The following is a 116,547-nucleotide window of genomic DNA, read 5'->3' as shown; positions in this document are numbered from 1 at the left end:
CTTGAGGTCAAGCTTCGATCCAGAAAAGACGAAAGCAGAATTACTAATTGATTTGATCAAGTTTGATTTTTGTTCCAGGTTTCGCCTAGCATCAGGCACCAGTGACGAAAATCTATCGACCTGGATCTGTCCAGCAATTTATCCCGAGGATCAACATGCCGACTCAGCCAGCTATGTTTAACTATCACAGATACCTTGAAAACCAGGGCTATGGAATTCAGAACATACCGTTTACAATGTGAACGGATCCGCTGGCATGATTTCTCTCCATGTAGACATTCAGTTATGTGTTGGGTAAATGCTAGTTTTATTTCAAAATGTTATGCACTCTAGATACCTACTTAAAGTACACATCCGTGTTAGGGAAGTTCTCTTGTAGCGGACAATTGTTTGCATTCTAGGTGAAGGATTAAGGGATTGATCATGTTCAATACAATAAAAAAAAACATTTAAAATCTCAAGAGTTTCTATTTCTTGATCCAGAGTACAACTCATGAAAAGTGCTAAATAATTTGCCCACTCTGAAGAATTTTATAGAATTTCTAATATCGTCCCACTTCTAGCAACATACCAGCTAACATCGGGACCACCCATAAACCACGTGGACCCTTTTTTGAAATCTGTTGCTCTAATTTATACGGTTACCCTCCTTCTGGGTCAAAACTCAAAAATTACTGCGAAAATAAGCCGGTGGCTTTAATCCACTCAATTTTTTTTTAAATTTATATTTATTCAGTTTTTCTTTTCCATGTACATTCATTCAGTTAAAATATTATTGAGTGTCCAATCGATGACTTTTCACCTCAATTTTAAATACTAGCAACTTTCATTTATTCATGAAATATTGTAGCTTTCGCTATTCAGTGATTTCAAATGTAGGAGGTCCTACATGTACAAAAGGGAAAAGGGATACCTTAAAACTAACTTATAAACTATATAAAGAGCGGATCAATGCAGCTGAAGACTGCAATGATTTTTGTCGAAATGCATCAATTATCTTATTGGACATAACATCCAAAGTGTCAACTTCGGCTAATTGATGAAGTTCACTGGTGCTGAACCAGGGAGGAAGTTTCAGAATCATTTTCAGAATGTTGTTCTGAATCCTCTGAAGTTTTTTCTTCCTGGTTAAGCAACAGCTTGTCCAGATCGGCACAGCATAAAGCATGGCAGGTCTGAAAATTTGTTTATAAATTAACAGTTTATTCTTGAGACAAAGTCTAGAATTCCTGTTTATAAGTGGATACAAACATTTAATATATTTGTTACATTTAACCTGGATACTTTCAATGTGATCCTTGTATAATCCACTCAAATGTTGTCATTGTTCAAGTAGGCAACCGCGTTTATACGTCGCATTTGGGTCGTGATGGCTGATTGACATGTGGCGTCCTCTGATCGAGGCAGCCTTCTTAGTGTGCTTTGATTTATCCCTGTACATTTTGCTGGGACCATGAGAATTTCGGCGACGCCGGAATGATTCTGCTTCTAGGCAAGATTAGAGGCCTCGGATCATCTTGCACCCTTCAGAGGAATTGTTCCCCAGACCATCCCCTTGGACCCCATGGTATGCAAAAGTCGTTAAATTTCAACGACAGACTTGTACAGAGCAATGTACCCAATTGCTCAAGTTTTACGGGTTAATTCCCATTTAAACTTGTTCCTGCTCAAGCCAAGCCAGTTTTCAACCAAACGGGCTGAAATTTGGGCTGGAGGCCCCATTTTGAGTACTCTTTCGGGCAATCTCATATACTTTTTGATTTGAACAATTTTAATTTTTTTGACCCGGGCTAATATCTAAGTACCTATTGAAGAAAAAAAAATTCGCCGAAAAAAAAAATTGCTGTACTTTAAAACAAAATTTTACAAAAATTCCAAATATTTTTGATCGATCCCAACCATGCTGAATATCGCAGGAAAATGCGTTACAAATTGTTTTCAGTTGGCTAGACTTCTCTTTCCATTAAAATTTCGAAGTTTTTTGAAAAAATATATTTTTGCCTCCGGATAAAAACCGATTTTGAGGGAAAAATATGAAAAATATTTGCAATGACCTTAAATGAATTCGATTAAATCGATAAATGGGCCAAAAACTACTTCGAATGTATGTCTTGAAAAATTGTAATGGATTTTGAATAATCTAACGCCTATGATTGCACCAGAGCACGACTAATTGTTCACTTCAAATTGAAATTTCTCGAAAACAAATGAATGAAATGATCTCAATTCTTCCTGCACAGTGTTATTTAAGATGTTTACTGCCTCCAATCTAAATTCCATCGATTTTGCTCTGGGCGGGAAGGGGTTAAATGAAGAAAACTGGGCTGAAAGGAGAAGGGAACAATGAGACAGCCTTGGCTTCTGGATGTATTCTAAAATTTGGTCAAATCTAATGAAAAGACATTGTAGCTCATGCCGCTCATGCCCTATTAAATGAGAAAATAAATTAGGAGAAATGTTAGTTTTGTGTTAAGGGCAGTCTATGAACGAAAATGTAATTTTCAGTCATAATTTTTTTACACCTTAGAATCAAACATTTATGAATAACTTTACAAGGGAGCGTCCATAATCAAAACCACTATTTTGGCAAAAGGGTATCCAGTAGACACTACTTTCTCCCAAATATGAGCCTGATTTGATAAAACTACGATTTGTTAGAGCCATTTTATCATTTTCTTATTGATGACTACAGTCATCCCACATATTCGGAACACCCACAAATTCGGAACACTTTTGTGGTAATTTGTCAATAGAATGCAAAATGCAACTTTTCTGTCAACCCTGCTATTTTTAGGGCCTTTATTTGGACATTTTCTTGCTATTTCACTAGTAAAAGTAATACTTTTCAAACAAAAACTGCATTTCAAGACTATTTTATCCAGAGCACCAAAACACTGCCTCCAAATTGCCTGTTTCATGATTGTGGGATGTTATTGTGCCTTCGACAATTGTGGAACACCTGAATTTAACTGATATTTTCACAAAAAAGTTATCAGACCATTCATAAAACATAACTAAGCATGAGTTTTATTGGTTTCAGAGAGCAAAGTCATTATTTTGTAAAAAATATGTTCTCCTGGAGAGAAAAAAAGTTTGTTTACATCGTAAGAAAAAAGTGTTCCGAATTTGTGGATTTCAAGGGTCAATGTTTTTCTTTGTAAACTTGATATAAAACGTAAAAATGTACAGCCGGTCTATACATCAATCGAAAGATCGCAAGAAAAGCTTTCACATGAAGGTAAAATCAAATCATTATTATTATTATCGATTTTATATGATTTGTTGAAAATTGGCCGATCTGTAAACTGTTCCGAATATGAGGGATGACTGTACTCTTCCCTACCTATTGAATTATAGTTGTACTCGAATACGAATAAATACTCGAATACAATATAAATGTGTAAAATCTACCAACAAAAAGTGCAATGCTGACGCTCTCTCTGTGGCGTCGAGTACTCAACAAACAAAACTACTAATGATACCAATTGCATCAGATGTTTTCATTTCACTGCACCCTTCACGCTATCATTCACAACTTAGTTTTTCAGCACGAAAGGCAGACAATGAGTCACGATTTAAGAATCTTGTGAAATTCTGATCAGTTTAAAGCTGTTTTAATATCGACATTTTTCACAACGAAGGAAAAGGTTTGCTGAATAAATTGTAGGTAACTATTGCGTAGTCAACTCATGCTCTTTGAACTTGGCGTTATAGGAACACAAACAGAAGTGCCTTCCCGCGATGGTAGACATCAACGACCTTTCCCCGGAGGTTCTGTCCCACATTCTGGACTTCCTCGAGCCTAGAAGCTGGAAAGAGGCCTCCCAGGTTTGCCGTCGATGGTACAATATTCTGAAGGGCGCCCGATTCCAGAGCAAGTTACAGATGCGAATCAATAAAACTTTCGTGGACCCGCCTACCGAGCAGGAAAAGAGTGCCTTAACCCATTGCCGGAATCTGATGATCACCCAGTGGGACGAAGCGTTAGACTATAACTGGGTCGGTTTCGATGAGGACGACGAGGATGATGATACAGACGAGGACGAAGAAGAGAACAGCGAGGAGAATTTTCGCAGAATTAACGTGGTTGAGTTCAAGTACCTGTTTGAACCCTCGCCAGAGTACCACATTGGTGAGCTGTTGTATAGCCAGGAGTTGAATTTGGAAAGCCTCGAGTTGAGTAGTACGTTCGCCGGATGTCGTTACATCCTCGAAGACCGCATTCAACAGTTCAAAAATCTAACAGAACTCATCCTTGACATCACGGGCAATCGTGTATATGGCCCAATCAAGAGGGACCATACGTCCTGGGTGCTTCGTCACGACCGAGTACGAAACCTCAAGCTATTTTTCGACCAGCAGATGAACAACTTCACCGTCATCACCCCCTCTATAAACAGCCTCAGATTGCGTTCCTTGACCATCTTCAGCCTGCCTTTCGTCACCTCGTACGCCAGCCAACTCGCCCGTGTCGACCTGGAGCTCGAAAATCCCGGACTCATCAATGACTTTTTTGCGCTGAAATTCCCCTCCCTAACGCAACTTCGGTTGCAGATAGATGGCGATCAGGACGAGCAGGAGCGCTATGCCCTACATCAGCATCACCACTACGCTGACGCCTATCTCGATGTGGAATTCGTCAAAAGTATGCCAAAGTTGAAATACTTTCGCTGTGAAAGCCACATGCTGTTCTACCGGATGGCGGCGGCCTTCGCCAAGTTTGGTCAATCCCAGCTGGAGGATTTCAAGCTGGACTGGTTGCACTTTAACGCAGAGCAGCTGGAGAAGCTACAGGGGCTGCCACGTTTGAAAGTAAGTTTGTTTTTTTTTTATATAAATTACCCCAAATCAAAAACTGATTACCACACAGATCTTCAAAATGCGTCGCTGCGAGATCCTTGGCCCGCCGGAGACTCCCCACATCCTAACTCGCCTGCACCTGCCCTACCTGGAAGAACTTTCGCTGGTGTACAACAAGTCGCAAATCGTGTTCGACGAAGGGCTAGTCGGACTCAAAAAGCTTAAAATAACCGTTGAGACGAGCAAAAATCACAAAATCCTCTACAAAATCTGCAACAACCTCCCGAATCTGGAACATTTGCGGATTTGTTTGAACGCCAGGCTGGTCAACACGGCCTTCCGCCACCTGGACCGGCTGACCAAGCTGCAATCGATTCGGGTGGACAACGTGCAGTTGAACGAGCGGCTCTGGCAGTACTGTCCTAAGATGGCCGGCGTGCGCAAGCTGGTCTTCACCAACGGCAGGCTAACCATGGGTTCCTTGAAGGCCGCTGCAAGGCTCTTTCCGGCGCTTAATGAGCTGTACCTGGACGAGTGCTATTTCCAAAACTGTGATGAAGAAGTAAACGGCGTGGAGCAAGAGGAAAGCGATAGTGAGGAGGATGAAAGTATTAAGGTGCAATACCAGGAGCGTGTGAGGCAGTATTTTCCTAAGTGTAGAGTTTCGTTTAGACACTCAGTGTATTTGAAAAGCAGATACGAGTAACATTGTTGATTGTTTAAGATAACTTTTAAAGTGTTTCCTTACCATTTGTTGGAATATGGTTTGAATAATAAAAGGTGTTTCCTCAAACATTTCTCATCTTATTTACTGTTGCAGTAATCCTCAGTAATTTTGTATTACTTCCATCTAAAACTACGACCTTACAAAACATGTTCAACTTAAGCAATCGTTGGTACGGCGTTCGTCGAGCACCATGCTATTCCTTGAAATGTTGTATTTTGAAGAAAAAATTATGGATACGCATGGTTCGTGTAGTAAGTAGGGTTACTTTGGGCTAAACTTTGAGTTCAGGATGTGACGTTCTGTTCTACGAGCGAATACGTAGCGTAACGTTACAACGGCGGTAGAGAATTTTGTTTTTTTGAATATTTTATTGAAAAGGCTTTGATTCTGTTCAGCTAATCGACATAAATACAACTTTTTCATGTTTCCAGCGTAAAATTGTCTACTGAATCAAGGCCGCTATTGCCTAACACTGGAACGCCCAGCGCATGTCAAACTTACACGGACGCCTCCCAAAAAAGTTGAAACGTTAACTTCCACTCGCTGGTTCTCGGGCATAATTGAATCGGGACGTTTCTTGTTTCCAGTGATTTGTAAGAATGTCTAGATGATCCTAAAATTTTGCAGAACTTGATCAGTAATGCCTTCGACCGAAAACATCGTTCCACCTTTTTTAAAACGACTGCCTCCGCGTAATTTTTGGCGAATTTTGACAAAGAACTTTGTCCTAAGGGCACTGTCTACGGGTGTCAATCCATAATTTCGCGAAGCGAAAGTGTAACGATTTGTGTAATTGTTTAAACGTTTATATCTTCCACCCAATTCAAGCAATCTGCATGCTTTATCCACCAAACGAAAGGGGAAGTCTTAAATTACAAGTAGACTACCTCACAAAGTTGATAAAACTTTGTTAAAGTATTCAAAAGTTAAGATGAAAATAAAAAATGAATGCAGGAAAAATCCTGGCTGCTGATTGGCTGAGAGCACTTAGCAAATTTCGCCTCCTCTCCTGTTTTCGTGGAACTGTCACGCGAGAATGTTGCACCACTGTTGCCACATTTTATGCGAACTATTTAAGCTAGCACTTAGCCTCAGAAAATTTCAGTGCCTAACGTGGTTTCGACAAAGACGGATCCACGGTGGTAATTTTATTGCTCACACACACACACGCACACATTGAAAGACACAGTTTGTGCACTAAATTGGGAGGAATTCTGTTCTTATGAAGATTGTAAGGACGGTCACCGGAAACCAGAATGATTTGGGGCAATGGGGTTGGGGCCACATTTATAGGATATTGGTAGGGTTAGTGAATTTTCACGATTTCGCGGAAAGCGTGAAATTCGTGAAATTTGAAGTTTTCCGTGAAATCCCGTGAAATTTATCATTTTTCTCAAATCAATTTTTTGATATAAAAAAAAAGATATTTGAAAAAAAGATATTTGATCCAGGTTGACTTTTTAGGTAAATTTTAATAGTTTTCAAATGAAACGTGTACTAACTATTTGAAGAATTGTCAACAAAACATACATTACAATGAAATTGTTACAACATTTCGTCGCCGTCGTGCTAACTTGTCGTACGTGCATTTTGGGCCAAATTGAGTTAAGAACGCCATTTTGTGCAGCTCACAATGCCTCATCTTTTGACCTTCACAGATCCCCAAAATTCGATTTCAATCCTGAGATATTCAATGAATACTAAAAAAGCTCCGAAAATTTTTGTCACTCTGCATATAAAAGAAGTTTAAATCTTGTCGTGCTATCTTGTCACTCCCTGAAAATTGATGTAAGTGCGACAAAGGGCAAAGGGATTTCAGGTCAGGATGCGTTTGACGCACGTACAAGTTAGACTACCGTAAACATTTTTAATTATAACTCGGGACTCCAGCAACCAACTTCAACCAAACTTCGGGACAATGCACAGAATGGTCAGCCAAACAAAACGTGTTTGTTATTGTTTACATTGCGTGCTTTCGTTTTTGTTTATTCAAGGTCAAACATTAAAACGCGTTTATCTCGGAACGTCAAAATGGCGGGTGCGACATGATAGCACGACGACGTCGATTTACTGCTGCGAATACTTTTATGATGTTATCAAAAATCAGTCAAAGTAAAAAACATTCTCCGAATCATCAAGTTATCAAAAGAATGATTTCGTTTTTCTTGACTTCTATTTTATTAAAAAGGCATAAGTTAAAACTAAATTAAAAGATTCAAGCTGGGTTATTCAAGATTAAATGAACAGAACAGTATTGATCTTTAAAATCACATTTTTAGAACATTTCATAGTTTTTCTGAATCCTGTTAAATTTTCACGATACCGTTCCCGTGGAAGCTAAAAATTTTTTTTGCTTTTTTTTGCTCTGGTTTTAAATAACGTTTTGATGATTTCGTTAAAGATTAAATTATTTTTGCCTATTGATTTTTAATTTAGCTTTTGAGAAGATAGATGAAAACCTTAAAAAATATTTTTACTGGGCAAAATATCGCAGAAAATTAAAGTTATTTCATTAATTTTGGTTGGAAAAGATTGTTAAATTTTGCTCTGATATGAAATTCAATAAAATAAAAAAAGATAAAATAGATGCAAACAAGCGAAAACTTGTTTGCTTTATATGTCGAATATAAAAAAAAAAAGTTCAATAAATGAATACGCATGCTCTCTGCTCTCTTTAAATCGAAATTAAAATAAAATATATTTTGAGCCCTTCCATAAACCACGTGGAACTTTTTTGGAAAGTAGGAAAAGTTTTTTTTTGTGTTACGTTAAAATTAAGTGAAGATTTTTCAAGTTTATTGAAAAATTATATGTAATTATGCTTAAAAAGTAGTTTCTGTAATTTAAACATAAGATTTTCAGAGTCACTTTATTAATTTTCACGTTCCGCGAAATTTCCGTGAAATTTGGTGTTTTGAAATTAAGTTCCCCGTGAAATTTGCAATTTTTGAGCGTGAAAAATCACTATGCCTAGATATTGGCCACACCCGGAGTGGCCAGTGCCCTCGGGAAGGTTCTAACAGGGGGACATTAATCGAACCATACGACTTGGGGCAATATGGGTATCAAAATTCATGGTTTTTGATACTGGACATAAAAATTACCATTTTGATTGTGGTGGTCATAACCTAGAGTGGCCGGTTCCTTCTGGAAGGTTCTTCCGGGGGGACATTTTCCGAACCATACTTGTTTTGGCAATATTTTCGTGTTGTGGCAATTAAGAGGTGCCAAAGATTGAAAACATTTTATAGGAATAAATTATTTAGGATTAAATACATAGGCAATGTTTTAAAAATATAAAATAAAATAGAATATTTTTTAGGAGTTTTGTACAAAGTTCTTTGTCATATTGGTCATGTAGAGCATAACCACCTGCACCTTTTTTTTACACTCAAAGTAAAAGTTGATGTTTTTGATCGCAAAAATTACAGATTTGGCCAAATTGAGTCTGCAAAGTTCTAGGGTCATCTAGACATCCTTACAGTTACCTTTCCAACTTTTTTTGGAGCCTTGGGAGTTGGAATGTTAAAAAAGAAAAACAATTATAAACATTTTTAAACGGTACAACGCAGACTTTTCTAAAAAATAAAAAGAGGAGGGGCCTTGCGTTGTAACGTCGTGAAAATTCACGAAAACAATATTTCGGACGTAATATTGAATGTTTGGCCTTTTTGAAATGTTAGTTTTAATTAAAAAATCAAAATATTGTTTTCGAAAAGATCGGAAATTTTCGGGTTTCGTTTTGCGGAGTGATTCATGATTTTTTTTCAATAATTTTTTTTTCTTCCTAAAACGCTCTGCTATGCCCAAACACATGCTTTTATGAACTATGTATGTACATTAATTTGTTCTGGGGACATTAAACTATAACTTGAAACCCCAGGCGATCAAATTTGAATGACTTAAATACGTTTGATACGCGTATTTCTGAAAAAATACTCGAAAAAGAAACTTTTTTCATTGAAGCTCCGCGCGCGAGTTATAAACTATTTTTTTGAATTTTGTGTTGTATGAAATCGTTGTTCCTGACATCCTAATCTATCATTCTAGGGGTAAGCACTAAAGTTTTGATAACTTTTCGTTTTTTTTTGGGACGGCCTAATGGAGAACCATGGGCACTTTTTTAAAAAGTAAAAAAAACTGAATTTATCGGACAATATCAAATTTTGAATTGCTATATTTTGAAAATTGTGCATCAAAAAATTTGTAAAGTACTTTTCGATTGCAAATTCGAATTTAAATACCTGCAAGATTTCATTTTTTTAAACAAAAATCACTATTTAAAAAAAAATCATAACACGTCGGCAAAATTTTGTTCCATACTTCTGAATGGCTTAAAAGATGCGGGGTTTTCTCCCCTAAAACATATAAAAAATACGGATTTTGGAAAATTGAAATTTTGTGAATAAAGTTAATTCTAGATTAAATTTTAAAAAGGCCCTATTTGCATAGGAAACCCATGACTTATAGGTTGTTTTGAATATTTACTCAAGAATTAAAAAAATCACCAACTTTTTCCGTGTACCTATTTTTCCTGAATAGTCCTCATTAATACCTACAACTTTGCCGAACACACCAAATCTATCAAAAAAAAAAACTCTTTGAAAAGTTACAGATTTTCAAATATTTACGTACCATTTTGCCTTCCTCACTGAGGTAAGGCTATAATCCTGCTCTAAAAATGAACTTTATATTAAAAACGTCGTAGACCCACCTTCATGTATACATATTGACTCAGAATCGAAAACTGAACAAATGTCTGTGTGTATGTGTGTGTGTATGTATGTATGTGACCAACAAACTAGCTTATGTTGCTCGGCACTGGCTGAACAGATTTGACCCGAACCTGTTGCATTCGACTTGGTTTAGGGTCCCATAGATCGAGTTTTATACAGATTGAAGTTTCGATAAGAAGTTCAAAAGTTATGTATAAAAATATGTTTTCGCATGTATCCGGATCTCACTTAAATGTATGTAAACTGTGTCCGGGTCCATCATCCGACCCATCGTTGGTTAGGTTATCAAAAGTCCTTTCCAACGAGTCCAAAACATTGAAGATCTGGCAACCCTGTCTCGAGATATGGCCACTTAAGTGATATTTATGTACTTTTTTTGTAGCCGGATCTAAAAAATAGATGAAATTTGTGTACAGCCATTGTTGGTAATGAGTGAGGAAGGCTCCAACCACATAGGTGGATTAAGTTAGTTTTTGTATGAAAAGCTGCCAAAATTGTATGGAGATTTGTATGGATGAACCAATGACTCAAAATGGCATATTTGGTGATATGAAAGGCCCCCACGAAGTTTGAGTCAAATAAAAAAATACATAGAATAAAAATGGTCGAAATCGGCCTATTTCGAAGAGAATTGCTCAGCTACTTTTGTTACTGATTGAGGTGCTTGAATACATGATATTTCGTTCTTTGCGTTCTTTTATTACGTAACGCACTTCTCTTTAGAAATTATAGCAGGTGAGCGATCCTCCCCTATTGTTTATTGCATTATTGCGTTATTGCTTTATTGCTATATTGCTTTATTGTTACAAAAACCATAATCAGATAAGTTGTTAGAAGCAAGAAATAACAAAATGTATTGGAAATATCTTGAAAATAACTCATTTAGATATTACTAAAAAACAACAACAATAACACACACATACAGACGTGATACGATAAAGGATGTTTTCGGATTTCAGCAACGAACACAAAATGGCGTTGGATTACTAGTTTTCGTTTATTACTTTTAGGAGATTTTTTTTTCTTCGTGTTAAACTTTTCAATCACATGTAGTAAAATTTTAACTGCTATAGCTGAGAAATTTGTGTAGTTAATTTGTTAGCTAGTAGAAGTTATATGTCTTAAGGATTTTTCGATTTCCTTTTTTGTTGTATTCTTTTTTGTTACGCTCCTAGGAATTATTTTTGTTTTGCTTTTCTGTCGTTTTCCGGCTTTTTCTCTTCTTTTTTTTATAAAAAAAATAATTTCAATTACAAAACAGCTTAGCATTAGCTCTTAGTTAGTTTTAATTATTTGCAAATTTATTCCTACTAATATTCTGCTCCTTACACAACTAAATGACTTTTTTGTAGTTAATGAATTAATAACTGCTTAAACTGCGTTTTTAATGTGTTTTTTTTTATTCCATCCGCGTGGATTCCTCTCTCTCCTTCTCACTCTCTGTCTACTATTCGGCAATTTCTCCTACAAATCCACACGCACACAAGCTCGAATCTTGCAAAAAAAATAAATGATTTTAACAAAACGAAAATCGCTTTCGCTGCGATGCGCACCATTCCTAGCGGAGAATAACACCTTTTTTTATATTACCGTGAAACGTGATATTCTCCGGGAAAGGCGCGCTTCCCTCTTTCTCTCTCGAGCAGCTGCTTTAACAAAAATAAATGTTTACTTGTTTTTTTTTTTTCAATTCGGTCCGCCAAAAAAGGAAACTGGCGATTTTCCTTTCAAGTGAGCGAATAGAAACGCAAGAAAAAAGTGTAATCTTCTCAAATTTTCGATCATCTGTTTTGTATAAATAATAAATATACATTTTTAAAAATATAAACAAAAAAACACAACATTTCACACTCTCGCTCACACATTCGCTCCTGAACACATATATGAATCATATCATTTCAACTCTTGCTATTTTTTGACACAGCTGAAAACGTAACCCGTCGCGGATCAATCGCTGAAGAACTGGCGATTTCTTCAACGCTTGATTCGCGGCACAACGTTTGAAGTCGGTTGCTTTCTTCCGTTCACACACACTAGGCAAAAAATTCAACGAGAAACAGCTAATAATTGTTGTTGGCTTGTGGTAAAAACTAAGTCCCTTGCTCTAAATATATTTTGAATTATTACAAACTTTCTTCTTTTCCTCACTCGGTTTCTTTTTCTTGTTCTCTCTGATCAAATGACTTTCTACAACTTTAATCCCTCCTTTCTCTCTTTCTCTAAAAGTATTTACAAAATCTTTCACTGGGGGGTGGGTTTACGAAAATTATTCTTTCTCACTTACTCGTTCGCTCTCGCTCGCTCTCTTTCTAACTCTCTCAATATGAACCCTAATCATTATCACTGATTAGTACCGCGGCGCGCGTTTTAAATTCTTCCTTTTGCGAAGAAAATATAAGCATTTTTCGCTTGCTCAAATAACAAAAAAAAAATAAAGAAACAAAAAAAAAAAGAAAAAAGTGAAATAAATACTTTGAACTTGATTAGTACACCTTATTTTTTTTTCTTTTTAGACGACGCGCGTTCAGCTAAGCTGCTTAGCTATTTTGTCTGTTAATGGATTAGCGCAAACTTTTTTTCTTGTTTTCTTTTGTTCGCTTCGTTCGTCTTCGTCAGCTTTTCGTTTACTCGCTAGCTATTTGTTTTTCGAGGGGGGCTACTCTTAAAGTCGGAATGGGGCGCGCTTCTCGATGGGGGTGGTGCCCCGCGAGCTGCGATCCGGGCGTGTGGTGGTGCCGGGTGTGCCCGGTTCCACCGAGGTTCGTCGCGGCGTTTGCATTCCGGACGGGGTGGATGTTCCGCTAGTTTTCCTGGTGATGAAAGGGATAAGGAAATTATTTAGTAAAATTGATTTTTGAACAATTTAAAAGAACATTTAACTTTCGGGGGAAAATGAAAAACTACGGGCACTGGGGCAAATTGCTAAACTAAACGAGAGGAAAACGTGCAAGATGTTTGCTGATACTGGATTCGAATCAAAGCAAATTTTAAGATTTTACTTAAACTTCCCGTGTGCTCTCTTGTACTATCTGGAGCACACGGGAATGATTTTACTACGTTTTTTATAGCTTTATGATTTTTAAGCTATGGCTATTTGCTATGGAATTTTTGCATTCACAAATTGAAACGAGTGTGTTGACTTCTCGAAGAATCTTTTTTGTACATACATTTTCAGCATTTCCAAAAATAAAAACATTGGAAATGAGTCTTGACAATCAAACAAGAGAACAAAAAACAATCATTAACACGGTAAAAACGCTATCTAAATGAAGCAAATAAGAAAATAATCAATGATATTTATTGCAAATGATTTTTCTCAAATAATGTAGAATGATTTTTGTTGTTGATATGCTTGAATAAAGGCGAAGCAAAATTCATATAATAAATTCAAAAAGATTTTTTTCAAGTTTTTATCTTCCACACAAAAAAATGTCCGCGTCGTGATCCACGTGGTTTATGAATGGTCCCTTTATGGATAGAGTACAGAGTGGGGACTAAATGCGAAATAAGGCTTTCTAATCAGGAATTTACTAGCACATTCAAAGTATGTTTACATGCCATCTGGAGGTTTGTTTGCATTAGATTTGCGGTCTCTTTCCAGCAAATGTTTTTTTGTGAGGCGACTTCTAGATAGCTTTATTTTACTGACCACCCGATATGTTTCGCAGGGCTGTGACAGCTCGAGCTCGATCATTGTTTGTATCAGGACACTGTGACGAGAAATTCGTCTTTTTTTGGGTAAAATGATATTTTTTCACTGGGCCTAGAAAGCCTAATAATGCTTTCTATAGAGTAATCTACGTGCGTATGTATTGCGTGTACGTACACGAAAATAAAGTGAGGTTAAATTTTGTCAGCCAGCAAAACCAAATGGTGCGCTAGTGTGCGTACGCGAAACGTCGCAAAGCTCTATGCCCAGTGAAAAAAAATATAATTTTACCTAAAAATGACGAATTTCTCGTCACAGTGTCCTGATTACGGTGCCCAGCAAAAATGACCCCCTGCTCCACAAGCAGAAAACGGTTTTTGGGTTACTTTAAGCACCTGTGCAAATTTTGAGCGAAATGGATTGGTACCCGAGCCTAAAGTTGGTGAAAAAAATGTTTTTCATACAAAAATGATTTTTTTAATTCGCTAATAACTTTTCTGGATCAAGTTTGACAGCTTTGGTATGTTCTACAAAGTTGTAGAGCATTAATTTTTTCTGAAAAATCTCACTTTTGGGAATATTTGGATGGAAGTAGCGCACCGTGCAGACCAAACCGTAAGAAACTTAGGTTTCACCTTCGAGTATCAATGGGTAAATGTTGACCAATTTTGGTTTTGAGAAAAAGTCCCATATTCTGGGCACCCTAGTCCTGATGCAAATAATGATCGAGCTCGAGCTGTCACAGCCCTGCGAAGTATGTTGGCTGACATACCGGGCGGTCAGTCAAAAAAGCCTCCCTATTTAGCTGTCAGTCGTTCCAAATAGCGAACTCGGATGTCTCTGTACATGTTTATCGTTCACGAGTAAAATACTTTTTGATTTAATTTTTTTTCTATTTTTCAGAATCAAAATCCGCAAAATCAAACTTGTAAATTAGAACTCGTGTTTTACAGCAATTCCATTTGAAAAGACAATAAACCGAAAAAAGTTCTCCAATCGGGCTCAAAAAAATTCTGGGGTTCTTTGGCCGAAATGATAAGACCCGTATTTTTTGTTGGGTGATTAAGGTGACCTACACAGTGCTAAGGTGGCCCAAAAACGAAAATTTGTGTAAATTTTCGCAAATACCACATTTAAAAAAAAAATCAATTTCAACCGATTTTAGTTGTCTTGGATGTAAATGAAAGGTGATATGAAAGTCTTTCAAGAAAAAGTAGTTTGAAGGCTGAAAAATCTAGCCAAATAATTGAAAAGGACGGATGATTGGGGGAGGGTTGGGGGCTTATGGCGATTGTCCACGACCCATACAAAAAGTTTTTTTGTATGGACAATTGTCCACGAAGGGGATGGGGGATGGTTAACAGATACCCAAAAAGTGTCCACGTGGTTTATGGATATATATGTTTGGGTATCAAAAAATGCGTCTTTTAATTACGAAAATTTCCTAGAAAGACCAATTTATCACATTTCACTAAACTAAAATCGGTTGAAATGGCGTGGAGTTATAATTTTTTGAAAAATGTGGTTTATGCTAAAAATGACGAAAATTGCCATTTTTGTTGTAGCTTGTAGGTCACCCTAATGGCCAAACAAAATAATGCGGGTCTAATTATTTTGGCCTAGGAACCTCCAGACAAATTTTGTTCGGTTTAGGCTCTTTTCAAATGGAATTGCTGTATAAGTGAATTGTAAACACTTTAACTTAGCTGAACTGATCAGGGCAATTAGTTCCTGCTTTTAAATTCTGACCTCTGAACTCCAGGCACTCACTGGATGTTCTGTATCTGTTGGTATTTATGTATTTACTAGAGCATAATCTGCTAAATATTGTGCATTTGACGTCTACACGAAAATGAAAGAAGAGATTTTGAAAAGAGAATTTTCGAAACAGTCACTTGATAGTGCAGTATATGTCGCTATTCGCTCTTGTTAGAAAATTATCAGCTTTGTTGTCTTCTCGGTAAACAATCAAAATAGACTCAAATTTGTCATGATTATTGTTGAATCGTCAAAGCTACTTTTTCAAAACAAAACAAAAATTTAGAATTGAGAAAATCTAAGTTTTTTTTCAATGTAAAATTTTGATGATTAAATTCAACATTTTTTTGTTGAATCAAACCTCGTACAGGCTGAAACTACAAAATATTTTCCTGCATGTATGCATAGAACGGTAGTGTGGGTTGTCCAGAAAATATTAGTCAATGCTACGTTTAGACGTGGAACATTAGGGTGTAATATCAAAATCGATTTTCCAGCACAGCAATTTTTGATTTTCTTTTGGGGTCCTAAACAACTCCCCAAAGTTTGGGAACGATTGGTTTGGTCCTCACTTTGCGCAAATCGATTCAATTTTCTATGGGAATTTGTATGGGAAAACATTTTTTTTTTTTGGATTTTGATACCACCATACCCTCTTGAGGAAAGTTATAAAGCACCTTCCAGAGCATCCAAATATGAATCCCGTTTTAGTACAGCGTGAAACGTGGATTTTATAAAGGTTTTTTCCATACAAATTTATATGGAAAATTGAATCGCTTTGCGCAAAGTGAGGACTAAACCCATCGTTCCCAAACTTTGGGGAGTTGTTTAGGACCCCAAAAGGAACTCAAAAATTGCTGTGCTCGCTAAATTTCGACAACATTATTTTTTCCATACAACCATTCTCACCCTAGTGGAACATGTTTTGACCGATTAAAAATTGTAAAATATTTATTGTTTTATGGCCAATAGGCTAAACAATTCTTCAGCATTCGCAACAAGCATTCGGCTAGTTTAGCGAGGGGTTGAAACTTTTTTTTTCATTTTCCGGGCACCCTGTGATATCAGTAGGTAACATGCATTTCTTGCAAGCATTCGAAAATGATTGAAAATATATGACATGTTTGTATATATTTATGAATTGCGTAATGTACTTTTGAAACAAGAAGCTTTCATTCCACTGGTTGACGCAATTATGGAGCTAAAAATGCTAATGAAGAACAAACGCTAAAAATTCAAAAACGAAAACCAAATCTTTTTCAAGCGAAACTAAATGGGTATTGATCTTTTTTTGATGACGAAACAGAAACCATGGGTAAAAGGTAACGGAAAAACAAAATTTCTTTGAAATGAATTCAAACCAAAATCAGAACTCAACGAAACACACAAATTTGTCGGATTTGAGGGGAAACAACAAATTTAAAGAGCACAAATTATTACCCCGTAGCTGACGAAGTGCTCGAGACGTTCGACGTCTGTCTGACTGGTATCCGTGAGCGTTGGCTAGCAGAAACAATATAGTAGGGTTGGTTGGTTAAGAGTAGTCGTATTAGAGATTTAAGATTTTTTTTTGTTTAGGTTTGATTTGTTCAACTAGCTCAACTACGTTTGTATGATTTTAGAGAGATGAGTGCTTGTTTTTCGATATTTACCTGCTATTTGGTAGTCCGATTAGTGTTGGTATGCTTGATGAACGACTCATGCCACCGTTTCTAGGAGTTAAAAAGTGGGTTAGAATTAGGCGATTAATTATGGTTAAAGCGATCTGTGTTTAATTGTTTTCAAAATGCTCTTAGTATTTGTTCTAACTTAATCATCCACCACGATCAAACTTCCAACTCTTGCGTTCTTACCTCGTTGGTGCGGGAGACGCCGCTCCGGATGCCGTCCTCGAAGAAACGCCATTCGTGTGGGTCGTCGTCGTGGTCGTTCCCCGCGCACTCGTACTGGTCGATCCAACGGAAAGCCGCGATGGCCTTGGGGTCGTCGTGCTGGTTATCCTCCGGGTGGGAATTCGCGACGGTGTGGCATCGTCGGTGCTGTCCAGCGACAGGGTTGATCCGTGCCGCGACGGGGGCTTCGAACCGGCTCGACTCGCCGGTCGTGAACTTGGCCGCGAGTTGGCCCGCGATCCGCCCGGCGTCATCTGAGATCTGTGGGTGGTCGTGGCATGGTTGTGGTGGTGGTGGTGCGCAGATGATGGGGTAGTTGGGTGTGAGCAACAGCCACTGTTTTGGTTTTGTTTCGTTCGTGGAAATGAGGGTGGGTAAGTGGGGTAAACGTGGGGTCAGTAAAAATGGTAGAATTTTGAATTTGTTGGTATCAATCATATTGTTTAAGACCAATTGGGATCCAATTTTTGCTCATCAGCACTATGATGGTTGCATTACAGCTTCTAATGTGTGCGTAGACCTGTAGTATTTACAGGAACAATTTTTCAACAACTCATTTACAATCCCAATTTTTAAAGAATATGCTCTATTTTTTCTAGAAGCTGTAATTTACTGTCAAAGTGTTGATGAGGCACGTCGTTGTTGAAGTTTTTCCCATTTTTTATGGGACTTTGGAAACACCTTATTCTGAATCTGAATCATTCAAGTAATCAATTTATAGATCAAAATAAGAGCACCAAGAAAAGTTTTCAAATCACAAATTCTCTAATAATGTTACGTCATCGCTGTATGACGCCTATTTTAGTTTGTACACCGTTGATTCGACAAAGTCACACTAAAAAGTGACGAACTGTCATGACAGAAAAAAAACTATTAAAAATCAAACAAACCAATTGTTGAAACATCGTTGAAGATTAGTCAAAATGGACAAATTTGACTGAAAATCGATTGTAAGCTGTAATACTGCCGAATTTTGGGTAAATAGAACCGAAATCGTAGTTGCAAAATCGTTAAAATTATACCGAATTCGGTGAAAAATAATATTACAAAATTAGTTAAAAATTTCTTAAAATGATAAATGAAAACAAAAATAATATAAGCTAAAATAAAAAAAAAATCATTGAAATTAAACATTTACCATAATATTTTGTCATTTTAGAAAGTTTGTTGCGAGTTTTTTCATAAACAATATATTATGTACCAAAAACATCAATTATTTGACCCATTCATTTATCGATAATAACCCCGTTTTCAATATGATTCCGCATAAATTTGATAAATAAATTAAAAACTGTCAAATTCAATATAAGATATCCAAAAACAGACACCGAAAGACAAGGAGATATTTTGGGGAAATGTATTTGAAAGTGTGTATCTTTATATGCTTTGTTTGGTTTCGCGCCAAAATGCGCCATTTTAAAAACAAAACAACTTGAAAATAGGCTCAAAATCACTTAAAAATTGTTATAACTCTTCAATAAAGGATCAACACATTTTGATGTCTTCGGCAAATGTGTAATTTTATGTTATAAACAACTTTCCAGAACATAGCAGGCCGCTAAAATGCTAACCTTTTGAGTTATCACCAAAATAGTAGTTTGTGCAACAAGTTGCAAAAAGATTTTTTCAGCACGATTCATACATTTATCCAACGAGGTTCACCGTTTTTTTTATGAAATGTATTACTTTTCAGCCTTCATTTCAGTGTTGAAAAGTAGAAGTTTTCAGCATTTATTTTTAAAAGTGTCACTATTCGATTCTGTTTTTTCGGTACAGAAAAGTAGGCTTTTTCGTCGTTCAAGAATGACAGAAAAAAGTAGTTTCACGGCGGAATTGCAAAATAGTAGTTTATGCAACAATTCGCAATTCGCAATTCGCAATTTTCAGTGTAAGAACGGGCCTTGACCGATCTTATGCACCAGGTTCCCGACGAACACGCACTGCCCTTACACCTACATCTCACCCTTGCTCTGAGTCAGTACGAGCAGCACGCTAGAACACGCTTTGAGTGTTCGTGCCAGGCATGCACACCTTCTTTTCCGGTTACGCATTTTAACTCGGCCGGGGGTGGTACATTACGTAGGGTTTGATGTAAGTATAAGCGCCTAACCATTTATAGTGTGCCTATCCATTTTCAGTAAAGCAAAAAACTGTTTTATTTATAGCAAAAAACTGTTAGTAGTTTATGCAACAAGTGCAAAAAGAGGATTTTTTCAGCACGAGTCGTACTTTTATCCAACGAGGTTCACCGAGTTGGATAAATACGAAGAGTGCTGAAAAAATCAAGTTTTGCAACGAGTTCCATACAACTTTTTTTGCAATTCCGAAAAACACTCATTGAGTGAAATTTTAAGTAAAATTTTCATGTATTTTGTCAATAAATCGTTTAAGTAAAAAAAATGTTGAAAAAAAGTTACTTTTCAAAACAAGTGCTGAAAAGTTCAACTTTTCAGCACCCATTTCAGTGCTGAAAAGTAGAACTTTTCAGGATTTATTTTGAAAAGTGTTGCTATTCGATTCTGTTATTTTTGGTACAGAAAAGTAGGCTCTTTCGTCAAGAATGACAGGAAAAATAAGTAGTTTCACGACAAAAAAGTACATTTTTCGATCATTTTTGCATTTTTTTGTTGTTGCAAAAAAGACGTGTATCTCGTGTAGATCAAGAGCTAGAAATTTGGCATATTAGACAAACTTTCATGCAATTTTCTCCTCTACATTTTTTCCCAAGACACCAAAGCTCTAAAGCGTCATCCAACAAAGTTAGATCTTGGTTGAGACTCTGGAAGGTCGTCAAGCTGAATGTCGATAATTAAAAAAAATGCAATTATCAAGTGCAACAATTCTTCCCAAGACACCATTTGGCTAGGACGTCAAATAAAGGAATTTATTCCACTTTATTTTGCCATTTCGTACACTGTGTAATGGACCATTACTAATGGTATCATTTTTTTACACAGAAATATGACAGAAACAAGAGCATCACAAGACTTCAAAATTCTGAAAATTTATCCAATTTAAAAATTTATCTCATAAAACTTTAAAAATAAATGACCTTGTTCAAAAGAATGAAAAAAAATCACAAAAATATAACTGAGAATATAAATATTTAAGAAACCAGTAGAATAATGGATTGTATATACATCCATTGACATAAGTTCGAATACAGGCTTATTCTCATACAAGATTTTGAGAACTGCTCATACATGCAGGAATATAAACAAGAATAAAAATATATAATAACCTTCCTTTAAATATGTTTCAAAGAATGGAGCAACTCACAAAAATAATATTGAAACAAGAACAAAAAATATATAAACTCACAGAAAATACACAAAAAACATTGTTTTGAAGAAATTTACAAACATGTTTCAATAAAATAAAGTAAATAACAAATAAAACTATTTAGAGTCCTTTTCATGTTTTAAACAATGGAAGAACTCACATAAATGTTATGGAAACATGAATATGTTTTATTGAAAGAACATAAAGTTGTTTAAAATATGTCTGAATCCATATTTTTTTAAATTTTTTTATTGGATTTCTCATGATTTAAAGGACAAAAACTCACATTAAAATTATTAAACCAAAAATAATTATATTCATACTCAAAGAAATAATCAAGATATGACCTTTTGAAAAAATTGTAAAAGTAACAGAAATATCACAGAAAAAAAGAAAAAAATATAACATTGATAAAACAAAACTAATTTTTAGTTTATCTAATAATTTTGATATTCTTTTACATTCGACCTTCTGTTTTTCGATCGTTTGGTATTGACCATTGCTCAGTTGGCAAAAATTGATCTTTTGATACCGCCAGTTTTCCCCTTCAAAATATTTTCAATGTAAAAAATCATGAGTAATCGATTGCTGACACTCTCATTGACTGCAAAAGGCGAAAGAAGGAGCACAAAAGGCTTGACCTTCTTTTTTATGTGTTTTTCGTCAATATCTTTAACGTGTTGTGCTGCATAAAATAAGATACTTCTAAAATGTTTCTGTGATTCTGTGTCAAAAAAAAATGTAATATTACATCAGGAATTGGTGAATTTTCATCACGTTCACATTTTTACACATTTTTCAGGTGAAATTACTCCAAAAAGAGGTAATATTCCATTACGAAGATTTGGGTGCATGCTTACTTATTGAAATACGAATTTGTTGAATCAGTTTAATAAGTTACGTTATTAAATTTTTTAGTATTTTGGGAGTAAATTACAGAATACTTACAAAGCGAAATGATCATTTTTGTCAAACATTTCTCAACAGATTGAATAAGAAGATTATATTTATTGATTATATTGATTAATATTTCGTTAGCTGGTTTTCATTCTCATGAGTTTGTTCTTAGTTATTTCTTAGTTGCTCTACTTGTGCATTAATATTGCGTTTTGTTATTTTGTTTTATAAAGAAATAAATAAATAAATAAATTAAAATTCAGCTCTCTTTGGCGCAGTTGACAGACGTTTCAAAAGCAAATCCTTTCTCGAAGAATTTATTCCCCCTTTTACTGATCCCAGTTTACACAGACTTCCCTGTAATTTTTAAAGGACTGGGTTCGACTTACCTAACTGGCACTGAAGTTTTACGGCTCGGCGTCTGGAAGCGACCGGGCGTTCCGATGCTGCTCTCGCAGTCGCTGAGCGAATCCGGCGTCGAGGCCGACAGCGACGACCGGGACGGGCGCGACATCGAGATCGACTTGGACGAGCGCTCTCGTACCTAATTAATTTGTGATTTTGGAAGATTTTTTAAGTTAGGGGTAAAAGAAAATAAAACACGTGTCATTTTATGGCTCGCTGAAATCATAGCATGCGACGACGAAAAATTCGAGAAAATGAGAGAGATGTGTGACGACATGATGAGGAGGAGGTGGGTGTCTTCGCTGTCACCACAGTCAGGACTCAAACCGAAGTTGCACGCAAGAACGACGTTTTAGATCACATTCGAGAGGGGTAGGGGAAAACATCGCACCACCATAAGAGAAAAAAACATCGCACAGGGTGGGAAACCGGCTTTTGGGAGGAAATTGGACAACGGAGAAAACCGGAACACTTACCCAGTGCGTCGACGGATGGCAGTGTGGCGCATGTGGACTGAGTGGGGTCGAGCGGGAGCCCGTGCCGCGCATAAACGCGGTCCCACTCGAGGTCACGTGCAGCGGATATGTACAGGGCAAGTTACCTTGGGCGCGCAACTGCTCAAAAATGGGCATCAGTTCGGCCAGATGCTCGTCGGCTGCGGAAAAGAGGAGGAACAGGGTTTTTCAAGGGTGCATTCGTGAAACAAATCGAATGCCGGAACTGAGGAGCAGGGAATGGCCATTACGTGGGGTTTCTTTTATGGCTCGCTAACTTTCGCGATCGCGATCGATCCAGGATTCGAACCCGCTTAATCTGTTTATTAACAACCTGATCTTTCTTTTGCGGGAGCCTCAGCCATTTCTTCACCTAACTTTTAATTTGAGATGTTGCTGTTTGTTATTGAGTCAATCTGTGATGGTGACGAGCACGAGCAGCCACACAAACAATGGTTCACACAACGGAAAGCAAGACAACTCTGGTTGGTACAACGACAACACATTTTATGGCAAGTTTTTGGTTTAATTTTGGTCGATGCAAGAAAAAAAAACAAACACAAGAGACATGCAAACAAACGGAGAATCGGACTTTGCGCCGGTGATTTAGGCGCAAATTTTACAAACAAAAAAAACTTCAAATTAAAAAAGGAGGAAAACACACGCAACATAACGAAAAAAAACAAAAGACAAACGACGAGCATGGATCACACACGGGAAACACGGGTTTCAAAAAATGGATGCGGTTTGAAATTTCATGAGAGTGGGGGAGATACGTACCTTTTTTGATTTTTTTTTTTTTTTGTTTTTTAGGATTGGATATTGGAATTGCCAGATTATTAGGTAAGGGGAAAGGGATACGGATTTGTTTTTTTTTTTAGAGGAAATGTGTCAAGTGTTTTGTTTTTATGGAATTTTGGGGAACGACTAAACACACAACTGATCCAAAGCGTGGACATTCTATTGCGGATGGGCAATCTATTCTGATGTCTAATACAAGCCAAGAAGCTTATGGGAATGATACGACGTCCAAGCGGAGACTAAGTGTTGTTGTTTTTTAATGTTGTAAGTTTAAAACAGAATATTTGCTGGAACTCGTTTGAATACCGATCGGCAAAGTCGTCAGGAATAAGAATGTGACTTTGAAGTTTGAGAAATTTTCACACAGTTGTTTTATCGCTGAATCCGAATCCCAAATTCAATTTCCTCCAAATTAATTAAAACCATTTGCAACGTTAATGTCACAACTCGTATTTTTAAAGCTGTTAAATATTTTTTAATTAATGATGGGAAAATGATTCTTATGACCATACGAAAATTATAGGCTAGATCTGAAAATTTTGGTTTTGAATTTTGGCTTGAAAGGGTTAATTGAAAGTAATTTTAGTGAATTTTCGTTCCAATAAATAAAATTATAAATTTGGGTATAAATACTATGGAATCATGTTAAGCAACTATGCGCACCCCCTTATTTTTGTTACCCCCCATAGATAAACATGGGTGCGCATGGTTGCTTAAGACAATTCCATAGCAATTTACAATTTTATCAGCTGTCAGTGAATTCACTAAAATTCAATTCTTTTGATTGGAGAGTGTCCAGGGATCTCAAATTTGTCCATACCATAACGAAACTAAAGCGTTTACGACAACTTCAACTTCAAAAATGTCGATTTGTGCTAATTTGAGATCCTGTAATTTTGCAGTAAGTTGCTGAATTATTGCTGAGACACAAACTTTAAATAAAATTTGTACCAGCTCAATCTAATCTCATAATCTAACGCATCCTTTTTCAAATTCATTGGCATTCTTCAGTAGAACAAATTTTATATAAAATTTAAAAACTTATGCAGAAAAAAAATTAACTTCGTGCTTCGAATCTGGCTTAAAATGCAATATGAATCGTTATTTTTATAAATAAATCTAATTTTAAAGAATTAAGGAAAAATATATTTTTTTAATTTTACCATTTTTTTTTGTTTTTTTTTTGTTAAAAAGCTTCGTTTAGTAAATAAAAACATACACATTTTTTCTTAAAAACTATAGCTGCAAACATAGTATTAGTACGTTTGACGTAAAAAGAAAAATTTGCATATTTTAAACCCGATTTTAACCAGAATCATGGGTTTTCTTTTTGAAGTCGGATTGATAGTCACCACAGAATTAAAAATAGGAATATTCACTGTTTTTTTTTTTTAATTAAATTTGTGTGGCCTAACCCAGTAAAAACATTAATCTTAAGACAAACCTTCCCAATCGGAAAATACTCAAAAAATAAATTAAAGCCCTTTCAATTCTACCTCGCTTTACGGTACTTTCGATTGCAATTTGCAAATATGAATTTACATCAAAAAATGATTTTAAAAAGTTTTCTTTGCTGGAAATTCGATAAAAAACTATTTCTTCAAAAATATAAAGCTATGCGTCAAAAAAATCTACCGATCTCTGTATGGTACAAAAGATTGGTCCTAAATAGAGCTTCCAATTTCCCGGGGTCACAAATTTCCCGGGAAACTGGAAATTTTCAGCCTTATTCCCGGGAAATCCCGGGAATTCCCGGGAAATTTTAAATTTATTGAAAATAGTTATGATCTTGGTTTTAATTAATATTTTGCAACAAAATTGTATAGGACATCAACATTAATGGTTTAAATAAGTGTGAAGATCAATTAACAACTTGGCTGCATGTAAAAAATGATTCAACTACAAGAAAATGTATTTTAATATTTTTTGATAAGAAATTTTAAACTTGTCTCTGTGACCAGTTTATTGAAAATGAGAAAAAAAACATGCAGAAATTATGTTTTTCGTGATAAATACTGGTTTCAGCTCTTGAACAAATGGTAAAGCTTTTTAGTGTTGGTTTTACTCAAAACAACCCTATGTTTTAAAATTTTTGAAGCAGGAGCAATTCCAGCCCAAAACAGGAATTTTTCAGGTACTATTTTCTCGAACCTCTCCGATTTCGATGAAACTTTGTAGACATGTTATCCTACGCTTATATAAGCCATTTTTGTGTATATGGAGCCAGTTCCACTTGATAATGACATTTGAGAAGGGCGTAAGTGTTTTAAATATTTTTGTAATTCGGAATTTAAAAATTTCTGTATCTCTAAGCCGTTGCATCGTATCAAAAAGTGGTCAAAGACAAACTTGTAGGAAATTTGACGGGCTTTCCGAAAAAATACACTGAAAGAAAAAAAACAATCTACTTTAACGAGATTTTTCGATTTTTAAGTTTAAAAGTCAAATTTGCAGGGGAGCCCACGATTTTTTTTCGTTCAAAATTTTTGTGAAGATAGCCTAAAATGTTACAAAAAGACTCAAGAAAAATGCAGGATGGAGCAACTCACCTAAAAAAATACAAAAATCATTTACTGAAACTGTTTTTTTGAAAAGTGCTCTAAACGTCAAAATTTTCACAAACCGATAGCGGAAATCGATTCTCCAGACAATTTTACATAAAAGTCTCCATATTGACTACTGTCCTAAGTCCAATCCTTGTGAAGTTACAGCGGTTTTAAAAATAAAAATGTTGAAAAAATAGGTTTTTTGATGGTTTTTTGCAATTTCTATATGACAGACTTGATTTTTCAGTCTCGAAAATATTTTTACCGGAAAGCTCGTCCAATTTCCCATAAGATTGTCTTTGACCACTTTTCAAAATAACTCATTTTTTTGATGATTTAAGCTAATTTACTATCCAGGTTACTATACCACACTGAAAAAATATTTTGTTTTCAGTTATGAGCAATGTAATTAGCTTATATCTCGATGCCTCTGTGCTCTCTTGTTCTTAGCTTGCTGGTTTTCCTATCTAGTTAGCATAAGAGAGCACAGAGGCATCGATCTGTAAGCCCATACATCCAATTGAAATGTGGTCAAATACAAACTTATGGGAAATTGGACGAGCTTTCCGGTAAAAATATTTTCGAGACTGAAAAATCAAGTCTGTCATATAGAAATTGCAAAAAACCATCAAAAACCCTATTTTTTCAAAATTTTTATTTTTAAAACCGCTGTAACTTCACAAGGATTGGACTTAGGACAGTAGTCAATATGGAGACTTTTATGTAAAATTGTCTGGAGAATCGATTTCCGCTATCGGTTCGTGAAAATTTTGACGTTTAGAGCACTTTTCAAAAAAACAGTTTCAGTAAATGATTTTTGTATTTTTTTTAGGTGAGTTGCTCCATCCTGCATTTTTCTTGAGTCTTTTTGTAACATTTTAGGCTATCTTCACAAAAATTTTGAACGAAAAAAAATCGTGGGCTCCCCCTCAAATTTGACTTTTAAACTTAAAAATCGAAAAATCTCGTTAAAGTAGATTGTTTTTTTCTTTCAGTGTATTTTTTTCGGAAAGCCCGTCATATTTCCTACAAGTTTGTTTTTGACCACTTTTTGATACGATGCAACGGCTTAGAGATACAGAAATTTTTAAATTCCGAATTACAAAAATATTTAAAACACTTACGCCCTTCTCAAATGTCATTATCAAGTGGAACTGGCTCCATATACACAAAAATGGCTTATATAAGCGTAGGATAACATGTCTACAAAGTTTCATCGAAATCGGAGAGGGTCGGGTACAACCGATTCCCTATTTGGCATGGAATTGCTCGCAGGCTTTGAATATATTTTTGCATTTTTTGAGAACAAACAATAGAAAGTAATTTTTCAATGATTTTTTTGTATTATTATGCAACATGATTTAAATTATACGATAAATCAACATCATTCCACAAAAAGTCTTCTATTTTTTTCACATATAACCCTCCCTATTTTTACCAGTGCTCCATAATTCTTTAACTTCAAATTGTAATTTCTTACAACCAATTGAATTAATTCTTTTTGTACAAATTCAATTTTCATCTCATTTGATTATGGTAAACAAAAACGTAAAAAATCTAAATTTTAATTTGGAGGTAAAGAGTTAATATTGTTTTTGATGAAATAACTTCAATCTGTTAAAAGCTAACCTAATTGTAATAATTTAATACTCATTAAGCAAGATCTATTCCCAGTTGCTTCAAAAATTAATATTATCAGAAATAATTCTGATATCATAATTTCTGATAATCTGATTAAATATATATAAAACAAACAATACATTTAATTGAATAAAATCTTGTTGAGTTTGTACTTTTTTTTTCTTTTCAATTTCAAAAAATAGTTCCAAAAATGTAAGAAAATGTATACTTCTGCTTGAATTTCGGGAATTCCCGGGAAATTTCTAAAAGTGATTTTTTTTTCGGGAAATTCCGGGAATTCCCCGGAATTTTGGACGCTCTAGTCCTAAAACAAAGCAAAAAAAATCGAAAATCTTAAAATACGGATTATGATAAAAAGTCCATAAAAACTTTTTTTTTCATAATAGTCCTAACAAATACTTGCAACATTACCGAAGACGCATGCAAATTGCGAAATCAACAATCAAAAAATGTCTATAAAATAAATTTGCTTAAATTTCGTATGGGTTTTTAATCATTTATCCATCATCATCTCAAAATCTCAAAAAGGCCGTTAAGAAAATTTAAGATTGCTTATTATTTTTTAATACAGTCCAGACACGATTATCCGAAGGTTTCAAAGTTCCTTCAGAGTACACTTAAACCCCGATGGTTTGACACCAACTGTCGTCAAACGAACGGGGTCTCTTTTAAAGTATTTTTATCTGAATACATACGCATAATCGAGTATGGACATTATCTAGATTGTTTATATTTTATTAAAAAATAAATTCTTAAAGCTTTTATGTTGCCAAGTTTAGACAGAAAATTCGGGAATCACTATTTATAGCTTGAACTGTTATAAAAAGAAATATTTACTTATTTCAAAGACAAAACAAAAACTATAATAACAATCCTTTCTTTTTAAGAACACTTGTAGTCTTTCACCATTATCTATTTTAAAAATTCTACCATTTACACACCTAGTAAAACAATATTTTTCAATATGTGATTCAGTGAACAGAAGTTGGATAGAAAAGTGAGTTTTACACAGAGAGAGAGAAAGAAAAAATATTTCCAGAAAAGTAAAATAAAAATAAACCATCCAAGAAACAATCTAGACTGTATCTTTATAAAAAAATGTCCGATATGTTTTATGTACACTAAAAACACTTCTTTTTTCCCCACCCGTGAAGATTCAAAGAAGAGAGACTTTTCACCATCCAAGATATCCAGTGCAATTTGCGACAACGACGACAACGAGAGGGGGGGAGGAGTTATTTGTGGTGGTGCAGATACAACTACACACAGAGAACGGCAAAACAAGAGAGAGAGAGAAAAACTAAAGGAACACACTAGAGTGAGAGAGAGAGTAGGAGACAAAGAGAGTGAGAGATTTTTTTAACGTTCGGGTAACTTCGGTTTGAGTTCTTGAGCTGTTCGGTAACGGAGGAGGCGGGTTTTGTGTTGGTGGTGGTGGTGGTGGTGCTGAAGGGGGAGGAGCTTAAAGTAGCAGAGCATGCTACCAAAGACGAGGTTGCGTGGCTTCTCGTGTCATTTGCTCTCAAACGGGTTTGAAGTAGTAGTTTGACGTAGGATTAGGTTTTAATATTGTTTGTTGAAGTTTTGATGATTATTTTGAGAGCAAACGACACCTGAAGTTTTTTTTTATGGGGAATGTATGTTTTTCTGTACTAGCTCTTCTCATCTCTCGGGAAACAGCGAATGATATTTACCTTGACGATCGGGCCCTGGGTCGGGATGGGCGAGCCCGCCTGGGTCGATCCCGAGCCCTGCGTCGAGATGGACTTGCGCGACTTGAACGCGGCCATCGATTGCGACACGCCGTCCGCCAGTATGAACTGCTCGCGGAGCTCGATGTTGGTGCGTCCCTTGGCTGAGTTTCGTCACACAAACACGCGGAGTTTTTTTTGAAAGTCACAGAAGCGGCGGAGTTAGAGAAAGGGGGTGGTGGCGGGGCATGGGGGGAGGGTTGTTGTTGTGTTTTCATAGTACAAAAAAGGGGGGGAGGGGTTTAATCAGTCGTATTTTTAAAGGTCGAGGTTGGGTCATCGTTGAAGGTAGGTTTTGGGTTGTGCAAAGGAATGTGCGTTTTTAAATAAAATTGTAGAAATTAAAGGAGAAAATCCGGATTGGGTTGTCGGATGGTCAGGATATTTTTTTTTGGGTAAACCGTCACCAATGTTGAGATACACGATTTACGATAGTGTTGACAGTGTGTGTTTTTGAGTGTGTTTAAGTGTCGGAGCGTCCACAGGATATTTCAGGAAGGGATGTACACAAGGTTGGTGAGGAACGGTTTAGATGTAAAGAAAAAGAAATACATAACACAATAAATAAACCAATTCAAAAAAGCCAAAACAAGTTATTATAAAAAATACAACACTACAAACTAGTAAAGTATACGGTTTTTGATGAAATAGTCATTTTTGGCGTGTTAAATTTTGTTTTGCACAAAAAACGACTATTTCCAATCCAAATATCAAACAATACTTAAAAACTAATATCAACAGAATCAAACCATAAAACTACAAACTTAATCATGAGTAACGAATCGTTTTTAAATGGTGTGTGTGTTTCAATTTAGGCATCAAACTTGTTGAAATTTGTCTAAATCTTACAATAAATTTAATGTTTTGTTTTACTCAAGAGCTTTGTGAGAGTCTGTAGGCAAACTGAAGCAATGAGAGATTCTTTTTTTGCGTTTTTCTAAAATGGATGAAATGCAAAATTTCATTATCTTCTTCCAATTTTTGTGTCATTTTGAGGGAAGCGGGAGAGCACAATGAAAAAATCACACAAGCAAAAACTAAAAAAAAAAATGATTTTGGGACGAACACTGGGTGCAAAATGTTTGACTCAAATTGTAGCAAAACGAAAGTAAAACAATGGAAAAACTAAACAAAACTACGATACATTCCTAGGAAGAAAAACAAAAAATACAAATAAAAGTGATGCCAACTAAAGCGCAAAATCTACGGGTGAGTTACAAACTAAAGATAAAAGCGTTTAAAATACCGTGTATTTCCGTGTTAGAAAGTTGGTTAGTAGACAAGCAGGCGCTGACAGAATTATTCCCACGGTGGCGAACGTTCGAAATTTATCCCTCAAAATTTGACATTTTTAGCAAAACTTTTTAAACTTTTATAAATTTAGCTAATGTCGTTCCCCTCGAATTATTGATGAGACCTGTCAAAATGACGCGCTGTCAGTTTGACAATAAGTTCATTTGGGGACCGAGGGGCGTTACAATTGAATTTTTAAAACTTATTCTTTTTCAACAATGTTAAAAAACTAAACATTTAAATAACATTTGCATGACCGTTATTTTAAAGAATTTCAAAATCTCAGAAGTGTAATAAATAAAAAAAATGCCTGTCAAAATAAAGCGCTGACAGTTTGACAAGTCACTTTGACAAACGAGGGGCATTAAACTTGAATTTTTGATTTTATTTCTAAAATCTTAAAAAAATATTATCTTTTGAAAAATTGATTTAAAAGACAGTGAAGTCCCTGGTCAAAAACGAGACCTGCCAAAATGATGCGCAGTCAGTTTAACAATTAATCCATTCGTTGACCGAGGGGATTTGTGCTTTGGATTCGATTTTATTTTAAACATTTTGAATTTTACTTATTTACATTGTTTTGCTTGAAATGAAATCCACGCCATTTTAAAATGTATCATTTGTGAAAATTATCGCAAATTTTGTCAACATTGAACTTTGTGGGAGAATTTTTGAAACTAATTTTTGGTAAACTTTCATCAAAATTTGAGTGAATTTAACTAGACTTTTAAGTGCAATTCACCCAAATTTGAGAAAAAAAATGTTAACATCATAAGTTCCCATAACTGAGTTAAAAGAGAACTCCGAAATGACTTTTTTTAAATGAGCGTAAGGCACTGATAAAATGTCTTTTGATCAATATAAAAAAGTCATCGAGACTTTGTCGAGTTGTTCGCGGACGTCCCCCTTTTCTAATCGAACTAAGATGTTAGTAAACCAAACACACAAAACAAGAAAGAACACAAAGAAACAGGTTGAATGGGATAGGTGAAGAAAGAACCAAAACGATGAGTAATGAAACGATCTGTACACACTTAAAACTAGAGTTAAAAATATTTCAGGACGTAAAAAAAATCACACAAACTCTTCAAACGGCAATAGAATCTTTGTTTATTGAAAAACTAACAAAACAGCAGTCGCCCAAAAAGATTGGACGGAATCACTTTTTTCGTACTCTACTCAAGCGATGACAACACCGAGAGTGACGCACCCCTCGCTCGCGAACGCTAGCTGTCAAACTGACAGCACAACACGTGGCGCTCGAGGGGCGCGACAATATTTTATTAGTTGCCATCGCATGAAAAAGCGATTTAAAACCTACAAATACAGAAAAAATCACAGCATTTCACAAACAGTCAGGAGCGAGAAAAACTAGAAAACTGTGTGTGTTTGTTTGTAAACAAAACAAATCAAAACGTGGACAGAAGAATTTTGACGCAAAAGTGGAAGAAAGTTAACTTTCGAAATCAGATTATTGACTCTTTTCGTTTAAAATTATGTAACGAGGCGACACGTGGCCGCCCCTGCCTTTTGACAGATTCACATCATAGAGGTGTTGAAATTGAAACTTTTTCTTCTGCCAGAGCAGCAGTTGCCTAAAGCTCAGCTCGGGGCGCTTACACAGGGGGCAGCACGCCTCGTGCTGGCGCGGATCGTTCGGGTTCGGAAGCGGAAGCACTAGCGCAACTGTGTGTGGGCATGCATTTTTTTTTTCGAGGGGGTCGACACCACACGAAATTGGGGAACAAGATTATGGGTTTGGATTTAGGGGGGAGGTCAAATACACACCCAGATTGAGGGGGGTGGGTTTCAAACGAATCAAACGAAACATATGAAGTAAGAAGCGATAATTGAAAAATAAATTAATTCGAAACAAAAGAGAATAAAGGCAAAAATTGGTAAATAAACAATGGAATAAGTATTGTTTGTTTTCATTTTCGAAAATACCGATCAGTTTGATTTTGTTTGATTACACGCGGAGGGTGGTTTGGTTAGAAGAAAAAGAAAGAAAAGAAGGAATCTTGATTAGTATTACAAATCGTTCGCCAAAAGCGCTTGCACAGGCAGAGTTTGTTTGTTTTGTTTTTGTTCAATCGAACGAGGGGAAAAGGAGCTTTGTTTGTTGTTGTTTAGAGCGATTAATCACAAAGTCACGCGCATCAGCCACAAATCGAGAAATTAAAAGTGAGAGTGTGTGCGTGCAACATGGAGTTAAACTTTTCAAAGTGCTATGGTAATCTTCACAGCAACTTCACAGAAAGTTTAACTCCATGTTGCACACACTCTCACTTTTAATTTCTCGATACGATCACATCGTTGTTTTGTTTTAAATATTAAGGGGTTGGTTAATTCGCAGTCAGCTTGCATGTGTTTGTGTGTGTTTTGTTTTTAAAAATTAATCGTGAAGTTTCATGAGCGGTTGGTTGTAAAAGCAGCGGTTATGTTTGGCGGCCATGTTTTTTCAAGGCATTCCGTTGGCTTTGCGAGGGGGTGTATTGTTAATAAACAGAATTTCGCGATTGTTTTGGTTTTAACCTCTTGGAACCAAGGATTAATATGTTGGATTTTTTTTTTTTGCGAATGTCCAAAAATGTTAAATAACCATATCCTCTTCCTGTTCTGGCATTGCTTTGTGTAGATATTAATTGTCATTATTATTAGAAATGTATATTGGCATCTCTTCTAAAGATTTAGGTATCGAGTTTTACCCAATGTTCTAAAGAATTTTGAATTTAATCTTTTTTTTTCACTAGTGGCTACTGGTGTTCTCTAATCAAGTTGATATATAATTATATAGATTGTAAACTAAGATAAACAAAAGCGTGTACATACCTCGGCAAGGATCGTTCTTCACCAGGAATTCGTCCAGCGCGACCCATCCTCCTCCGACGCGAACCATCACGGTACTACGCAGAATACGCACAAGGCGCAGCTTCTGGGAGTCTCCAAACTGTCGGAAGGGAAGGTTAACAATTATTCAAAACAACAATACTGGCTGATTGACAGATGGCGAGGGGAGCGTCACTCGACAAATACCTACTTAATTCTAAATTTTGACTGTTCATTGGAATTTCGATGGAATCTTCATCCTTATTTTACATCACTCAGATCTGGGTGAATTACACACAATTTTCGTCTAGTTTTGAGTGAAATTTACTCAAATCTTACAGATGCCCCATTTACTAATTTCTGAGTAGGTTCGGATTTGTCGAAAACTCAGTTATTTTGAATATGCGTGTTGAGAATTTTGTTTAGATTTGAATGCTGTGAAAGCACCACTCAATAAATGATTAATTGGAAATCATCTTAATTTTCGCAAATAGGATCCATTTTTTTTAGTCCAAATTTTGCTCAGTTTGACAGTTTAACTTTAAATTTGTTGTCAAAAGCTTTACTCTCGAGGAGGTATTAGACTACATCATTTTTTTTGTTTGTTGTTGTGTTAACAGATTGTCTGAATGTCAAACTAGCGTTTGGGATAGAAGGCCTATATGGAGAGACAAAATGTATCTGGTAGAATACGAGTTAAGCAAAGGTGGATTCTGCATATTGACAGGTATATTTGGCGTAGATCCAGTTTAAAATGTAAAGTCTTAAAATTGGTATCAATTCTAGAGTAACGTATCGAGTATCCATTTGACATACAGATGGATCCAGTTATACTTAGAAGGATACTTGATAAAGAGGAGAATTCTGCATTTTTTGGTATTGGTAGCTTCTGGCAGGATCCGAGTTAAGAAAAAAATGGATTCTGCATATGAACAGGTAGATTTAGCTTAGATCCAGTTATATGAAAAACAGTTTTCTGGTAACGATATTGGTTGAAGGACCAAGTTATTTGAAGATGGATTCTGCAAGGTACTAGTTGGAATTGAGATGAATACAGTTGAAATCAGGATTCTTGATAAAAAGAGGATCTAGAAAGTATTACTGGCTACGAATCCCGTCGAGATGGATTCTGCAAAAAAAACAGTTTGATCTGATATGGACCCAGTTTGTTTTAGAAAGTAACTGAGCAGCGGAAAAAATAATTCAGTGCAATTAGGTATCATTAAGCTTAGTTTTGTTTTGTAGAATCCAACTTCAACTGAGAAGAAAAATATTTGCTTTCAAATTTCGACAACATTCAGTAAAACCCATTGAGGTGTTCACTAGCAGCGAGCCTGGTTCTGATAGAAGTGAAAGATCATGAAACGATTCTAGTTAAGTAGAGGAGGATTCTGTATCAAACCTATTTGATTTGTGATAGATCATGTTGGATCTGTATCAACCCAAGCCTTTTAGAATCCATCTCCAACGAACAACAAAAACGATTGATTTTGGATGAAAATAGAAGATCTTAATGAAGCAATTTATGAGAATCCAGTTATATTTGGATAAAAATACTAAATTGTTTCAATCCCACAAATTATCACAGAGTGACGCTCCCCTCGAACCCCCTTTAAACCTCTACACCGCGACACTTACCCGGTACTTGCCCTCGCCGACCTGGAACACGCGGAACTTTTGCCGACACGTGCACAGCATCACCAGCCGCTTCACCTCGTCGTGGATCTTGTCCGCGTCCGTCTTCGGCTTGCGGTCCTGCCAGTCGGGCCGGAGCGCCGCGATGAACTCCTGCCAATCGATCAGGCCCTCGCCGTTGCGATCGAACAGGTCGGCCACCGCGTTCATCTCCAGCTTGGACGTGTCGAACTCTGCGGAAATTGGATAACCGAATTAGTATTAGCTTTCAGAGACCAGCTTCGGGGAGTCCTCACTCGTTCCGATGATTCCGTCGATGAAGACCTCCCGCGGGATCAGCCCGTTGTTGTCCTTGTCCATCTTGCGGAACAGATCCGTCAGGCGGGACTTCTTGTGGTTCATGAACTTGAGGAAGCGCTTGCGCCACTCCTCCCAGCTGAACTGCCGGACGCGCTCCAGGTCTTGCAGGTAGAGCAGGTGGTCGTGCAGGCGACGTTGGCGTTCCCATGCCAGCATCCACACGTAGCGCCACTTGTCCCACAGGAGCTTGGCACGGGGCGAGCGCAGTTCCGTTTCGGGTTGGTTGCTGCGGAACGTACGGGTTAGGGTTATGCATTTGTTTTGTTTTGGGCATGCTTGGGCTGAAGATGCTACGAGAGGGATGACAGTTGGATGAAATGATTTGAAACTCAAAACTACAGGACCCGTCCTGAAAACCAATCAAATCTACTGAAAACTCTCAAAGAAAAACAAAAACTTACGTGATACTTGATCTAACTACTTGTCCCTTCAAATTCATCTACTAAATCTTTAACCAACTCTTTTGACAACCAAACTGTGATAACACCTGTCAGTGCTTTGCTGTAGGAGATGGATTTGCAATGAGAAGAAGGAAAAGGGAAGGAACTAACAAACCATTGACAGGTGTCGAATTTCTTTAATGTAAACAGGTGAGCTGTCTAATTCGATCTAGTTTTGAAGAAAATATGTTTAATTATGTTGATAACAGTTTCAAAATACCAACCGAAACAATGACACTTTAAAAAAGATAAAAACAAACAAAATTTTGAATAAACAATCAACAGTAAAATGTGTAAACAATGGAACACAATAAGCAAAATGCTGCACAAAATCACGTAACGAAAAAAACAACACTGTACAAAACACAAATCGGCACGATGGCAAGTACAATATGAGCAACATTAACAATGAACAATGAACGAGTATGTGGTTAGTAAGAGCACACAACAATTTGGAACTCCTTCTCGGCATCGGAAAAAACTGCTCTTCTTTTCGCTCAGATGAAAGGTGATGGCATTTTACACTGTACCTTGGCGAGAACCGTGGACCGTAGTGCGGCAGGCGATCCCGTTCCGGTGTCTGGGTCTCACGTCCGGGACTCACGCGACTGTTTGTGTGGCAAAAAGGTAATGTACAGGGAACACACGCAAACACAAAGATAGAAACACGGTTTGTTGTTTGTTGAGGTGGGCGAGAAGTTGTTTTGGGGTTTTTTTTTGTTTGTTTGTTTGTACACAAAGATTTTACACCGAATTACCACCACAGGAATCAACACATACAGAGGATACAGAGAGAAAGATAATGAGAAAAGAAAAAGGGGGAATAAAGACATGCGTTTGGGAATTAAATGGGTGCTCCTTGGTGAACGCTGCATCTGTTCTGTTTGACAAATAGCTTACCTTGAAACAATCAAGGCGATTTACGTTGAAGGTAAGTTAGCTGTCAAAGAGCAGCGTTCACCGAGAAATGACAGCTAAAATGAAAGATACACACCTTGTACGACGTGAGTTAAGCCCTTGATCGCGCGATCCCTTGAAACTATAGAGTTTGAATGTGTGTGTGTAGGTGACGTAAAGTACAAACATGGCGAAATGGCGGGAAAACGGAAAACGTAGGCACGGAAAAAACACACAAAACACGCAAAAAATGGAAGAAAAAACAAATGAATGGCATCAATCAATGGTTAGTAAACGTAAAACAAAACAAACCAACGAAATGGTTTGAGCTGAAATGAGGTTAAAGAAAACGAATGCACGTGTCAAACAAAATTAAAAACAAACCTTTGCTTTCTTCCTAAGGTGCCGTAGTCGGGCGAGTGCTCGCGCAGATCTTGCTGTGATCCCTTACTGTTGTGTGTTGTGAGGTCAGTTGGTGGTGGAGGTCACACAAGCGCACACACACAAACGATTTAGTTAACGGGGTAGGGTGGTGTAGGATCATACAAACCGAGAAAGAACAAAACGGAAAAAAACAGCCAAAATGGCGGCGAACAGAAAAAAAATCGTTAGTCATGCAACACTAAACAACGCTAGGAAACTCGTGCAACGGCAGGCAAAACGCAACGCAACGCATTGGCATCCTGAAAAAAAGGGGAAGGGAGGTGTGGGGGGCGTCTACTTACACAGGTGTCTTGAGTACACCGCGGGACGGCTTGCGCGCTTCCTTCAGTCCTGGCGGCGGCTGACGCGGCTTGCAGGCACGGTCCACCTCGCCCTGGCGACGGGCAGTGTTCTCCATGAACTCCTTGTGGTCGGCGATCAGCACTTCCAGCGGCGGGATCTCCTCGGGCAGTGGTTCCTGTTCGAGATCTGGTGAAGAAAACGGCGATTAGAATTAATAAGTCAATACATAACCTAAACTGAAACTCACTAAGCAGCGTCGACTCCAGTCCGGCCAACCAGGCCAGCAGCTCCTCGATCGACTCGTCCAGATCCTTGAGCGACTTGAGGTGCGACTCGAGCTTGGTCTGGCGGCTCAGCGCCCACTGGGAAATTTCGTCCCACCGGGACTGGATGATCGAGATCCAGTTCTTGATGATCGGCACCGCGTCCGGATGGGCCTTGGCCAGGATCGAGTTGGCCAGCGCCAGCGTTTCCTCCTTGTCGAACTCCTTCTCGCGCAGTTCCTTCATGAAGCGAGCGTGTTCGTCCAGCAGATCGTTGGCCTGGTTCTCGTCATCGGGAGCGGCCGCGGCAAAGCGCAGCTTCTGCTCCGCCTCGGACAACCACTCAAGCAGCATGTGGACGGATTTGTGCAGCCGTTCGGCTTCCTTCAGCGCGACCTCCAGCCGAGACTTGCGGCGGGCGCTCATGTCTTGAACGTCCTCCCACAACTTCTGCATCTCCTTCAAGTGCTTGGAAGTTTCGCGTGTTTCGTCCGACTTTTCCAGGTCCTTGCCGGTCTTCATGACGCTCTGCATCTGCGCCGATCGCTTGTCCAAATCCGACTCCAGCTGCTTGTGGTGTTCGACCAACGTCGTCACCGTGTCCAGATCTCCATGAACCGGTCCGTCCTCCGCAAGGCGGGCCTTGGTCTTACGCAGCCAGTCCAGCAGGGCCTGCAAGGCATCCGCAAATTGTCCAGACAGCAGTAAAGCCTCCTCGAATTTGCGTTGCCGTTCGACGCTCTTGTTGCAGACCCGCTTCCACGAGTCCTTCAGCTCGTTCATCATCCGCGACAGTACGGGCTCGTCCGACTTCGGAGCACGGTCCATCAGTCCCTTGCCACTGCGCATCGTACTGTCGTAGAAGCTCTCCTTCGACTGCAGGTTGCGCTGAATCTCGCGCAGTTTCTCCAGGTGCTTCTTGATCTTAACCGCATCGTTGCTAGTCTCCTCCGACAGCGTGTCCAGCGTAGTCTCCGTTTCCTTCAACCACGTCGTCAGCTGCAGCCACGAATCGTGGAACTCACGGGCCTCTTTGTAGCCATGGTCCAGCGCACGTGTCCGTTCTGCAGCCTTCGCCACCACTCGTTCCCAACGGTGCTGCACCGAAACGAGCAAGTTCTTGATCAGAATCACGTCCTGCTTCTGGCTAAAGTACTTCAAGTGCGTTCCCTTTTTGTCCAGCAGTAGCATCGACTCACGATGAATCGACACGTCTTTCTGTAGCACTTTGTGTTCTTCCATCTGCTGCTGAATCGTCTCCAGCACTCGCGACACAGCCGACGCCGAGCCCAGTTGCTTCTCCGCTTGCGTCAACCATTCGACGAACGCTTGCAGGGCATCGTGGAACTCGGTCGCCTCCTTCAGCGCGATCTCCAGCTTGATCTTCTTGTCCGAAGCACGCGAAACGACAGCATCCCAACGCTGCTTCAGCGTCCGCAAGGTGTGCTGCAGATTACTAGCCGACACCTGCAGCTGGTTCTGCTTCCTCACGTACTCCTGTCCTTGTGCGATCAGCGTCTCTACCTTTGGTCTGTTCTCTTCTAGCTCGTTATAAACCTCCATGAATCGCTCCAGCTGTTCGGAAGCCGTTTCCGGCAGTCCTCCAACCGGCTTGCTTGCACCAATGACGGCATCCACATCGCCCAACCAACCGAGCAGATCCTGGATCTCCGACGTGAAGCCTTGAGCCTCACGCAGAGCTTCCTCCAGCTCGTGCTGACGATCGGCAGCCTTCTGCAGCAGATCTCTCCACTGCTTGTTCAGCTGTTGCAGCTTCTCCTGCGTCGTGGACGCCTCCAGCGAGCCACGATCGTTCTCGATCAGCTTCCTGCCTGCATCGTTCAGCGTATCCACCGAACTCTGGTGAGCGTGAATGTCATTAGCCAGCACCTTCAACTTGGCCAGCTCAACTTCCAGCAGCTGCGGATCGCCCGGAATCGGCTTCAGCTCATCTAAATTGGCGTCCGTCTTGTTGATCCAGACCAGCAGCTCGTTGAGCGCATGCTGGAACTGACCCAGATGCAGCAGAGCGTGCTCCAGCTGCTTCTGGCGCTCGACCATACCACGCAGCAGGTTCTCCCACCGGCGGTTGACGGCATTCAGCGGCTCGCGGATGGCGTTGGCCTGTTCCGCCGAGGTTCGCTCGGTCAGCTCGACCGCTTGCCTGTTGTGGAGGAGAACAATGGAATTAGGACAAGCGATGGTACGAGTTTTATATTAAAAAATTAATTACAAAGAAAAAGTATATTTTTACAGCAAAAAGCATTACGATTTTGAATATCATGAGCAAATTTATCTTGAGAACCCTTTGTGTATGCGACATAAAATTGTAAATATCGTTGATGATTTGTATGTTTTTTTTTTTTTGCTGTCAGCTTCATAAACGTCACTTTTTGTTTTATTTCTATCGTTAATGTTTTAAAAGATTTTTAAAAATTCTCGATTAAATTTTCAAAAGGCCCTATCTGCATAGGAAACCCATGAGGGATAGGTCGTTTTGAAAATTTAATCTAGAAATGTCATCGTCGTTTCATATTGTTGTTGATGACAACACTGCGAGTTTATCTGTCAAAAAGTCGAGTAATTTCGTACACTGTGCATGCCACTAAGCTCTCCAGTTGCAGCATTGCTATAGGCAATCAAACGTCAAAATTACCCCCCACTAGAGGGCGCTGAAACTTGGGGTGATGTTTTCATTATAACCTACAGCGAGTAAGTTGGTTTGAAATTTGAAATTATTTTATTTCATCATAAAATCGACATTAATAGCAAATTATACAATTTTCAGGTAAGAAACAAATAGCTTAATTGATATAAATGAAAATATTTTTGTGATGACCGATTTAACCTGTTCATTATCTGATTCAAAATAAGGGAATGTATTAATCAACCAAAACCTAACTAATCAATTGAGAATGTAGATTATTCAAGTGGACAAATATTTTTTAAAGGCACTACTACCATAAAAGCAAAGCTCTGCTTGAAAAATGGTAATTGGAATGATTTTCAAAATTTGCAATCTAACCTCATTCTCGCGTTTTCAATCCGGATCTCAGAATTTTCAATGAAAAAGGCAACTTAGCAAAAAAATCAAAAAGTCAATCGATAGAACTTTTTATTTCTTACCTCCTGTTAACTTTATTTTATTACAAAAGATCAATTTTTTTTTTAAAAACCTTAAAATAGTTTTCACTCGCCTTTGCACTTATCGCGCAAAAACGTAAACGTAACCTTGCACCAAAGTTCTTCTACTCGAATGTAGGTGGCGAATTGAGTTTTTAGCTTTGGTTTTGGGGGCCTATAACCAAAGCTAAAAACTCAATTCGAGTGAAGTGTTACGTTTTGCGCGATAAGTGCAAAGGCGAGTGAACTATTCTAAGGTTTTTAATAGAAAATTGATCTTTTGAATAAAATAAAGTTAACAGGTAAGAAATAAAAAGTTCTATCTACTGACTTTTTGATTTTTTGCTAAGTTTCCTTTTCATTGAAAATTCTGAGATCCGGATTGCGAGAATGAGGTTAGATTGCTAATTTTGAAAATCAATCAATTATCATTTTTCAAGCAGATCTTTGCTTTTATGATAGAAGTGACTTTTAAAAATATTTGTCCACTTCAATAATCTACATTCTCAATTGATTAGTTAGGTTTTGGTTGATTAAAACATTCCCTTATTTTGAATCAGATAATGAACAAGTTAAATCGGCAATCACAAAAATATTTTCGTTTATATCAATTAAGCTATTTATTTCTTACCTGAAAATGGTATAATTTGCTATTAATGTCGATTTTATGATGAAATAAAACAATTTCAAATTTCAAACCAATTTACTCGCTGTAGGTTATAATGAAAACATCACCCCAAGTTTGAGCGCCCTCTAGTGGGGGGTAATTTTGACGTTTGATTGCCTATCATTGGTTAATGTCGTGACAGTCACCGCATAAATAATTAACTTTTATCAAGTAAGTCAAGTTTCTATGACGTCCTAGTTTTGAAGAATTCCGTGAATGTGATCGTATTTGTGGTGAATTTTTAACTTTATGACGCATACTTTTAAGGTTCTTTCAGTTCAGATCCAAGAAATAGGTCGAAATTTTGCTAGCCTATTCAATGCCAATTTCAAAAAAAATAAACAGAAGGAAAACAACATCGATAGATAGTATTTATCTTGCCTGTTCAACGCTCTGTTGTTTACATTTAACCACACAGAAAAAGGGTAGCGTGTAATGGGATAAGAATTATCGTTATTCTACGCAGTTCTACAAAAAGGGGTTGTATGCTACTCTCGAGTACAAAACTAGCGCCAACTTACCGATTCAGCGCCTCCACCTCGACCATGTGCGGGTCGACGTCGTCCTTGAAGTGCTTCAGCTGTTCGATCTGCTTCTTGACGGCCTCGATGTCCGAGCCGAGCGGGCCAAGCTTCGCGAAGCGGTCCTCCGCCTTGGCCAGGAAGTTCAGCAGGTTCTGGAGCGTTTCGTGGAACTCCATCGCCTTCTCCATGGCGTCGATCAGGTTCTCCTCGCGCTTCGCGTACAGCGCCGTAATGTTGTCCCAGGCGTGGTCCAGATCTTCGATGTGCTTCTTGACCTCGGGCTTGTCCGGCTCGCCGCACAGCGACATCAGGTTGGTTCCGGTGCGGCGAACTTGCTCCACTTCGGGTTTGGTCTGGTCGATCTCCTGGCGGATCTCCTGCAGGGCGACCTGCTGCTTCTGGATGGCTTGCGGTTGAGCAGCCGGCGGTTCCTGTGTTTGCAAGGCTTCTTGCAGCTCCTTCAGCGTTTCCATTACCGCACGCATCTCTTTCCAGAACTTTTCGGCCATCGCAAGGGTGTCCTCCAGGGCAGCGCCTCGTTTGTTCGTGGTCTTTTGCAGTTCGTTCCACAGGTTGTTCAGTTTCTCCAGCTTCTTCTTGATGTCTCGCACGGCCGGATCGGACTGGTTGGTAGCCTTCGAGATTACGTCGGTGGCGGCTCGCTTCACAGCTGCGAATGCCTCGCTACGCTTGTCAATGTCTTCAACCAAGGCGGCGTTGTCATCGAGCTGATCGTGGATCTTTGGCGGATGTGCCGAAATTGGATCGGCTTGGTTAGCCTGATCGGCCGTGTTCTGTAGAGCACGTAGCATACCTTCCAGTTTGTCCGAGAATTGACTAGACTCTTGCAGAGCTTGTTCCAGGGCGTTCTGCCGTTCGCGCAGTTCCGTTCTCAGCGCAGCATATCGAGCATTGTCCGACTCTAGAATTTCGCTGATCTTGGCCGCATCGTCGTCGGCAACCAACGCAATCAGCGCTTCTCCCGTCTTGTTCAGCTTGTCCAGCAGTGGTTTGTGCTCGGAAATGGACTGCGTTAGCCGTTCGTTCTTGTCCTGTTGGATGGCAATCTGGTCCGGTCGCAACGCTGGCATCGCGAGCATAGAGATTTGATGCTCCATGTCGTTCAACCAACCAACGAGACCGCTATGCGAATCGGCAAAGTGTTCCGACAGTGGCAGTGCTTGTTCGAGGATGGCCAATCGGTTGGCGCACAGTCCGGCCACGGTTTCAACAACCTCCTTAAGGTCCTCCAGTTTCTCTCGCAGGGCGATGGTATTCTCGTTTGGTTGCGATTCTCGCAGGACCTTCTTGGCCGAAGAGGTAACGTCACGGACGCGACCCTTCTGGCTGGAGATGTCATCGTTGATCGAGCGGTGTTCCTGCAGCTGGGCTCGTACAAGCTTCGGCGTCATGGCTGGCGAATCAGCGTCCCGCAGGGTGGCATCCATATCACGGAACCATTCCAGCAGCTCGTCAATATCGGCCGTAACTTCGTTGGAACGTTGCTTGCTGAGGTGTAGACGTTCAGCCTTGCGTTGAATCTGCTCGACAATGGCTTCGAAGCGCCGGTTATCACGCGTAACGATGCCTTCGATCGTGGATGCACCTTCTCCAGGTGAAATTTGGCACAGCTGAGGACCGACAGAATTGACAGCCTCCAGAACTGGTCTCATTTCACTCAAATCACCCTCCAGGCGCACAATGTCGACCTCGTTCGAATCTCCAGTTGACAGGGTGGCTTCGGCAGCCTGCATCCAGTCGACCAAGCGGATATGCGACTGATGGAACTGCTGGACAAGTGGCAGAGCGTCTTGTGCGTGCTTCAGCAGATCACCTCCTTGGTGGTCAGTTCTCCGTAGCGACGCGAGCGAGCAGTTTGCAGCGAGTCGTCGGATGAGATGTGCTTCATTTGATCCAGCTTCGACGGTAGACTCTACGTTCGGCGAGCGACTGGCAATGTCTTCGTTCAGCTCAGCACGTCCATCTGTTCCAGCAGCTTCTCGGTGTGCACCGGAATGATACGGAATCGCACGGTTCTCCATGTTCTCCATTCTTGGTAGGTCAGCACCAGGTGACGCAGTCCCTGTCGGGATTCGTTCAATACGGTCCGATGATCGCTAGCTTGCACCAAATCGGTGTAACGATCGTTCTTCACCTTCTCGCTCGAGCAAGTTCCATCAGCTGTCCGGCAATGTCAGCCAGCTCGCTGAAGTCTGTTTCGAGAGGTCGTCGTGAAGACGTTCGTGTTCATTCTCTGCTGAATCTTCTCCTCATCTGTTGGCACAAGTTCCATCGACTTCACGGCACGTTCAGCACCATCCAGCCACTTGGTGAGTGGAACAAGCTGATCCTGGAACTGTTTGGCAACGTGCATGGCTTGTTCGAGATCCAGCGTACGTCGCTGAGCGGATTCCGTCAGTGCGTCAAAGCGTCCCATCAGTTCCTTCAGCTGACGTTCGATAGCTGCCTTCTCGGAGGCATCACAACCGGCGGCCACTTCTTGACCCAGCTGGAACAGCGATGACATCGAGTTCTGACGATCCATCAACATCTTCGTGAGGAATTTCTGCTCCTGCAGTTGAGCCTTAACGACCTTGTAGTCGGCACTTGGTGGCTTCTGGTTGGCGACCATTTCTTCGGTATCCTTGAGCCACTTGGAAAGTCCGTCCAGTGCTTCTTGGAACTTTCCAGACTGCAGAAGGCCAACGTCCAGACGACGATCGCGTTCGTTCATCTTCTCCTTCAGATCATTCCACTTCTCGTTGATCTTCTCCAGGTCCTTCTCCATAACGTGCGTCGGAACGCCTCCCTGGGCCGAACGGACCAAGTCCTGTCCACTGCGGTTCTCGTCAATCTTCTCAACCAATGGTTCAACGTAACGCTGCTTGAAGCGACGGAAGTCGTCCTGCTGGTTGCGAATCTGCTCAAGTTCCGAGCTAACCGGCTTCAGTTTCTTTACCTGATCAGCCACATCGTTCAGATCATCCAGCGTTCCTTGGTGCAGGTCGTAGAACTTCTGCAGCGCCTTCAATGCCTTCTGCAGAGCCTCGTCATGGTCACGGGCACGGTTGTCCAGCTTGCCGAGTTGCTTCCGCAGCGAGGTAATTTGATCACGCGTGACGGCAGTATCCGGTGCAAATCCAGAATCAACCAGTTGTTCTCCAGCGCGTTCAACGCTGGCAACGTGTTCGGCGGTACGATCAATCTTGGTCAGAATCGTAGCCACTTCATCCAACTGGTTCAGTACGGTCTTGATCTCACGTGCCGGCGGTGACAGCGAATCGATTTGACTTTCCAGCTCGTTGAGGTCAAAAGTGCCTTGACGGCGTCGTTGTCGGCGGTGGCAGCGGACTGAAGTTCGCCGCAACGGTCATCAAGAGCGTGCAGGTCTTCGATACGATCGGCGAATCCGTCAACTTCGTTCTTCAGATGATCGGCGTCTCCACCTGCGGCACGTGCCTCAACAGCGATATCTCCGGCCAACTTGCGAGTCGCTTGCAGTGGCTCAGACCAGCCGCATCCTCCTTGATGGCCTTGACACGATCCAAAAGTTTCGGGTCCTTAGCGGCACCTCCCAGCGCGTCATGAGCTGCCAGGCGATCTTCGCAACGGCCAACGGCATGCTCCAAGTCTCGCAGTTCTTCGTTGAAATCTCCCAGTCGCTTGGCACAGGTTTCGAGCGTTTGAGCTCGCGCAATAAGTTCATTGTTCAGGCGCTCCCAGCGGTCCTTCATGTCCTGAAGTTCCGCCTTGATCGGTTCCTTGTCCACATCGCAGGCACCAATGAATGCTTCGCCCAATCCGCGAGTGTTCTCGTACTCTCCCGATCGCTTCCACACATCCGAACGGAACGTTTGCAGTTCCTTCAGCTGTTGATCGAGTTGGGACTTCTTCATAATTCCAGGCTTGAACGAGCTGAGCTTGTCTTCCGCTCCTCGCAGCCACGTCAGGAATGTCTCCGATGCTGCGGAGTGTTTCTTGCAGTGTTCCAGGCAGGTCTGCAGTCGCGAGTGACGATCAACGGCGGTGTTCCGTAGACGTTCCCATTGCTGGGAAATCTTCTCCAAATCTCGCTGTACGGCACGATCTGGGCTTTGTCCGGGCTTGTCTTGAAGTTCACGACCCTTGTTGAGTAGCATGATGACTTCGTGTTCACGGCTCATCACTTCGCGGTAGATTGGCTCGTGGGTATCGATCTGGTGCTGCAGAGTTGGGCGGTGTGCAGACACCAGTAGGCGATCGGTCAGATTACCCAGTTCTCCCGACAGCCAGCCGAGAGTGCGGGCACAAGTTTCAGCGAACTGGCGTCCATCACGCAGGGCAGCATCGGTCTCGGCCTTTCTAAGGTCCAGTTTCTTCTGCAGCGTTTGGTATTGCTTGCCAACGGCGCCCAAACGGGCGTTGACGTCAGCACGCGATGCAGGATCACTCAGCACTCGGCAGAGGGCTTCTCCAGCTGCTTCGGAATCGGCCAACAGAGGACGCTGTCCTTCAAGCTGTCGCTCGAGGTTTTCAATCTTACGCAGCGTCTCCTGGTGATCGCGGTCCGTCGGCAGGCCATCCAGATTATCACTGATGGTCTGAAGAGCTTCACGCAGACGGTTCAAGCCAGCGTCGAATTCCTTCGAAGTGTCGGCGGCTGCTCCCAAGCTTTGGGCGCGTTCGTCGAGTCGTCCGACAAGATCGTCCCATTTCTTCTGTACGTTCTTCAGCTTGGTAGACACGGACTGGCTTTCCGGAGAGGATTCTCGCAGGTATTCCAGAACGGCGTTGCCGACTTCTTGAAGATGGTTCAGCTGTGGTTGTTGTCCACGGAATTCTTCGCGCAGGACTTGCACCTGTTGAACTTGGCTTTGAACCATGCGCGGGTCAGATGAGATCGGTCCGAGTACGGTCAACATACGCTCCTTTGCTCCCAGCCAGGTGTTCAAGTTGTCATGGGTATCGAGGAAGTCACGAAGTTGTTCGGAGAAGTTGATACGATCCTTGCACAGATCGTGCAGGTTCTTCCAGCGGTCAGCCACTGTATCGAGATCCGATCGCAATCGGTCTGCTCCCTGCACGTCTGGCTTGCGTTTCAGCAGATCTTTAACTTGAGCCTTGGTGGAGTCCAGCAGACTCTGCTTCTCGTACATTTCTTCCAAGATCTTACGCGCCTGTTTGTTGCATCGCTCGGCTTCGTCTTTGTTGCTGATGACTTCCTTCGGGACCTGGCGTTGAATCTTGTCCAAGAAGCTAGCCAGCGTCTTGAGACTTTCCTGGTGCTTGCGTACTTCATCCCGCACAGAATCCAGCTCATTCTGCCGATCGTTCAGGCGTGCTCCGACCAAACTGTACCGGTTGTTGATTTCCGTCAGTTGTTGCTGAATCGGGGTCAGATCGGTTAGTTGGAACCCGTCTTGCGACGAGCGCCGGCTACCGAATCCGCTCGATCCACCGGGAGACAGCGGCGACACGGTTGGACTTTGTCCCACCATCAGGCCACCGCTCTTGGTTGGGCTGGGTGATCGCGCCTCTCCCGACATGCGACGCATCGGACTGACGGTAGATCGCTTGATTGGGCTGTAGACTGAGCGCTTGCGAGTTGAGCTATCGGGACGGACGAGGGCATCGTACTGGGCACCAAGATCGTTGACCTTGTCGATCGTCACTCCGTAATCACGGTGCTCTTTGACCAGTGGTTTCACCTCTTCAATCTGGTACTTGATCGCGTCCACATCGACGGCCACCGGGGCCAGGTTGTTGGTTCTGGTTTCGATGCTGGACAGCCACACGAGCACTTGATCCTTGAGGTCTTCGTACGCGTTCAGCTGCTCCGACTTTTGCTTGGCCAGCTTCAGCTTCTCCTCCAGGGTAACGTCCAAGTTCTTCCAGGCGTTCTCCAGTGCCTTGACGCGATCGCGGACAACTCCGGTATCGGTGACGTCACGCTTGGCGATTAGGTCCTTGCCCAGACGTACACAGTTCTCGTACAGTGGACGCAGATGCTCCTTGTTCCGGGTGAGCTCGATCATGCGTTGAGTAAGGGTGTCAGCCGGCAGCGAGGCCAGTTCACGTCCCTCGAGAGCTTCCTGCGCGTTCAGAAGTTCCTGCTCGACGCTGGTGGCATCTTCGTTGAACTTGGTCAGCTGGGCGAGTGTGTCTTCCAGGAATTCACCGCGCTTCAGTGCCTTGTCCAGCAGTTTCTCGAATCGTCCAGTTACGTCACTTAGGTTGGTTTCGATTCGCTTGGCAAGACGGGCATTTGATGCGGTTGCCATCAACTCTTGGGCTGACAGGGTGACGCTCTCCAGACTTGTGCGATGAGATTCCAGATCGTTCAGCAGTCCACGGTGTTCACGGACTTGCTCGTTGAGACGATCCTTGATGAGCGATGCCGGTCGGTTTTGCAGCTTGAACTTGTCCTCCGATTGGTTGATCCATCCGGATAGTCCGTCCAGGGCGTCTTGTACTCCTTGCGATTGGACCAAAGCGGTGTCCAGCAGTTTTGTGCGATCGCCGAGAGCTTCCAGCAGTTGCTTGTACTTGTCTTTGACGTCTTCTACTGGGATTTCCAGGGCAGACACCTCGGATGGACTGAGGCGACCGGCCAGCGACTTGAGAAGAGCGTTGAGCGAGAGCTGTACGTTGTCGATGAGACGTCCCTGGGACAGGAATTCGCTTTGCAGCGCTTTAGTTTGGTTCATCTGGTCCTGTACCGACTGTGGATCAGCTGCGATGGGATCGGATAGTACCGACGAGACACGGATTTGGACGTCACGCAGCCAGGATCGTGCCTTCTCGAGGGCTTCCTGGTAGTCGCGTTGACGACCTCCAAGTCCGGCCAGACGATCCAGCAGGGCGTTCGATCGGCTCATCAGATCCCGATATTGGGCAGTAACGAGTGAAACCTCCTGTCGGATTGGACTGTCCGAGCTGGAGATTTGCTCAATGTGCGGCAGTCGTTCTGGCAGCGTTGTACGGAAATCGTTCAGCACGGTCAGGTAGTCCTTGCACTCGTCCACGAACTTTTGCGCCGACATGGTGATGAACCGCAGGTCGGCTTGGTGAGCGATCACGTCTCCGTGGAACTCCTTCACCGATTCCGACTGGTTGGACAGCTGGTTCAGGTCGGACAGCGTGTTCTCCTTGTCCTCGAGCGTACGTCGAGACGTCTGCAGCCAGCTGGTGAAGGTGTCCAGCTCGGAACGCAGCTTACCCAGCTCATCGCGAGCTCCGCCAAGTCGTCTCAGCAGCTTACCGGTACGGTCCTGCGCCTTGTCGACACGGGCACGCAACTCCCGGCCGGAGCTCTCCAGGCCGGCCACTTCCGGGGCACTCAGCACGTCTCCGCCGGTCAGGACCAGCTGGCGCACCTGCTCCAAGCAGGACGCAACCGGACGTGACTGCGTGTCGATGTCTTCCTTGATTTGCTGTTTTAGGTTAGAAAGGAAGTGATTAGTTTAACAGGTTTGCTTAGGACGGACAGAGCACGTCGTACCTTGAGCGAATTAATTTGATTGCGCAAATCGTCGACGCGTTCCTTGGGTCCACCAACAGAGGCGATGTCCTGCTCGACCTTGGTGATCCATTCGAGCAGCTTGGAAAGGTGGTCCTCGCAAAGGGCGAATTTCTCAACGACCGCTTGCTGTTTCGATAAAAACAATAGGGTGATGGGAAGGAGAGAAGACAGTGAGCATATTTCTTCAAGATTTGAGAGTGATAAAGGACAACATTTGAAAGCAAATTAAATCATATAATACAAAAGGTCTCATCCTGCTTTTCCTGTATTTCAGATGGCGATAAAATGTATTAATGATGATGACACAATAAAAAAACAGAATGCGAAATAAACACCAAAGAACGCAAGGAAAAGTAAACAAAACACTGAAAATAGAAAGCACAACATACTGATAAAAGAAAAACAATAAAACCAACAGGAGCAGCAGAAAACAACAGACGAAAAAGGAGACAACAGTACCACGGGGAGGGGAAGAAAACAATAGCATAACATAAAAAGATAAACACACACGCACACAAAATAAGAGTAACATACACAAAAGAATAAGAAAGAGACGCTGCAATTCTGGAGTTTTTTTTGAAAAGGTCCTATAAACAAATTTTCAAATTTTTGCTTTTTGGGTGTTTTTAGAACCGCCTTGAGTCAGGGGTATTCAAAAACACCCAAAAAGCAAAAAATGAAAATTTTGTTTATAGGACCTTTTCAAAAAAAACTCCAGAATTGGTCCCGAAATGCGGTCGGTGCCGAAACCAATGTGTCTGTCCCTCGGGACACAAAAAAGGCAGGCGAGAGAGACAGAGTGGTAACCAATAGCAACTTATACAATATACACAACAAACACATTCAAGACGCTTATTGAGGGAGTGGTCACGCACACGCAAAACAGTCGAATTCACATTTGGTTGGGTTAAAATTTGTGTGTGTTTGTTTGGGGTTAGTTTTGTGTACTGAGTTTTGTTTTTGTTGTCCGTTCAGTTGGAGGTTAGAAACATGCAGTTGTGTTTTAGTAGTTGTAAATACAAAACAAAAAAGTTAAAATTGCGAATATTTACATTCCTGAAAATTAAACAAAAGTTAACAATAAAACTAAGAAAAACACAAAACAATTAAAAGTTTGAAATAAATAAAGTTTTTGTGAAACACATGCATAAACATTGAGATAGAACAACGTTAAACTTAATTCTAGTCGAGTGTTTACATTTTTTGTTTGTATTGAAGGAAAAAGTATTGGTCGAGTGGTGTTGGCTCTGATAGTGTTTTTGTTGGTGGCGATTGTTAGGTTATGTGATGCACTTACAGCTTTTCGCTGATCATTTTTACTTCACCGACACTCACACAACGCGATTTTTCTTTTTATGGGTGTGAGTGTGTAAACACTGCTTCACATGCTTCATCCTGTATGACGTGGTTGTGTTGGTGGTGGTTGGTTTCACTGTGGTGTATGAATTTGTGACGATTTTTTGTTTCTGTCACGCTTTTCCTCGAAAATTTCTCTAACAAATCGTTCGTTGTCGTAGCATTTTATCATCTTTAAATTTACTCCAATTTATTCGATTGTTGGGCGTTTTTTTTGTGGGTTGTGTGTGCGTGCATTTACAAATGACCCTTTTATCGGAGTGCTGCGTTTGACAGTTGGTCAACATTTGCGTTACCTTATTGATTACTGACATTGAACTGTCATAATTTTTGGCAAATCAACAAAGAGGTAACGCAATGTCAAACTCACTGTCAAAATTGAGCACGTGAAGTACTCCCGACAAAAAGGTCAATAGAAAATGTGACAGTGTGTTGGTATAGTGTTAAGGTTTATTTTTGTAGCAGTATTTTGTAGTAGTGGCGAAAAAAACAGCTTGTTTTCAGCAGTTGTAGTTGTTTTAACCAAAAAGTACATGCACTTGAAGGAGAAACACTGAAAATTGTCGGGCTAAGAAAGAAGCACATAATAGGATATTCTTGAAATGCTAACAGAACCGAGAGCAAATGATGACAGGACGGTGGTGGTGGCGCTTGAAATGATAAGTGATTTTGAAACATGCAAGGCCAAGATCGAACAGTGCCTAGTACGTGGGAGCATTTGAAGTATATGTGGGAAGTTATAAGCATTCAAGTGTTTTGAAGCGGATATTATATATTTTTTTATATTAACTTAAAAAAATGTTGAAATGAATAAAATGTTAGTTTTGAACAGAAACTTTATTAAAATCAATTTTCACTGCGTTTAAAAATGCGAAGTAGGTCTGGTCGCAATTACACTCAAACCCCGGTGGTTTGACACCAACTGTTGTCAAACGAACGGGGTCACTTTTTAGTTTAACACCCCTTTTACACGGAGTCAAACGTTTGTTTTGATAGTGTGCGTGAGCGCCGTGTAAAAAGTGACAGTTTGTCACTTTTTAGTTTGACTTTGACCAACCAACGGGGTACAAACTAAAAAAGTGTCAAACGAAAAAGTTACCAACCACCGGGGGTTGAGTGTGTCACTTAAGTATTACGTATGTGAAGTAACTTAGCTTCAATTTAAAAAGACTCCGACATTTTTGAATCAAATTTTCTATGATCGAGGAAGCCATTTTACATTATTATTCTTACAATTTTCACACAATATTGACAACTTTCAAAAAAACAATCTCATGAAAACATCAGAAATGTCTTTAGAAGGAATTTCTGATAGATTTAGTGATTGAAAAAAAAACCTAATCATATTTTTTATTAAATGAATTAATGTTTTTGAGCCTTGATTTTTTTTAATGTAACAGAAACTTCCGGAAAAATACCAACATAAACCGATCAAATCTCATTTTTCTCAAAATTAATTCTTAGTAACCAGTTTCTGTTCAACTAAACTTTAAAAAAAATTGCACAGCTTTTCGTAAAAAAAATCTGCTATTTTGTCATAGACACCAAATCGGTCAGAAAATCTCAAGTTAAAAATATTGTTTATTTATATAAGCATTTCTAATGGAAATGTGTGAAGACTATGTACAAACCAATCATTTTTTATATTATTGGATAAAAGTCAACAAAAGTCGATTTGCGAAACTAGAGAATTAATAATTAACAAATATTGTTCTTCTAGAGCAGCGATTCTCAACCTTCTTCTAGGCTGGTACCCCCTGCTATGTAAATCAAGTAGGCTCGGTACCCCCGTTGAGAATCGCTGTTCTAGAGCAAAGAAATGCTTGAGAATTTGGTTTGTGGATATTGTACAGATGATTCGAGTATTGATTTACTTTTTATACATATTTTTTGATTATGTTCTTGTAAAGCAAGGTTGCCAATTATTAAAATAAAAATGATGAAAATATATTTTATTTATCAATGTTGTTTAACTTTGATAAGGATTCAATTTACAGTTAGTCACGTCCACATTAATATTTTTTTAAACTGTTAGAAACTTTTTATAAATTTACATTCAAAGTATACAGCCAAGAGTAAATGGTCATGAATTCGTTTTGAGGATAATGTTGACACGGAGAGCATAATGCTCTCGAATGACCGATGCCGAAGTTTCAACTGATCCATTACCCAATTTAATCCTGATTGAGTTGTGTTTATTGGCCGAAACTGTAAATGCACGTGCTAGTCAGCTCAAAGGTTTCGTGATCGATTCTCGTTATCGAATTTTTTTTTGCATGCGTTCTATCGTCTCGAGATTTGAGGGATTTTTCCTTTCGATTGAATGATTTATTCTTTTTCGAGAAATGTCCGTACCTGACTGAAAAAAGATAGCTTTACATTTTAAAACTGTTCAGAAACGCAAGAATGATGTGCAAGAAAAGTTAGTGCATTTTGTGGAAAAAGAAATGTGTATTTATAGTCGTGCAAAGTTTGCAGAAAAAAGCAGATGTACAAACAGAGAGTAAAACCGCCAACAATCATCAAATCACTTGAATGTTTATTCCGTTTTCATGATCGCACGTACGTCACTTTTCTATTTCGATAGTACTCGATTTTTGGCTCGATCTTTTTCTTCTAAATCTTAAAATGAAATGACTTAAATGACTTAAAAAACTGAAATGACGATGAATTTTGATGACCCGCGCACAAATGAAATCAATGGGACACGATTTCCAGAAGGAAAAAAGAAAATCACAGAGTTGAAGCCGAGCTGCGTTTTAGATTTTTGTTAGGCCAGAAGTTGTTTTGTGGGTCGAAATTTGGAAAATGCTTTCTGTGATTATGTCGTCGCAGGTTCCTTTTTCCTCCACTAGAGGGTGGTTGGTGATTTGGTTGGTTAACAGCGAGGTCATTCTAGGTAATGGCGTTGAGTTGAGAGAGGGTTGATGAGTTTTAGGCCTTGACATTCTCTGATGGCGAAACAACGAAACTTATGTAAATAAAAAAGGGGTAAAAACAGATAAGAGTGTGAAGGAACACAACAAAATCTGGTCGCGTTTTTTGGGGGATTGCTGGCGTACAGTGCAATACCACTTACCCGTTGTTCCGCTAGCATGAGATATCCACGGTCACGTGCTTTCGTAAGGTCAATCTTAGCGTGTTCACCTTCGACATTGTAAAGTCCACTGACCGAGTCTATGAGCCCGTTGCCGACGGCGGTTGACAACGGGACGATTTCACTATTGTTACCGAGATCGCGCACCATTGTTGTTGTTGGGTCGATAAGGCCCGACCGGATGCCTTCGTCAAGGGTCTTGTATTGGTTAGGGTGGAACGGGTCCTCGAAGAGGCCCCGCTCGGGGTTGTACAAGTGATAGTCTAGCGTCTCCAGGAGACAGATTGCCCGCTTCGGGGTCACGAGCAGACCGGAGTCTACCGCGGCTTGCAGCGTCGTCAGCTTGGACGTGTTGGTGTCGAGTACATTCGACTTGTCGGCATCGATTAGTCCCTTGCGGAACGCTTCCGGCAGTGGGAGCAACTTCTTCTTGGCTCCGTCCTTCAACAGGACCGACTCCGGGTCGATGTAACCCTGGCCGATCGCATCCTTCAGGTTCAACAGTTCTACCACATCGCTTGCATCGGTTGCACCACCACCAATCGTCGATGATTTGTACACGAATTTCCCGGTCGACACGTCCAGTAGACCGGATTCAACCGCTTGGTCGAAGCTCAGTGGCTCCCGTACGTACACGACTTGATTCCCGTCAAACACGAAGAACGACTGCTTCGGATCTACGGTGGCCCGGCTTTCCTCACTGATCAACCCTTCCTGAAGCGCTACCTTCAACGGTACAAATACCCTACGTTCCGGATGCTTCAACACAGACCTATCCAACGACAACGTATCGTACTTAAGTGCATCTCTCAAACTCATCTCCTTCGGTCCCTTTCCTATCGGTGAAACCCCCAACAAATTGTCCATACTCTGTCGCTTCTCCAAAATCTTACCCGTGATTGGCTTCTGAACCGTCACCAACAAACCCTTATTGAACGCCACGTCAAAGTTGTGCGATCTATTCGACTTCCTGTCCAAAACCTTCCCTTCTCTACGTCAATGTCCTGCTCCGCAATCGCCGCCCTCAACGGCTTGTCCTGTCCCGTCACTGCGTCCTTGTAAACCGTCGTTTCAAAGTCCAACAGTCCACTGTCGAGTGCTTCCTGCAAGCTCAAACGATCCCCAGATGTGGGCTCAACAAACGTACCCTCATCCTGTCGATACAATTGCAACTTGATCGCCTTCTCGATCGACAGCAGCTTCTGATTGGTCACAATCAAACCCTTCCTCCGAGCTTCCTGGAGATCAATCTTATTTCCCTTCGGAAGCACATACCTTCCCTCCACTGGGTCAATAATTTTCGCCTCAATCGCTTCCGGAAGTCTCACGTACTTCCCGGTAACCGTATTCTTCACGATCGAGGACTCCCCACTAACAATATCCTCGACGCAAGCTTCCTCCAGCGTAATCTTACGATTCGTGATCGGATGCAAAATCTTCCCACTCTTCGTATCGTAGAAGCCCATTGCAAGCGTTTCATAAAGTCCAAACCCGGCGCTCTCAATGTCCACAATCAGTCCCAAATTGAGCGCTTCACTAAGCGGAATAAACACCTCACTCCCCGGTTCCTTAAACACTCCCTCCCTCCGATCGATCAACTTCGCCCGGCAAGTCTCAAACAAATTCAACATAACCTCATCGCGCTCGTTAAAGTAGCACGGAAGCTGCGGATTGATCACAAACTTGCGCGTAGCTTCGTGCAGCGTGATCTTGCGACCCGAGCTCGGATCCACGATCTTGCCACTCTTGTCCTCGTAGATACCCTGGTGGATTGCGCGCTGCAAGCTGATCGGGGCGTTTTTGTCGTACAACAACCCAATGTCGAACGCGTGCTTCAGCGTGATCTTGTCGTTACCATGTTTAACGTTCGAGTTCTGACCATTGATCAGGTCTGTTTCGATCGCGTCAACCAGATCGAGGTTCTTGTAGTACCCGGTGACCGGATCCTTGATCTGAACGGAATGCGGATCGATCATCTTCTCGGCGATCGCTTGAGCCAGCGTTAGCTTCTTGCCGTTCTTGGGGTCCATAAACAGACCACTACTTTCACGGTAGATGCCCTTCAGAACCGCTTCGCTCAAGCTGATCGGCTTCCTAACCTCCACCAGCAGTCCCCGATCGAACGCTTCCCTAAAGTCGATCTTGTTACCCACTTCATCAACCAACGTTCCCCGCTTAACATCCACCGTACCGTTCTCAACTGCAAGTTCAAACGGCAAAATCTTCCCGGCTACGTTCACGATCGTCGATTCCGGATCAAGCATTCCACGACGAATCGCACGTTCCGTGGACATCTTTTCCGGCGTTGTCGTACTGCTAAACTGACCCGACTTGGGATCGTACAACCCGCGGAAAACGGCGTCCGGAAGACTGCATCGTCGCTTCGCAACCACGATTATGCCACGCTCCAAGGCGTCCAGCATTCCCATACTAAGTCCAGATCCGGAATCTACAACAGTTCCCGAAACGGGATCAACCAGACCTTCCTTGATGGCGTCGGCCAAGCTGGCCACGCCCCGATTCTTAGGATCGCGCACAATCAGATCAGACGTTGAAATGTCCTGATTGGCGATCGCTTGCTCCAACGTAACCCCTGGAGCACCCTCGATATGCAACAGACCACTGGATTGATCGTAGAAACCTCGCACCAGCGCGTCCGTCAACGAAATCGGCTTCTTGTTGCTAAGAATGTACCCCTTCTGGTAGGCACGATCGAGCGTCAGTTCGGGTCGCGTCAACACACCCCGAACATCATCCACCAGACCCTTCTCAATAGCATCCGCGCACTTCATAACCTCATTCTTGCGCTCATCCCGAATCAGAACGCTGTCAATCTCGATCAACCGTGCCTGAACCGCATCCTTCAGGATGCTCTCTTCACCGTTGCCGGGGTTCAAGATCTTACCCGACTTTGGATTGTAAAACTCTTTGTTCAGTACATCGATCAAGCTGTGCGTAACCTGCTTGGTGTCCATCATCTTCTTCTCGAGAGCAACGTCCAACGAGACCAGCTCATCCGTGCTGGTATCCTTCAACTTGCCGGACTCCGTATCGATCAGCTTCTGGTCGATAGCAGCCTGCAGTGGAACCAGCACGTTTTCGCGAGTATCCTTAATGTTGGAGATCTTCGGATCGACGATACCCTTGTCAACGGACTGCTGCACGTCAACCATTTCTTCGGTGATCGTGTCGAGGATCAGCCCAGACTCGGGATTGTACAGACCCTTGCGAACCGCTGCTTCAAGCGAGATTGGCTTGCGCTTGCCGGCCAGCATGTAACCCCGGTTGTACGCCTCGTTAAGATCGATCTCCTCTTGCGTTTCTCGGTTGTAAATAACGCCAAGTTTAAGATCGATCACTCCTCGCTCAATGGCGACCTGGAGAGGTACAATTTCACCGTCGGTTGGATCACGCACGGATACGGAGTCGTTGTCGATAAAGCCAGCTCGAAGAGCTTCGGCAATCGGAACGCTCACTTGGTTCTGCAGAACTTCTCCCGTTTGCGGGTTGAATTGTCCAGCGTCCAACACTTCGGTCAGCGTAGGTGACTGGTCGAGGTTTTCACTCGAAGGTTCGCGCTGGATGATCCAAGCTCGTTTACAACACTCAACAAACTTGACCTTCTTGCCGGTCTTGTTGTCCAGCATGTGACCCGTATGTTTGTCGATCAGATGTTTCTGCAAAGCGACATCCAACGGTTCGTACTTGTCCCGTCCGAGATCCTTCACGAATACAGTGCTAGGATCGATCAAACCAGTGCTGCACAACAAGTCACGGAAAGAAATGCGCTCACCGCTTGGCGATGTGAAGCTACCCGATTCCGGATCGAAAAGTCCCAAATCAATTAGCTTCTGCTTGGTCAGCGTTTCATCAATAACCAAAGCATCGGTTTCACCCTCAACAAACGATACCAACTCCTTACTCAGTACATCAACAATGTCGTAAATCCGTACGTTACGATTGTTCAAACCCTCGTCCACCGTGTACGGCATCTCTTTGTCATCCACCAGTACCTTGCACTGCTTGGGCAGAATCTTACCCTGCGAGATGGCTTCGCCCAAGGGCATCCGCTCGTACTGTACATCCGTCGGTCCCTGACTTTCCTCAATATCAAACGTAACGTGCTTCTCCGGAGTTCGCAGCTTACCATCGTCTTCCCGATCAAGAATCTCGCCGATGGTCTGCTCGAGCTCCTTGAACTCACGCCGTCCGTCTCCGGGAGACGCAGCGACCTGGTGCGGGGGGGCATCTTCAGTGGAATGATCTTTCTTAAGTGCGTCTACAACGGCTTTGCCGGCGAGGATCGGAGCGCCAACGACTGCCATCAGGCCAAGTTTGGCAGCGTCCAGGATCTTCTTGCCGGTTTCGTTGGACGAAGATTCTTTGCCTGTCGATTCGAGTTGCGTTGGTCGTTCAGCGGTACCGGAGGTAGCCGGAACGGCAACTTGATCGAAATGGTGATCTTGCGCCTTTTGAGTTTCTGTGGGTAAAATAGCTTGCTTTTGAAGATCTGAAGATGAAGTAAGGTCTTCAACCTTCTGTACTTGATAAGGTGTAGCTTTTTCAAGATCTTGAGCAGTACTGTGCTGGTCATCGGATTTGGCAGGTTCTTTGTTCTTAGGTTGTTCAACATTATCTGTGGTTGCCGGATCAGAAACTGGATCGACTTTTTTATGTTGAGTTTCTGAAGTAAGATCTGCAACCTTCTGTACTTGACCGGGTTGTGGTTCAGCAACCTTGAGGGTTGCATTGTTCTCATGATCTTGAGCTGTACTGTGCTGATCATCTGGCTTGACAAGTTCATTGTCCTTCGGTTGGGTAGATTGTTCAACAGTATCTGAGGTGACCGAATCGGAAATCGGATCGACTTGTCGATCGTGAGTTTCTGTAGTGTCGTCTTCAAACTTCTGTGCTTGATCAGGTCTTGTTTCAGTAACCTCGTGGGTTTTTTCCACAAGATCCTTTTGATTGGGATCAGCAATTTTCTGGTCATTAGATTGAATAGGCTCATTATCCACAGCATCCGCTACCTTAGTTACTTCAAGTTCAGCCTTGTTGTCAACAACTTGAGCAACTTCGGGAGTTCCTGAAATTGGTTCTTGCTTGATTACTTGCTGTTTCTCCACGACCTTCTCATCGATTGCTGTAGGTTCTGAAGCAGCAACGACTTGATCGGGCTTGTCTTTTGTCGCAACTGAATTGTCTTCCTGTTTCAAGGGTTTCGATTCTTCAATACCCTTGCCAATAGGTTTACTCTGATCTGCATATGGATCTGTTCTTGATTGCGTCACTGAATGATTTGAATCTTCCACTGGTTCTTGTGTAGATGATCCGTCTTTCTTCAGCGCGTCAACTACGGCTTTGCCGGCAAGAATTGGAGCGCCAACGACTGCCATCAGGCCAAGCTTGGCAGCGTCCAGAATCTTCTTGCCGGTGTCGTTGCCGTTGTCAGTATCTTGTGCAGAACTTTTTACTGAATTGTCTTCTGGTTTTTGTGAAGTTGACTTCTTTAGATTTGATGGATCTTCGTCAATGTCTTTCTTTGAATCTGTCACTGGAAGTTTGTGTTCCGAAGCAACAGCTGGAATGGTTGGCTTGTCATTTGTATTGTCCTTGCTTGTTTCAATTTGTGGTTGATCTTGTTTAGAAATCGATTCCATGTCTTCAAGTTTGCTCTCTGAGACAGTACTTGATGTTTCCACCGAAATAACCTGAGTCGATTCAACGGACACTGTCTTGGTGATTTCTACAGATTCTTGATAGGATGGTAATGCTGTCGTTGCTCGATCTTCTTCAACCTTCTGCTTACCATCACTGGGTTTAGCAGGTTCTTCTGAAGCTTCCCTTACTAGTTTACTGCTAACGTCAATCTCTTTGTCAGAATCTTTGTCTGTTGGTTGGGACTGTGAATCAACGTTGAATTCATCAATCTCTTCAAATTCTTGCATTGGTTCCGCAGGAAGATCCGTCGACTGTATGACTTCAGCATCTTCCGTTGGTTCCACTGAGTGATCTTTTGGTTTGCCAACTTCAGACTCATCCTTGGATTCCGTTGGAAGAACTGCCGAAGGTTCTGAAGATTTAACACCTTCAGATTCCTTCTTTGGTTCCGTTGGAAGTATTCCAGCCCCTTCCTTCGGTTCCGTTGGAAGGTCTGTCGATTCGATAACTGTTTGGCTTGTCACAGGTTCTTTTGTTTGTTCAACAGGTTTCGTAGCAATTGGTTCTTGTGGCTTATTTTGAGAAGTCTTGGTCAACTCTTCAGGCTGTACCTCAACCTCAATGGTTTTGGTAACAATCTGTATGGTGGCAGAGTTTGAACTTTCAGTGGGGATTGTTGCTGACGAAGACACTTGAACTCCAGCTGGAGTAATTTCTTCCATCGTCTTCGTCATCACTTGAACCGTTGACGAGCTGGCATACTTGCTTGTGGACTCTACAACCGATCCACCGGAATGCGTTACAACAGTTTCCGACTGCTCGCTTTCCTTCTTTTCAAACAGTTTCTTGACGCCACTTGCGATGGCCATTCCCCCTAAAACTGGAGCTCCGACAACTGCCATTAGGCCAAGTTTTGCGGCGTCCTTGATATTTTCCCCAAGTTTACTCTCCCCTTAGGGTCCGAACTCGACCCAACCTGACTAATTGGTATAGTCCGTTCAACGCTCGACGACTTAGGCCCCGTGATCTGAATGGTCGAGATAACTTTGTGCGTCATTTCCGGCGATCGATTCAGCGCTTCGTCGCTAGCATTCCTCGTGGCGATGAAGCCGCGATCAACGGCGTCCGAAATGGACATTACATCGCCACTGGTTGGGTGCGTGAAGGTACCCTTGCTAACGTTCAGCAGACCCCGCTGTAGCGCGTCGGTAAAGTTAATGTTGACCTCCTCGGTGAGCACCTGCCGCTCGGAGTCAACCGCGTCGGAGAGGATGCCCTTTTGGCGGGCTTCGTCCACAGACATGATCGCACCCGTGTTGGTGTCCTGCACCTCGGTAGTGGAGATCATCGCGAAGCCGGATTGGATTTCGACGGTTTTGGTCGTGATCGTGTGGTAGGATGAGACCGACTCGGTAACGGACATGACCGCCTTGTTGGCTTGCATACCTTGGACGAGTTCTGGTAGAGGTTTCACTTCAAGAAGACCGGTCTCGATGGCTTCTTGGAGGGGGATCTCTTCGGAAGTTCTAGGGTTCTTGTACGATTCATTGGCAGTGATGATCAGTTTGCGATCTAGAGCATCGTTTATTTGGACTGCGTCTATGTTTGGCGTGTACGGAATAGCCATGACGAAGTCATTCTTGATGGCGCTGTTGACGTCCATCGGCTGCTTCGTAATCGGATGGGTAATTTGCTTGCGATCAGTGTCGAGCAAGTTTCGCTTGACGATCACTGGAATGGTCATTCCAACGGGTGGAATTTTCGGGGAATAGTTTGGAGCTACGAATACATTACCCTTGATCGCGTCAAACAATTTAACCCCGTTGATCGTGTTGTTGTCATCGTCCATAAAACCAGCCTCGATCGCTTGCTCCAAGGTTTGTTTCTTACCCTCAACCGTAACTTCCGTCAGAGGATCAACGATCTCGCAAATCAGCGCTTCCCGCAGGGATAGCATCGTACCCGATTCCGGGTGAAAAATCTTAGAATCCGCCGCATTCAGCAGTCCCTGAGACTTCAACTCGGGAACCGCCAACGACTTTGCTAACGGAATGAACAGATTGTTCGTTCCGTGACGATCGAGAATTCCGCGTCGGATCGCTTCGTTGACCGTCAGCGTGTGACCCCGTTGTGGATCGACAATCTTTCCGCGATTACCGTCCAACCGACCTGCCGCGATCACCCGCTCGAGCGAAGCGTTGTTCCCTTCGAAAAGTTTGGGATCTTCAAGCGCGTTGGCAGTTTCCTGGTCAATGATGCCCTTCTCGGCGGCGTCCTTCGGGCGCAGAACACACTTTCGCATGCGTTGCAGCATAAACGGGGCGCGATCACCGCTTACGGTGATCGTTACCAAACCTCAGAAGAGCGTCGACTATCGACGCTGAGTTTCTTTTGAAGAGCGGCCCGTTCGGGACTCGGTAGCTGACTCTTGGTGATCAACCCTCGCTCGTACGCGAGTTCAATTGGGATCTGCTCGCCCGTTTTCGGGTCGGTCATAGTTTTGAGCAGTTCAAAGGCGCCTGCGGCGGCCACCAGAGGGGCGCCACAAACAACCAGAGCACCGATGCGAGCAGCCTCGATCAGGCTGATCGACTTCCCTGAGTTGGTTTTGATTTCACCCGAGCTGGGATCGAGAATGCCTCGGCTGAGAGCTTCCGCGATCGTGATCGGTGCGTTTGTATCGGGGTCGGTGATCTTCACCAGGTTTGAGTCGAGCTTACCGCTTGCGACCGCGTTGACAATGCTGTCCGACTTGCCGCTGTCGGTGAAGATGACGAGCGCCGTTGAGGGGTCGTAGATGATCCCCGGGGCGAGTTGCAGGGGTTCCGGGCTGAGTAGCTCGGGTACCTTTGTGCTTGCAACGAAAATGGGGTGGTCGTTGCCGGAGCGGATTTCGAGGAGGTCTGGCTGACCTGCGATTTTTGTGATTTGAAGGTTACGAGTCGCTGTGGAAGTGGGGATCTCTTCGGACGAGTGTTCAAAGATGATCAACTCGCGATCGATCGCTTCTTTCATGGGGATTTTCTTGGTTTTGTTTTGCGCGTATTGACCGGTAGCGTCGAGGATCTTCTTCTCGAGCGCTCGATCGAGCGTTACGCGGCGTTGGCGGTTCTTGGGATCCGCTACGAACGCCGAATGGGGGTTGATAATTTTGAACTTGATGCACTCTTCGAAGCTGACGATGCGATCGGTGCCGGGGACGATGAACGTTCCGGACACCGGGTCGAACAGTCGCTTTTCGATGGCATCAGAGAGGAGCCACCCGTTGGGTGGAAGTTCATGGGAGGAGGTGTCGCGTTCCCGTTCGAGGAACTCTGTGGTGATGTTGACACTCTTGGAGTTGCTCGTCCGGGTGACGCGCGTTTCAAACTCCAGTGGAATGGACGAAGGTTTGCTAGGAACGTTGCTACCCGAGTCCTGCGGCACGGCTTCCGTGTCGGGCAGGATAAGGCCATGGTTTAAAGCTTGCTGTATGGAGTACACGTTGCCGGTGGCCGGATCGCGATACGTTCGAGTGTTCTCGTCGATCAGGCCACGGCGAACGGCCTCCGTGAAGGAGAGCAGCACGTCCGGTTGGGACTCGATCTGCTCGCCGGTGTGCGTGATCGTTACGTACCGTTTGATGGTTTTGACGACGGTTTCCGTGGTCAGGGTTATATTGAGGAGACTAATCAGCAGTAAGGCCCCTTCCGGTGTGATGAACTTGTGTTCGATTGCAGGTTCGAGATGAATCACTTTGCCGGTTCCGTGTTCTAGGAGGAACCCGGTTTTGGTGTCGATCAGTTCGTGGTAGACAAGATCGAGTAGGGTCAGTTCATGTCCGCCTTCGGCAAAGACGCCGACATTGCGGTTGAGCATTTCGTACACTTCTGGACGGATTAGGCCCTGAGCAACGGCGTCGTTCAGTTCGATTAGAGTTCCCTTGCCCACGTCAAGCTGGAAGCGGCCGTCCTTTTTGCGGACCACGTTCTTCGCGAGTGCCGTGTTGAGCGAGACAAACTCCTCGGAATGTGGATCTTTGAAACCGAAAATGTTAAAGATGGACTTGATCGACACGGACGAAATGAGTCCGCGATCGACCGCCTCCGTAATGGTCATCAGTTCTTTCGTCTCGTAATGTCGGTATCGGTTCTCGAACGGGAGAATGATCTCCTGCTCGAGGGCTTCTTTCAACGTTAACAGTTCTCCCTTGGTTTTGTACACACACTTAATGCTATCGCTATCTAACACTCCTAAACTAATAGCACCTGGAATATTAACCCGCTCACGTCTCGTAGGAGACGCGATCTTCTCCGCCTTATCCAACAAAGCTAAATCACAAACGTCTTTCAGTGTCATTGGCTTGCAGATAAGCTGCCTGTTTCGGGCCTCGGCGAAGGTGAGCTTTTCCTTCGTGGCCGGATTCATGTAACGGCCCGTTTTCGCGTTCAAAATGCCCTGCTCGAGGGCCTGGGCGACCGTGATCTTGGTGTCGCTCTTCGTGTCCACAATCTCCCTCACATTCGAATAAACTAAACTCTTCGCGATGGCTGAATCCAGTCGGAACGTATCGCCGGTGTTACGATCAATGACCCAACCACCATTGTCCACCAGGCCCTGGCCGATCGAGTCGGACAGGGAGAGCGTGTGCGGTGCGATCTTGATCGTCTCATTGCGTATCAAGTACCCGTACTCGTAGGCGTCGGCTAGCGTGATTAGGTCACCGGTTTCGGTCCGGAAAAGCCCCGCGCTGGCATCGACCAGGCCCTGCTTAATGGCATCGACAATACTTTTTGCTTCACTTGGATTAAACTTTACAGTAGAAGGTGTGGAGGAGGAGGTGCGCTTCACAACAGACGGTGACGGCTGCTGATCGTGGCCGCCGGTCGTTACCTTGATTCGCTTCTCCGTACTATCGTAGCCGTTCTCCGCCTCGAGGATTTCCTTCTGTATTACCTCCAGCAGGCTCATCGCCCGCCCATCCCGGTCCAGCACCGCGTCCGGTCGCAGCAAACTCTCCACCAAATCCGCATCAATCAGTTTCCTCCTGACCGCCTCCTCCAAACTCAACCGCTCGCCGTTCGCCACATTCAACTGGCCCGTCCGCACATCCAAGATCCTCATCCGAATCGCTTCCCCGACCGTCAACACGCGCCCACTCACCGGATCCACGATCCCGGGCATGTTCAGAATATCTCCGTCTTCGCCGCCGCCGCCATTGTTTGTGCCGACCGCCTCGTTGTTGCGCGAAATGCGTTTCAAGCTGCGAATCTCCGTAAACTGTACCGACGACGCTCCGCCGGGTGCAGCACCGTTCGGGTGCTGGTGCACATCCGACTGCTGCATGTCCACGCGCGTCACTTTCTTCGTGGGCGAGCCCTCGCGCGAGTCCGTCGCGTCGTAGATCAGCTTGTTGTTGGAAATCTTGGTTATTCTGGGGGTGGGGAGAAAATTTGGGGGAAAAATTTAGTATAGCTTTGGTACTCAAAAGATCAATATCAAGTCTTGGGAGTTCGCGGGGTCCTTCTGGACATTCGTTGGCTTTGCGACATCGACATCGTTTTGAGTATAAGCTTGAAATCGTCACAAACCCAATGAATGTCCAAATAGACCCCACAAACCTCCAAAACTTCATATTGATCACCTAAACCGGTCCCTTTCGGGATCAACCAATTTGCTACTCACTGCGTTGCCGTGTACGTGCTCGTGTAGACGTCTTCCGTGACTTCGTGGAAGCTACCGTCCGCCAGGGTGCCGAGGTCCGCCGAACCGTTGTTGTTGTCCGGACGGCCCAGATTGAACTCCATCCGATAGGTGCGCAGCGGCTTCTGGAGACTCTCGGCGAAGCGCTGTGGTTAGTGTGCGTGATCAGAAGAAATTTGGAGAAAGAAACAGACAGACAGGTTAATATTAGACATCGCTCTTTCTTGCTTTAGTTTTCGGGGGTGGTCCATAAACATGGTTGATTTATGGCGAAATTACCCTGAACTCGTAGGAAAAATCATATTCATAAACGTGTTCCTCCTCGGTGGCCATGGCGGGGATCGCCGTGGCTGCGGCGTTCTGCCGGCGGTTACCCCGCCGCAGTTTGCGCTTCTGGGACATTTCTCCGTTCCGTGTGAATCACTTAATTTATGATCCCCGTTGAGACGTTAAGGTGTGCGCGCGAGCGAAAATATTCACGCTGGACTCATTTACAGTTGGAGGGCGCGTGCAGAAAAAGGGAAAGTTTTTCTCCCCCTAGTTGCGATGGGTTTTCCCACGGTGGCGACCTTGGAACCTTGTTCTATACGTGAAAGTGCAGGTTGGTTTGCGAGAAAGTTAGAAAAAAGGCTCCGTCTGGAATGGGCCTGCGAACAGATGGCAATCTATAGACTAGAGTTGCATGTCGAGCGCCCATTACGACCGAGGTAGAGGAATTCAGTGTGTCTGTGTATGCGAGGTGGCATCACAATTAAGATCAATTAATTCATTTGTTTCGAGGGGGAATTCCATGAGTTCCATCTGTTTCAATTTTCTGTTATTCAATCATTTTCGATTAGGTGGATTTGGAAGGATGAGGACAAATGGAAAAGTACCAAGCGTCTCCATTGAAATCTCAAAAGAGTAAATTTTTCAACTTTTCAAAGCTTTTGATGAAGCTTTAGTGGCTATTTCAGTTTGAGCAAAAAACACATGATTTGCATCCTTGAAAAACGTAAAAAATCAAAACATAATCTTACACAAAGTCATGCCCATGCTTTGACATTTGCAGCGCTGCTAGTTGCATGGTAAATATAAATAAAGTGCTGCCAGTTTGATCATTTTGATATAACTTATTCTTATTCAAAACAATTAGGGGAAATACATCAAATCGTAGGCATTTTATTCTTAACAACTTTCACAGAATTTTTAATACCAAAATTAGTGTTGACAAATATGAAGATTTTCTTTTGATGATTTCTCATTACGTTTTTTTATTTTGTTTTTTTAATTTTTAAAAGGGTTTTTGGATTTTTTTTAACACAGTGTTAAAGTGGTATTTAACCGAAAACAGGTTGGCTGAGGTACGTTGTGTGTTGTGTGTATGGAAAAACTATAATTTCATAATACGATTATTTTTTTCTTAAAGGTGCAGAGCAGACGAAGAAGTTGTTGTTTTCTTAATCCAAAATTGTCAAACTTGCGGACCCAATCCTGCAATAATCCGATTGTAAAAATAGTCAAATTTAGTTGAATACTATTTTGTATGCAGTACTTCAGGGGATGAATAAAAAAATATATCAATAGTTCCCGTAGCTTTGAAGATACTAATATGTCTGTAATAAAAATCTAGGTGCAAAAACTCTGGTTGATGTGCACCGTTAACGGTACACATCAACCATCGCTTTTGCACCCAGATTTCTGTTACAGACATTTTAGTATCTTCAAAAATACGGGAACTATCGATATGACTTTTTATTCATCCCCTAAATTACAGTCTTCAAAGTTATTTACAATAAAGTTTGACCATTTTGACAATCAGATTCTTTCAGGATTGGGTCCGTAAGTTTGACAAATTTGGAATAAGAAGACAACAACTTCTTCGGTTGCTGTGCACCCTTAAGGGTTTCCAAAATTGTCAAACTTACGGAACCAATCCTGCAACTACGGGATTGTAAAATTAGTGAAACTTTGTTGTAAATTACTTTGTGGACAGTATTTTAGGGGAAGAATTAAAAAATATTTCGGTAGTACCCGTAGTTTTAAAGATACTAAAATGTCTGCAACAAAAATCTGGGTGCAAAAGTTCTGGTTGCTGTGCACCGTTAAGACTTTCAAAGTTAACTTTATGTTATTACGTATTATTCTAAGGCTAGTACAAATTTTATTATTAGTTTTTGTGCAACAATGTTGGTCAAGGACACAGTGTGTAGGAGGGGAAAAATTACAAAAACTAAATATCTAATTTTTAAGCACATTCTTTGAAATTTTTACATATTTTCTTTGCCTCAACAAAAAAAAAGCAAATTTTCAAAGGCCTTGACTTAATTACAACTTCAAATATAAACGTTATAGAATGTATTCTGAATAGTTTGATTGTACATTTTCTCCTGGACATTTTTCCCGTTAATTTTTTTAAGGAAATCTTAAAGAGAGATAGGCGAAAAAAAACTTCAAATATATTCTGCATTGACCTAATGAGACTTTTTGAAATTATGCTAAACGCAGATTAATATCAATATCTTATCAATGAACCCAAAATTTGACTTTTGCTAATAACTATATTTTGTAAAAATCCCAAGAAAATTTAAACATTATTTTTAATTAGCAAAAACATAAATTTGGGTGAATTCTTTAAATCGATTTCTAAATTTATTTATTATCTGTTTTTTTTTTTTTAAATTTTATTTAAAAATCATCCAAATCTTTAATGACAAAAATGTCAAATTAAATTGTGAATTTTTGCTAAATTTTCTAAAAAATGACAGCTATGTTAAACTTTATGATGCAAAACTCATGATCATAAAAAAAGTTTACAAAAAATAACAATTATTCTGAAAAAAGCAAACTATTTTATACTAAATATTTGACCATAATTTGCTCTATTCTCTAGAAAACTTGATGCAACCACATTTTTAAACAAAAAATGTTGTCGTGCTCGAGGCACTACCAAGTTGGATAAATACGACGAGTGCTAAATAAATCGAGTTTTGATACGAGTTGCAAACGTATTTTTTTCGCAATTCCAAAAAAACACTTTTGAATAAAATTTTCTCAACCAAAAAGCAAAAATTGAAAATTTTGTTTATATGACCTTATCAAAAAAAAAACTCTAGAATTGAACGAAAAGACCAACTCGATGAGTCTTAGAAATAAAAAATATGGCAAACCCTTACATGAAAACCCTACTCCGAGTCTTTCAGCTTTGATGGAAATAAATCTAGACCTAATAAGATGTATAGATATAAGATATTTTAAAGACAATCTGAAGATCTGGGAACACTGCTAACAAGCAAATTATGTTACATTTTTTTATTTCATTTGAAGATCAAACCACACATCAATTTGAAAATTTTATTGACAAACCATATTTTTCATGTGTTTAGATTTCCATAGAAATAAATCAAAACAGAAGACACTTCCAGGCAATGATATTACCTTTGAAACTAGAAGCATTAAAAAAATCAAGATGTATCAGATTAACTCAGAAATTATTTTTTTCAAGGTGCATAAAACCGTCAAATGTTTTCCACGTGCTTCGATCGTTACATAAGATACCACCACTGAGACTTGCAAGAAAATTCGCCTCAATCTGCTCGCCAAAAAAGCATGAAAAAAAAGTGCAAAACAAATCCCGCACCATATTTCATCACGACTCAAGCTGGGTCCCCCCTCAAAATCCCCCGAATACTAATCCCGCGGAGAGGTCAACCGGTGCTGTGGGGGACATGTTTTCACTTATGATGATTATTTTTAAAATCTCTGTTTACAACCCGCAATCCGAGCGCGTTCTGCCACTTTCTTCTGCGACGACGTCGGTTGAGGACGTCTCTGGTCTCTGGCCATATGGTAATTAAAAGTGAAAATTTTGCTAGCGACGTCGCGACGCCACTTTCCGCACCATGCGTCTCCACTTCACTCACTTTCCGCAGATGTGGTTGAACTTTCCGATTCGTTTTATAGGGTAGGACGCAAATCAAGGTACACACACACGCGTTAGATGTAGTTAATTTGCTATAAATTTTGTGGTTGACTCGCTTCGTTTCGTTTGATTTTCCCCGAGAAATTCGGAATGCTTAGACAACGTCCTTGATTTGAAGTGTTAACGAGGGGAAATGTGAGATTTTTCGTGCACTTAAACTAACGTCACACCCATCTCCTTGGAAGAGTTCGGAAAGATGAAAATCACCACGTAAGCAGGATGACTTTCACAATTCCGGCACCGTTCGATATAACCTCACTTTGTTCTGTTGACAACTCTAGTCCTTTTAGTGAACGAGTTCTCAACGTTCGAAACCGAGGGGGATTGAAAACATATGATTCGTTCGAAAATCATCCCTTCGTGAGCATAACCGACTGTAGGAGAGTCGGGTACTCATTCTCACCCTGTACTATTGTAGAGAAAGAGACCAAATTCATCGTAACAATAACGTGGCGAATGATAGTCAGACAGTGAAGGTATGTCGACTATTCGAAGCAGCATCGGGCGGCCACTCAGGCCAAGGTTGGAGTCATCACTCTTAATTTCATGCGGCTTTTAGGAATTCTATTTTTGAAAACAAGCGTCGATTATGTAGCGAGAATTTGTTTAATATAAAATGGGGAAATTCGCACTGTTGTCGTATGATAGTCAGAGTTTACTTGAAAAATGAGTGATTCATCTTGGGAAGTAAAATATCTGTAACAATGTTCATAAAAATAGATTTATAAGAAATTGAGTATGAGATAATAATCATATATATTGCAGCCATGCTTTTAAAATTGAAAGGTTAAATGAGTTGTAGAATGCAAGTATCTTTTAAAGCAAATGAAAAAAAATGCGTTTGAAGTTTTTCACAACCTGAGCAATTCTCTTCCAAAACCGGAAATGGATTTTATTTGTTTTTTTTTTTTTTATTTGGCTCAAACTTTGTGGGGGCCTTCCCTATGACCAAATAAGTTATTTTGTGTCATTGGTTCACCCATACAAGTCTCCATACAATTTTGGCAGCTGTCCATACAAAAAGGGTACGTACATATTCAAACAGCTGTAACTTTTGAGTGAATTTTGTGATCAATTTGGTGTCTTCGGCAAAGTTGTAGGTATTGTTGAGGACTATTGAGAAAAAAATAGGTACACGGAAAAAAAATTGCAGATTTTTTAATCAACTTTTTTTTCACAAAAACTCAATTTCCCAAAATACGTATTTTTTTATTTTCGAGATTTTTTGATATGTTTTAGGGGACAAAAACCCGCAACTTTTGAGCCATAGAGAAACATGGTCAAAAAATCTGCCGCCGAGTTATGAATTTTTGGAAAAAATAGAGATTTTTGGAACAAATCGAAATTTCATGCATAAACTAATTTGACGTATTTTTTTTATGTGAAATTGAATTTCCAATCGAAAGTTTGATTTTAGCGAAATATTTGCAGTTTTTCGATTTTTAAAAATAGAGACCATGAGTGACCATTTCTGAAAATATTTTTTTTGAAAAGTTCAGAAAATTCAACTTTTTTTGAAATTGTCTAAGAGACATTGAAGATTGGACCTCGGGTTGCTGAGATACAGCCGCTTTAAGAAAAAGAAACAGGAAAATCGAAGTTTTCTAAGTCTCACCTAAACAACCCACCATTTTCAATTGGTCAATAAAGTTGTCTTGCAATGATTAACATAAGAAAATCACAAAATCTTTTTTTCTGTATTATTATAAATACAGCAAAAAAAAGATTTTTTGATTTTCATAAGTAATAACTTAATAATAATTCAATAGCAATATACTCGTCTCGTGTTACTCAATTCCACAAAAAATGTCTAGCGGATAAAATGAAGAACGCGTTTGTTGATTCCCATTTCCGAGGAAGATGACTCAAAGGTTATCAAATTTACGTTTTGCCTTCCAGACAATGCGTTTGTTCACAGCTTTTTATGTATTGTTTAAACAATGCTTCGAATTGTATTCGTCTTCCCACAAACTTTAGTGGGCCAACAACCTTACGAATCGAATCATCCAGTCCCGTCAAGGAAGTGCACTTGAACGCAGGGCGCCATATAAATAGCTGATTAAAATCACCTGCCAACGCACAGTCGGTGGCGGTGGTGTTGCACCACCCAGGGTCACTCACTTTGCATTAATTTATTGAATATTTCTTCATCATCGAACAACCGGGCAATCGCCCTCGGGCACTTCATAAACTTTGTGTGGGGAACATGCGAAAATCTCAGCCATAAGCTAACCCCCAAGCGTCAACGGTGTGATCTCTTGTCATATTGTTGTCGATATTGTGCGTTTTCGCCACATTTCATACAAGACACACAAATAGTAACCTTCATTAAAATTTGACACGATTGCCAACTTTAAAAAATGTCACATTTGCGTCAAGGTGGCATTACGACGCACTTCATCACGCTTGTACACAACAAAAAGTGTGCAAAAATCATGTGTTTACACTGGCCACTCCCCGAGACTGCTGGCCACAATCTGCCATTTTCAAATATAAATATAAACAATATCAGCTCGCCAAACTGCAGTGCAACAACAATCATGACGGATGAACCAGGCTCGGGCGGCGCCACCGTCGCGACGCAACAATTGTGGTCATCCCTATTCTGGTCTGACATTGGCCAAGTCCACCACCTCAGAAGAGCGATTCGGTGTCCCGGTGAGTGATTCACGACTGTCACCGCCGTCGCTGTCGGACACAATTGTTTTTTTTTGCTTCTAGGAGGTGTGACAGGTTGTTGCTGTCGTGCTGTGTTGTCGCATGTGGCATTTTGAAGATTCGAAAATAATCTTTGGAGTATAAAATGTATGACAAGTGGCAAAATGACATATTCAACGGTTTTAGACGCAAATTGAGGTTAGGTACAATTTGTTCTAATGTTGACATGTGACAAGATACCACAACTGCAAAGACTTGTTCACGTTCGTGAGGTGGACTCTGCTCCTCCACCTTAGGTTGGTCATTCTAGTTTCAAGTCCACACTGACGTAATTTAGTGCGCGGAAATTCGCGCCGTTTTTTTGTCGCTTCTTTCAAGTTAAGCTTGTCCGATTTACTAGTCCCCCTCCCGAAAAGCCGTGTATTTAGCTAAACTAACAAATTAGATTACCAGCTGTTCCGTTCAACTCTGGGCCGGCGGCAATTACTTCAGTGGACACCAGAACCAGAATTGGGGAACAGTATCGTGTTTCCGTGGGCCCACGTTGATTCTCACGGTCGAACGTTCGTTCCATTACTTGGTTTTTGTTTTTCGACTATTTTTCGGCTTTTTTTTTCTCGGGTGAGAGAGGTTAGGCTTGGTTGATCTGCTTTGCCTCCCATATGGACAAATTATGTCAACATTTGTGTCTTTTTCTCATACTCCTTCGACCGGTTACACTTTGCCAAAAAAACTTGTTTTCACTCATTTTGTTTCTGGTGAGAACGTAAACCAGTACCCGCATGCGGTGAAGATCATCACCGGTTGAAGTCATCGGGAATGGCCTCTACGTAGGTCAATGGTGTTGGCCAGTGTTTGTTGTTTTTTTTGTGGGAAGTAATCTCTCACAGTGGCTACCAACGCAACGCAACGCGCAACATGTGACCTGTGCGGCGATGGTTTAATTTTGGGAATTGCTAGATTTGCGCTTGGGATTATGAAACGTTATGACGTGTTGTTTATTTTGGAAGAACAGCAGTATTCTGTAATGGTTATTTGAGCAGGTTGACCAAAATGACCGTGGAATGAAATGTGAATTTTTTAAACAAAATATTTAAGAGGTAAATTTTGATTTACCTATAAAAATAAATCTAATAATCTAATATAAGAAATTCAGCGATTTCGATCACAAAGATGGTAGGTTTAAGTTTTCCAGCAGATTTTGCTTGGTTTAAAACTAGATTAAATTTGTTTAATTTTGTTGAATTTTGAGTTTACATTTTGATTTGATTTTAATTTTGGAATGTTGAAAATTTGGTAGGTTGAAAATTACCTCTTTTTTGAGTAATATTACATGAAAAATTAGTAACAATGTGAACCATTGCTGGGGTAAAATTAATCATTTTTTTTACACAAAATCTGTCGCCATTTCCTGATGAATATTGCCATCATTTTTTTCTGTGCAAGGCAACATTTTACGATAGATTAACTATGGTTCCCTTGAAACTTACTGTCATGCAAGATTCTTTCTGTCAAGAAAGGTTGCGAATTTATTATTTATTCATTTTAAACTCTTCGTGTAGTACAAAGTGCCGTAGTGCTGAAACAACTATATAACGCAAATTTGTGGATTAAAAGTTTTTGTTTCTAAATAATATTTCATTTATCTATCAATCCAGAAAAAAATCTCGAATTTTACTGGAATTGTCTAATTTTACGGTTATCACACGTTCTGCGAAATCGTAAAGAACACTTGACCCTCTACATTAGGGTGGTCCAATAAATTGTTGAATATAAATGCATTGTCTACAAAGCAGTACGGAATTTGGAATCTTTTGAGTCATCTTCGGCGGAAATGTGCAGGTACGAACAATCGCATTCATTATTCTATACGCTCAAATATTTTCGTGGAATTGAGTAACACGAGACAAGACATTGTTTTGATTGATGAAAGCAGCATTGGGATTTTGATGAGTTATGAAAACATCGATTGAAGGAAAAATAGAATTACTTGTTTGTCATTAAAATACAATAAGAGTAAAAAAGCAGGATGTCAAAACATAATACGAAGTTACTTTATTTTAATTCTGAAAAATCACACTTTTTATTTTAGTATTCGCATTGAATTCAATACATTAGCATCTTTTCCTGAATTCATAACAAACAAATCTTCACAAAATATACCCTCAAACAGAAACCGACAATATCAATGTCACGTCCCGAACCTAAAACACAAAACAAACGAAACCTAACCTTGGCCGCCACTAACTCTCTCAGAACATCTAATCTGACGACAAGATGACGCCAGTTCGGCTCGCCGGTGGAATTTGACACTCTAAATTCTCTCGACTCCTAATGAGCACAGAACAAACAATTCAGGCAGCATTCTTCCAGCCACGAATAGCGCCGATCTTTTGTTTGCTTATATTTTTAGCACGAAACATGCAAATTGTTTCCGCACACTTTCATTCGATTTTTACCGACGCGAATCGATCCGGCTTTTAGTTCGGAGTAATTGCCACTCTAGACTTATCGCAAAACACGTGCACAAAAAAGCTGAGCGTTTGAGCGAAATTGTCAAGAGAGTGCAAATTGCAGCGATTAGTTTTACAGTACGACCTCGCTAGTTCAACAACGCTTGTTTAGTTTGTCACTTTCAAATTCGACTTTGTCAAACAAGTGGGATTTCACTGTACCCGCTAAATGTAAACAAAAGTCATAACTTTAAAACAATCTTGCACAGCCTTTGATTAGCGGTCTACCCTCGTCAAGTCATTACACGATTACAAAAAAAGGGGATTGATAAGAATGTATGTCGTGGTCATCCCTTGTTTGGATGGTGACTCAAATTGTTTGTAATCAAATTGTAGACTCTCAACTGTCACTTGTTATTTTAAACGATGATCACCCCTAGACAAGGTGTCTATCTCAATTACGTTCTTATCGTTGAAAACGATAAATAAATTTTTGTTTTGTCTTTCTCAAACATTAGTCAAGCTTCGAAAACACAAATCAGGTCGCAGAATAATCGGGGTGGCAAAAGAAAACTTGCTATTTTCAGCATCACGCCACGCCGGCATTCTCGGAAAAGTGAATGAAAATGAAAACATTTTCCCACGCGGTTGATCTGTCTTGATTTGATCGTTTCTCACTCGTGTGCGCGGCGAGATCTGGTGCAAAAATGAGTAATTTTTCATTTCAGTCTGTGCCATTTTTCATCAATTTCCAACTTAAATCTACCTTTTCAAAATAACACGTAGATAAATTCAATTTCTTACGAAAAAATGCACAACTTTACACCACGTGCCTTCGCGACATTGAAATTCAACTCGCTGAAAAAAAAAACAACACACCAACAAAATTTCAAGATCATCACGATCATAAACCACTCTTCCACAGCTAAAGTCGGGTTGATAGCTCGAAATAGCACCGCCGCCGCGGCTTCACTTCCGGCACAAACATTCCATGACCTATGAGATAGTGGCGCGGCTAAAGTGGCTTCTAATTCGCCCCAAGAAGAGTGTGGTAAATTGCACTGCTGATAGGGTAGAGTGATTTATGACCTGCCCCCTCCCCTCGCATGGTTCCATGAAGAAGGAATGCAACCTAATTATAGGATTTTTATTGCGTCATATTTTGGGGTAGCGTTATCAAGAATGTCTGAAGCTCTAAAGAGTGATGGCATTCTTTAAGAATTCTTGATTTTTTGGTTTAATAAGTATAATAAGTTTGAGTCACTAAGAATTCGGAGTGGTTATTCTACTTAGAATGATCTGGACTCTTTAAAAACCATTGCGGTGCAAAATTTCAGATTAGTTTATCAAATTCCTTTGGGCAATCAATGCTCAACAAAAATTTATCGTTTCTTTAAAAAAATATGACCTCAAGATAGCAAAGTTGGACTGTAAATGTCATGGAGCTACCCTTTCATTGATATTTGTGTCAATTTAACCAGATTTCCTCATAACTGCAAACACAACATTAAGGGTGCACAGCAACGAAGGAAGTTGTTTTCTTCTTATTCCAAAATTGTCAAACTTACGAACCCAATCCTGCAATAACGGGATTGTAAAATTAATCAAACTTTGTTGTAAATTGCTTTGTGGACAGTACTTTAGGGGATGAATAAAAAAATATTTCGATAGTACCCGTAGTTTTGAAGATACTAAATTGTCTGTAACAAAAATCTGGGTGCAAAAGCTATGGTTGATGTGCACCGTTAAGAGGCAGTATTTGTAAATTCTGCTCGGTTTGTTCTAGAGGTCGTATCGAGGTGCTCCGATTTCGATGAAATTTTCAGGGTTTGTTTGTCTATACATAAGATGAACTCATGCCAAATATGAGCCCTCTACGACAAAGGGAAGTGGGTTAAAACGGGCATTGAAGTTTGAGGTCCAAAACACATGAAAAATCTTAAAATTGCTCGCATTTCCGTAAAACTTCATCAATTCCAACTTTCTTAGATGCATTTGAATGGTCTTTTGAAGCCCTTTAAAATGTGCTATAGACATCCAGGATTGGTTTGACTTTTTCTCATAGCTTTTGCAAATTACTGGTAATTTACAACTCCAATACTTCTAACCAACGTGAAATTGTCCGAGGATTCCGAATATTACAAAATTGAGACCAAAAAGTGCCGCTATGGCGGCCTACAGGGCAAAAACTAACGTTGTAAAATGTTTGTTATAGAAAAATCGAAAAACTATGAGAAAAACTGCGATTGGCCAAAAAGTTAATACCGTAGGCTTATAGTACATGAAATTACCTATCTTTTGACCTATGGGAGTATGGGTGTTGAAGGCTGTTGCAAAAAGTTATTAAGGTTTTAAAAAAATCCATTTTTAACAGTAATTTGCAAAAGCTATGAGAAAAAGTCAAACCAATCCTGGATGTCTATAGCACATTTTAAAGGGCTTCAAAAGACCTTTCGAATGCATCTAAGAGAACTGGAATCGATGAAGTTTTACGGAAATGCGAGCAATTTTAAGATTTTTCATGTTTTTTGGACCTAAAATTTCAAGGCCCGTTTTAACCCACTTCCCTTTGTCGTAGAGGGCTCATATTTGGCATGAGTTCATCTCATGTATAGACAAACAAACCCTGAAAGTTTCATCCAAATCGGAGCACCTCGATACGACCTGATTCACATCGGTGAAAAACTCGCTCTTAAATCAAACCAAAATACATTTTTTTGTATGTTCAGTAAGTTTAACTATCAAAAACTTTTGATTTTAGTTAGCAATGTAACGTTTCGACTTTTCAATATTTATTTTTACAAATCTCCTGAAAATAATTTTCCTAAGTGATGCAAATGCTAATTGGTTTAAAAAACGAAATTTGATAGAATTTTAAGATTCTTAAGTATTCAAAAACGACGCACATCGTATACTTGAGAGATTCTCAATTATGATTGAAATTGTAACCTTAATTATAAAAGCCATTGAGTTGTTGTTCTCGAAACTACAAAATGTGGAAAGCATACAATATTCCTGAATTTTACAAAATAATGAGAAAATATATTTTTTAAACTGAGCTAATTATTTTTATTTTTATCTATGAAGTTTTTTTCAAAGGTTCAATAAACCATTTATTTATTTTTTTTTTGATATTTTTGAATACCCATAATTCATTTGTAGTTTATTCAAATATGAGATTTTCAAACGAAATTTCTTTGTTTTTCTGAGATTAAAAAAATCTTGAATTGTTTCGCGTATAAAAAAAATCGAGTTCATATTTAATTTTCCGAAAACTAAATAGAAAACAAATAAATATAATATTCATATAGATCAAAATCTAAATTGCCTTTTATCAAACATAAGCAACTCTTTTATGATTTGAAGAAAAGAAAATGATTTTTTAAACTTATTTCTGTAAAATTAAGCAATTTTGAAAAATGTGATAAAAGAAACAGATTAGTAAAGTTAACTTTCCTCAAGTTTATTTTTATTTTTCTAAATAAAAGTAGAGTAAACACATTTTTTTCCTTTTTTTGAATTTTCACTTTTAGAAGTTTAGAATTTTATTATACATAAATTACTTTCTGAATAGTTTGAAAAATGCAAAAACGATCGCCAAAATTATGTTTATTTGAATAAATTCTTCAAACTTTTCATAACCAATACTTTGATTTTTAATTGGATTCCGGTGCCGATTTTGAAACTTTTTTAAAAGAAGAAGAGAATTTCGTTTCCATTAGATTTTACAAATAAAGCTTTTTCGTTTTTGAAGCATTCATTTTTTCTGTTTTTATTGCTATATTTTTGGTTATTTTTCACAAGTTTAAAAATAGAAAAAAATACATTTAAGTGACCACCCTGGAAATTCTTCAATCATCAGACACACACAGACATGCTATTTCTGGAGGTCAGCGAAAGCGATAAACAAGTTCAAGTTTCGAGGACTGCACAATACCTTCAGAAAAAAATTAAAGAAGAAAAAACAACTTTGATCAATATCGCAGGTGGTGGCGGTGCGGATCTATAAACAAATCGCGAAACATTTCCGTTTTGGATGAAGTTTCCGTTTAAGTTGATTTGCAAATTTGAGAGTTTGTAAAATTCTTGAAAAACATTTAATTGCATATCATAATAAATCCTTCAAATTTTTCGACAACCATGCGTCTCCATCAAATTTGAAGGAGACGCATGGTATGTCATCACCAAAAATCTCAAAAAGAAGTCAAAAATTCGCATTGCACTCCAAAATTGGCTCACTTCTGCAGCAAAGGGTCAGTTATTGATTAATTTCCGTTCGTTCAGTTGCTGCTGCAGTTGCTCTTCCTTTTCCAACTGTGTCAGTAGGTTTGTTCACTTTTCCCATGGAGACGCCTGGTACTTTGTAGTTGATTGGCAGATATTTGGCTCTCCTCCGATTGACGCAAATCCACTTTTTTTTCTTTTTTTCAAATTTCGTGTTTCTTTCAACATTTCGGATGCTCCCAAAAATAAAGCGATAATCGATTCGTTCAGTTTCGAGTACATTTCAAGCTCCAAGTGTGTGGTGCTTCACTAACGTTTGGTCACGATTTTGTAGTAAGAAACGTCAACAACAACAACAATGGTGTCTGCGAAACACGTGATTGGCGTAGTTTTCCCCGGGATTATCCGCCGAGAGACTAAGCCTTTCCGTCTCGTTTGTGATATTGATTTTTCTTTCTCTAAAAAAAACCGCTCAAAAATGCTTAAATCTTTCGCGCGAACGCGTTTGTCAACCGGCGACGACCTTCACAAAACGTTCAAATTTATTCCAAGAGAGCAATAAAAACAAAAATCCTAATCAAGAATGCAAACTAGTGTCTCTCTTTATCTCTCTGCTTAGTAAGACCGGCTATTTTCGAGCGAACGCGCGCGCGTATTGTCCGAGCTGAACCTTAATACTGACTGACTAAAGTCGGAGCTCCGTCGACGGACACTACGAGCCGGCATCGTTCGAAATTAACACTCTGAGAGAGAGAGAGCTTTTTGAAAGCTCTCATGAGTGACCACCACTATGAGATTAATTGAGAGAGAACGCGAAAAAAAAGGAATGAATGAAAAGCTTCCCTCCCTTAAAAAGAAGGCGATTTCGGGCGAGGAGTTTACGATTCACACCTCCTACGAAGTCGAGAGATGAATGAGATCATAGCCTAAAGAAAAAGTTTACCTCAAATGTGTGGCCAACTTGGAGGAGGTACACATAAGTTTACGTGTTTGGATTTTGGATACAAAAAGAGCGATTAGCACTCTTTGAGCTCGTGTTTGTTTGTTTTGGTAGCGGATCGAGCACTTGTACGGTTTGGGCACGAAATTGTATGGTTTCTAATTTAAAGTTTGATTGGGATAAAAAGTGGTTTGTTATTGGTTTAAAATGCCTTTGCTTTTCTAGAAGAAATCATGTCTTGTTTGGACATAGACGACATTTTGAATATTTTTTCGTTTTCGACAACATCTGCTTCGAAATCTCAAAAGAAAACGACGATCTTCAGAACCAGTTTTCAAGTTATCCTGTATGGCTTCACAATTGTTGAACATCGCGACGATCTCTCAACGATCACGAGGTCCGATCGCAGTTCTGTTGAACTACCCAGATCAGATTGAGCAGTTTTACTCTACTCAATTCCCTCAAGCTCACCTCAAGTATCCGCTCAAACACCGAGGGTAAACAAACTCTTCAATTGCGTTCGATGACGTGACGGAGCTGCTGTGTGTAGTTCAAGTGCACGTGTTGCCCCCTCTCCCACCTTGAACATGCAAATCCACAGGTAGCTTGCGCAAACCTCATTGATGACAACTTGTATTCGCTGGAAGTCAGCAGCTGGTGATGTCATCGTCGTCATCGTTCCAAGTTCCGAGGCAAGATCATAAATTTCGATGTTGGCCGTTGTTGGGTTGTCACCTTTAAGGCGCGTAAAAAAGGTGGACGATGATGTCAGGCAATCTCAATTTCACGGCTTAATCGGAACAGGAGGCTTCAAGCGGTGAGATAATCCCGAGCTTGGAAGCATTAAAAATGGCGGAAGGAACTCAACTTTAGTTTTGCATTTGCAACCAGTTAAGCTCGACCTAACTTTTGATGACATATAATTCTGTTTGTTCTAAAAATCATATATTACACAAATATTTCAATCAAATCAAAATCAAAATTATTCGCTCTACAGCATTGCCTTAGCGTTCTCGATTGCGAGATTTCTACTCGAAACTTGGGGTACATTTTACACCTAAGCTTTCATCCACCCCGGGATTCGAACTGACACAAATATTTAACAGGCCCAAATTGACGAATCTTGAATGATTTTTTTTTTTAGGAAATTCAGCTAAGTCAAATAACCAAAAAAAAAAATTGAAAGGAGTTTTTCTAAATAAATCGAAAATTTTTGAATGAAATTTAATTGTTGGATAAATGTACGACTCGTGCTGAAAAAATCTCCTTTTTACAACTTGTTGCATAAACTACTATTTTGGAATTCCGTCTTGAAACTACTTACTTTTCCTGTCATTCTTGAACGACGAAATAGCCTACTTTTCTGTACCAAAAATAACAGAATCGAATAGCAACACTTTTCAAAATAAATGCTGAAAAGTTCTACTTTTCAGCACTTGTTTTGAAAACTAACACTTTCTAACATTTTTTTTTATTTAAACGATTTATTGACAAAATATATGAAAATTTGACTTAAAATTTCACTCAATGTGTGTTTTTCGGAATTGCAAAAAATGTTGTATTGAGCTCGTTGCAAAACTTGATTTTTTCAGCACTCGTCGTATTTATCCAACTCGGTGAACCTCGTTGGATAAATGTACGACTCGTGGTGAAAAAATCCTCTTTTTGAAACTTGTTGCATATACTACTATTCCAGTACTGTTATTCTTGGAGATGGGAAATAGGCCGTTTCGTCATTCGAGAAAGGAATTGCAATTGCAAATAGTGTTTTTCGATTCCAAAACGTCCATTTCGATGGCAAATTTAATTTTACAATAAAAAAAAATACACAGTAAAAAATTGTGTAAATTTTTAAGGTGTAATTTTGGAAGGTTGAGTGTTACCTCTTTTATGATGTAATTTTACCTCAATTTAGACTGAAAAAGTGACATTACACAAGTAAGGTGGTAAAATTACACATTTTAATAGGTAAAATTACACTTTTTTTATATAAAAATGTACCCCTTCCCAGATGTAATATTACCATGATTTTTTTTTACTGTGTACGTAAAACAAGTTAATTTGCATGAAATTATTAGGGGAGAGTGAGGAGACTTGATCCCCTTTTTTGTATCGCACATAACTCTGTCAATATCTTACAAAACTATAAACTTTTTGCATGAATTGGAAGCTTAAACATTCATCTATGTTTGGCTAATAAGGGTATTTCATCAGATGAACTCTTCGAATCATGCCAAGCGTTTAAAAAAAAATTTAAACCGGCATTTTAAAAATGTTAGGGGTAACTTGATCCCCATTTCAACATTTTGAAGAAATCTCAAGCAAAATGTTTTTTATTCATCCAAACTTTTAATTTTCTATAAGTTACAGCAATTTCACAAAAAACCTGTACGTTTGTGTTCAAAATATAACAAGTTTAGTATGTAAAATATTTAAAAACTTAAAATATTATTTTTTTAAGACCAAAATTAAGCATGTTTAAAAAAGCTGGAAATTTTGGTTTACAAAACTTTTGAAAAAAAAAAAGTTTAAACTGCAGTAAGTTATGTACAACTATACTAAAGGAAACTATTTATGAAACCCAGCCCAATTAATTAATCTTGAGGCTGATTCCAGTGACTGTAAAAATGCAGGGATCAAGTCTCCCTAAACGCACTTTTTTAAACAATTAATTGTAAAAATAGTATGACGAAAAATTTAACATCAAATGGGTAAGGGTTTTGGAGTTGATAAGTTTATCAAACAATTCATGTATAAAATTATTTTTTTTGATAATTTTTGAGTGTTTTCTATACATTTCAAAACAAAGAAAAAAAGATCTCTTGGAAGTTTTTTGCAGGTCGTTTTAGAAAAATGTGTGTAACTCAATCTAATTTTTTTTTCTTTGTTTTCTACAACGAGTTTCAGTTAATTTCGCACAACTTTCTGGAACAAAGCTAATTGTTTTACCCACATACTGACGAGATACGGATCAAGTGTCCTCGGGGATCAAGTCTCCCCACTCTCCCCTATTTTCTAAAAAAATACAATTGCTTCAACAAATTATGATGCAGCGGCAAAATTTCTGCTCATACTTCTTTCTGACACCAAAGATGCCTATTTTGATCCCCTCAAATTTATGAAAAAAAAAACTCTGGACGTCTAACATTATGGATTTTGGGAAATCATACTAAACTATTTACTACTAAACTATTAGTGATAAAAAGTTAATTTTAAAAATAAGTAATTTTTGTTGAGAGTGTAAGAATTATTCTGAATAGTCCTAAAACCTACAACTTTGCCGAAGACACCAAATCGATCAGAAAATGTTTTGCGATCAATCATGCTCCATACAAAAAAAATGTGGTGTTGAATGGCGAATTGTCAACATGGAGGGAGTCTGGAATTTCAAAAAAGTGTCCACGTGGTTTATGGATAGACCCTAGAATCTAGTAAACTATTTGAAAATAATAATTATACAGCAATTCCTCACGAAAACAGCATGATTAAATTCTCCGATCGGGCTCAATATTTTTCTAAGGGTTCCTTGGCCGAAATAATTAGTCCCGTATTTTTTGTTTGACAATAAGGGTGCCATTTCGTCGATTTTCGCTAAATTATTTTTTTTTTCAAAAAATCATAACTCCCGTCATTTAAATCGACTTAAGCTGTCTTGGACGCAAACGGAAGGGAATTAGATAGACTACTAAGCAAAAATAGTTAGATGTTTCAAATATCTAGCCTATCATTTGAAAAGGCCGAACGAAAACTTAGAAACTGTCAAAAAGCTTATGTCTGAAAATATTTCAATCGGATTTCTTAGGAAATTACACATAACATATCAAAAAAATTATAAAATTGTAATTACAGGATTCCTACTTACGATTTTTTTGAAAATAAAGACAGGGTTTTCGACGTTAAAACATCTTCTCTTTTTACTGAAACTGTATAACTACCAAAATTTCCGTAATTGAAAGACGCAAAAATCCATCTCCAAAACCTTTTATTTGCGTTCAAGACAGGAAAAATCGGTTGAAATGGCGCGAAGTTATGATTTTTTTAAATGTGGATTTTACGAAACATTTACGGAAATTGTAATTTTTCGGACCACCCTAACCCCTCATCAAAAATCAAGAATTACACATTGAATGAAGTAATAATTCAAACTTTACTAAAGTCTTGATATCTTATAACAGTGTTGCCAATTAACCAAGCATTATAACTAATCGAATAAGTCATTTTTCTAGCAATATTCAGAAAATTGGTTCCAAAAGTCATTTTTATACTAAGTATCTTGGAATGTTTACTAATTTTCACTCAAATGCCCACATCTTTGAACAGTGTTGCCAGATCTTCACGAGTGTCTTTGAATTAAGCCAAAAACTTTATATTTTTTGATTGAGAAGAAGGATTAGAGGAGATATCGATTTTCATATTTTCCCAAATAATTGAGATTATGCGTGATTTTTCAATAAAATTGAAACAAAAAAGGGAATTAACTTTGAAATTGAGTCACTGACTCAAAAATAGTGATGGCGCATCCCAGAAAAAGTGCAAACAAAAACATGTATTTCAAATCACCTCGTTCGACCGAATAGGTATTGTGACTGACAGTCTCCTGTGCATATGATAAAGGAAAAAAAAGATATCTGTCTGTTTACGTTCGAATATTTTTGCATTCTTGACGAGCCGGTGAGGGTGACCTTTTCAAAAAAACGGGTTTTTGTTTAGTTTCGTCTATGGATCTGAGAAGAAAAAAGGCAAAATTTGCCATCCTGTTTAAAATGCAATTTTCAGGCGGAACTCGAACAAGGCTAAATAATGGGATGATCTTGCGGTTTTAGCAAGCAAACTGAGATTTTCTCATTGAATTCATTGACTTGAAATTTTTTGAAATGAGTTCATAACACGTTCGCAAATGTGGTCGACTGTGGGACATAAATTTATCACGCCTCCACAGTAGCGTGGTTCACGTTTCTATGAAAAAGACAAAAGTTGTTATTTTGTCTTGCATCAACCGGAATTTCGTTCTTTTATGTCCCCAGAAGCACTCCTGAAAATTTGAGCCCATTTGGTAAGGTCTAGGAGCTCCAGTTTTAATTTGAAATTTATATGGGATTTTGATTTATTTTCCATGGGAAACTATCTTTTTTTACATTGTATTAGGATTTTTTTTTTATAAATCGATGAAATGACTTGATTCTTATAGTAGGAGATAGGTTTTGAACTGGGGAACAACTTTGTAGAACATACCAACATGCTAGGAAGTGACCCTTTAAAGATACAGATACTTTTAGATGGTGGCTTTTGAAGGGGCTTTACTTCAAAAGCTACCATCTAAAAATATCTGTATCTTTAAAGGGTCACTTCCTAGCATGTTGGTATGTTCTACAAAGTTGTTCCCCAGTTCAAAACCTATCTCCTACTATAAGAATCAAGTCATTTCATCGATTTATAAAAAAAATCCTAATACAATGTAAAAAAAGATAGTTTCCCATGGAAAATAAATCAAAATCCCATATAAATTTCAAATTAAAACTGGAGCTCCTAGACCTTACCAAATGGGCTCAAATTTTCAGGAGTGCTTCTGGGGACATAAAAGAACGAAATTCCGGTTGATGCAAGACAAAATAACAACTTTTGTCTTTTTCATAGAAACGTGAACCACGCTACTCCACAGCTTTATTTGATTTAACAACACCCAACTATTGACAAATTGACTTTTTACGAGCGTTTGTCAATTTAAACCTCGCTTTTAAGTCTGTGGTGCTAAACTACCTCCCTCTGTCATCAAGTTGATTACTGCACAACACGCGCGCGAGGAGTCGTTTTTTTGCCGTTTATGAATATGATCTTGTCCTAGTGGGGAAGGTTATTTCTTAACACCTGGGATACCATGCACAATTTTTTTTTCTGTTTGGTATTCCATGTGTTAAATCACAAATATAATCAACATTTTTAAAGGTTTGTACTCACCAATCCGTCCGCGCCATTCACCTCGATCGCCGTCTTGAGCCGCTGGGTCAGCTGCTCAAGCAGCGTCTCGTACCGCCCGTTGAGAGTGTCCAGCCGCCGGGAGTACACCTCGGTGGCGCCCGGGTCGGCGTCCGGCGGCCGCAGGTCCTGCCGCGGTGGCGAAAAGCTCGGTCGAATCTCCACCAGCCAGTCGATGTAGTGCACGCACTTGCCATCGTAGATCTTTTGGACGCGTTGTCGGATGCGGGGGGCGGTGGTTGCGGATTTTTGTTTGTTTGCGGTTGATTTTCGGAGGTTGGCGGAGTGTTGTCATATCATTTGGGGGGGGGCGCCGATGACGGTTAGGCGTTGGATGTTTGGTTGGTTGGTTGAATGTTGGATGTCGAATTTACAGTTTTTGTGGTGATTGGGGTTGTTTGATTGTTTGTTTGTGTGTGCGCAGCAATGTTTAGGTTGTTTGTTTGTTTGTTTAGGAGGCATGTTTGTAAGTGTGAATATGAGTTATTATAACAATTAGTAATCGGTTTGGTAAACTAGGTGGACTAATATACTTCATTTTTTTAACGGTTCATTAGGGTCGGAAATGTAAGAACGATTGAAAAGTGCGATTTTTAATTATTAATTTGTGGACCGCCGAAATTTTGAGTTTTTTTTTCTAGAGCAATTCCACACAGCAAACAAGAAGTCAGCTGGACGAAACCCAGGGCAAAGTTTAGTGAATCTATGTAAAAAAAAACATGTCCCAAAACCAAAATTCCATGTCAACTGAGTACACTTTTGGACTCGACCTTCACCGATTTGGACCAAACTTGGAGGGAACGTTCATCTATCGATAGTTAACGGAAATCCCAAGTTTGTTGCTGATTGGACCATCCCTCTATTTTTGGCACCGTCCTCTTTTTTGACAATTTTCAAAAAAACTTTTTTTTTTTAATCATAACTTTGCAACTATTTGAGCAGAAGACTTTCTACAGGTTGCATTTTATAGAAAATTGTCCAAGGAATTCGATAAAAATAAAATTGTAACCCTTAAATGCCCACTAATATTATATTTTAACGTTTTAAGTACTAAAATTCAGTTTTGACCAATTTCTTATATTTTTATTTGTTTTATTTTAACACCATCGTGTTCCCCGGACAATTTTACATGATAATCAATGTAGACCTCAAACTAAAATAAACTATTGGCGAGATACAGCGATTTTACTGAAAGAAGTTTGATTTGCGCAAAATGCAACCTGTAGAAAGTCTTTTGCTCAAATAGTTGCAAAGTTATGAATAAAAGAAAAAAAAGTTTTTTAGTAAATCATCAACAAAGAGGGCAGTGCCAAAAATAGAGGGATGGTCCAATCGACACCAAACCTGGGATTTCTGTTAACTATCGATAGATGAACGTTCCCTAAAAATTTGTTCCAAATTGGTGAAGGTCGAGTCCAAAAGTGTACCCAGTTGAACTGGAATGACCCATATGTTTTATGTCAGAAAAAATGTGTAATTTTACCTCCGAAAATGGGTACTTTTACCACTTTTCTGGTGTAATGTCACATTTTCAGTCTAAATTGAGCTAACATTACATCATAAAAGAGGTAATATTCGACCTTCCAAAATTACACTATTTTTGCCTTCCTCACTTTACTGAGGAAAGGCTATAAAATCACTCGAAAAACGAACTTCTTAATTTGACCTCCTAGACCCACCTTCACGTATACATATCGACTCAGAATCAAATTCTGAGCAAATGTCTGTGTGTGTGTATGTGTGTGTGTAGGGATGTGGGTCTGTGCACCAAAAAATATGCACTCGATTATCTCGGCGCTGGCTGAACCGATTTGGACCGTTTTGGTCTCATTCGATCCGTCTTGGGGTCCCATAAGTCGCTATTGAAAATTATAAAGTTTAGTTAAGTACTTCAAAAGTTATGCTAAAAAAACGATTTTGACAAAAGTCCGGAAGATTGTAAAAGGGTGGTTTTGTAAGAAAACCCGCCATGCTATACATTTTAGAAAGGTAATAAAGAGACCTTTCCAACGCGTCAAAAACATCTAAGATCTGACAACCCTATCAAAAGTTATAAGCACTTAAGTGTTATTTATGCACTTTTTGGACGCCGGATCTCAGATATTTTGATAAAAACATTGTCCGGATCTCTCATGCGACCTATCGTTGGATAGGTAATCAAAAGACCTTTCCAACGCGTTCAAGACATTGAAGATCTGACAACCCTATCAAAAGTTATAAGCATTTAAGTGTTATTTATGAACCTTTTAGAGGCCGGATCTCATATATTTTGATGAAAACGTTGTCCGGATCTACCATGCGACTTGTCGTTGGATAGGTAATCGAAAGACCTTTCCAACGAGTTCAATAGATTGCAGATATGATAACCCTATCAAAAGTTATAGGCACATAAGTGTTATTTATGATTTTTTAAGAGGCCGGATCTCAGATATTTTGATGAAAACGTTGTCCGGATTTATCATGCGACTTGTCGTTGGATAGGATATCAAAAGACCTTTTCAATGAGTTCAATAGATTGCAGATCTGACAACCCTATCAAAAGTTATAAGCACATAAGAGCCCTGAATTATGATGATCTTACTACCCAATCTGATGGTATGAATCAAGTTGATAGAACACTGAAAGGTCCGTCCTTTTGTATCTATTTTGGATAGCATTACTCTCTAAATGTGAGGAAGGCACCAACCACCTAAGGGTGGATTAAGTAACGTTTTTACTATAAATTCTGTTTTAAATAAAAAAAAAACAAATTTCAATCCAAATTCACTCACATTTTGTCACGAACGCATTTTCTTAGAGATGAATTCTGGAGTTTTTTTTGATTAGGTCCTATAAACATATGAAAGACAATAGTTTATTGGTCCTTTTCAAAAAAAACTCTGGAATTCTAAGTTCAACGTCAGTTTTAGATCAAATTCACTCAAATTATAGTAAATTTTATATTTTTTATTAAGAAGCTTAACATAAATCGTATAATCGTTACAAATCTTGTTGAGTAGATTTGATATTTAAAAAAAATATTTTTTCAGGTTTAGTTGAATTAATTTAAATTTTTAAATTTTACAAAGAAAATGTCAATTATAATCTTTTTTCAGTATCTGTTTGATTAGACGAATTGTGTACGTGATTTTACTTGTTAATCCAAGCAAACTCATATCAGTATTTGTTATACTAATTTTGAATGAAGTTTACCTACATTTCTGTTTTAAATTAAAAACAATTCATAATTCAAATTCACTTACATTTCGTCACCAAACAATTTACTCAGAGATGAATTCCGAGTTTAATGCCAATTTTGAATAAATATTATTTTAAATTTGAGTATCTTTTTTTGTTGTAAAACTTAAACTTAAATAAATTTTTTGTTCATAGTTTTTTTTTCGATTTTTCCAAAATTGGGCCGGCAATGAGTTATAAAAAGATTTAATTTGGTAGATTTTATTAAAATCTTGATACATAGGAGTCCAGCTCAACCGAGCTCCTCGCGAAGATGGAGCTCTGGGTCCAGCCGTGTTATTTGTATTTTGTTACTCATGTATTTATGTTTTGTATTATGTGTTTACAAAAAGAAGTAGGTTTTTGGTGCCACTGCTTTGGTGGCTTTTCCTGCCTCAAAAAAGAAATAAATTCAAATTCAAAATTCAATTCAATTCAAATAGATCGCTCAATAATTAATAATTGATAAATTTGCTTGAATCTATTCTCTGATATTTAAGAAAATATCGCAATTAAGGAAATTCTACTCAACTTTCATCAATATGACAAGCGGAAATTCCCATAATATAAAGGCATTTCACCGTAATCTGACATTGGTCTCAAAACTAATTTTTAACTAAAAGCGGATTTTAACATAGGTAACTTGATTAATTTTTGATTTTGATCTACAAAATGTCATAAAAACTATAAATTATTCAAAATATTTTTAGGGGTCTGACCAAGCCCAATTTTTGTAAATACTACTCAATAACAGTAAAACATTACATAAAATTAGTCAAAAACTGACAGCTTAAAAAAAAATCTGAGTATAATTGGTTTGGTTTACCATTTGGTAAATCAATAATTCTAAAAATAATTGAACACAGAATAAAATTCTGATTTTTTTCAGATCAACGTAATTTTTACTCATTTATTCTTTAATTCACATTAATAAAAATCGGGTAAAATTCAAACCCAAAAACTACACTCACTTTTGAGTAAAAGTGATTTTGACTAATTTTGAGTAATTTTCGTGCTCGGTGCCTGTTTTACACGCTAATTCAAAATGTTCAAAATAATTTTTATTTCAAAGATAGTGCCTCTCAAACAAGTGATTTGAGTTCAGAGTTTAAGATAATTTGACGCAAAATTAAGGCTTTAGGAATTCACTTGATTTTAAATTTCGGTGGCTTAATTTTTGAAAATTCAATTAAATCAAAGTCAAAATTTGAGTACAATTCAAACAAAATTGTTCCTGAACGAAATTATCCAAATCTGCATGTCTCTCAAATCTGGATTAATTTTACTCAATTTTGGTTGGAAATTTATGTTTAAAGAAAATTATGACACTTGCCTCAAAACATCCGTCTGGAAAAGATACATAATGTAATCTTTGAATGTTTTGTTGTTATTTATGGTTAATGTGTAATGAAATGATATTCAGGGTTATTCTTATCATAATTTTTACAAGCTCACTAGGTTTGCCAAGGGTTTGTCCAAAACATTAATTAAGATTCCTGTTTCAGGTGGAATTGCTCTCCAGCTTTTTTTTCATTATCGTTAGTTTACCAGCGAATTAAAGGTGCAGAGTTTCTTTTTTTGATAAGCTATTGACTTGATCAAATGTGTGCAATGTCGGCGCGAGCAACCGTGTTTTGGTGATATTTTTTTAAATTAAGATTTCAAAACCTTTTACCAAAACAACAGTTCACCATCACCCAACTGCTCATTGCGCGCCTCGTTTTTAATCACAGTTCTACTCCAATCAATTAAAAAAAGAAGCAACAAATTAATAACTAAAATATCCCAGCTTTAAAATCAGGCTCACTTGTATTGATTAAAAAACAAATCTCTTTACTTTTTTTCGAGAAAGCCAATTTCAAACAATCGTAATCGAAAATTTGGGCACCAACACCGCGCGCGCTAGCGCATCGATTTCTTAAACAAATCGACAATACGTAAGCAATTAGAAGGAAGCAGACTTGGCACGCACACTTTCTTTAGCCTCAAACGCTCACAAATACACGCACAAAGAGAGAGAGAGAGAAAGCTCACGCACACAAACACACACTCGGAGGAGAAGAAGAAGCATTCACGCACACAACCTCACACATTTTCGACGAACACGGAACGGAACGGATTCGATTTTTTAACCAATAGCTGTCGGGTTCTCTTACACTTACACACCCCTAAATCATCATCATCATCGGCGGGCTCGCGACTCTAGTACTTCGCCACGCCCCCTTTTCTCTCTCGCAAGGGAACCGGTGGGAGGTACTAGATTGAACCGCGCGCTCGCGCTCACACGCTCTACGTACCTTGGCTTCTCGGATCAAACGGCCACCGGTGAGATTAACCTGTTCGATTTTCGGCGCCCGCTCCATGGCCTCGCCCAGCATGGTCTGCGCGGGGACGCGGTACAAATAGTGGACAACACAATTTGAGGAAGACGACGACGGACGACATTTTTTGAAGTTGTAGTGGTGGTGTTGTGTAGTGTAGTGTGGGTTGGTTGCAGTAGTAGAATTGATGGGGTAGTTTACGAGATGCGGAGGTTTTGGGGAGGGAAGGGAAGAGAATAAATTGAAATGATTAGTTCGAGGTTCGTACGCTAGGTGGTACCGTCCTGGGAGGTACCAGAATGCACTAGTTTGGTTATGTTATCTGTTAATTCTACCGACTATTAGAGCGCGATTTTAAACTGTCCTGAACCAGTGTCTGCCATTGTAGAGTGTCTCGTGTTCATGCGTTGTCAGTTGTTGTGTATTCTTGAAGGTAACGTGTGTGTACTCGTAGTTATACTATCTACTCTTTGGGACTTATTGTTTATGCCGAATTGCAGTACTAGAATATCGATAAGAACAGTTGTTGAGATCGAACACCAGAGCTATTGACCTAATCTAGTACTGCAATTCGAGCACTATTTCTAATCAAACTTCTAGGCGCAGTCAGGGTTAATTTCGGCCCTCGTTCCAATTGTGTGTGTGTTACTCATTAGTTTTGGAGGACTACCCTAAATCGTTATGGTATTCCGTTAGTCATTGTTCTCTACGCTAGGTGTTGCAGTTATTTCTCCGACTGGTAAGTCTACTTTGTACTAGATCTGAACTGAACTTCAACTGTTTGTGTTTTTTTGCGTGTGTATTCGTGAATTCGTGTCTTGAAATAGGGGCGGAAAGAAGAACCTTACTCCTGGACGCGAGATACAAGTGGGACAAATCACACTAGAGATAGAGAAGTCAACAGTACAACAAGACTTGGGTGTCATCATCGCCCTGTTCCTAAAAACAACCCTTTGGATGCTTTCAACGTCGTCAAACCTACGCTTTTCGTCATGAGAAAGGCACAGAAGCTGAAATCGGGTAAGCCAACATTAGGCGCGGCGGTTAGGTACTTACATCCAGCTCCCGGGCGGAGGTGGCCGTCGGCAACGCTTGCAGCTTCTCCGTCTGCTTCTCGACCCACGTCTCCTCGACGACGATGCTCGTCTGCAGGTTCTTCATCAGCCCGATGGCGGTTTCCACGCTTCGGAGGCTGGTTTGAGGGGAGAAAATGCACAGTTTTAGCGGTTTTGTCTCAAGTGTTGATTTGAACTTGATCAATATCGAAGGGGTTGACTCCAAATGACTCGAAATAACTTCCAGAGTCTTTGGGGTGTTCTCAGGGATGACTTGGAACAGCGGGGACATCGAAACTATCAATAATATAGACAGCGGGCTAGTTTGTAGATAACGTTGTCTACAAACACACCTAAAGTCCAAAGTTTTGATCGATTTGTTGTTCCCATAGCTTCAAATCATTTATTGGATCTACAGAATGGCCTGGAAGCATTACCAGAGCAAACGGTTTCTGGTTGCATGGACATTTACAGTTTATCATTCAGATATCGATTTGAACTCGATCAATATCCAATATTTTTGCACCAAAAAGCTCAATGTAACTTGCAGAAGCTTTCTAATGGTCCCTTGTATGATTAGGAATAGTGGGGACATCGAACCGATCGATACCGTTTACTACCGACGAGTTATTAGATTGAAAATCTACAAACAAGCCTGATGTCGAAGGTCTTGATCGTTTCGATGTCCTCACTACTTCGAATTACTCCTGGGAACTCCAAAAAGGTCTTGTAAATTTTCTATACCAAGTAATCGTAACGGCTTCGATATTAACCCCTTTTAACCCAATAACCCAAACTCACCGTTCGGCCAGCTGGCCGCAGATGTTGTTCCAGCGCGAGTTCAGTCGCTCGACGTTGGCGTGCAGTCGCTTCAGGTCACCAAGTACCTTCGTTGGCACACCCATGCGACCCAGCTGATCGGCAGAGTCGTTCATCTTGTCCATTTCCGGCTGTTGGGCGGAGATCGTCTCCTGAATGGCGGACAGCCGCTTGAACACCTCGTACAGACCCTCCTGCGAGGAAGGCAGTTCCAGCTGACGGGACAGCTTGCCTTCCAGGTCCGAGATGACCTGCTCGTTGTCCTCCAGACCAGCTAGAGCACCCTCGAGCAGTTTCAGGCGATCTCCCTGCAGGCCAGCCTGGGTGTTGAGTTCCTTCCACAGCTCGAGCAGGTTGTCGAGGCTCTTCTTGAGGGCGGGCGTCTTCAGCGTGATTGTGCGGAATGTTTCCTGAAGGTGGCGCAGGTCGGGTTCGAGCAGACCTAGACGGCGCTTGTAGTCGTCCAGGATTTGGACGGCGTGCTCGAGCGAGTCCAGATCGCGTGGCATCGGGGAAAGGATGATGTGGTCCAGTTCGCGGGCCATCTCCTCCAGTCGGGTCTTCAGGGAGATGCATTGCTCGGTGAATATTCGACTCGCTTGTTTGCTTTCCTCTGCAAGGTTGTAAAAAGATGGATTAGAAGGTGATCTTGTCAGACGATCGTACGATCAACCTCGGAAAGACCTGAAGCGAAACACTCCCTTCATGGTTTCAACTAAATAAATTCACTTTTAACTCTCCAAAGTCAACAAAAACAGAACTATTCGATTGCGTTCCGCCACGGCCGAGAACCAACTTGCAACTGATCACCGCAATCGTTCCGGATCGCGAATCTAACCTCAAAAACGCCCCCACAACAGTGCAAAACGAAATTTGATCTCAATCAATAGACCGTTCGTCCGTTTTGGGGACAAACGAGAACAAACGGACCATTATTCTTGACCTTCTGTGACAATTAAGAAACATAAACATCGACAAATAGAGCAGCGCCAAAAAAGGATCGCCCGACTCAATTATTTAATTGACGATCCCCAACCGTGGCGGAAACACATAATTTTAACTGCTCGTCGAACTAATCAAGAGCGGAGTAATTTGAGATTTGCTCTTTTTTGGCTCGACTCGTTAAAACCTACCTTCTGCTCTGGCACGTTTCTCGAATTCATCAAACAGTCGGTTGACCTCGTCCATTTCGCGGCGCAGTCGTCGCAGCTGTGGATCCGCCGGGTCTCCCTCGGCGAGCAGCTTGTCGGCGTCGTCGTTCAACGCCCGCCGAATCGCCGTCCGCTGTTCCGCTCCCATCGCCAGGAACTGCTCAAAGTCCCAGCCCTTGACAACCTTGATGGTGGCAAAGATCATGTTCTGGCGCAGTCGCAGCTGCTTCTTCTGCCACAGCGCAACCGAACGGTCAAAGAGGCGCTTCAACCTGTCGGCGGCTTCGATCGCTTCCTGGTCGGGCGGCGGCAACAGCAGACACACTCCATGGACCGACCCTTCAACTCCCTTGGTCGTTTTCACGCGCCACTTGACGCGCCCACTCGTGTCCAACAGCGTGCACGACTCGTTCTGCTCGAGCGAGATGTTACCCTGCTTGTACGGACAGATCGTCTGCACCGTGCACTGCCGATTGACCGGCTGCTTCCGCTGCTTCAAAGGCACTATCGTCGTGGCCTGGTGCTGCAGATGGGCCACCGTCTCGCCGAACGCGTTCAACTCCTCCCTCACGTCCTGCATCCCCCTCAACAGGCCCTCGCCCTGATCCAGCGAAAACTCCGACTGCGAGTACTTGGTGTTCAGGATGTCGTCCCGCTTCGCCAGCCAGTTCTCCGCCTCCCGGATCTCGTCGTAGAACGAGTGGTAGTCGGTGGCGAGCTTCAGGTGGCGCTCCAAACACAGCGTCAGCTGCAGCAGCCACGACCACTGGGACTTGAGCGCCTGCAGGTGACCCTCGATACACTTGGAAGCCGGGTGTTGTTGGACTAGAAGGTCTTCTCCGCGATCGAGGATCGTCACGAAGTGCATCTCGCGCTTCTCCAGCTCGGACATGAGGTTCTGCGGGGATGAAAAGAGGGAAGTTAGTACAGATTTTTATTGGTAATTCAGGTGATCACATCAAGAAAGTAAGAAGCAAATGGTACAGCAATGAAGTGAAGAAGATGAATAGATAAAGCAGACACTAACATTCTACATAACACAATACTGACAGAAATAGATTGATAAACAACAAACTTAAATACTGCTAAACCTCCGGGAAAGACAGTGAGCAAGAGAGCAACTCTCATTGCTCTCCTGTTTCCTATGCCATGGCAGAAGAGAGTTCTAAATCCAAAATTCTTTTTTTCTTTAATTCTGATTTTTTTCTTCATGAAATCGCTCCGATTTGATTTATTTAACTAACAAGTGACATTTCATCTGTGTGTTTCATCAGTGAGATCGAAATTCCAAGAGAGCTATCTAAGTCCGATCTCCTAGAGCAAAGCAGCGAACGGGAGAATGCTAGAGGGAAGAGAGTTGCTCTCTTGCTCTCTGTCTTGCTCTGAGAGTTTTCAGTAGGGTTACCAGGTCTGAACAGACAACAATCTGGCGAAATATCAAAGTAATGAGAAACATGGTGTTCAAAAATTGTGTATTTTCACTTTTTATACATCATGGTTTCACAAAATAAAGAATCTACGTAAATTTCACAAGGTCTGGAAGAAATTGAAAATTATTTTTTTCAAACTGTCACTCATAAAATCTGGCAATGATTTATCTGGCAACCTGGCATCCCTGGTTCTCAGAATGACACCTTCAAATCCAGAGAAAAAAATCTTATAAAGTTGCGGTTTAATTTCGTTCCAACTAAATCAAATTTAGGTTACAAGATAAACTATAACTAAAACGTATAAAAAAACCAAAATGGCTGTGGAGTTGGAACCAGGGTAGTAGTAGGAAAAAAAATTAGGAGTCGATTAGGTAAGAGGTGTTATTTATTTCTATTGAGTCTGTTTAGATAATAAGGTTAAAATTGGCCTAATTTTCAACATTTTTGTATGGAAGTATGGAAGTATCTACAACATTTTAGAAACAAGGTAAAAATTATATTGATGGAAAATTAAAATAAGTTTGGATCTAGACTTTATCTCATAACATTTTTTTAAGCTGCTGAACAAATATTTCAATATTAAAATAAGATTTTCTTCTATTTTCTCTTTTAAACCTTTTGTTAATTTGACATTTTGGCAAATATAAAAAAAATATATTTTGCAATAATATTTTAAAATAAAAATAATACTTTTCTGAATTTCTCTTTCAACTTTTTGTTCTTTTGACCTTTAATCCCTTCGACCTTATGTCTTTCGACCTTTTAACTTTTCGATCCTCAGTCTATCGAGCTTTGTCTTAGGACCTAGGTCAGGGGTGCTCAAAGATTTTGGAGGCCGGGCCAAATTTGAAGCTCAAATGAGCTTGCGGGCTAAATTTACAAAATAGGTTATTTAAAATAAATGAAATTTCGTTATTTTAATTTAAAATACTAGAAAATACATTTACAAGTTGATTTTTTTGATTTAAGACATTTTTAACATTTTCGTTCAAAATAATAGAAAACACAAGCCAGAATTTCAACATTTCAATCTAAAAAAAATGTAAGAAAATGTAAGCACTCGTTAAGTTAAACTGCAATCATTATTTTCAACATAAAAAAATCGACTTTTCGAATTTTTTTACGAAAAAACATTTATTCATCGAAAATTCACTAAAATTCCAATTATTTTTAATAAACCCAAACTTGCCCAAATGTTTCTAAACGCAGAGGAATTCATTTTTAATTGATTTCAGCTGATTGCACTTAAATTTCCATTAATTTTTTGAAGTTTTTTGAAAAAATGTTTTGGCTCCTGGTTTTTTTTACCGTTTTCGATCTGAAATAAGATCAAATCCCGAAGGAAGGTTTCTAAGTGCAAAGTTAGTTAGAGGGTCAGGCGGGTTCATAAAAGGGTCATTTTGACTTTCAAATTAATATCGAATACTTTGAGAATACCTACATTTTTGCAATTATTTCAAATTTCTACCAAAATCAAATTGAAAATATTTCCAAAAATGTTTGATAAAATTGTTGACGATATTTAATAGTTACTCCCATTGAAACGTGTGAAATTGTTTTAATTATTAAAATGTTTGACCAAAATACAAGTCCTAAAAATGGGGATCAAAATATTGATAAATCGTTAGTTTTTTACTACCAAAAAAAAAAAAAAAGAAAAAAAGCATAAAAAAGATTCAAATAATTCATAATGGTAAAAAAGTATAAAATCACTTTACAAGTGGTCAACGGGCCATTTTACATGATCATTCTGAATGGTTCCGCGGGCCACAAAAAATCACCTCGCGGGCCACGTTTGGCCCGCGGGCCATACTTTGGCCACCCCTGACCTAGGTCATCAAAAACTCTCTGAAGATTAAACCACAACAAGCTAGAGATCTTTAAATTTTGACCCCGGATATTACTCGCATAGCTTCAGTGACTATATGGTAGACTTTTTTACAGCAGACGTGTTACAAGATAGCACACAAGCGACGATATTTGGAACGTCCTAGGTCATCCAAAGACTCAATGGAAAAATGACCTGTCCTTTAACCTGACCTAACAATAACCGAATAAGCCAAAAATCGATGGGTTTTGACCCCGGATCATGCTTGCATAGCTTCAGTGAGTATGGTAGACTACTTTGTTGGCATGTTGGAATATTTAGGTCATCAAAGGACTACCTAAAGGTAAAACTGAAAAAAAGCAACACACTACAAGCAATGAAATATACACGAGGAATGGCAGGATACCTTAAATTTTGGGGGTAGAAAACAATCAATATTTAAGCCAAACGAAAACAAAACTTGTCAAGCGCAATGTCCTAAACATCTCGACCTCGTGTACTTACTTCATCACCATTCCCGTACGAACGCTTGAAAGTAGACTTTGGGTTAGATTTTTGTTTTCGCAGTTAGTAACGATTAAAGTTGATGAAATGAAAATTAGAAGGTTTTTTGATTAGAAAGAAGTAAAACTTAAAAAGAAACGTCAAAAATGACTCTCGACTCACCTCATAATACCGATGCACGGCGGACAGATCCAGATTCTTGTCCGCCCAGTCGCGGCTAACCTCGATCTGTTCGCGATCGTTCAGCCAGCTCAGCTCGGCGGTTGCCGCCGACAGGAACAGCTGCAACGCGTCCAGATCGGACAGCCGCTTCGTACTCGTGCTCAGCAGCTCCGCAAAGATTTTCTGCAGCTGGCTGAGCTTCTGCTGATAGAGGGTCAGCTCATCCCCACTAAAGTTCGACTGGTGTCGCTCGCACTGGATGATCTTCGAGTGGAACTGGTCGATCACCTTGTGCTCGTGCTGGTGCCGCTCCAGCTCCACCTTCGCCGACGGCAGATCCGATCCGTAGTCGGAGGTAAGCAGTTGTTTCTGATGGGGGGAGATTTAGGTTAGTTTTGGGTGTAGAAGAAGACTAGAAGACCTTACCAATTTGGTTTGACACCACTCGGTGTACTCCTGGACGTCGCGGAAGTACGGATTCGTGCCAATCTGGCGGGTTTCGGTCACGACGCGCGTTTGCTTCGTGATGGTCGTCTCCTGCACGGGGTAGCTCATGCCGGACAGTTTTTGTACTAAGCTAGTGTGGAATGTGGTGCGCAGCTGGGACCACCGCTGGTGCAGTTTTGTGACTCTGTGGGGGAAAAAAGTAACAGATAAGACTTTGAGTTTAAGAAGGAAGACCCGCAAACTCACTTTTTATGCAGGTCCCCTGCCTGTGGGTATCGACCGTCCTTCAGGTTGTGACAGTCGTCGTTCATCTCCTGGAGCGGCTGCTCCAGGTGCCGGATGTCCCCCTCCAGCCCCTCGACGATGTTCTTCGCCTCGACCGGGTGCAACCGGTCGATGCGGCGGCTCTCCTCGGAGATTCTCGTTTCGATCTTGGTGATGACGGTTTCGGTGTGCTTGTACTCGCGCTGGACCTTGTCCGCCAGCTTCTGGAGCCGCTCGAGCCGCTGCACCTCCTGCTGCAGGATCATATCCCGATCCGCCAGCGCCGACATCAACCGATGCCACGCCTTCTCGAGCGATTCGGGCCGCAGCTCCGTCTCGACGTCCACTTCGCCGATCGACTCGAAGTACTTCTCCAGCTCCTTGTAGATCGAGAACAGTCGTTGTTTGTCGCGTTGTCGCGGTGGCACTTCTTCGCTTCGGAACCGATTCAGGTCGGACAGAAGCCGCTTCAGCTCGATCAGTGTCGTGGGGAAGGCGCGTTCCTGCAGGAGCGACGTCTTCTCCCGGCACCAGTACAGCAGCTGCTGGGCCAGCTCCCGGTACTCCTGCACCCTCCGCTGGGACTCCATGTCAAAGAGCGGGTGCATCTGGGGTGGCTCCGGGAACACATCGTACAGCGAGCTGAGATATGTGATCATTGACTTTTCATCTGGCTCGTTGGTGTCGACGTCTAGAGAAAAAGAAGAAGAAGAACAAAACATTCCAGTTAATAAATTACCGACGAAACAAAATTAAACAATAGAATCGTTGTCACGTCATGCCCACGTAGCCGGTTTAAGCGGGTGGAACAATGTCTTTAGAAGTTGAGGTTCTTGCGGCTTGCGGTCACAGTTGGGAGGATGCCCGGGCATACTTATCAATGGGAAGATGTCGGCAGGTTTCGGTTCGTTACCGAAACAAAGTGCAGTTTTCGCGCTGTCTTGGTTAGGGAGAAGTGGAGGCTTTATTGTTCCTACAATCTAATTTTAAAATAGCAATTCAAGGAAATTATAAGTAATATGAATTTTCTTTCTATTGTTACATAAAATTTCACAAAAATATTTTATTGGGTTTATTTAGGGGTTTCCAGCATCGTGTCAGCCTGGTCAGTAATCCAAAGTTATTCGGGATTGAGAAAGCAATTCAATAATTCTTGGATTAATCAGGAATTCCGTAGTAATTCTGGAGATTTCCAATAATTCTTGTGATGGCTGATAATTCTTGCTAATTCTAAGATTCCATTTTTGAAAAATCTGACAACCAGAGTAATATAGAATGAAAAACCCTATTGAAAAAGTAAACCCGAAATTGCCCAGTAATTTTGGTAATTTTTAATAACTCAGTAATTCCACAATAATTCGAGTAATTCAGCATCAAGAAATCTAGCAACAAAACTTGATGAAGCAATTAAAAAAGATTATCGCGTCATTCCAAGAAGATTTTGGTTATTTCAAGTAATTCTGGGAAATAAAAAAAATACTCCGTTTCTGGCCTATTCAGACTGGTCAGTAATTCTTGATGCTGGAAACCCTTTGACATTTAGATTTGTTTTGTTCCTGTTTGGCAGCTGTTTAACTGGGTTAAGCTGTCGAATACAGGGTGGTCACTCTAATCCAATTTTTGAAATCAAGGCTTTTCCAGAACCTCAAATAATATGCATTTTTACTGTTTATAAAAAAGTCAACAATCGAGTAACATTTTCTAAACTAATTCAAAATATGAAATCAAACAATTGACACTTTTTGTAAAAAAATACTTAAAGCAAAATATTCCAAAATTACTTTGGAAACAGAAGCTCTTATAATTTCAATTCAAAAAAGAGAACGAAAACAATCAGCCTTTAAACAATACAGATAAACCTCTTTTTACGTTTTACAAATTTGTCAATTTCTCTGGAAAAACGCAACATTTTTGCAATCTCTTAAAATCATTTTGTAGGTTTTGTTCAGATCTGCAAAACGCTTTTTGAAGCTTGCAAAAATATTCTACGGTTTAAGAGAAATCGACGAAATTTAAATCGTAACGCCTCTGCGTAAAAAGAGGTTTCACTGTAATCAATTGCTTTGTCAAACATTTCATTTCAAACTTCACTTTAAAAATTGTCAAACCTAATGTTTTTGTTCCTCTAGTTTACCTGGAACAGAAAAGTGAATGGCATAAAGTTAAAAATTACTAAATATTTTATATTTTATTTTTTTTTATCAGCATCTATCAGAAAATTTCTAAATATGTATAAATTCTTGTGAAAAAAGTTTTTACAAAATAGTGATAAATCACAATCACAATTTTTTTGTGTGTGCAAAATGCAAATAGAAACTTCGACCTATTTCCAAATTGATTTTCAAGATAGTTTTTTTAAATTTAAAGTTTCAAACTTTTAAAATAATACTCTACCCTTTTTACTTTGAAAAACAGAGTTACAAAGTTTTTTAAGAATTAAAACATATTTTTCATAAAACTATACATCCGATTCCCAAATTTTCCTTACATTTCAGGAGTGATTAAAAACATGTTTTAGTAGATTTAAAAAATAAACTGTAATATGAAAATTTGTGATTTTCTACTACCCCTTAAGGTTGAAGTTACCTATATTTTATATTTATACAGTACTTGTTCGGTAACTGGGCTGAGAACGTAGCCCAATCACCGAAAGCTGCTCGCTAACTGGGCTGATCGAAAAAACACGAGGAGACCACCGATGCAAAACTATTTTTCTGAAGAAATATAAAAATAAAAGTTAATCAAATTTATTTACAATGCTTACTTTTCATATTTCTTCAATTGTGACTTGGAATTAAAAAAAAGTTTGAAAAAAGTTTTTTTATTTATTGAAATGATGTGTGCTTCCATTAACCCCTCGGTCATTTCGGTTTGTTTTGGTTTTTTGACGTTTGTCTGCTTTTTAACTGGGCTACGGGCCAGTTATCGAGCGCCCAGCTAAAAAGCAGCCCAGTTACCGAACAACTACTGTATAAGAAATCATTCCCTTTTTAAATTGATGCATGATTATCATACATTGATTGCATTTAAATTAATATTGATTGAGAGTATTTTACCGTACTCGTAATTAAATTAATGACCTTTTAAGTACTGTGTTTGTTCAACAGTTAAGGGCGAATAACAGGTACTCGAGGAATGCAAATGAAGTTTGAAGTCAATCCACGTTTGACTACGTTGGGCTACGCAGTAAATTTGGGTCTTGCTCTAAAATCAAATTTGACAGTTTCGAGTAACACTCACCTTCCGGGTCGAGCAGCCGCGTGACGCCGTACTCGCGCTCCACCACGTGGAAGGCCTGCTCGAGGCGCTCGCGGGGCCGGCGCGATCTCGAGTCTCGCCAGTCGATGAGATCGGGCCGGTTGCGGTGGATGAGCGCCGAGAAGGCGAGACCGTCCCGCCAGGAGCCGGTGAAGTCGTTGACGCGGACGCCCGGGTACTTGGCGGTGGAGCGGCGCGCCCACCGCAGCAGCGCCTCCCGCGCCGTCAGGTTGTCCTCCTGGCCGACCACGATGTCGGAAATCTGGAAAGAAGGGAAGAATGCTGAGGTTAGTTTTGCGATCTATAGCAGTGTTGCCAGGTGGTTCCGGGATTGAGCTAGAGACGACATCGTAAAAGGTAAAAGGGCTTAAGCCAACAAAGTAAAGTAGACCGAAAATGCATTCACAAGCAACAGTTGCAAAATAGCGCGTTGTTTGATGGTGGTGGGCAAACAATAACAATGTGACAACAATGCAAATGTATTTAAATTAAATTGCGTGGGAGCGTCCACTCTCCGGAGATCGAGCGTGCCCAGATTGGACACCAACCGTAACAGTACGACAGTTTGACACTATTTCATTCAGAACTTATTAATTTTAAGAGCTGTCACATTTTAAATCATTTCCATGAAAAATGTGAAAGTTATCGAAACATAGACAGATCTTAAAATTTTAGATGATATTAAGAATTTATATCAAACAAATAGGGTTCTACTGTAGAACCTTTTCGAGTTCCGTGGGTTTTGTCCGAGGTCACCCTGGGGTGCATTCTGAATACGTTGGCATTTTACGCCACCACCGCCGCGCGCGCTACAAATTGATTAATCTGTGGAGTAGGTGGTGAACTGCCCCCGGGCGTCACTGATCACACAAAATGCTGATCATTCATAGATCACCAACCCATCAATATCGGCGTCAATCGGCGCTTGATTCGTTGATCTGGGGGGGACTAACGTCACCATATCGGGTTACGACAACTTATTGGTAGGTCTGCGGCAGTCTGCGCGGGAAGGAAACCACCACCACGACCAACGACACCGGTAATAAATATCCATCAAATGGCACAACACACCGCGGAGAGAATCGATGCGATTTTTTTGCAGCTAAAGAGTGATTCGCTGTGAAATCGGAAATCATATTTACTAAGGAAGGGAGATACTAGGAAACGCTTTTTGGCAGAGTTCCCAGACTGTCAGAATGACTTACAAATACAGTAGTTGTTCGGTAACTGGGCTGAGAACGTAGCCCAGTCACCGAATGTTGCTCGTTAACTGGGCTGAACAAAAAATAACGAGGGGACCACCGATGCATAATATTTTCCAGATGAAATATAAAAATAAAAGTTACTCAAATTTATTTACCATGCTTATTTTTCATTTTTCTTTAGTTGTAACTTGAAGTTTTACAAAAGTTTGAAATTTTTTTTTTTATTTATTGAATATGATTTTTAGCATCCATTAACCCCTCGGTCATTTTGGTTTGTTTTGGTTTTTTGACGTTTGTCTGCTTTTTAACTGGGCTAAGGCCCAGTTATCGAGCGCCCAGTTAAAAAGCAGCCCAGGTAAACAACGCCCAGTTACCGAACAACTACTGTATATATTTTCTTGTTATTAGGTTCGGATGTTATTCCGATAAAAAATTATAAAATCAAAACTATGTATAAACTTCTGCTTAACGAATTCTTAATGCCAGCTGAACTGTTGATATCTCTTGAAAGTGTTGCCAGACTTCCATAGTTCACAAATAATCAGGAAGGTCTTCCAAAGATTCTTTCGTTTTGTACATGAAGATGGTTCCAACAATGATTTTCATTGAAACTGTCTGCAATCGGGCTTGATTGGAGATAATCCATGACAGTGTTGCCAGATACTCAAAATTTACTACTTTTTAGATTTGTCTGACAAATCAAATTAACCGAAACGATGTACAATAGGACAATTCTAGATGTAGTACATTAAAAAAAATCGTCAAAATACTCGTAACATGAGACAGGGTTGCCAGATTTTCGAAATAACTGTATTTATTTCAAAAATAAGATCTGTTTATGAAAAACTTTAAAAAATCCTAACAATTTTTTTTTACAGAATGATAATGAATTCTTGAAAAATATAATTTTATTACAAAGTGGTTAAAGTACTCGTAACATGAGACAGGGTTGCCAGATTTTCGAAATTATTGTATTTTTTTCAAAAATAAGATCAAATCAAAAATCACCCCCGGGTCTTTTGTGGTCTCTATTGCAAGTTTCTGCTCGAACCTAGGAGTCCGAAGGCTTGAATGGGGAGAGTACCCAAACCTCTTTTTACTCCAAGGAACCTTCCACCCCAGTGTTTGAACTGACGACCTTTGGATTGCGAGTCCAACCGCCGCCAGCGATTCCACCGGAGTAGGCTTGGTTTGGTGTGTTGTTTGTACTTATGGCATGGAGATGACTCCTACACCTGGAATGACTAAACGGCCTAACAACCAAGGCCGGGACCGACATTTTATTTCCTCATCCGATGGAAGGTTGGAGCAGATGGGAATCGAAACCAGAATCATCCGCTTACAAAGCGGACAGCGTAACCATTCGGCCACGCACTGCCAAAAATAAGATCTGTTTATGAAAAACCTCAAAATTTCTAACAAAATCATTTTTTTACAGAATGATAATGAATTCTTGAAAAATATAATTGTATTACAAAGTGGTTAATGTACTCGTAACATGAGACAGGGTTGCCAGATTTTCGAAATGATTGTATTTTTTTTTCAAAAATAAGATCTGTTTATGAAAAACCTCAAAATTTCTAACAAAATCATTTTTTTTACAGAATGAGTGTAACATGAGACAGGGTTGCCAGATTTTCGAAATTACTGTTTTTTTTTCAAAAATAAGATCTGTTTATGAAAAACCTCAAAATTCCTAACAAAACTTTTTTTTACAGAATGATAATGAATTCTTGAAAAATATAATTTTATTACAAAGTGGATAAACTACTCGTAACATGAGTCAAGGATGCCAGATTTTCGAAATTATTGTATTTTTTTTGCAAAAATAAGATCTGTTTATGAAAAACCTCAAAATTTCTAACAAGATCATTTTTTTACAGAATGATAATGAATTCTTGAAAAATATAATTTTATTACAAAGTGGTTAAAATGCTCGTAACATGAGACAGGGTTACCAGATTTTCGAAATTACTGTATTTTTTTTCAAAAATGAAATTTGTTTATGAAAAAACTCTAAATTCCTAACAAAATCTTTTTTCAACACAATGTAGTCGGAAAATCGGGGAAAATCCAAAAATTGCAAAAATTGACTTGTTAAAAATGAAGGATTTTGATTTAAAAAAAGGCAGGAATAAGTCATATTTCCAAAGCCACTCTTTTGAAGCCATTATTTGAAAATGTTGTTAAAAATTAAAAAAAGCTATTTGTAAAGAATTTTAATTAATTTAAAAAAAATACGAATATTAAAAATTACAAGCTAAGCGAAACATTTTTTTTTAAAGAGCAATTCGTTCTTCGATTATTTTGCATTTTTAATCTGGCTCAATCTTTTTAGGTGTCTTTCGTATGCCCAAAGAAGCCATTTTGCATCATTTTGTCCATCATCAAATTATACACGGAAATGTCATGGAAAAAACACATTTTATCACTAAATAATAATAAAAAAATGTATACCATTGTCTGATTTTCAAAGGATAATGTTGTGGAATTTTCTGCTATGTGCAATTAAAACAATTTAAAAAAATATTATCAAGAACAACATTTGGAAAGGGCTAAAATACTTATTTTTGACCTTTTTAAAATGTTGAGATAAATTTAATGTCAAATAATGTTTTGAAATTTTCAAGATTAACAAAAAATTCACGGTTTTTGCAAAGAATATAACTTGATCAAAAACGCTTTGCATTTTCAGGAATTTTCTAAAAAGATGGAATATTAAATATAATCTCCCCTCAATCATATATAAAAAAAATTAAAATATTGTTTAATTGAAAGTCCAATCTAAAACCCGCTGGCCGGCTGCGAAATTATGGAAATGTATAATTTGTATCAGACTTGGTTTATGCTGATACAGATTAACTCAGTCCCGAGTATTAGATGGTGACAGCCCAAGCGCCTGCATCCAATGACCTACTTCAGGATGGCAGAGAACCTGGCGGTCAAATTCATTGTCCGGAATTAAGTCAACAATTTGGACTTAGGCCCAAAATAGGGACATAAGCTTCAAAATTATATGAAATCACAAAATTGAGAAAAATATGATGAAATATGAAAAATATGATGTTACACGGAGAAAAAAGAGTTCTCAAAATCGTGAACAAGCGTTCGTGAAATTGGGAACCACGAACAAAGTGTTCAAATTTCATGGTACGTTTTTCAAAATCGTACCATGGAATTTGAACACTTTGTTCGTGGTTCTGAATTTCATGAACGCTTGTTCACGATTTTGGGAACTCTTTTTTCTCCGTGTAGATACTTAATCATAAATTAAGATTAATTGAAGTGGATTTTCCAGAGAACGTCACGACAACTCTGTTAGCTTTGCCCAACTCGCTGCGCGTTCATTCTTGGCTACCGTCCGCCAGTCATCGCCATCGCCATCAATCGTCGCATTCGTAACGCCAATTATCTCCTTATAAACACCGGGGGGAAAAACAAACGAACTGTTTGGCGCTATTTTGGGCGCAATATTATTATTTTTCAATTCAATTCAAAACGGCCGCGACCTCGTGCGCTAAAGTGCGGTGCCGTTTTTAAGCATTTCACGATCTGTGTGTTTTTTTGCCATAATTGATAAGCGTCGGGGTTTTAGAACATGGAGTTGCTTGTAAGGGACGACAAGTTTAGTACTAAAAGATGTTTCGAAACTGCGTGACTTCTAAGGGGGGAATCCTGTCTTTGTGGTGATGAAACAGAAGCCGCGCGAACAACCTTCTGATCGGGTGTCGTGACGTGAATTATGGATATTTCCCCTTTGGCATTGGAGTTGATTGGCAACATTGATTGTTTTCAAAGCAATGAAGGTGGCACATATGAACAGTTGCAGAATCGAAGCTTGCAGAACATCGTAATTTTTCTAGCAAATAAAAGTTTGAAATTTAATTCAACCTCAACAGTTATCTTGGTCACGCTCGCAGTAGTTCGCACCTTTTGAGCTCGAAGATGTTATTCGTTGGAATAAATACATATATTTTACAGCACAGTGGGTTGTATAATCGTCCAAACAAAGGTTGTTTACCGAAAATGAACCAAACACGAGTTCACTAAAGTTTGCTTCCAACGAATTTGGAGTCACCTGCCGACTCAAAGACTGTAATTATACGGAATTTGGGGGGTGCCAAATGGATTGATATTTGACCAGTAGTAGGTCACGTTTCAGTTTGGTGTTGAATGTTGTCTCAAGGTTGCAGCATAAGAAGATTGCACCAAATTAGGCTTGTCGCCGACCAACTACGAAAAGTAGTAATTGTTGTTATGATAATAATGATAGCAGTGACATAACCTCAACTAAAAGCCCATCCATCACCCAACGAACCCGCTATTGAATGGAGAATTATTTTAATGAATGTAAATGACGGTGCAACCTGAAAGCAAGCCCCCAGCTCAGTTCAGAAGGGGTATCATCACCGTCGACAAAGTTGGGGCTTCTTGCCCGTGTGAGCATCGAAGTCTTCCACATTGGCAAGTTAGTCCCAACTAAACCAGAAGATGATTGGCAGAAAACAGAAATTAATTGATTACTCATGCACGGTACTAAGATTAGAAGCTACGCTGGTAGTTCACCGCACGTCACTTGGCGGGAATGTCAAAGTCAAAACGAACGCCGTCGGTGGGCACCACTCGACCGGAAAAGTGTAAATCAATTCAGCGCTGCGAGTGTTCGGGGGGTGTCGAAGGTGACGATTTATGGACCGGATCACCATCGCAGACCTTGAAAACTCGGAACCACCGCAAAAACAAAGTTTTTCCGGCGCCTTCGCGCCATGCCCGATTTTTAGTACATGTACTAAAAGTCGCAACGCGTCGAAAAGCGGTCAAAAGAAACAGATGTTTCAGTACTAATTTCCTCCCACGGCTATCACGGAGTCATCATTCCGATGTAACGAGCCGGGGGTTGCAGAGGGGGCGGGAGATCGTGACTCCGCGCCTCAGCGCGGCGGTATGTAAACTATATCCAAAGCATTGTCTGACGACGACGACGACCACAACAGCGCATGGATCAAACCGTTTTCGTTGGATAGGTCATGTAACGACGATGTAAACATTGAGCGGTACACGCGTCCGTTTGTGTCGGTGTGTGTGTGAGGATTTCTAACCAAACTTGGCTTCTCGGCTTTGCCGAGATGTCCGACCGACCATATGGTCCGTCAAGCAAATGAACTGGAACTGTAATAAATTGTGCTGTGAAATGAGAGGAGTCTCGTGGGGGTGAGAAGTCAAATGTCAGGTATTATGAACCTAATTAATTTCAACTTCTTCAAATGAAGACAAACTGGTAGTTGTACGTTTCTGGAAATAACTCAATTGAAAAATATGAAAATTATGTTAACAAAAACCAACTCAATTTGCTGACTAACTAATCAATATTGAGATAATAACGATAGCAGTCCGAAAATGCAGTACTAACATAGGTTCATATAGCAATTTCAAAGACTTATACTCAAAAATTTACTAAAATGCTCATTTTTCCCTATTTCAAAGTTTAAATTGAAAAAATCTAAGTTCTTAATGCTTAAATTCATCAACATACTTTAGTACAATAAATCTAATTTCGTTAAGAATTATCTGAGCACATAAAAATAAAATAGAAAATGTGACGTTTTTTCCTTTCTTCAAACAAGGCCTTGAAGTATTGCAGCAAATGAGGCTTCAGTATTTAAGTAAAAAGTACTTAAAATATGCACAAAAATATCATTTTATTTATATTGATCCTTGCACTATAACTTGGATTTGGCCCGCACTTTTCTCTCGCACTTTTGACAACAAAATTTCCAAAAACTAGGCAACCATCAGTTGTTTATTTACATTTTCAGTCGCAGTTTCCACTAAACTGGACATTCGCACTTTAAAATTGCAATTGACAGGTGAGCAACATCGGCTCGCTTTGATCATTTTTTGAGAAAATTAAAATTTCCCAAGCCAGTTTCACAAGTCGCAATAGTGCCATCGATAGCAATAATTTAGTGCGAAGTCCGGGTTAGTGAGAATTGCGCAATATGTACTATAAAATAGTGCAATGCGGTTTGAAAATTATGAAATTTGTTTAAAAAAATAATTTTCCTCGTTCGAGAATGACAGAAACGGTAAAGAATGCAATGGAATTGCAAACAAAAAAAAAACAAATATTGTTTAAATAAAAAAATATTAAAAAATAATAATATACTGGATTCAAAACCAACATAAATGATCTCAAATGCAGAGAACCTGTAAGTATTCATTTAATTTTTAATCAAATAGCTAAATCTGATTTGTTTACTTTTGAACATGCAAAGCAGTTTAGTACAATGATTCCGGCTTGATTTTTTTTACCGAAAATTAAACCATTTTATCGTTTCGTATTCCAATATAAGGTAATTTGAAAGTTCATTTAACTTAACAAAATGTAATCAATAGATAATATATTTAATACCTTCAAACTGAATGAAAAATTTATAGCACTTAAATTTTGTTTGAATTAGAATTATATGATAGCTAAATTTTACCAAATTTGAAAGCAAATGAAGACAAAATCAGAGTCGTTTTTTATTAAAAAGGCCATGCATAATTGCAGACAAAATAATAAACAATTTGTAAAGATTTTCAATACATTTTAGTACAAAAAGTGTTTTTTAAAAGAAAATTCCTTTGTTGAAGACAATTCATCAAAACAATTTTAAAAGCAAATGCAAAATAAATAGGCAATTGAAATATTCCTTGCACTAAAAAAATAAATATTTTAAATTAAAATTAACAAGAGATCATCGTTAAAAAATGATGAGAATTTTAACTCCATTTGTATAAAAAAATATCGTTTGTCTTGAAAATAATTTCATTTCAATTTCATAATTTACAAAAAAAAAATAAACATTAATGCTCATTTTGGCTATTTTTTGGCTGTTGTTAGCTAATTAGAACCTCAAGAAGCACAGTTATCATTCAAAATAATTGATCTATAACAAGGCCGTTGCAAATATTTTTCAAAGTTTATGTTGCCCCAAGGGGCAAAACAAATATTTTTTCAAAAAACTTCAAAATTTTAATGAAAATTAAAGTTTAATCAACTGAAACCCAGTTAAAATGCATTTTCCCGCGTTTATAAACCTATTTGGCATGTTTGAACTCCTTTGAGAACATTTTAAATTTTCATGAAATACCAATGTACAGTCCCACGAAAAGTTTTTTTTATGCGAAAAAAAAATTCCGTCAATACTGAAATGATTGGAAAGCAACTATACGCCTGTAAAATGCATTTTAAAACACTTTTTTCATCCAAATGTTGAAACCTAGGCTTCTAATTTCAATTATTATATTTTTTATTTTTGCCCCCCCCCCCCCCTCGACTTTGCTCAGAGCCGAGGGACATAAGCTTCAAAAAATATTTGCAACGGCCTAAATGTTCCATTCAACACACCTAGAATGACACTTTCAGTATTTTTAGTACTTTCAGTATTTTTAGTACTTTCAGTATTTTTAGTACAATGATATCTTTTTTAATTTTTTTATGACAATTTGACAAACAAAATTGACCATATTTTCCCCTTTTCTATTGTGATTTCCAAAAACGGAAAGCAATGGACAGGAATTATAAAAAATAAATAAAAAAATATGAAAATCAAACAAATAAATCTAATGTACTAAAAAAAGGACAAAGAATTTAATAACATAAGGATCTAAATATGTTTACTACTGTCGTTGACAATATCTAAGTTATTCCATTCAAAAATTAATAGTTTTCTTAAGAAGAATTCAAGAGCAAACAGTTTCGTTATCATCGGTTTCTGATTTCCATTCTATGAAAATGTAACAGCCCAAATATCAGCTTCAACAATCCATTTTATAAGAAAACTTTTGTACTAAAAAATCAAAAAAATAATTTCAATGTATCGGTGCTTGCATGCTTTTTGCACTTTGCTTGCTATGATTCCTGGTTTTAGTACAAGGGCGCACACGATACAAGAAGATTTATTGTACTAAAGAGGCTCATTAATTAATTCATTAATTTAATCTTCTTTGGATCCTGACATATTTACTACTGTTTGTGGCAAAAATCTGAGTTAATTTTTGTCAAAAAAAGTCAACACCTACGTAGAAGATTTTTAGAACAAAAAGTTTCATTTGATTTTTATCTCATGAAATTTTAAAATTCAGATATTTGCCCATGGATGGTAAGGCACAGTCTCTGTGCCTGTTCAAAAATCAGCTGGGTATAACAATACATATTGTAAAAAATCTTTTGTACTAAAAAATGTAAGGTTTTCCCAAGTTCACCGAAATCTTCCGATTGTTACCTTGGCCCGCTTCGACTCCCCACCGCCGCCGTGTGCGCCCATCCGCAGATACCCGATCTCGGTCGTCTTGACGTCCCGATTCTGCCGGATCCGGTTATCCGCCTGGGCCTGCTCTTCGGCGCGCGTCAGCGTGGTGATCTTGCGAACAATGTGGGTGGTCATCCGGCGATGACCGTCCGATGCTCGCTGCGAAGTGCTCGTCGTTTCCATCGTATTGCCGAGGACCTCCGTTGTGAGGCGCTTGTTCCGGGTCACCTCGGCGACGACCCGCGTGGGAGCGTCTACCTGGACCAGCTCGTTACCGTAGCCCATGGTGGGCGGGAGGGCCTTCCAGTGGTCGCGGTTCATGGTCTGGATGACGCCCGGGAGTTCCGTGACGGTCGCTTCGATGACCTTTTCGTTGAGGATTTCGTGCCGGAAGCGCAGATTGCTCGGATCGTCCAGGTTGGTCGTGATGGCTGAGCCGCGACGACGCTCCATGCTGCTGCTGGCAGCACTGCTCGATCGGCTGACCAGGGCCGAGGACGAGGGCGAAGGTTGGCCGTAGCCGTGCTCGCGCGTCGCCTTCATGAAGACCCGTCCCCGGGGACGGAACTCGTCGTCGATTTTGTACATGTTCGAGCTCGCACTTCACTCACGTGTTGTTTGTAGCACTTTTTTGTTGAACTCTCTTTACACAGTTTTCTTCCTTTCTACATTGAGAAACCAACCCCAGAATAATCAATATTGTGCAAAACAACACCACGTTCTCTCCATGCGTGTGACCGGGGTGACTATGGCCGCTCGTGTTACCTCTTACTGCTGCTACCGAACTTTTAGGGCTTCTACAGTCGGAATGGTCAGTCCAACTGACACCACCCCGTTCTGTTCATTGAAAAGTATCCGAATTTGGTTTGCTGTACCAGGCCCAAGCAAATGACAAAATATTGTGATGCGCAGGAAGTCGCAAACGGTATTTTTATGTGCCAAACGGAGCTTTAATTGGAACCCGTGTGATGGCTAGAAAAGCCGCCGCGACTTGCAAATGTTTACGGTTGAACCGTTTGGATGCATTCTGAGTCAAAACATATAAAGCAGTTGTTTGTTTGATATGGGAAAATAGGGTAGAGTTGCCAACTGTTGGCTGGTCCTCCAAAACACCAGAAATGCCTTCTTAAGTAGACAAATTCTGGAATTATTAGCTTTTTAAAAATTGAATAAATTAAAACTTTATTTAAATAAACGTCAAATTTGACTTCTTTACCCTTTGCAGAAAATGCCCACATCTTTATCTGTAATATCTGATCTACACGCACGTGTGGGTGTGAACCCGTCAAGAAATGCATGCAGGTCAATCTTCAACGGCTGTTGAGGAGGCCCCCCACACGATCTGCAACTCTTGACATGTTCAGTGCCACCATCGCAAACGTATTCATTTCACGGGTCACAACCCAGCACGACCCTGAAGGAACCTAACCTAGCGAGGCAACCCACACAATTGGAGGAAGTTCAAAACGATTCTTCCGAGTTTCAGACTAGTTGTACTAAAATTTTGTTACCACTCTTCAATTACTACCCTCCAATCAAGGTGCGTTCGTTCATTTCTGATAAAAACAATCGTTTCAACATCTTCAAAAGCGAACAAACCGCGATAACGACCGAACTAACAATCTGGCGCTATCTAAGGCAATTGTCACAACAAAATTACGTCGTCTTTTTCGAGTGGACTCCCACGACTCGACATTCCAGCGTCTAATATCTTGCGCTTTCGGAAAAGCAGCTTAATAAAATTAATATAGAGGTTTACGGCCATCTTTGGCGGGCTGTTGTTTGAATTTCAAAAATCCAATTCTCACACCAAAGTCGAGGGGTTCCACTGGAAACTGTGCCACACTGAAACAGGTAGATGAGGTGTAGGTGTTTCCATCATCATACTTTTGAAGTCATTCACCCACACGCAGATCGCCATTCAGCGTTGTCAATCGTTATTGCCACCACATTTGCACGGTTTCATCGGCGGTTGGCGGCGGTCCAAAACCGTATTCAAATCGTCGACGGACGTCGGAATGCCGCGATTAGGCGTGACCGGAACCTGCGTGCCGGGGAAGTCAACCCTCTAAGGCACTACACCTCAGCTTGATTCAATTAGTTACTCAATTTAAAACGTATGGAGTTGACGTGGGTGATCTCTACAACTTCTGAAAGCCCCCTCGAGTTGAGCAAGTCACGTGAAGTTTGTACTCTCTCCTCCGCTGGAATCGAAGCAGTAATGCGGAGGAAGTGGAACAACCTACACGGTCACGGTCACCGATTGATCCAGAGCCAGCCGCTTTGTGTCCACCGCTGATAATGAAATTGTATCAGAGTTGTTCTAAAAATAAGGCCCCGTGTGACTCTGCTGTGTTTTGTTTTTGTTATCAACGAAGCCACACAGCAGCGGGGTAGATCAACAGAAGCTTTCGCGGTATCGCGTCGAAAGACTGAAGAAGGTTCGATAAAATACGGTGTACTAAACCGTTGAACACAAACTGGTTTTATTACGGAATCTTGTAGATAACGTGCGGTGTTAAGCTTGTACTAAAATTAATTAATGTTAAATTTGAAGACACAAAACCAGCCAAGTTAGTCATTTTGCGTAATTGTTCAACAATTGATAACATTTTCTGGTGAAAATTCAAAAAATCGCTCATCACAACGCTTGTACTAAATATTTAAATCTAATTTTACAGTCTTAAATATCGTTTTCAATGGTTTTCTTTTATAGTACTTTCTTTTTACGTAGTGTAGCATTTTTAAACTATTAATTATGTAATTCTGATTTTTAGTACAAGCTTTTTATTCGTCAACTTTCCAATTTTAGTGATGATATAACACGAAAGATATCAAACAATTTTGAGGCAAAAAAAAAAAACATTCCAAACTAGCTGGCATCACAGATGAATCCACCAATGGAAAGCTTGTACTAAAATTCTTCAACGTCTTGATGGTCGAGTGTGTTTAAATGAAACACTATACATCGACCAAATTGAATACTGAAAATCATCAGAAAACCTATACCAACGAATACATCAATGCAACTCTTGTACTAAAAATTATAAGTTTCAGTGAATGGATTTCGATAGAAAAACGATGATTTCAGACAAAATAAGCAAAATGCCTTTAACACTAGCAGTCAAATTTGAAACAACTGCATACTTGAGAACAAAACACTAATTTGTTTAAAAATCTTTTTAAAGTAAAACTATGCAAAACAAAACTGAATTTCAATTCAGATACAAAAAAAAAATCCGAAGCGTGTACTAAAATTTACAAGTGATAAAATGACAGAGGTTTCAAGAATTAATAGCTGCGGTTGTTAATTATGATCATATTTGATTCATCATCAATTCCATCATGTGTACTGTACTAAACAGTTCAACAACAGCTTGATAATGTACACTATTTTGTACTAAAATTTACAAATCCAACTCAAAGAAACTGACTTCAGAACGCTTAACTGCAGTTGCATCCGTATGCAAACAGATCCACGCTTGATATTGCCTAATGACATCCTGTACTAAACTCCGAACGTAATTAGTCCCAATGTCGCGATCCACTCGATTCGCCCCAATTCAGGTAGCAGTAGCAGCAGCTGTCGTCGGCGGCCCTAGTCACCACAACATCGAAAAAGGGCGTTCAGCGTCCTTCGATTGCACAACTCTTCGAGCGTTATCCGGTTTTCTTATATCACACAGTCCACAATTACATCCGTTCGTCCTTGACTTGCCACAGCAAATCCTCGCGGATGTACTAATCTTCTTTCCCCAACACTTTTTTGTTCCGTTTAATCCAGAACTCCCCCACAAAACACACAACAAACCCAGTTTTTCCGACCGAGAGATAACCGAGAGGTGCGATGCGACTTCGCAACCGTTCGTCACGTTTGTTTGAGGTAAACTGAAAGTGACGAGTTGGAAACAATTTCACTATAGGTGTCCGATATCGGCGAGCACTGTGCGTTCTCTCGCGGTGTCATTCTCTCGCTCGCGCGCGGGCTCTCCGTGAACACGGAGTCAACGCTGGAGGAGGTACAGTGGGACATGGTTTAACGCGTGAGTTGAAAGAGGGTGTGCAATATCTTTTAAAAGAATTTAGTACAAGAAGTTTAATGGCTCAACGGAAGTATATTTCAAAACTTATCGTATCAACTTCAGTTAGCTTCAGTGACCATTACTGAGTTTGTTAAAATCAGCTCAGGTCATCCAAATACTCCAAGAAGTAAGGAGCTATGATTTTAGTACAAACGTTTAACAGCTCAACGGGAGTCTTTTTCAGCTCGTAAGCGACCACAACAAATGCAGGTACCTTCAGTAACCTTTGCTGAGTCTATCACAATCATGTTGGAGAGTTTGGAAAGTCTAAGAACTCCCTGAGGAATAGTCCTTGAAGTCAACCATGTCAACAGATGTCTGTTTCAATATTTTAGCTCCAATGACCCTCACTGAGTTCGTCACACTCAATTTCGGAAAGTTCGGGTCATCCAAGAGCCCTCAGGAGTAACGTGCTCAAGTTCAGTAGTTTTAGTACAACCAAGAAATCTGTTCTAGGAGATCAACTAACTCAATGGAGATGTCCAAAAACTCTCAAGTTTAATTTCATGTAGCGTGCAAACCCAACCCGCGTAAACCGAACCCCGACTGTCCAATCAACGAGCCCCACGAGACTAGTCTCGCGCGTGTATCGCGCTCAGCAAACGTAAACAACAGCGTGAAGTGGAGGTTGGTCGGGCGCCAGGATTCCACCGCATAACCCTACGATGATGATGGATTCTTGTTCCGACGAGTGCCAATTTTGGACACCCTCCTCCCCGCGAAAAGAGTCGGACCTCATAGGCCACCGCGCCGGTCTCAGGGTTGAACACGCTCAAGATCTTCATAGCATTGGTGTCGCGCGCTCTGTTGTTCTCCAAAAAAGGCTCGACATCCGTGGATTGGGTCCGTGGGTCGGTCTCGGGGGC

At 40.1% G+C, this 116,547-nt stretch overlaps 2 protein-coding genes across 2 annotated transcripts; one reads left to right on the top strand and one right to left on the bottom strand.

Moving 5' to 3' along the window:
* The first annotated feature begins 3,412 nt into the window (after window positions 1–3,412).
* LOC6034271 lies at window positions 3,413–5,557 on the top strand. Its single transcript, XM_038258070.1, has 3 exons — window positions 3,413–3,647; window positions 3,715–4,812; window positions 4,871–5,557. The coding sequence occupies exons 2-3, from the start codon at window positions 3,742–3,744 to the stop codon at window positions 5,504–5,506; spliced, it is 1,707 nt and encodes a 568-aa protein (XP_038113998.1). The 5' UTR covers window positions 3,413–3,647; window positions 3,715–3,741; the 3' UTR covers window positions 5,507–5,557.
* A 5,684-nt stretch (window positions 5,558–11,241) lies between these two features.
* LOC6034268 (microtubule-actin cross-linking factor 1, isoforms 1/2/3/5) lies at window positions 11,242–115,503 on the bottom strand. Its single transcript, XM_038257215.1, is given in 39 exon segments — window positions 11,242–13,073; window positions 17,323–17,382; window positions 17,524–17,823; window positions 22,131–22,285; window positions 29,323–29,483; window positions 33,505–33,622; window positions 35,140–35,369; window positions 35,433–35,722; window positions 36,467–36,544; window positions 36,931–36,975; window positions 37,218–37,283; window positions 37,559–37,745; window positions 37,807–39,986; window positions 42,134–43,979; window positions 43,982–44,046; window positions 44,048–44,114; window positions 44,117–44,302; window positions 44,305–44,358; window positions 44,361–44,387; window positions 44,390–45,448; window positions 45,451–45,648; window positions 45,651–49,548; window positions 49,617–49,763; window positions 54,073–55,070; window positions 55,073–60,710; window positions 60,713–62,101; window positions 62,104–65,164; window positions 65,416–65,579; window positions 85,625–85,846; window positions 91,156–91,239; window positions 92,236–92,371; window positions 93,036–93,666; window positions 94,187–95,102; window positions 98,129–98,497; window positions 98,555–98,759; window positions 98,822–99,530; window positions 102,080–102,359; window positions 111,573–112,264; window positions 115,411–115,503. Coding segments are annotated over 38 exon segments (26,982 nt in total). The 5' UTR covers window positions 112,188–112,264; window positions 115,411–115,503; the 3' UTR covers window positions 11,242–12,925.
* Between the last annotated feature and the right edge of the window lie 1,044 nt (window positions 115,504–116,547).

This window comes from Culex quinquefasciatus, chromosome 2, assembly GCF_015732765.1.
Source record: "Culex quinquefasciatus strain JHB chromosome 2, VPISU_Cqui_1.0_pri_paternal, whole genome shotgun sequence".
In the NCBI taxonomy this organism is placed as follows: domain Eukaryota; kingdom Metazoa; phylum Arthropoda; class Insecta; order Diptera; family Culicidae; genus Culex; species Culex quinquefasciatus.
The sequence above is the reverse complement of the archived record's forward strand: the minus strand, read 5'-3'. Positions and strand labels throughout refer to the sequence as shown.

Coding starts and splice junctions, on each gene's coding strand:
- LOC6034271 (XM_038258070.1), top strand. CDS start 3,742: ATGGTAGACATCAACGACCTTTCCCCGGAGGTTCTGTCCCACATTCTG. Junction 4,813..4,870: donor AGGGGCTGCCACGTTTGAAA/GTAAGTTTGTTT, acceptor ATTACCACACAG/ATCTTCAAAATGCGTCGCTG.